This window comes from Pelecanus crispus, chromosome 3 (genome assembly GCF_030463565.1).
Source record: "Pelecanus crispus isolate bPelCri1 chromosome 3, bPelCri1.pri, whole genome shotgun sequence".
In the NCBI taxonomy this organism is placed as follows: Eukaryota; Metazoa; Chordata; class Aves; order Pelecaniformes; family Pelecanidae; genus Pelecanus; species Pelecanus crispus.
Genome location: NC_134645.1, coordinates 108,340,934 through 108,485,112, shown reverse-complemented (window position 1 = coordinate 108,485,112; position 144,179 = coordinate 108,340,934).

Genomic DNA, 144,179 nt, shown 5'->3' with positions numbered 1-144,179 from the left:
TCTGATCTAAAGCAATAGCAATAGCAATTCCTGTGCTTTGAGGTTTATTTGATCATCAGTGGTTTAACTTTTGGATTGTACATCAGTGTTAATTAGCATCAGTGGAGAGTTGGTATTTTCAGTGTTTCTACAAACTGGCTCTTGACTGAACAAGAAAAATTCAAATAATATACAATTGACTTTATGTAACTTGCATGCACACAGACACACACGTGTATCAATCAGTACTTTCAGATATGTTCCTGTACTCTGTATCTTAGTTCAGTCATAGGAAAACTTGGAATAATATATGCCTCACAAAAATACCTTGATGTTTGTAAAGTGAGTTAAAACTCTGATGGAAATTCATAGAAAATTGAAAGGTATAAATATGTATCTAGAGAGAGTTGTTAAGGATTAACTCATAAAGTAGTGTATTATGAAGTTAATGCATATTAAGGCTAATTCAAATTTTTTTCCCCCCATAAACTGTTGTAAAGACATTTCCTGTAGACCATACAGGAGAGATTTTACTCAGTTACAATAACTATAATTGTGCATGTCTATACTAGAATAAATGCCCTGAAAGTATCTTAATTATGTACCCGTGTCAGAATTTTCCTATCTAACCTCAGACAAAAATCTCTTGATTACCAGTTTTTCAGAGAAGGTTAGAATTCCGGCATGATCTTACAAAATTCTTTAAACTTCATGACATCCTTTTTGTTATTTGCAAAAGCTACTGATATACCTGGAATATGTTCATGTGCTGCAACAATCAAAAGAGTCAGTCACCTTGTAACAGGGTATTGAGTCTCCTGCTCATGTTGCCTGTTCTCACTGCTTCTATGTGAAATGTTTTCCTTTTGTTACTTTTTTGATGTTTAGTTTCAACATTTCAAGCATGCCATGCAATAATAATAGTCATTGGATAAGACCACAGAACTGGAACAGTTTAACATCAAATTCTCAGTGTTTCTCTAATGGCTAACAGATGACCTTGTGGTCTGTTCATGTGTAAGTTAATGTAACTTAATCAAGCCCCAAAACATAGCTCTTAGTAATCTCAAGGTATTGACTAAGTGAACTAACTGTTGTACCCACTCACTTCCCCCATGTCTTGATGAGAGGTGTTAGGTGACCGTCCTTTGGAACTCACTGCAATTTTCTTCTTGGATAGAAGGACGAATCCTGTCATGAATTTTCTCACAGTCCTTTCCAGACAGAAGGGTCAGCTTAACTTTTCTGGGAAGAGACAGCCTTTTTGTGAAATGTCAGAAATACTCATTTACTTCATGAAAATCCTCATTACTTAATATATCACTTTAAGAAAACTGATGAGCTTTGTGTACCAATAAGCCTATTTTTATCAGTATTTTCTTTAATATTGGCAAAAACTTGATTTCTTTTCTATATTGATACTGCCCTGCAATTCTATGTCTATCATCCCAAATCCATATTTGAAAGACTGGTAAAAATACTTGATATATACTTATACTACAGGGAAAACTCAGAGCCACCACAACCATCAAAATAACACAACCTTGTTTTTCAGCAACTTTCAGAAATCTGCTTTTAATTTCCTAAGTGATATATCAACCTTCACTCAGCTGCCTGAATAACAACATATCAATAGTATGTCAGCTCAGAAAATCCAAAATGTTATCTCTTTTAATCTGAGAAGCATCTGTGTTTAAATAAAGAATCAGCCTAACTAGCATACATTTTCAAACTGATCCATGTTTGTCTACTGTAATAAAGTATTATGTTTTCTAATATGCATTACTGAATACATTACTGCATGATCTTGTCAAAATGATTGAGAATCAACTTCTCATTCAGCTAAAGAATACCATAAAAGGAATTATAATTAAAAAAAAATAAATAAATTGTGAGATAATTTACAAGAATGTAACCCACTCTAACAAGATTGTAAATACATCATTGTGGAATTTGAGCAAACCATTTCTGTTTTCTTTTATTTGAATACAAAATAATATGAAATCCTTGCAATAGATGTAAAATGTCAGGATTAGAGTCTCATCTTTTTGGTTGTCACCATTCCTCTAGTGACCCAGATATGTCATGTTCTGAGCATCTAAACACAGGGCTGAGCTGTGGACCTTCCAAGAAACAATTTTCTTCAAAGCTTCAGAATGAAAATGGTGGTAAGCAGTTTTTAGAACTGTCTATCATGACAAAACTAGATACACAGGAAAGAATATATTTAAAAAGTGGAAATTGAAGAAATAAAATCTATAAGAAAGAAAACCTTGAAATAACTTTTCTTTTACTGAAGGAAAGCTGCCATTTTGTACCAAAACAAAAAATGAGTAAAAAGAACTTAAAAGAAAAAAAAATTGTAAGGTATTTTTTTATTTAAAAAACCCTGACTCAAATGCTTAATGAACAAAATTCTGTGTTTTCTGTATCTTGTCTCATGATTGTGGTATGTCATCTCAAGAAAGGTCTGTGTCATGTATGTTTCTCTTCCACCTCTGTGTAGATATGGTCACACAATAATGTAGAATCAATTTTCAGTCTGACACTATTGACTGCAAACTGATTAAGGATATGCTTCATCAATGTGGTAAGACCAACAGCTATAACTTTCTAGAAAAAATCAGCTAAAGGTGCATGTATTTTCTATAGTGATGTTATAAGGCACTGTTTAAATTATTGACAAGAGACTTTAAATAATGTTCATGAAATTGTTCCCTCCAGATATGACTAGAATTTCAGATTATCCCAAATCATGATTATTTTGGCCAGTCTCAGTCTACAGGCTTTCACCAAGGCAGTTGCAATGGTTTTTAAAACTTACACAGATTTTCTTATCTGATGGAAAATGCTCTCAACACAATCTTAGGTACTGCAAATTTCAGCACAACACAGCATAATCAAAATGCTTTCTCTTCATAACTGTATTGTTCAACACTACATTCTCATTCTCATTGCATTTCAATGCAGCTTGCACTGAAAATAACTAGTTACCCAGAGGTCAACACGTCTTTCATACTAAATTATAATAAAGTTTTATGAAATATTAATACCCAAAGCCAAGTGAGAAAAAAACATTTAGAGTCCTTTCAGCACTTTCAAAAAATTAATAGTTTCTATAAAACTCTGTATCACTCAACAGTTCACTTTGATTTCCAGGTAACAAGACCAGCAAAAAAGAGTTGAAGACTTAGCTAACAGATTAATTTTAAACACACACACAGCTGTTTATACTTAGAAAGAGGGGGGAAAAAAAAGAAAAGCAAAACCCCCAAAACTTTCATTCACTTTAAAGATAAATCTCAAGCTCTACTATGTTTCAGCTGGCATCCTTATCTTTAACATGTTTTTACTAGTACAAGATGAAAGTCAGCACAAGTTTTGAAACTACAGAATCAAACATCTCAAATGCTGTTTGCAAAAGCAGAAATCAGTAGAAAAGTGAATTCTAAGCATCAGTAAACTACATGTAATCAATATATAAAAAATAATTAAACTGTTTGCAGAACTGTCCCTAGCTAAAACTCTCTTTATTCTTCTCTATATACTATGCATATTTTAGTTTCCTTTATTGTAGGGGGGTAAAAAAACCAAAACTACCAAAACTAGATGAATAAAATTAATATTTTACTGGGATTTCAGTATTGCAAGTCTTAAAATTTTTTCTTTATTTTTCCTAGACTCTTCTTTTGTATGATTTCTTTTTGCTTTTTGTTTTTTTTTGGTTTTTTTTTTTTTTGTAATCTTGGGCAAATCACTTTAACATATTCCTTGAGCTTCCCTGTAAAAACCATGAGAATTGTGTTAAAAGTTGCAACCTAATAAAAGCTGTTATGAAAGTTACTTAACACCTGAATTTCTTCGGAACACAAAAAAAAAAAAAAAAAAAAAAAAAGAAGTAAAATAAAATTATCTTGCTCATACAATTATTTCCAAGATAGTTTCATCCAACTTTAACTCAGGTGTCTCTGCATAGTACTCTGATGTACCTTGTTGCTAAGAACTGGGGCCTTCTGTCTCAGGGTAACAGGACCTTGCTCAAGGCTGGGGATCTGGACTCTTATTCCAGTCTTCTCACCACTGATCTTTTAACAAGCCCTCTAAAGGCTGACATTCAGTGAAATGTTTCTCTTTCGCAAATCACATTTGCAGACAATGTTTATGTCAATCAATGTTTATGAAAGTTTGTCAATATGGAAGAAGTCAAGCTTGCACTCTCATTAGCGTTGGCAATGCTACCTTCCAGTGTAAGTATATTAGTATGTTCACCACTGTTACCAAATCAGGCCAAAAGACCAACCTCACTATATTTACATGACTACATTCAGTCTCTATGTACAACCCACAAAGTCCAGCAGGGGAAGGAGGGGATAAAACAGAGAAGAAATCAAATCATACTTAGTTTTAATAAAATATTTCAGATTAAGTTAAATTCTCTGCCATAACAATGAAGATAATGACTAATGGTTACACTGCCTCAGGGTATTTCCTCTCATGTTTCATGCTGTTTGTTTTAAGGATTGGAATTAGATTTAGAATTCAATAAATCCATTTATCATATTACTTCAACTCAGATTTTTCCATGACACCATAGCAATTGACCATATCTATATTTATCAATTTTCATTCTCTTTTAGGTTCTGAAAAAAATTGGAACAGATACCAGAAGCAGCACTGAAAAAAATTTGTCCCCATAAATTGCCTTCGTTATGAAGCTGAAATAATTCAATATGGTGCTGAAGTTAATACAAGAAGTCATGGAGCATCTCAGTAAAGTTGGACTTCAGTCCTTTTTTTTTTTCTTTGCTAAGTATGTATGTATTTCCCTCTAGTGGGTCTTTTTCCATGAGATGCTACAGCTGCATCATGTCTAACTAGAAATAATTACTGAAACAAGAAGATTGCACTGGAAAACTAGGTCAGAAATGAAATGACTGCAAATATGGTCACACTTGGATTTCTACATATTGGTTATATAACTGAAATGTTTTTGGGAAGATTTGCAGAGAAACTAGAAGAAATTACTTCAAGCAGCAGCTGAAAACCCAGGTGCGAGAAAGATGAAAATGCCCAATATCTGCAATTTAATCTTGTCTCTACCTACCAGAAACTTAACCTGGTGTTAGTGAGGGATATATCAAACACCAAAAATTTGGGATTAATAAATGATGCATTCAAATATCCTTCTAAGCACATGCATGTGCATACACTCACAGAGCCATGCAGAGAAGATTTTCTGGGAAAGGGAGGTCTGGATCACTTACAAGAGTGTGGAAAGGAAAATAGCTGGGATTATTCTCACAGGCAGGGAAGAACTGGAAATTTTTCCAGAGCGTAAGGGAAGAAGGGCAAAATTCTGCATCTCCTGAAGACTTAACCCCTCATTTTCTTTATATAAGAACACATATACTGTTTGAACTCTGAAACAGGTGCTCAACTGCAGGACTAATAGGCTTCTACAACAGGATTGTAGAAGATGGAACAAGGGCAATATTTAATGCCTTCAGGAATTACTTGCTGAACTCATTTGCAATATAAATTATTTCCTGTGATGCTGGTCTTTTGATCTTTCCCTATCCACTACAAACTAAGGCTCAATAAATTTCAGTTCTTAGGAATATGGCTACCCTCTGCCATTCGCCCTGTTTTTCCTCCACTTCCATTCATAAGGAAAAAGTAAAATGTCTATCCAGAGACACTCATTCCCCAGGTGAGTTTTCAGCCAACGCCTCTTACACCAAAAACAGTATACAAATTTGCTTGGGCACACAGACATACAGATGAAGACATATATAAAATAAACCAGTTAGCACAGTTACCTAATGTTAGTTAGAAAGCTTCTCAGCTTAAGTTAGCAGAATTTTATACTGTATTGTGCATTGTGAAACATTTATTATTTCACAATCAAAAGACACAAAACCCCAACTTTTTGTAAATTTTAAACAGATTCCATAAAGTACATACTAAGAATGTGTTTTACACACTATTGGATAATGAAGAGAATCTGGCTATTAGTACATAACAGCTTCATAATACGGATGAAAGTATATCAGTGTTTCATGAGAAATTGCTGTCATAACCTGTGTTTTTACTGATGCTCCTCACAGTTAAACAACAGGGCATCAAGTAGACTGTTAAGTGATGTGTGAAGGGCCACAGCCTGATTGCATTGGCATCAGTTAAAGACTGGGTAATCAATTTCAAATCCCAATGGTTCATGCAGACATCACAAGTCAGGAATTGCTGTGCTCCAGTATTATACTACTACCTTAAAGGATAAAATCAAATGTAGGTTTGAAAAGAGATCATAAATGTTTTGCAATATAAATAAAATAACATACTTCTGATTTGATAGAAAAGCAAATTTTAACTAAATGCAGACAATTGGACACATAGCGTACAGGTTTACCTTAGCATTTTTCCTTTGGATGGTAAATAATTTAATGGTAACAAAACCTTAGAATTTTAGAGCTGCCAAAAATTAGAAAACTATTTGGGCTCAGTTTTGCAATAAGACAAAGTTTTGTGCAGAATTTTCTTAGGACTTTTTTTAAAATATAAATTTAGAATCACAGAAAATTAAACAATGCAGGTCCATCTTTGCTCAGCTTTTGACATCACATTTATTGACTACCTGATGCCTGGTAAACACATTTTAGTCTCAGTTGATTTAGGCATATGCCAGTGAATTTTATATCATAATGCATTAATTAATTGTTTAATTAAATTAAGAGACCTGCAGCTGTAAAGGATTTAGTAATTCATGTATAAGTACTTTCATGATGTAAGGTTTTGGTAAAAGCAGAAGAGAAAGGGAAAACTAATATAGTATATATTTTGGATTAGAAGTAGCAGTTATAACTTACAGGAGCCGTAAAAATCTCTTGCTCTATACTTCATGCTCTAGGAATTGTGTGAGTTATTTTCAATTGCTGTATCAATATAAGCAGCAGAACACCTTGGAAATGGGTTAACATCTGTCACTCACCCTTGTTTTATTTAGAGGCTGGTCTTAAGCCAGTCCTAAAAATTTATGTCTTTCATAAGATCCATCAGTTTTAACTACATCTTGCAGTGATTCATGAAATACTTGCTTTCTGCTATTCTTTTAAAGAATAAAATGATTTTGACTTACTGCTTGTTTACTCTGTGTCTTTCTTCAACGTAATTCCTATATGAATTACAAATAGGTAAAGCCAGGAAAATGCAGTGCTGTATTTAGTCCACTCTATGGAGTAAATGGACACATTACATTTAAGAAAGCAGAATAGTTCTGATGTAAATTTCTAGACTTGGCACCAGGAATAAGACTATACAGGCAAGAAGAGAATCACGTATTCATCTTTCTCACTGAACAGCAGGAAGGAAGTATGTCACAGGAATAATACCGGCAGCTGCTTGAGACTTTTAAATTACATGTGGAAAAATAAAAACATGGAGAATGCTAATAGCTTCAAACATCTTGTTTAAAACAGTAAGAATATTGACTTTTTCAATCTAACCACTCCAGCTGAGCTACAGTTGTTCCTAATAGGTCAGTTGTGAAAGTTTTAGGAACAAAATTTATAGCAGAAAACAAAAAAGGGAGGTTATAATCAAATATAATGAGTCTATTTGAAGACATATTTTAATGTTTTAATGCATCTTACATTAAGATTTACAGTGCAATGACACTTAAAAAAATCCAAAATGAATTGTTGCTGCCTGAGCCCCCCTTACCCCATGATTCAATGTAGCTTGATCTTGGATAAGTTTTGTAACATTCAGGAGATGCTGCATCAAATTCAGTTGAGACAAAAGACTAATTCAGTAAGCTATGTCTGGTTTTTTCATATTTGAAGTTGGACTTGAGTTTTGAGAAAAGACAATAGTTTGTTCTTATTTTTCAGATCTGCATGTAGTGTTATACCATAAGGAAAACTTAAAGAAGCTATATCTACATAAGTAGTGTAATTAAATATCCTCTGATAAGTATTTATGAAATGACATCTTTGGAATTATAAAGCTACTCAATGTAAAAGTTTACTTTAGAGCAATTTTGTTAACACACTGAATCCTATATTTACCTAATCTTCTATTTACACTTTGTGGAAATCACTAGAACCTAATACTTAATTATCATTGTGCTGTTCTCCACATTAGTTGTCCTACTTTTAAGATTTAGTATTTTATTACAAAAATGAAGTTGACCCTTTTTAATAAGCGTCTTTTCAAAGATCAAATATATCTGTAATATTTTCTCAATTTCTCTGATTCTGCTACCTGTGCTTAAAAGTATGTATGAATACCAAATTCTGTTTATTTAATTTAAATTTACTTTGACACTGAAAGAGCCCCAACTTTATCTTAAAATGTTTAGAAAATTTTGATTATTTATATTTCTCCCAATATCTACAGCCTTATTATTTCAATAGTACAATATTTTCAGGTTGATCGTGACATTTAGTTTAGATGTTCCATCTAATACGTAAATCCTTCTCTTCAGTTTACTTCGTGGCAGAGAAAAAACAACAAAACTATGGTCCTTTATCAGTTTCCTTTTAACTCTGATGGCACCGAAAAGTAGCTATAATCTACTAGTTTACTCTCATTTTACATAGAGGTCATCAACTCCCATTATCCACACTTAATATACTTTCATTCATTCCAAGCTCTCTTTTGTAATACTAAATAATTCCTTTGAAAAAGAAAGTGAGGCGTGGAATAGTGGAGAGCGTACATAATAGTGCCACTGTCCCATCACACAATATCAACTTCATTTGCAACCTCCCCATCTTGTGGATCCTTTGCGGATGCTTCCGAGACAGCTTTCTAGGATCCAGGCTTTACCAGGGGTGGTGGCAGCACCATGAGGCCAACAGAATCCTGGGGAAAGCAAAGCAGACGTTGAAGAGCTATGCCGTATGTGCCTCTTTTCTGGCATTTGCTGAGGTGTGGATGAGGCTGATGAGCCAGGGTGTTTATAAAGAGCTGAAGTGCAAAGCATTCTGGGATAGCCTTCATGCTGTGATGTACTCCTGCTGATATGCAGGATGGATATGACTCATTTGCCCCAACAGACTCAAAGCTTTCCCAGAACAGATTGACCTATCTGGTCCCAGAAATGCAGAGTACTTTCAGGTCACCTTCTGAAAGATACAGAAATGTAGCCTTAAGGAACAGACAAGCAAAACATCCCAAATCTTGCCGATTTCCCCCACCCCTTCCCAAGGACAGATTTTTAACCTGCTTGGCATATAAAGCTATGTACGGCAGTTGTGGTAGAGATTTTGAATGCCAGCTAGGAAATTTATTTCACAAAGCTTATTGATTTCTACAGACAAATCTCTTGAAATATCTTAGTCTCTACAAATCATACTGGCTCTGGGACTTTCTGTCTTTAGGTTATACTCCCATGCAATCTAGAAATCCCAGTCCTATGTAGGGGAGGTTCTGCAGCAAAACACATTCATTCAATTTGGAGATAAAAAAGGTAATTTTAAATCCCTCAACTGAGGTGAAACCATTCCTGATTTATACCAGTACAAATGAAATAAGAATCAAACTTTAAATAATGGATTTACAGGAGAGTATTATCCAGCAGAGAAGTAATGAAGATATTAAAAAAAGTCCAGCCATATGAACTACATGGCAACTGTGTGGAAAAATAAGCTGCCACTGACTCTACATGCTGTAGGTGGAAAGACAAGCTTTCATGTGTGCTTGGAAAGAGCATATTCTGTCCTTTCAGTCTTGCTCTGATCTATCAATTTCAGAAGCTTTACATCCTCACTTGTTCTGAAGGTATTATACACTATATATATGTCCACAAAAATCCAAATGATTATAAAGAGATAGTTGTTAAAAAAATCCATCACTGTTTAGCTCTTAGTCACAGGTTATCCACTTTCATGCTTTGTTATCCAATTCTACATTGAATGAAATTAATTAATGGAGGTAAAGTGAAAAATTATATAGTAATAATAATGGTAATAGAGGGTCCTGACCTATAAGAAGGACTCTCTTAAAAGAGGGTAAAGACCTTTCTTTGTTGTACATATGACATAACTGTGGACTTCAACTTCTGTGTCTAAATCCATCTGAATGGAACATGAGGGTGTACAGCACCAAATATACCAGACATATGGATTTTCTGCAGTTTCCCATTACTCACTGACAAGGTTTGACTGAGGGTAAAACTGACACATGGCAGGGGACAAGTGAAGATCTCTTTGTGAAATGGATAGAATTGGAAAAAGTGGGAATATTTATTTCCTTTTGCCATTTTATTCATAAAACAATGTTTTAATTTCATCAGAACATTTGTGAATTAAGGATATACTGTTACAAGAGAAGCCAGATGAGTTCCCCAAATACTGAATAAAATTATGTGTCTCTTAGTGAAATATTCCTCACTGGGTATAAGTACTTCAAACTCATCTTTGATCCACTAGCATAGTACTTTTAAAGCTTTATATTGACTTGCAGAAGCACCGGAAACAGATTTATTTAAATACACATCATATAAAGAGGGTTTCAAACTAAATATTATGGTATACAAAAATGCCTTGCAAAGAAAGATCTTTTCTGTTGATCAGTAGATGGCAAGCTTGCTACACCCAACTTTCAGAAAGTGTTCTGTTAACATTTACAATACAAGTCTTGTGTTGTATTATTATTTCTGATATCTGTAAATTCATAATATTTAATTTCATGAATAAATGATATAAAAATAGTCTAAATAAATAAATTATAATTAATATAATATGTGCTTACTTTCCTTAGCTAGTTTTTATCTTAAATGACCACATACTTTAAAGGTCTTTCAGGTTTTTATTTTCATTTGCAAAAATACCTACTTTATTAATGGTAGAGTTTTCCTTAGTGTTTGTATAGTTTCTGGGTTTTAGCATTTGTCTTTCTATCAGAAGCTTTGCCTACAGCTTTTTATAGGGATTGCAACACACAGCTAATAATCAGGATTATGTTTAATACTTATGACTAAAACACAAAATAGGAATAGGAATATGTTTGTTTTTCTATATATCTGAAATTATTCCTTGATGTTCTCTGTATCTGTCTCATCTAATAACATACTAATCATATCTTTGTAGTCAGGGATTGTTAAGTAGAAGTAATGTGGCTAAAGGGAGAAAAGTAAGTAAGTAAAGTAGAGAATATGAATATGAGAGTGCAAAGAGAATTAAATTCTTAAAGAAATGAATAAACAGTATTAAGGGAGATGATAGGCAGACTGAGAAATTATAATTTTTAATTGTCTGGGGCCAAATTGCACATTGAGTTAGTTCTTCCCATGCTCTTCAGTAGTTAGTCTTGTTTGCTGTCTTGAATATTCCAGATTAAGTGTGAGGAATCTGTATTGACTGTAATTAATGGAAATTGTTCTCTAATATTAGCAGGGGGTTGTTGCAAGATTGGCACTGAAGTTTGTTTACACAGCTTTAGGAACAGAGCCACATGTTGCTACTACCTGACCTTGGGACTTCATGTAGTTAAGTCTCTCCTCTGCAGGAGGAAATTAAATTGTTTTTTTTGGATTTGGGTTTTTTTTGGTTTGTTGGTTCATGTGTGTGTGTGTGTTTGTGTGTGTTTGGTTGCATTTGTTTTGTTTGTTTTTTTAAAGGAGAAATTTCAGTAAATATTAACATTAAAAATTAAACACAACTGCTTTAAGGTAATAAGAAAATACAACAAAAAAGTTACTTGCAATAATAGTGTAATCTAAGTCACAAAGGCTTCTTTCAGGTATGTTTTTATGTACAGGGGTGGAGAAAGGAAAGAAGTATTGAAGTCAAGGGCTAAATGTCTCTGGTCATGGAAGGGAAAGTGGTGTTTCTGCTGGTTTTCTTACTAAGTCCAAACCAACAGAAGTCCTCCTTGTGTATTTAGTACTAGGGATAACTGAAATTAAAGGGGAGACCAAATCATTCTGGCTAACAAGCTTATTTACAAGCAACAGACCTGGTTCACAAAAGTTTTTTAAAACCAAGACAGACACTTGTTTGCATTGAAAATATGAGATGAATTTTAATATATTATGTTGATTCTTTGGATGAAATAATCTGAAGCTGTTAACTATATTGTTGCAAAACTGATTACATTCTCACTCTTCCACTACAAGGTGCTTCTGCTAACCCATCTTTTATGTTTAATATAATCTGAGACCATGGAATCTCCATTTTTTTTACAGGTTCCTCACCAAAGAGATGGGCATCAACCACACATCTAATCTATGTGCCCAATAAGTGGGCAAACATAGAATAATAATTTCATTAAAACCATGAAATACTGTTACTATAGTATAAAAAAGTCAATGAGCTGGAGAATAGTAAAGTACAAGGAAAACCAAAAAATATACACACATGCAAACAAGTTTGAAATTCCATAAGGTTTGAACATAAAAGACAGTTCATAATAAAAAGCTCCAAGTTATAGCTTGTTAATATGCCTTCAAGAAGACCACAGTAGGTCTGAAAGGGGTTTTTTGGGTTTTTTTTTGTTTGTTTTTGTTTTTTTTTTCTTTCTTTCAAGTGTGCTCTTTTCCAGTGCAGCATAAAATAAACTTCCATGGTATTGCAGAGGTACTATAGCAGTAATCAGTATATCAGAGAGAAATTGTCACTTCTACTGCAGAGATGGAAACAGAATAATAGCCTCAGTGACCTTTTGTGGGTCTGTCTTGTTACTTTCTAGTTACTCTTCTCCACCATAATAGGATTATCTATTCTGGCTTTATTTTACATAAAAAATGCAAACAGTAGATTAGAGACTTTCGTTTTCTATCAATATATACTCCATAGTATGCAATGTGCAAAAATAATGTTAAACAATAATGTATTTTATATCCTTTTTTCCTTAGGAAATGCAAACACTTGAAAGTGAAATTCCATACCTGATATATAAAAAAATTGCAAAACCCACAAATGTTTTCTGTCAAAGCCTTCTGCTAAACATAAACATTTCATATAAAGGTCATAATCATCATGATACAGTTTTGAAAAATTTAAAAAAAAAAAAAAACAACAAACAACTGATCCTTTCTTAGAAGAGGATTATGTAAAATAAACAAATTCATTCACATACACACATAAACACATACACCTTCTAAGATGAAAATTTTAGATGTTTAATTCTATGTATTTTTTTCCATGCCCTTGTATATGTAAGGTCCACTGGGGACAAATTGCTGGTTAGTTTATATTTGTTTACCTCCAGTCATTTCTGTGTAGTTTCAGAGTTCTTCTGACCCATGCTAATAAATGAAAGCTATATCATATAGCACAATTAAGCAAGACTAGGAATTTTTTCATAGGCTAAATTTAGAAAAAATAGTAATTTTCAGATATACTTTTGAATTTTAGTTGCTATAGTAACAACACATTTCTTCTTTGCTGTACATTTCTTTACTGTATACTCAGAGCTCTACGTGACAAAACAACAATTTTACAGTCTACAATTTAGTCTCAAGAAAAAGATTTCTCCCCTCTGGGAGAACATGATTAGACTGGAGCTTACAGAGCTTCTAAAAGTTTGGGGTCTGTCAGCATTTCTGACTTAATTTCAGGGGTTTATGACCTACTTATAAAACTTCTTTATGGAAGGAAGCTTAGCACAGTTGTCTCCTCTTGGAAACATTCTTTAGTGTTTTTAATCAAAATTTTTAAAATCCATTTCACAGCTTAATTTATAGGCAAATTAAAAAACAGTAGACTAGTGACTTTGATATCAGTTGTGCTAGCTCATAACTTCATTTTTCTGTGTGTGAGTGAGATAAAAAGTTGATGGAGTGAACAAGAAGCATAGCATCAATAAAATGAAGGAATTGATGTAACTGAGCTGATAAAAACTAAATAACTTCCTCTGAGCCCAACAGATCTTTTCAAATCTTCGTGTACATATTATAGCACACCTGCCTATTCAGGTAAGAATGTCAACAGTACATAAAAATATATATAATAGGTATTATGCTAAATTGTAGGAGTTTAAGATTTGTTTTCAAAAGCAAATCATACATTTAATTATTTCACAAGTAATTAGGCTCTTGATTCTCATTCAAATTATTAAGGGTTAAATGCTAAAATATATATGAAGATTTGGGCTGAAGTTACATATAAATGCTTAACAATACACACAAAGGTTCAGAATTTCCACTGACATCTATGACAACTGGTGATCTCATCTGGTTTGCTGCTTCTGAAAGTTTGACCAGATGTCTATTTGCATCATTAAGGGTATGGATCTTTTCTGAATCCATTCTAGCAGGTCAACCAATAGTACACAATTTGATGTCTGAAAGTTTTTAGCAGGAATAAATTGTTTAAATACAGCGAAACAAGCTAAATCAACCATGCTCTGGGAGCTTTCCAAGCTAACATGACATTTCCACGTTTGAAGCACAAGCATGGGTGCTCCTGCATGATCAGCTGTACTCCTTTGGGAGCAGGCCAACATTTTGGGCAGACATGAGCAACAGCCTGCTACAAGCAGTGGGTTTCCAAAAGTAGTAAAGGTTATCTAACTACAATGTGAGCATATCTTATGTTCTTAAATCACTTCTAAGCCCTGGAAAATATACTTTTCATTCTCAACTCTTATTTTCTTTGTAAAGTGAAAGGATATGCTTACATAAACAGACTTACTCTGGTGGTTAATTTTTCAATTTAACAATTATCTCATTAAGAGTTTAAGTGTTTTTGAAGAAAACCTAAGGGCCTACAGACAGCTCATATAACATAGATTTCTTGCTACAGACTCTTCTTTACCAACAGTGAGAATTCAAAAGGGAGAAAGACTTCTTTTTCTGCAGCCTGTTTTGCATAATATATGGGTATTAGGGAAAATTATACACAGCTAAATCTAAAGCAATTTATGGCTCACAAAACTTTACACAAACTAAATATGTTACCTTACTTCTATAAGATGAAGGTAGAATATGATCTCCACCTCAAAAATCTGGGCTAAAGAGCGCCTTGAGTCCTGTGTTTTTACCAGAAAACAAAAGCAGGAGTCTGAATAATACAGCATCTCAAGTGATTACCACTTTTGAGTGGATATTTAATCACACCTATTGAGGATTCATACCCCTCAAGAATGGCAAAGTCTGATAGAAAAAAAGTCATGACATTAGTTAGAGATGGCAGCACAAGATCAATCAGGAGCATATATGTTCACAGCTGCACATTACATAACTTGGTGAGTCCTTTACCTGGATCATGGCTCCTAGGCACAATAATAGCACAAAGAGTAATTTGTGCTCAGATGTGTTAAGCATATGCATACTAAAAAAACCATTAAAAGGCAGCAAATTGAGAACTTTGTAGCAGGAATTATTGTGTGTGACATTCCTGCTATTTCTCTCATCGAAATGTCCTGTTTTCAATGAGGTTTTAGAATACACACTTAAATGAAGTGAAAGGGACGTAGGAGATATGAGTTTCCTGCTTTGCTACTGTTGTTTGAATAGGAGGCTATTCATTAGTGCTTTACTAATGGTTGTGATGGCTATGTCTTTGCAGTGGAAAAGGTCATCCTATTATAAAAACAGCAGGCACAGCATTTTCTGAACAGAGTTGCACGCAGCCAAATCCACCATCAGAGGACTCACCACTTTTTTCCACCTGCTGTTTTCTTCCCTCTTTATGAAGCCCTGACTTTTTTTCATTATTGTGTTAGAAGTTTCAACCAGACATTTACAAACTCTACAACCTTGTTCCTGTTGAGACCCCCTGATCAGATCAGTTGAGGGAACATGCAGGAATTTCACAATAATAAACCTTTGATCTGAGTGCTGATGGACATTATCAGCTGCTTATGATGATTTTTAATGGATGCAAGTGCTGCTTGGTTAGCACAGTTTCAAGCATCCTTGTGCTGCTTTGATATGCCGGGGAAGAGATGGGGTCAAGTCACAGTAATTTGCCTCTAGCTTGATTAAAGGACCACATAGACATAACTTCATCTGATACAACTCAGGAACCCCGTGAGACCCAAATACTCTCACAGGAGGAAGGAGGGCACCAAACTACTTCCTCCCCATCTTCATGAATAATACTGGTTGCATTCTTCCTAACCCTATTCCTGCATGAAGGCCATCACAAGCTAGTTCTTTGAAAGCACCATGGATATATAGAATGTCAGCAATTAAATGTCATTTAAGTTATGTGGCAACCTTGATTCAATGTTTCTTTTTAGTCCTTTCTTACAGCTTTTTCTTTTTTTCTAGTTTGATTAAGAAATGGAACTTAGAATAGGAAGAGAACTGTAGAAAAGAAACACTAGGCTAGTCGCAGAAAATCAAAGCTAGAAAGGAAAATACTTTTCCTCATTCCCATAAGACAGCATGGTTATTGACTGTTCCCTTAAGACAGTGTCGTGGTCTGGAATGTGACTGTACAACCAACATCTTGGGGTTCTCTGTCAGTGACTTCAGTCTTTCAAATCACATTTGCTCAGCTTTCCTTTTTCTTTTCATTTTTTTTTTTTTTTTCACTGTGAGTGCCAGTTTCAAGAACTAAATTGTCCTTACGCTTCTAGAGACAATTCAAGGTTTTACCTGGTCACAGATTAACACCAGTAATGGAAATTTTGCAGTCCAAAGGGTAGCCTTGATTACAGTAAGGCAGTCTCACTGGAGTCTGATATCAATATCTAGGCTGCATAAATGCACATGAGGTCACCATTTAGCCTGGAGGATCTCAAAACCTAGTGTAACACTCCAATAGCATAAATCAAAAATCGTCAAATAATACTGCACTATTAGAAAGCTTCAGTAAGCAGAGATTCTGGTCTTATCTGCCTGACAGGTGGTATGAGAAGAAAAGAACCTGACCCCAGGCTGTTTGCTGAAATGACAGTTAGGAAAAAAAGAAGCCTACTTTGGGCAGCAGGGGAGGGGATCATAATAAATTGTAAATCCAACCAATGTCACCTAGCATGTTTTTTGAGTAAAACGTTTGTGTTTGAACTACAGGACTGCCAGCTTGACCTCAATGCCAGGAAAGATTATGGAGTGCTTCATATTGAGTGAGCTCAACAGACATGTGTAGGCCAACCAGGGGATCGGGCCCAGTCAGCATGGGCTCATGAAAGGCAGGTCCTGCTTGACCAACCTGATCTCCTATGACCTGATGACCCACCTGGTGGATGAAGAAAGGCTGTGGATGTCATCTACCTGGACTTCGGCAGAGCCTTTGACACAGTCTCCCACCGCATTCTCCTAAGGAAGCTGTAGTGAGGTGGGTGCTGGTCTCTTTTCCCAAGTAGTTAGCGATAGGACGAGAGGAAATGGGCTCAAGCTGCACCAGGGGAGATTTGGATTGGATATTAGGAAAAATTTCTTCATGGAAAGGGTAGTCAAGCATTGGAAGAGGCTGCCCAGAGAGGTGGTGGAGTCACCATCCCTGGAATTGTTCAAAAAACTGGTAGATGTGGCACTTCGGGATAAGGTTTAGTCTAGTCTACCCTTGATTGGTTTAGGTGGGCTTGGTAGTGTAGGTTAATGGTTGGACTGGATGATCTTAAAGGTCTTTTCCAACCTAAACGATTCTATGATTCTATGATCATCTGATAGGTGAATCTGGACCACGTGCAAACTGTGACAGACTCCAGAAATCACTATGATGACCCAAACAGCTGCAGAAAATGATTCTCTGTCACTGTGGAGGAAGAAATTATGCAGAAATATTTTTTTGTCAGTAGCAAGACTTTTATATATACAGGAGTCACTCTGAAGATATAACTGTACCCCACATGTTTTATCTTTCACCATTATTCTGTCTTCCTCCTAAGCAATTTGACTTCCTGCAGTACTTCATTGATCTGTTTAAATAAACTTTATAGTCTCTACAAGAGCTGGAAAAAAGTTTGCTTTCCTCCAATAGAAATAGACCTTTTGTGGTAGAAAACAAACCTAGTTTATTTCTTAGAAAGGCTAGAGAACTCGAGTTTAAAAATCCCATTGGCCTCATGCTCCCACTTCTGTGAAGGTCAGACTTCATCTCTTATGTTGGTTTGTATTTGCTTTCCCCACATTGGCAGTGCCACAAAATAGTTTATTTCAGAGTTCTTGCCTAGGGAGTCAGAGATTTGATCTAGGTCTTCCTATCTCCCAGTACTGCCCTATGTTTTGTTCAGTACTTCTTAAGTGGGCACCATATAGGCAGTCCTTTGAATACAGGACTTCTCTTACCACTGGCTAGCAAAATGAGATATCTTTTATTTCTTCTTTTGTTGTATGATAAGTTTTCATTCTTGCCTATACTGCAGCCCCTCTAAAACAAAAGAGTGTAAAGCAGCCATGTACCTTAAGCTTTTTTTAGTCTTAAGAGTAGAGAACTCTTGCAAATTAGGAGCAGAAGTTATATAGCACCTCACACTAACCTGGTCATATAATTCAATGTTCTGTTTTTAAAGCATTTACCAAATAACTGTCTGCTATTCTAAAGCTCAGTTCCAACTTAGAATCATAGAATGCTTTGGGTTGGAAGGGACCTTCAGAGGTCATCTACACCAACCCCCCTGCAGTGAGCAGGGACAGCTTTAACCAGATCAGGTTGCTCAGAGCCCCAGCCAACCTGACCTTGAATGTTGCCAGGGATGGGGCCTCCACTACCTCTCTGGGCAACCTGTTCCAGTGCTTCACCACCCTCATGGTAAAAAATTTCTTCCTTATACCCTGTCTAAATCTATTCTTTAGTTTAAATCCATTATTCCTTGTCCTGTCACAACAGGCCTTGCTAAAAAGATTGTCACCATCTTTTCTGTAGGCCCCCTTTAAGTACTGGAAGGTCGCAATAAGGTCTCCTCGCAGCCTTCTCTTCTCTAGGCTGAACAACCCCAACTCCCTCAGCCTGGCCTCATAGGAGAGGTGCTCCAGCCCTCGGATCATTTTCCCAAGTAGCAGTTTCATTAATTAATTTTTTTTATTCTTAATGAAAGGAAACATGACCATGATGCTTTTACTGAATATATTCTGTTTGAGACTGTACATACTTATTGGACCAGGTTCCCCACAGAGCTTATACAGAAGCCGGGTTACTGTCTTCCAATTTTGAACCATCATAGAGCACTGGTACAATCTAGATATCTAGCTAATTGGACCACCCTGCATTTAAGGTTCCTCATAACTATCATTTACATTGCAGGGAATCTAAGTATCAAATGATTTTTGGTCTTGCTGTTTTGATGTCTCAAACGTAGAACATCTCTTCTCCTTGACTACATGAACAGCTATATGTTTCCTTCCAGCTAAATCTAAACTGATATAGAACCTAGGCAATCCATCTTATTTGACTCATTTAAAATGTTATGCTCATTTAAAAGGTAGGCATAGAGTAATGGTTTGAATTAGCAAACTCCTGAAGGCTAAATTCCACACTCTACCACTATGTAATGCATAACTATAATAATCTATATTATTCTTTAATGAAATTTGTGTACCTGAAGAAAAATCCATTGAAGACACTGATTTTAATCCTACTAGAATGAGTCTAACGTTAAGTATACAACTTTTGAAGATTGTTGAAAGAATACAACTTAAATAGTGACATTTCTAAATATGTAAACAAGCAGATGTCTAACCCCAAAATTTTTGTTTCTTTACAAATAGAGGAAGGCTGTAGGAAATGAGAAAAAGCATCAAAGAAAATATGCATAAAAATCAGGGGAAAGCAATACCTCATTCTGTATAACAGTGATTTCTTATTCTTTCTGAAGAGATTATCTATAGCAACAGGATACTTGTTTTAGTAGAGCTTACTACTATTTAGCAAAGAATGGCTCTTAATAAAATGAAAATAATCTATAAAATATGAGAGTAATTTTCAGTTATTTTGGGGTTTTTGATCATGGGTTGATCTACATGACACCAGGCCTGCTGGTGACAGGTGGGGTACATCTGTCTCAAAGCAGGAGAAGGATCTTTGCACAGGAGTTGGCAGGGCTCATTGAAAGAACTTTAAACTAGATTTGAAGGGGGAAAAGGATAAAACCAGGCTCACTAGAGATAAGCCTGGGGGTGGCATGCCAAAGTTTGAGGGACCATGTGCTAGCGAGATCTTTCAGTGGAGGTAGGGGATGGACGTCCATGCGGCAGCAAAGACTCAAGGGTTACTGATGTGATCGAAACCACAGAAGTGCCTGAGTATGGTCACATAAGACTTAGGGTTTCTCTGCAAAAAAAGGTGGCGGGATCAATAGCCCAACTGAAGTGCATCTACACCAATGCACACATCATGGGCAACAAATAGGAGGAGCTGGAAGTCATTGTGCAGCAGGAAAACTATGATACAGTTGCCACCATGGAAACATGTTGGGATGACTTGCACAACTGCAGTGTTGCAATGGATGGCTATAAGCTCTTCAGAAGGGGTAGGCAAGGAAGGAGAGGCAGTGGGGTAGTCCTGTATGTTAGGGAGTGTTTTGATTGCCTAAGGCTTAACAATGGTGACAATAGGGTTGAGTGTTTATGGGTAAGAATCAGGGGAAAGGCCAACAAGGCAGATATCATGGTGGGATTCTGTTATAGACCACCCAACCAGAATGAAGAGGCAGATGAAATATTCTATAAGCAGCTGGGAGAAGTCTCACAATCACTAGCTCTTTTTCTTGTGTCGGACTTCAACTTACCAGACATCTGCTGGAAATACAATCCAGCAGAGGGGAAACAGTCTAGGATGTTCTTGGAGTGTATGGAAGATAATTTCCTGACACAGCTGGTGAGTGAGCTAACTCGAGAAGGTGCCCTTGCTGGACCTCTTGCTTGCGAATAGAGAAGGAGTTGTGGGTAATGTAATGGAGGTCGTATTGGGCATAGTGATCACGAAATGATAAAGTTTTTGATTCTTGGAGAAGTAATGAAGATGGTCAGCAGAACTGCCTCCTCAGGCTTCTGGAGGGCAGACTTCATCCTGTTTAGTGACAGAGTCCCTTGGGAGGCAGTCCTGAAGGGCAAAAGAGTCCAGGAAGACTGGACATTCTTCAAGAAGGAAATCTTAAAGGTGCAGGAGCAGGCTGTCCCCGTGTGCCAAAAGAGAACCCAGCAGGGAAGAAGACTGGCCTGGCTGAACACAGAGCTTTGGCTGGAAGTCAGGAAATAAAGGAGAGTTTATGACCTTTGGAAGAAGGGACAGGCAACTCAGGAGGTTGTGAGGTTATGCAGGGAGAAAATTAGAAGAGCCAAAGCCCAACTAGAACTTAATCTGGCTACTGCTGTAAAAGATAATAAAAAATGTTCTATAAATTCATTAGCAACAAAAGGAGGACTAAGGAGAATCTCCATCTTTTATGGGATGCAGCGGGAAACATAGTGACAAAGGAAAGGAAAAGGCTGAGGTACTTAATGCCTTCTTTGTCTCAGTCTTTAATAGTCAGACCATTTGTTCTCTGGGTACCCAGTCCCCTGAGCTGGAAGACAGGGATGGGGAGCAGAATGAAGCCCCCATAACCCAAGTAGAAATGGTTAGTTAGGTTACACCTGTTACACCACTTAGAAAGACACAAGCCTATGGGGCCAGATGGGATCCACCCAAGGCTACTGAGGGAACCAGCAGAAGTGCTCACGAAGCCACTTTCAATCTTTTATCAGCAGTCCTGGCTAACCGGGAAGTCCCAGTTGACTGGAGGCTAGAAAATGTGACGCTGACCTACAAGAAGGGCCAGAAGGAGGACCCAGGGAGCTACAGGCGTGTCAGTCTGACCTCAGTGCCAGGGAAGGTTATGGAGCAGATCATCTTGAGTGCCATCACACAGCATGTACAGGACAACCAGGTGATCAGGCCCAGTCAGCACGGGTTTATGAAAGGCAGGTCCTGCTTGACTAACGTGATCTCCTTCTATGACAAGGCGACCGCCTTAGTGGATGAGGGAGAAGCTGTGGATGTTATTTAACTAGACTTTAGTAAAGCTTTTGACACAGTCTCCCACAGCATTCTCCTGGAGAAACTGACTGCTCGTGGCTTGGATGGGTGCAATCTTCATTGGGTAAAAAAAATGTCTGGATAGCCAAGCCCAGAGAGTTGAGGTGAATGGAGTTACATCCGATTGGCAGCTGGTCACAAGTGGTGTTCCCCAGGGCTCTGTTTTGGGGCCAGTTCTGTTTAATATCTTTATCAATGATCTGGATGAGGGGATTGAGTGCACCCTCAGTAAGTTTGCAGGTGACACCAAACTGGGTGGGAGTGTCGATCTGCTGGAGGGTAGGATGGCCCTGCAGAGGGACCTGGACAGGCTGGACCGATGGGCTGAGGCCAACTGTATGAGGTTTAACAAGGCCAAGTGCCGGGTCCTGCACTTGGGTCACAACAACCCCATGCAACGCTACAGGCTTGGGGAAGAGTGGCTGGAAAGCTGCCCAGCAGAAAAGCAGCTGGGGGTGTTGTTTGACAGCCAACTGAACATGAGCCAGCGGTGTGCCCAGGTGGCCAAGAAGGCCAACAGCATCCTGGCTTGTGTCAGGAATAGTGTGGCCAGCAGGAGCAGGGAGGTGATTGTCCCGCTGTACTCGGCGCTGGTGAGGCCACACTTGGAATACTGTGTCCAGTTTTGGGCCCCTCAATACAAGAAAGACATTGAGGTGCTGGAGCATGTTCAGAGAAGGGCAACGAAGCTGGTGAAGGGTCTGGAGCACAGGCCTTATGAGGAGCGGCTGAGGGAACCGGGGTTGTTTAGTCTGGAGAAGAGGAGGCTGAGGGGTGACCTTAAGGCTCTCTACAACTACCTGAAAGGAGGTTGTAGTGAGGTGGGTGTTGGTCTCTTTTCCCAGGTAACAAGTGATAGGATGAGAGGAAATGGGCTCAAGTTGCACCAGGGGAGGTTTAAGTTGGATATTAGGAAATGTTTCTTCACCAAAAGAGTTATCAAACATTGGGACAGGCTGCCTAGAGAAGTAGTTGAGTCCCCATCCCTGTGTTTAAAAGAATGTGTAGATGTGGTGCTTAGGGCCATGGTTTAGTGGTGGACTTGTCAGTGTTAGGTTAATGGTTGGACCTGATGATCTTAAAGGTCTTTTCCAACCTAAATGATTCTTTTCTTTTTTCTTTTCTTTTCTTTCTTTCCTTTCCTTTCCTTTCCTTTTCTTTTCTTTCCTTTTCTTTTCTTTTCTTTTCTTTTCTTTTCTTTTCTTTTCTTTTCTTTTCTTTTCTTTTCTTTTCTTTTCTTTTCTTTTCTTTTCTTTTCTTTTCTTTTCTTTTCTTTTCTTTTTCTTTTCTTTTCTTTTCTTTTCTTTTCTTTTCTTTTCTTTTCTTGTCTTGTCTTGTCTTGTCTTGTCTTGTCTTGTCTTGTCTTGTCTTGTCTTGTCTTGTCTTGTCTTGTCTTGTCTTGTCTTGTCTTGTCTTGTCTTGTCTTGTCTTGTCTTGTCTTGTCTTGTCTTTCCTTTCCTTTCCTTTCCTTTCCTTTCCTTTCCTTTCCTTTCCTTTCCTTTCCTTTCCTTTCCTTTCCTTTCCTTTCCTTTCCTTTCCTTTCCTTTCCTTTCCTTCTCTTCTCTTCTCTTCTCTTCTCTTCTCTTCTCTTCTCTTCTCTTCTCTTCTCTTCTCTTCTCTTCTCTTCTCTTCTCTTCTCTTCTCTTCTCTTCTCTTTTCTTTTCTTTTCTTTTCTTTTCTTTTCTTTTCTTTTCTTTTCTTCTCCTTTCTTCTCCTTTCTTCTCCTTTCTCTTCTTCTCCTTTCTTTTCTTCTCTTTTCTCTTCTCTTTTTTTTTTTTCTCTTTTCTCTTCTCTTTTTTTTTTTCTTTCTTTCTTTGGGGGAGGGAAAAGAGAGTAATGTGATGGTATCATAAAACCGTGTTTCACTGTGCAGTTCAAACAGTTTATTATTAAGAAAAAGGTTGTTTATCACAAAACAGGCATTCACCTGACTACTGCATACATTGAAGAGCTGGTACGTCAAAACGTATGGAACTAGCCACTCAGCTAAAACCATGACATTTAATAGGGTGTCAGAAGCTTAGGCTCACATCTTTAGGGAAAAGTTCTCTGTTCCTCTCTATAAATATGGCTTGGTGTCCTATTTTTGCTGCTGTTGCCTCATAGGACTTTATCTTAATCCACATTAACCCAACATATCTGTGATGTGAGAGTAATGTAGCTGTATTGTAATTAACTATAGTAATTAAAATTCATCATTTCGCAGAAATGGTTGACCGTCTTTTGCATACTGTATATTTTATTCTCTCCTTGTTATTTCAGCCAGCTATTTGACACACACTAAATTTCCCTGCAAAAGCATTTTCTCTTTGCAGATTGAAAGATAGAAGGTTTTATAAAAGGCTGTCAATGTTGAAAGCTCAGTAGATGTACGGAACTGCTAATTGCATAATATGGTGCTGGATGGCTAGTTAATTTTCTTAATGAATGCCATAAAATAGTTTTCAAAAAGGGATCAAAACAGGAAATCATGCTGAGTGACCCTTATTTGGAAAACACTTCTGAGGCAAACAGGAAATATAGGTAGAAACCTGATATCTGATTCTTCAAATGCTGACGTACACCGCCAGCTTTCTGCAAGTCAGAATTTCCACTGGGAGAGAAAGAAAAGTTCCACTGATGGGAGAAGTTATGGTTGGGCTACCCCGTGTGATATGTGGTTACAGCAGAGTGGTGCACCCTCCCCACGGTAGTCTTGAGGCACCTGTGGAAGGATGAATATTTGCACCCCAATAATGCCATTACTTACAGCCCTGGGGGGCTGAAATGGGATCCTGGGCTGTGGGTGGGTCAGGGGAGACCACAAAGGGGCTGGTCAGAGACAGTCATGTCCATTACTGTCCTCAGGAACATGACAGCATACAGCCTGAGCCCTCCACCTCTTTCATTATCTCTCTTCAAAGAAAAGATTAAGTATGTCATTTTCACCAGAATGATAATTTACAAAACAAATAGCAAGAGGGAGTTTCAGATGCTGAGTTCCTTTATAACACAATTAAGTGCCTATGTTCCCTCGTTCAATGCATGATGAGCTTGACTACCTAACTGTATATAACCCCTGGAGCCAGAGAGGAAAATTTAAGACATTTGCAATTCAAATGTAACAATGTCGCTTTTGGATCTGGTCATTTAGGCAAAAGAACATAAACTGTTTAATTATTATAGAAATGCTTCTGCAGTCTATATACTTAATTACTTACCTTGGGATCCAATATACAGACATATATATATTTTTGGGTAAGAAAGTAGTTATTAGAAATCTAATCTAATACAAAGGAACCATTTATTCAAAGGCATATCTAAATATGTTACTTTTATTCTCAGGGGAATAATTTTTTATTTAGTTGTACCATACATGTACCCTTCCACAACAGTTATTGACATTATATGTTCATGAAGTAAAAGATATCCCTATTGTATTTGTATTGAAAATCATCTACAAGTAAACTGACACGGTGTTGAAAATACTCTGAGTATTATTACGTGTATTATTTCAAAATACTGGGATTTGCTTTTTAAGTTAAAAATTAAGCTATAAATTAGTGCAACAAATAAAGTAGAGCAAAACTATAAGTTCAAAGTAAAATGCTTTTGATTGCCTTCTGATTACCCCCACATGTGCCTTTTTCCCATCAGCATAATTAATGTGTAGGCTTTTACTCCACTTCTCTGTCTTGCTCTTGGGCTAACCTCATTGGATTCTGAAATTCATCAGGACAGTGACTAGAAGCAGAAGGAAGCTGGTGGCTACCATCGAAGTTCAACAGTGAGTCACACAGCTTCACTGAGCTGTTAATATGCATGCAAAGGTAAATGAAGTTGCATATCAAATAAGAACTTTGCCTTTTTTGTGTCTTCAAATAATGGAAGAAAAATATCATCACCCAAATTATAGGATTTACCTTTTGAGGCAACTCAAATGTAATTACTCATCTAGAAAAAAAAAATGCTGCACAAATTATATTTTGAGGGTAAATCTTTGAAATCACTGAACATAAGAATTTGGTTTTTTTCTTATGAAAATAATTGTTAGTACTAAAAGCAAAAGGATAACTAATTTGTATGGATTATGTATAACTCTAGGAAAATCACACCCACAAAGTAAGCACTCCTGAGTCCTTTTGCACTTGGTAGCCTCATATGTTTTATTTTATAACCTAACAGTAGCCTAACACACTGACAGTAACCTTCTAAGAAGGTTTAGAGGTTAGCTTAAGGATTATTCAACATACTTGTTCCAACATGCTAGAATTACACAAATATTTTAGCCTATTAACAGTTTAGTGTCATTGTAAAATCTATGTTTTATGATAACACACATTTCACATTCCCTTTCTGTGGTGAAAAATTGAATGAATATGATTCTTTAGTGGTCAGCAGATTTGCTGAAAACCCATTTAGAAAAAGAAATTTAAGTGATCTCACTAAATTTACTAGGTTTTTTTCATTAAATACTAGCTAATTACTCAAGTATTTTATTTTCTTTGAATATAGGCTATTTCATTTTTCTTATATTTATATATACTTATATATATATACTTATATATACTTATATTCTATAATTAAAGATCATTCAGAATGTAGTAAAGGATAGGGCAATTTTGTGAGGTAAAATAAAATCTTGTGAAACTCAACTGTATTAAAGATTTATGTCAGGCATCAATTTGGATTAATAGATTGAGTGGGTAAAACAACTGAAGCAAAGGTTCTCCAGAAACATAAATATTCCATAGCGAAGAGGAGATAGATACTGATTCTGCTCTTGAAACCCAGGTACTCCACAGTAAGAGACAAGGAAACGTTGCAGCAGAGATAAGGGATCTTCTTCCCCATTAACTTTTCTCCCACTCTACCTCATTGATAAGAGGTCTCTACATTTATTTTACATCACAAAACATAAAATTTAATATCTCTTTTAGATGGTTATTAGTAGTGACTGTAATCCCTAAAAATAACCACCCTTCTTAGATTCTTACTATGTTTAAATTCAGTGGATTTTAAGTGCCAACATAGCCTCTGCCAATAATGATCTTTGATCTGCTGTTGTATTACACAATTCTTTTTTCTTTTTAAGGGTGTGACCCTTGGAGAGGTCAGCGCAATACAGCTCATACTAGTTGAATCCTTGTCTTCATAAAGACAAATGCATCATGTTCCCCAAACTGTTCTTTAGTATCCTATATACAATCCTTCCATGCATACAACTTTTCTTCCCTCTTGGTCACTGCCATTTTCAAATAAAAATCATTGGCAGTAAGCTCTCTACTTCCTTCAGACACAGCTTTTTCAGGACTTTTTTCACTACTGACCTCACCATTTTCTCATACCGTTATGGCATTAGAATTGTGATACATGAATGTTTCATATTCTTTTCATTACCACTGCAGTTGCTCTTTTTCATATTCTTCATCACTTAATTATAGCAACCTGAGTTATTCCTTAAGTTTTTGGAACTCTCATTTATGAGTGCTAGCTGTTAGCATAAATCATAAACATTTGAAATTATTTAAACGACACTATTATGTGAGGGCATGGAATACTCCAGGTAATGGATCATGTGGAAATTACAAAGCCATGTGTGCTGGAATGGGTAGCACTGTTTGGTTTGGGTTTTTTTTTTCCAAATGGGTGGCCTGCAGCAGCTGAAGTATTAGGAGAATGGGAGAAAAGTAATATAATGAATGAAGTTTCAATTGACTATACCTCAAGGAGTTTACAACTAAATGCCACAAAAGCTACAGAAGTCAGCTGTGGGGAATTTAATGAAGTTATATTAGACTTCAAGTGGGTTCTGAAGATGCTTTTTCATTTGCCTTTCACATTTTTTGCATTTTGCTTGAATATTTGTGTATGTGATCTGGTACAGAAAAAAAAGGAGCTGAAAATCAAACTGCACTATGTAAAGCTCTCTCAGTTGTGTAAGCATTCTTGAGAGATCATAAAAGTTGCCATCCCCAGAAGAACTTATTCTACAGTAAGGTTTCACAAGTTCAGTCATGAAACTAATGTCTGAACAAAATATTTTTAAAAATACCATCTACAGAGAGCAAAACTTTTCCTCTGAGATTTGATTAAATGTCCCAAAACTCAGCTGTTTTCAGACACAAAACTACTATAGTCTCATATAAGTTCTGATTTTGATCTCACAAACCTTTAAAAGTAAGTCATTCTTATCTAAGTAAGAGTTCTACAGGTGGGAACCAAAATATATGTTTTTGGTTTCTCAGAAACGATGTTTAACAGACACTGGTGGGAGGGGAGTGCTCGGGGGCAGAGAAGAGATTAGCAAGGCAAAAATAGAATCATTGAATTCTCTCTTATACTTTTCCCATTCTATATAAAACTTATACCAGTTAGGTTAGGTCCTTGTTTGCAAATGTCTTGATTCAAGCATGTCTCACCTCTAGTTGAAAACATCATTATAGATTCTTAAAAATAACTTTTGTAAAAGAAATCAGTTGTTTAATCATAGTGCTTGTATCTTAAATTATTGCTTTATGTCCAGATTGCCTCATTTGCCTGACAAGTTTTACTCTGCCTTCCTAATCCTTATTGCATCTAATGTATTTTGGCACTGGGAATACTTTGTAGATAGCCTGCTGAAACGACATTTCCTCCTGTTACCCAGATGGGTTATTCAGTAAGTATAGCACAAGTGACATTCTCACTCCCATATTTTCAAAAGCTCTTTTCCTCTGAGCACTAATCAAAAGACTCTATTCTTCCAAATATAATAAAGATATCTTTATCTTAGATTCTGAGCACAACTTAGACAATAATAAGAGAACTGTATTTTGATTATTTATTCCAGAATCCAATTTCAGAATTCAAACCAGTGCCTATCTAAGACCAATAAGTTTCAGTGAAGTGCTGCAGAGGGAATTAGATTTAACAATATTTCAGCACAAGCACTTCCGTCTAGTGGTGACAGATGATTATGTCTCTTAAATTCTCTTAAAAGAAATAAAGAAAAAAACCCTAAATTTGTGGTGAAGTTTGAACAAGTTTTATCCTAGGCAAAATAGAAAATTTTAAACTGGTAGATTATGTACTTCAAAGTAAACACAAGAGAGCTATTAAGCAAAGCAAATACTCTGTCTAAGGGAATTTAAATATCTGTACCATATGTATATATTATTATGGCTATATTTTATTTTTATTAGACTAGAATTCAAAGGAAGCTTAAGTGTGAAAATGTCATGGTACTAGGTGCTTGAAAAACATATAGTACAAGATGACCCCCAAATTTTGCTTCTTTTCTTCTTGTAATATGGATAAGATCCTTTCAGTGGTTTTGTTTGAAAAACTTAGATGGGCTCCTCCAAAGAATGTAGTAATCTGACTAAATGTACACAATCTATACCTGAGCAATCTGTATAGTCTCCTTTTACACTCTACAGAGAAAAGATGTTTTCTGCTATGCAATTCATCTCAGTCTACAGTTAACACCTAAAATATGTCCCTTCAAATCTGCCCTGAATATGTCTGTTTCTCTCCACTGACTACAAAATGAACCCAGGCTGAGTAATTCAACAGCATATGCATATCTCCTGGGCAATTAAGTGAAATGAATCCCATACCTTGAATCAGGCAGATGATGTCTCTGGTGGATCAGTTGTGCTTGATCTTGCTGCGGTAATCTAAAATGTTGCCCCGCCCCCCGTCTGCTTCAGAATTTTGCCTTTACAATGTAATCTGCAGAAGGGAAGGTTTCCTCACCCCCCAGCCTCTCTGTCAATGGTGCAGGAATAGTTTCCCTTTTGCTGATTCCACAGTTCCAAACCACCCCAGCCCCTTGACTTGCAACTGTGCAAATAAAGGATACCTTGTCTGCTGAAGATTAATAATTAAGAGGTGTTCTTTATTGTTTTTAAGACTGGAAATCAGCAGTCTCTGTGTGATCTGGCAGATTTTACTCTTGTTACCACTGATATGAGATTGCATTTTAAATTTCTAAAACTAAAAGACTACAAGGAGATATTTATAAATAAGCACATAATGGTACTGCAGCTCAGGCCTCCCTTTGTTTCCTGTTCAGTAATATTTTACTATGATGTGTGACTTTTTTGCCAGAATAATTTCTGAAGAACTAAGAGCTGAGAGAAATTTAGTGATATGTTTCCAACATTTACATTAATATTTTAATGATGCATTATATTTTATGGTCTGGAGTACTTTAGGTTTAAAACCAATGGAACTGCACTGATAAGGTAGATGTGATGTCACTGCAAAGGCAGGCCATGTTCATTGGTACTTGCTAAAGCAATTACACTGCCTGATAAACAAATATGTGTCTAATGAATGAGGGTGATGTTATTCACTTTGTTTATGTTAAGGGATATTTTTAAGTACATCTGATTAGAAATTGAACAGGGTCCCTAATAAATGAAATATTGTCAGAGTTTCAATAGCTCTTGTTGGACTGCTTGGAGTTGTATAAATTATTTGCCATTTACTTTCTTAAAACTATCTTTTCCCTTTTTCAGTACCTCTTAAATTTTCAGACACGGCCTGTAAGGATGCATCTTACTAAGCTTAAGTATAAATTGTTTCATTATGTTCTCTGAACAGTTTTGCTGCTTATTTTATGAAAGTCTTTCATCCCTTCTTCCCTTGTATATTGCTTGTAGTTCATTTTCATTACAAGACTGGCAGTAAATTGTACCTTTCAGGTCTGGCATTCTTTTTTAGGACTCCCTGAAATAGCCATTTCCTGGGTTTTTTATATTGCTTATTAGCATTAATTCACTATTGACTAGTTGGGCCCCTCCAGAAGCACTTGGCTGTCACTGTACTAGAAAGAGGTTATTAAGTCAAGAGTCTACATGTCTCAATCTTGTCTGTGAATTTATTTCTACATAAGTAGGTAAACATGCACTCATTTAGATATGCATTTTCTATTTCAATGAGCTCTCTCCAGACAAGGACTGGTGAGGTTCAGGAGGATGATACAGATCACAGCCTGCTTCCAGCCAGCAAAATGGACAAAATCCTTCTTCTCTGGGAGTGATCACTCATTGGTGGAGTTCACATTCCTGAGGGACATGGGAAAAACAAGGAGTATAGTCAGGACCCTAAATTTTAGGAAAGAAAAATTCCAGCTCTTCAAGGAGTTAGTCAGAAGAACTCCCTGGGAAACGGTCCTCAGGGACAGGGGAACAGAACAGAGTTTGGCAGATCTTTAAGGACACCTTCCATAGAGCGCAAGAGCTCTCAGACCTCAGGTGTGAGAAATCAGGCAAGGTAGGGAAGAGACCAGCATGGCTGAGTAGAGACATGCTGGTCCAACTAAAGAGTAAGAGGGAACTGCATGGCAGAGGAATCAGGGACAGTTGTCCTGGGAAGAGTACAGAGAAGCTGCCTGGTTGTGTAGGGAGGGGGTCAGGAAGGCCAAGGCACGACCGGAGCTGAATTTGGCAAGGGATGTAAAGAATAACAAGAAGGGCTTCTACAAGGATGTCAACCAGAGTAGGAAGGTTAAAGAAAGCGTACCCCCCCAATGAACAAGAATGGTGACCTAGTATTAACAGACGAGGAGAAGGCTGAGGTACTCAACAACTTCTTTGCCTCAGTCTTCACTGGCAACCTCCTTCCTCACCCCTCCCGAGGTGATGGACCAAAAGAAGGGGAGCAGGGGGGTAAAGCCCCTCCCACTTTAAGGGAAGATCAGGTTTGAGACCACCTGAGGAACCTCAACGTACACAAGTCTATGGGACCTGATGAGATGCACCCCAGAGTCCTGAGGGAATTGGCTGATGTAGTTAGCAAGCCACTCTCCATGATATTTGAAAAGTCATGGCAGTCAGGTGAAGTCCCTGCTGACTGGAAAAAGGGGAATGTTGTGCCCATTTTTAAAAAGGGAAGAAAGGAGGACGCTGGGAACTACCGACCTGTCAGCCTCACCTCTGTGCCTGGGAAGATCATGGAACAGATCCACCTAGAAGCTATGCTCAAGCACATGGAGGACAGGGAGGTGATTCAAGACAGCCAGCATGGCTTCACCAAGGCCAAGTCCTGCCTGACCAACCTAGTGGCTTTCTATGAAGGAGTGACTGCATCAGTGGACAAGGGAAAACCAATGGATGTCATCTACTTGGATTTCTGTAAAGCCTTCGACACAGTCCTCCACAACATCCTTCTCTGTAAATTGGAGAGATATGGATTTGATGGGTGGACTGTTTGGTGGATAAGGAATTGGTTGGATGGTCGCATCCAGAGGGTCATGGTCAAAGGCTCGATGTCCACATGGAGACCAGTGACAAGTGGAGTCCCTCAGGGGTCCGTACTGGGACCTGTGCTGTTTAACATCTTCATCAATGACATAGACAGTGGGATCGAGTGCACGCTCAGCAAGATTGCAGACGACACCAAGCTGAGTGGTACAGCTGACACGCCAGGAAGACAAGATGTTATCCAAAGGGACCTGGACAAGCTGGAGAGGTGGGCCTGTGTGAACCTCATGAGGTTCAACAAGGCCAAGTGCAAGGTCCTGCACCTGGGTTGGGGCAACCCCCGATATCAATCCAGGCTGGAGGATGAAGGGATTGAGAGCAGCCCTATGGAGAAGGACTTGAGGGTACTGGTAGATGAAAAGTTGGACATGAGCCAGCAATGTGTGCTTGCAGCCCAGAAGGCCAACCAAATCCTGGGCTGCATGACAAGAGGCGTGGCCAGCAGGTCGAGGGAGGTGATTCTGCCTCTCTACTCCGCTCTGGTGAGATGTCACCTGGAGTACTGCGTCCAGCTCTGGAGTCCTCAGCACAGGAAAGACATGGACCTGCTGGAGCAGGTCCAGAGGAGGGCCACCAAAATGATCCGAGGGCTGGAGCACCTCTCCTATGAGGACAGGCTGAGAGAGCTGGGGTTGTTCAGCCTGGAGAAGAGAAGGCATCAGGGAGACCTTACTGTGGCCTTTCAGCACTTAAGGGGGCCTATAGGAAAGATGGGGACAATCTGTTGTTTCAAGGCCTATTGTGACAGGATGAGGGGTAATGGTTTTAAACTAAAGGAGGGCAGATTTAGACTGGATATAAGGATGAAATTTTTTACAATGAGGGTGGTGAAGCACTGGAAGATGTTGCCCAGAGAGGTAGTGGAGGCCCCATCCCTGGCAACATTCAAGGTCAGGATGGCTGGGGCTCTGAGCAACCTGATCTAGTTAAAGGTGTCCCTGCTCACTGCAGGGGGGTTGGTGTAGATGACCTCTGAAGGTCCCTTCCAACCCAAAGCATTCTATGATTCTATGGTTCTAAGAAAGTTTTTAACAGCATGGTTAAGAGCTTAAGTTTTAATGGCATTGATAAATTAACCTGATATCTGTTATGGTCACTGAGACAGTGATTTCCATGTGATGATGCCATGGGATTCCTGGATGTGAACTGAATGGCTGGGGAACCTGCAGAACTGTTCTGTGAATACATTATGCAGATGAAGAGATGAGTTTGTGTGAAGACAAACAAGACCCGATAAAGATTATCTTTCTGGGACTACCTTAAAGCATCATTCAAAGTTATGTTCTGCTAGCTGGTTTGTGTTGACTCATTCTTCAGGTTAGGCCCAAGCTGTCTGTCCTTTCTGGCTTAGCTAACTTGTTCAAAGATACTTTGTAGTTGACTATACTTTGTAGTAATATATCTGGTTTTAATATTTGGAAAAAAACTCTTTCTTTTCCATCTAGCACTAGAAGACCAGGGTGTTTAATGACAAACCAGTGCACATGTGAGTTTGTGTGATTCACCAGACACACATTTATAACATCCCTACTAATAATCTGTTATATTCTCACCTATTCACAATATATTGACATGTTGTAAAGCAGAGGATGATAACTAACCAACTGCTTGTTCTATCCAACAGCCCTGTCACAAACAGATACATTAAAAAAAAAAACCCCAAAACAAAACAACAAATCCCCCCTAGAAGGGCATATTTTTCCTGCTGCATTTTGTGTTACACTGTAATATCAGGAAGGTATATTTCAGTTTACAGTGTTATACACTGACTACTTTTAATACTGTGTGTATTTACAGTGTTATAAATAGAGTGAAGTACTATGGAAAACACATTCAACCTTCAAAGCATATATTCTATATACCTCTGAGTCAGCTATGGTAATATACGATTCATAGGAGAGGATTCATTTGACCAAATGTGCATATATGTTATCCAGAGAAGTACTCTATGTAAATTGCACTAAGCCCTCTGTGTAGTCAGTGGAGAAAGCTAGGCATTTCTAGTGGGTGATTTATCTGACCTACACAAGAAGTGTCCTTTAAAGTGTGATGAATCTTACAGAAGTGCTTTGTTCTAGCTACAGAGTGCAGAAGCAGTTTAGATAACCACCTCAAATATAAACAATCAGATTAGACACCTTTACATTTCATCATACGAGACCTGCACATTATTTTGTATTCAGTTCTGTGCCTTTACCTCCATTTAACTGTCCACAAAACTTTAAAATCTTTAAGATACTTAAATTCTGCTCAAAACAATTAGTACACTAATTTTAAAACATGAATGTAAAGTAAAGAATGTCATGTAATAAAAGTAAATATAATAAAATGTAATAAATGTATAAATGTAATAAAAGTAAATGATTCTATGATTCTATGATACATGGGGTGGTTACACAAGGCAGAAGAATAGTGTCTAGACTGGTAATAGATGGGGAGGGAAAAGGAAGCATGAAAGAATGTGGTATTTAAGAATTAGCTGCTCTACACTGTGTTCCATCAAATATGTTTATACCTGACAGGAAAAGCATTGCATCACAGCTGTAATTTTTAATGCATGTTCATATGTGATGCTATACAGTGTTGAAAACATTTCATTATGAAAACATGGACAACCACTGCAGTTTGAAGATCATTTTGTTGATATGCAAATCATTTTAGTAGTCTAAGCTTTTCTTTAGGAATTACAAAAGCATAATCAGAGCTGCTAAACACATTACAAATGAGGCAATTTGCCTGCAAAAAGACTTGCAATGATCATTTATTTGACAGAGAGGTGTTGGAAACAAGAAAGGCCAAAAGACACTTGGGTGATAATTTAGCTGTGGAGGCAGAGTGCAAAACCAGATAATCTTTAATTCATCTGTGATGATTCTCAACAGTGTGCTTAACTGAACTCCTATTTGGTATTGATTTTAAGACACACATGATTTCTCTAAGGAGAAAAAACCTTTGTAACGTGATCTAAAGTTTGCAGAGGAAAAGTCAAACTTCTAATTCCTTGTGCTGTGTATCTAAATGAGGCATCATATTCATATTCCAGAAACTTTCTTTGGCATGTTTATTGCACATATCACTAATTGATCCAAGGATCCTTGCAACTCTAAAAGATGCACAGACCATAGGATAGATCCAGTACATAGTTTAAGCAACATAGTGTTAATTGTCTAATGACTGTGATTTGAGCATCTGGCTTGGTGCATTAGGTGCTCACTCTCCAAGCACCATGTATGGAGACTTACATTCTTCAGAATGAGAACCACAATAAACAGTAATTGACAACTGTAGAGGTAACTAGGCTTTATAAAGAGATGCAGAGTACAAAGATCTTGATTCCCATCCTTTAACCAGTTCTTGCATATCTAGCTAAGTGCCAGGAGGAGCCACTTCCTTCTATTGATGTAGGTAGAAGCTGAGAGTGGTGGTTAAATTATTTCCTTAAAATGAAAACATAAAGGGCAATCCTTGTATTTTTAAATTTATCTTTTGCAAGCTGCTGTTTCTTACATCCCACCTTCTCAATCCTTATCTCACCACAAGGACTTTGTTTTGCACTGAAGTTCACAATTCTCAGAAGACTGCCCAAACCACAAATCTGTAGACTTTGATGGTAAAAGCTGACTGAGACAGTAGAATAAAAGGAGATGAGGATTTGTAGTTTTCTCCTTTTTATGCAATTCCATACTGGATAAAATGATTAATAACCCACTGGGCCAAAGACAAAGAAAAGAAATCTTTAACATTGTGATTAGGAACTAATATGGGATTCCAGACTTAATTTTTTCTTCAATCATTTTTCACACATTTTGCATCTAACAGCTGCTGCATCAAGTGCTCCCATTGACCTCCAAAGTAAACATTCAAATCAAAAAGCCTAGTGTAACTTGAATTTCCTTATGCAAAATAGAACACTTTTCACAGGAGAGTAGAACAAACCAATAACAAATGAATCACATTTTCTTTTATGACAGATTATCTGTTCCTGTAAATGTGGGAGAAGCAGCAGATATCATACATCTTAACTTCCATAAGACTTTGACAATTCAGTTTTTGTAAGTGAGATAGAAAAACATTATCTGGATGAAAAAACCATATATTGGGTGCAAAATGCGTAAGTATGGAGTGAAGGAACGAGTTAAGAAGAACCTGGATTTGCCTTCTGCCACCTAAAAGAATCCTTATTAGAACTATGCCTTTATTATGGCTCTGTCTGTTGCATATTTCTCTTAGCGTACTCTACAAATTCTTCAGGAACTCTGACAGTAGTGTTGCAGGAACAGGTGAGAACAGCCTGATACATGTAAGGTTCATGAAAAACAGGACTTTTTCCAGTGTAGCACCTGGGAACAATATAGCAGTTAAATAAATTTTATAAATGTAAAGTAAAATTTCAATGTTAGCACTATGAGCTTAGCAATGTAAACTTTGTACAAGGTGCAGTTTTAATTTGTTGGAATAAGTCTAAATAGTATATACATTAGTTACAGTGTGCTATAAACTCCAAGAATAATCTGCTCTCTCATAACTACCAAAGACATTTGTATAACTGAATAAGAATGTAACTTTTTTCCTAACTTTATTATAGATTACACTCAATGCTATAGGACTTAAGGCTTTCTGGTCTTGCAGTAGGCAACGTCTGTGTTGTGTTTAGCCTGTCAGTCTCACATGCCATAGGTCTTTTGTTTACGATGGATTTTGTTATTGATGGTTCTTTTTATATAACTTCCTATGTATTTAATTTAGACAAAATTGACGAAATATGTCTTTACTTGGAGAAGCAAAGAAGTACCTTGAAGAAATGCAGTTTTTAATTGTGGACAAATCTTGCAAATAGTCTGTCTTCTAGGGTTTTACTGTTTCATTTGAAAGCTTCTATTATGCCAGAGGATGACAATATCAGCCCCAGTCTTTACTTCAAAACCATAGAAAGTCTTTGATTGGGTTGATCACCAAACACAGAACTTAGTGCTGAAATAGAGATGAAGAATTTGACTAACAATTCTGGTCCATAAAGTGATCTGATAGAAGATGTTGTCTCCCATATTGTTGCAGAAATGCTCTGCTGCATTCCAACCCAGCTAGAGTTTTTCAAAACATTGTGCATGGTAAACAACATTAAATAAAACTGAGACATTGCTATATAAGAACTATTCTGCGTAACGTTAATGGGACAAAAACAACCATAAGTGCTACTGAGTTGGTTTTAATGTTTTGTCCTAGTGCATATCTAGGTTACATTGTGGCTGGAATATTAGCTAGTTATATAGATACGTAATGTTAAATCTAGCTTAATACTTCATATGCTTTTAAGAAACTAAAAGCTTGCTTCTGGTCAATAGTTGCCTACAGACAAAATATCCAAGGCAGGTGTCTTCCATTTCATCTGGACTGCTGAGTACTTAAAAGAAAATTGTATCCTGTTCTGGGCAGGAGTGATCCCAGTTATTCATGACTTCTAATAACCAGATCTTTCAGTCAGACTTGCATCCTTTAGGCTGTGAATCTTGCAAGTGTTCAATATATCTTGATTAATGAATGTTCTGAGTTCTGGAAATGCAGGTGAGTTGTTGCTTACTGGATATAAATAGAATGGATCCATGATATTTGAGAAGATAATAATTCCCATCGCATTCTGCCCTCAGTTCTGTTGAAGACTGTAGGCAGTCAGGATTGATGAAGCAATATACACATCTCCGTAGCTCTCTGGGGTTGGATTTGGCTACTCTAATGGAAGGGATGAGAAAAGTTCTCTTAGCCTGCTGAACAGTTCCAGTATGAACTTTGAGGAATTAATTATAATTCATATTTTTCTTATTAGCTTTCACTTTTTTTCTAGCAGTACTTGAGCTTTTACCTCTCCCTCTTTATCCTGCCTACGGTGTCATAGTGCATGGTACTGTGTATGCTATCAACAAAATGGGGTCTATGGAGGCAAAATATGTAAATGGAGGAGGATAGTGCACAATTATAATGATTGATTGGATTGTCAGATCTTCATCCAGTGGGTGAAATGTCTGAATCTGAGACCAAATTTTGATGGGACTGGACTATTAGCTTGTTGAGTCCTTCAGATGTCATTTGACAAAACTAATAGAAAGTGAAGGAGCCATGACTTTGGAGTTGACTCAGATTTATTGTTCTTTCTTGAGAGCTCAGGGTTCTGTTGTTGGCTCAACAATAGACCATCCAAGAAAGTCCATGGCTTTAATGTGCTTGATTTTGAGGTCTGGGATGAGGCTCAGCCCACTGGCTTAAATGTAAATGATGTCTAGAAATCCTAATGAGGTAAAGGAAGAGAAGGCTTTGGTGTTTTTTCTTTTCATGTCCTTGCAACTTTTAGATTCTCTTTAGAAAAAAAAGGAAAAAGTCTGTAATATTTCCACACAAGTTTACGCCCATCGAGCTGTATGTGTGGTTATACTGAATGCAGAAAAATGAAAGATACACAATTTAAATTTAGATAACTTTTGTGTTCATTACCACACTGCCACAGATAAAATGTCAGCAACATTAACAAACAAACAAAAAAAGATAAAATGGCTATCACAAAGATTTTGGCCAATACTTATTGAAAAGCCATTCAGACATGCTAACTGTAAACCATTGTATGTTTAGTTCCTTTTTTTCTTTTAAAGAGACAATGTTGCCAATCCCATTTTGCACTGGTACATATATCCTAGTTATTAAAAAAGAATATACATAAGCAAACTATAATCTTCCCAGCTGGCAGAATAGAATGGATAATGCATTATCAGCTTAACATTCAGTTAATACCATCATTTACAACCCATTGGAAATAGACGATGCTAACCAGTTGTTATATGTACAATAAACTGCCTAAGGTGTAACTGAAAATGAAACAAAGTGTTAAAAAATACTAACTAGTATTCTGTAAATAAGCATTGTACAGAAAACAATTGCTTTTAAATGGAAAGTAGTCAGCTAGTACAAACATTACAGGATTTGGTGAACACTACTGTTCCAGAATGTACTGCAAGTTGGTGTCCAAGACCAGATCCTTCTTCCAGTACAGTGTTATGCCATCTTTACTGAAGACATTGCTAAAGCAGGGTCAATCTCTAACTGGAAGAATCTTGTTATGGGCTCAATGATAGACCATGCAAGAAAGTCTATGGCTTAAATGTCCTTGATTTTTGAAGTCTGGAATCAGGCTCTGCCTACTGGCTTAACCATAAATGATGTCTAGAAATACTAATGAGGCAAATGAAGAGATGGCCTTGGTGTTTTTATTCTCATGTCCTTGCCACTAGTAGTGTTTTTTTACAAGTTATTAGAATGTCATCAGAATTAGCCAGTATTATAAATCAAAACCTCAAATAATCTTACTAATTTTGTAGTGACATTACAGACTGGGATGTGTTTAGAGGTTTGTAAAGAGATACTGGAAATTTCTTGATCAGCTTGCTTTTTCAATGAACATGATTACATCATTTTGTTTATAATTTACATACCTTTTCAAAAGTTGCACTTTCAAACAACTTGTATGTTGATAGTACAGAAGACTCCAGGCAACTCTAATCCATGAATTAATATGCTTGAAAGAAAGAGGAAAGGAGTGGATCAGCAGCCAAGAAAGTACAAGTAATTGTTCAAAAGAACAAACAAACTTAAGGTGGTGGCTCAGCTTCAATCTTGATTGCACAAGATAGAACATATTGAGCAGGCTCCAGCCTTGGTTTGGCTATGTAACTATATAAGAGCTGAGCTATGTAACTATTTAAGTCAAGTCAGGAACATAGTTGTAATTAAAGCTCCTATAAATCATTACAAAGAAGGATAAAGAGAAAACATAGATCCATTGCTTAATGAGGAAGGTGAACTAACGATTGATGATACAAGGAAGACTGAAGCAATTGTGACTATTAGCGAACATGGTTGGGCATAAAAGAACAACAAAGTAATAGAAACTCAGGTCTAAATATGAAACTAATAAATTAAAGAATGCTTACTTAATCTAAACATTCTAAGTCAGTATGACTAGTTTAAATTCACCTTAAAGATCTGAAAGAATTACCTGAAATAATTTGATCTATTAATGATTTACAAAAATGCAGGAAGGATGTACAAAGTCACACAGTGTAGAACAATTTTAAGGAAAAAAAGGTGTACCAAGAAAGCATGACTTAGTAGTTATTTTCAGTATGAGGAAAGATGCTGGAACACATTCTTAAATAATGAATTTATAAGAAATACATAAGAAAAGTCCAAAATTGATATGTAGAGAATAAATTCTATCATACCAATCTAATTTCTATAGTTGACAGAGTTGCTAGCCTTGTGAAGAAGGAAACATTAGATGTGATATATCTTGACACAGCTTTTGAGACAAACTCTTGTCTTATTCTTAAGACAAAACTAAGTCATGGTCCAGATAGAATTAGAAATAAATGTAAAACTTTACTAAAGACTACTTACCAATAACTCAATGTCAAACTAGGAGGGTATTTTAAAAAAGGTCCCACTGGGACTTTTTCTGAGTACTGTTCAATAATTTCATTAATGACTTGGATGATGGAATACACAGTGCACTTCTATAGTCTTGGTACAACATCTCCTTGTGAAGGAAAACAGCATGAGAATTCAGAATGACTTTGGGAAAGTGTCTGATATCAATACAAATAAATTCTGTAAGGGCAAGTTTATATTCTACACTTAGAGAAGAAAGGATCCAAAGTATAAATGCAAAATGGTGCTTAAGTGGCTAAGCAGTAGCACTATGGTAAAAAATGTTCTGAAGTTATAGTGGGCCACAAATTGAAGAGGTATCAGCAATGTGGTGCTAGTAAAAAAAAGCAGTTAAAATTCTGAAATGCATTAGCAAGAATGTCATAAATAAGGCATGAGATAATTATTCTACTCCTTTTGATACTGAAAAAGCCTTAAGGAGAGTCTGATAAACACTCTGGGGCAAAATACTTTAAGAAAGATGTAAAACAAATTGAAAGGCCCAGGGAGAGTGACAAAAATGCTTTGTCATTTTAATTTTCAGCAACAGTGATTTAGGTGTCATGCAAATGTTTTAATTCCAAAGACAGTAATGCACTGGAGTATTTTACTTACATAGAAGTTGTAAAATACCTTTCACTGAAGATTTTCAGAGACATATCTGTGAAAGGAGTCAGGGGTCTATTGAACATAGTTTGCAAAGATGAGGATGAACAAGAAAACCTCTTGAGGGATCTGTATTTGCACAATTCTACAATATTTTTACTTACTGTCATCTTCCCCATACTTCTGAAATGTCCATGCTTCAGTGATGTTCTCTAGTGTTTAAAAGCTTTATAAAGTTTTTTGATTACATCTACTTTAGGTTATCATCAACTATATGACCTTCTGTATAACATAGGACATAAAGCTGCACCAATGTTTCCTATACAATACGTACTTTGTTACTGAAAATTATTTGAACTAAATAATTTAATTCCTCAGATATAGTAAAGTAATCAGCAGGTTGATTTCATGTATTTAACCAATACTTTACACTGCTTTTATTCTGTACACTAATGCACCTCCATAAAGTCTACCTCCATCTTATACAGCCCTCTGAGCAACTTCAAGTGTATCCCATTTATCTAATGAAGAAGTACAAGATAATGCTATATCGTAGATTGGTCTAAAGCTCAGAACAGAGAACAAGTAGTCTCAAACTAGTGATAGGTTCAAAATACCATCCCGACCAGTTCTTCTGAAAGAAGAGCATTACCCTTAAAAGTGTTTTTCAGTTTTCTAGTATGAAATGGACTGGAAGTTTGTTCTGTTTACTCTCCATCTCTGTTCTGTTCCTTAAGTAGCCTGGGCCAGGAGGACCTCCCTGTAGGAGGAGAAGCAGTCTAATAGACTGACTGAGGAAAAATTTGAGATACTGCAGGATGAGGCAGAAAAATCTACAGCCATGTGGCAAAGAGGCTTTAGTTTAAGTTTGAGAGTCTGGTAAGAACTGGGCAGAGTTCACTGAAAATCAAAAATTTGCCAACTTGACTGAAACAAATGTTGAATGCCAGAACTCATCAGAAAGAGAAAAGGGAAAAAAAAAAAAAAAAAAAAAAAAAAAAAAAAGAGGACAATTGTTTATGATTTTTTTGGACTGATCCTTGTTTAGTCATTTTGCATTTTCAGTCAAGAAATAGCTAGATAGGGAATACATGACACTTTTCATCCACTGACACCCTATGTTGTCCCAACTGTTTTTAGGTCAGGCAGTTTCTTGACCTGTTATCATTTCTGTATTTAGTATCCACCATTGGATCTCTCTTCCATGTTCTTATCAAGTCACTCTCTGAATCCTTATTTTAAAATACTGATTAAAAACCCTATTTTAAATTGCTCTATATTCTAATAAAGTCTAGTTTTTATAAGCACAATGGTCTTTTAGTTTTATTTTTGGTTGCATAAAATTCACCATCACAAATTATCCTGATATTTTCAGTGTCCTGTGCACTAAGCAAAAGAAATATGGGCAGAGATGGTTAAATATCAAGTAAGAAAAGTAGACACTTATAATGGTGACAACTGGAAATTCATAGCTGTTACAGATGAAGATGGGGGTCATCTAAACTATCTAAACTATCTTTTCACTAGTGAAAGATTGTTCCTGATATTATATTTCCTATTACTATGTGTGGATTTATTCTAGAGAATATAATATTTCATTTTTCAGCAACGTCCTCTGACTTTTTCTTATTCTAATGGACTTCCTAAAAGGTTGTTGATTCCTGGTCCAAAGGTGTATAATTTTAATCATTGCTATATTCCTTACTTACTTCTCTTAATCTCTAAGAACCCTAAATCTATGCAAAAAAAAAAAAAAAATCTGGTGTACAGCAGAGATAGCACCACCCAGCCACTTTTTTACCCAGCAAAGAGTACGCCCATCCAAGCCATTAGCTGCCAGCTTCCCAAGGAGAATGCTGTGGGAGACAGTGTCAAAGGCTTTGCTAAAGTCCATGTAGATGACATCCACAGCCTTTCCATCATCCACCAGGCGGGTCACCAGGTCATAAAAAGAGATCAGGTTGGTCAAGCAGGACCTGCCTTTCATGAACCCATGCTGGCTGGGCCTGATCACCTGGTTGATCTGCACTTGCCTGTTGAGTTCACTCAATATGAACCTCTCCATAATCTTTCCTGGCACTGAGGTCAGGCTGGCAGGCCTGTAGTTCCCCGCGTCCTCCTTCCGGCCCTTCTTGTAGATGGGCGTCACATTGGCAAGCCTCCAGTCATCAGGGACCTCCCCTGTTAACCAGGACTGCTGATAGATGGTGGAAAGTGGCTTCTCAAGCTCCTGTGCCAGCTCCCTCAGTACTCTTGGGTGGATCCCATCCAGCCCTATAGACTTGTGAGTGTCCAGGTGGCATAGCAGGTCATTAACTGCTTCCTCCTGGATTATGAGGGCTCCATTCTGGTCCCCATCCCTGTCTTCCAGCTCAGGGGCCTGAGTACCCTGGGGATGACTGGTCTGGCTGTTAAACACAGAGGCAAAGAAGGCATTAAGTACCTCAGCCTTTTCCTTGTCCTCAGTGACAATGTTCCCCCCCACATCTAGCAAAGGATGGAGATCTTCCTTGGCTCTCCTTTTATTGCTGATGTACTTATAAAAACATTTTTTATTGTCTTTTACAACATTGGCCAGATTGAGTTCTTGCTGGGCTTTTGCTTTTATAATTTCCTCACTGCATGACCTAACAAGATCCCTGTACTCCTCCTGAATTGCCCACCCCTTCTTCCAAAGGCGGTAGATTCTCCTTTTTTCCCTGAGTCCCCGCAAAAGCTCCCTATTCAGCCTGGCCGGTTGTCTTCCCCACGGGTTGGTCTTACAGCACCCGGGGACAGCCCGCTCCTGCGCCCTTAAGACTTCCTTCTTGAAGAAGGCCCAGCCTTGCTGGACCCCTTTGCCCTTCAGGACTGCCTCCCAAGGGACTTTCCCAACCAGCATCCTGAAGAGGCCAAAGTCTGCCCTCCAGAAGTCCATGGTAACAATTTTGCTGCCCCTCCTCTTTGCATCACCCAGAATTGAGAACTATATCATATCATGGTTGCTAAGCCCAAGACGGCCTCCAACCACGACATCTCCCACAAGCCCTTCTCTGTTAGTAAACAGTAGGTCAAGCGAGGCACCTCCCCTGGTAGGCTCACTTACCAGCTGTGTCAGAAAGTTATCCTCCACACACTCTAGGAACTTCCGAGACTGTTGCCTCTCTGCTGTATTGTATTTCCAGCAGATGTCCGGCAAGTTGAAGTCCCCCACGAGAACAAGGGCTAGCGATTGTGAGACTTCTGCCAGCCGCTTGTAGAATGCTTCATCTATCTCTACATCTTGGTTGGGTGGTCTATAGCAGACTCCCAACAGGACATCCGCCTTTCCGGCCTTTCCCCTCATCCTTACCCATAAGTACTCAACATTGCCATCACCCCTGTCAAGCTCTATACAGTCAAAACACTCCCTAACATACAGAGCCACCCCACCGCCTCTCCTTCCCTGCCTATCCCTTCTGAAGAGATTATAGCCATCCAGTGCAGCACTCCAGTCATGAGAGTCGTCCCACCACATTTCTGTGATGGTGACTGTGTCATAGCCATCCTGCTGCACAAGGGCTTCCAGCTTCTCCTGTTTGTTGCCCGTAGGTGCATTGGTGTAGATGCACTTGAGCCGGGCTATTGATTTCACCCCCAATGTTGCCATGCTGCCCCTGGGCTCCTCACTAGCGGGCCCATTTATATCCCCTTCCCCCTTCAAACCTAGTTTAAAGCCCTCTCAATGAGTTCCACCAACTCATGAGCGAGGATCCTTTTCCCCTTTGGAGACAGCTGATCTCCATCAGCCGCCATCAGGCCCGGTGCCATGTAAACCTCCCCATGACTGAAAAACCCAAAATTCCAGCGATGGCACCAGCCTCTGAGCTTTTGGTTTCTTTGAAACCTTTGGTTTCTGCATAAAAGGAAGTAAAAGATACATGAAACAGGATGGTTAAGAGAATATGGTTATGTGGTGGGAAACTGAACACAATCTTTTGAATTTGCTTTATTTTTGTGACAAATTATTACTGAACAGTAACATCTGTTCCATAGGTGTAAATACAATAAAGGTAATATTGCTCAATACTGGTAAAAAGAAATTTGCATCAAGAAGAATTAAAATCAGGCACATACTTATTGAAGGTCATTTTGAAAGTTGACTCTTTTGTTGAACTTTTCTCTTTTTTTTGTTTTCTCCTTGAGTGAGCTCAGAGAGTAATAGTAACTGTATCTTAGACAGAATGACATGCAGTTCAGCCCTGTCATCCGCTACTGTGAACATAACACTGCTGGAGGAGGAAACTTCTTATTCAGATCATCTTATGCTGACCTATAGTGAGTAGATAATGGTCTTTCCCCTGCCTGATGGAATTTGGGATTAAGACAACTAGGTTATGGAAGCTCAGTCATAATGAAACAGGTGTGATTCTAGCAGGCTTGAGGAAGCCATTCAAAATAAACTGAAATCAGTAGCAATATTTTTCTGTTAAAAAAGGTGGGGCCATAGGGGGGCTCTGGGACCATTAGCTGGATGACAGTTAATAATATGCTGCTGCAATGGTAGCATAGGATATGCAATAGAATGCATATATAAGTAAGCCATTTTCACAACATAGAAATAAATAATACTGATTGAATTAGTATCTTAAGGCCTCTTATTTTAGCACTAGGATAGAGTCCAGGAAAAGCAGTGAGAATGACAGACTTTTTGAAAACATGGCTTACAGGGAAAGAGTGAAGCATTGTTTATTCTGCTGAAAGAAAGTCTGGCTGGGGCACAGTCAGAAAAAGTAGTTACAAAGAGGAACGAAGTAACTTGTTTTCATGTCCACTGCTAACAGAAGGAAAAGGAAGAAGATGAATTAACTTCTTACTAATAGGGGCAATAAAACTGGTAGTTGCCATTATGTGAGGCTTTTAAGAACAGGTTAGACAAGTATCTGTCAAGAATCATGTAAGCATGGTCAATCTTACTGGAAAGGTAAAGGGTGGGCTAGCTGACCTTTTGAAGTATTCTGTTTCTTCCAGACATATTTGTCCATGATTTCTAAGGCTATAGCTGTCTCTTAAATCACAACATTTATCTGCTTTTGGTTCCAACATTGGTTATCTAGGCCTCCTGTTGTACACCTGCCAGAAGAAGAGATATTTTCATCTGCTGTAGTACTCGAGTGGACAAAAACAAAATTATGTTTCTGAAAACCAAATAAAGGAATGACAATGTATTTGTACATGCACTGTACTCTAAAATCTTAATGAAATCTCATGGGTCTATGGATTAAACTGTGTCTAAGACAGAAGTGAAAGAATGGATCTGGCAAAAATTACCATTCCCTGGTGATCTGGCAAATTTCCTGGATGCAGACACACTGGAGGTGAAGACAGCTCAGAAACTGAGAAGGAGAAACTGCAAGACTCACCTCTGTTGCAAATTCTCAGCATAAAATGAGAACCCACCTTTACTGTTTCATAAAGGATTCATCCAGCTAGAACAGGATTGAAGCCACATGCCGGACTGTCCTGTACACCAATGAGAGAGCATGTGCTGCAGGCAGCGTGAGAAGCTGGCAACTACACTGTTTAAAGGAGCAACCATGTCTTCTTTACACTCATCTTAGCCTTTCTCTGTCATTTTAAGTTCTTCAAGCTCACATGGGCTACAGTTTATCCCTTTGTACTATACATAAAAAACTAGGTTTATATACAGACTCAAGTTGAATCTAACTGAATATACTTTCTCATTGATTAAAAACTATTGGTTGTCCAAGATAGGATGCAAAGTTTGTTGTTTATTTAAACCAAATACATTTTAACATGTTTTTCCAATGTCCTTTGCAACACATTCCTCTGTGTAGCATATTTTTAGTCCAGTGTCACATTTCTCCCTAGATATTTTTTAAAAAACACAATTCCTCTCTTCAAAAGACTTTAGTTTGCTATGTAGTAAAACATAAGTGATTGGCAGAGTAATGACGGTATAATCCTATCGTCATTTACAAAGTAACTGTGCTTGCTAGTCCATTGTATAGCTTTGCTACTCTTGTACATTTTTTAAAGTGTCTGTGAGAATAATTGGTAGGCAGAATCTTATAGAATGATAACCTCTACATATACTTGAAAATCCTATTAGAACCAATATGATAGATGAGAGAGTCCTTGAATTCTGTGTCTGCCTATTAGTCTATACTATTGACCCTTCCCTAGTTAGTTCTTTTCATACTTCAGGGAGAAAATAAATATTTATCATGTTCTACATGAAATCTAATGTAAACTAGACCTCGGAAACGATAGCTTTTTGTGTCTTATATATTTCTTAACATGTGAAAACTGCAGCTAGAAAAAAATTGTCTCCAGAGATTTAAACTTACTTGAATAAGTAACTTCAAGATAGCATGCTCTAGCCTGTGAGTTTATTACCATTAAAGCTATGTGAAGCTTAGTTAGTTATCTTTGCAGATGCTCACACAGATGTTTTCTTTGATTTCGAGTTAAGCTGATTCATACACATCAAATTCCAGTTGAGATTAGAGGCTGTTTGAAACCCAGTTCTTGAAGGGCTAATGAGAACAAGTTGTTATTTTCAGATTTAGTTTCATGATTTTCTGGAAAGGACTATGTGGTAGAATAATCCAGTTTTTCAGGATAGAACTACTGCAGTATATGTCACCTTGGTTTCTCTAAACAATTTGATTTTGTATTTTATTTGTGTGTGTTTAAAATTTATTCCATTCTCAGTGCTTCCATTAGCCATCAAGCGGCTAGGGAAGAAGAAAAATCTGTCTTGATCAATTACTTGTTCCATTTTTTTTTTCTTGTTTGTTTATTTTTCAGTCTTTCTCTGACAGAATGGAAATTAACACCTAGAGTAAGTTATGAAGTTGGAGAACAATGCTCTCTTCTCTACTGATTTGTCTTGCTTTTGGTTAAGCTGATCACCAACATATCTATGGTTAGCAAGGATTTCTTTCCTAGGTCAAAATGACAGTTGTTTTGCTTTTGGCTTATTTAATGGTCTTTTCCCTATAGCCTAGGAACTAATTTGCTTCTGTTTCCTATTTGGAAACGTCACATCACTGAATCTCTTTTATTATAGGGACCTTGTAAGATAGTTGTAACTTTGATGGTTTTGATCCCTTCTGTTTAGAAATCTGGTACTGGCACTGCACACCAAAGTCTATAATTGAATCCTACCTCAGGTGTTTCTTAATAAAAGTCAATAGAATTTAGTTTTCTGCATTTTTTAAAAAATAGGAATTACATTTTTTAAGCTTCCAAATGCTATTTAATTTTTTACCTATAATATATTGCCTACCTTGTATTGTATTTTGTAATCCTATCTTCTTATTCGAAGCTGTACCTTCTTTCATTGTGCATGAAGTGAAATGATTCCCCTTTATTTTGGCATTTAAAAGATAATATTGTACATAATTTTATGAATTTATTAATTTATCTGGGTTAAAAAAAAAATAAGGTAGTTAAAAAAATGAGACTGGAGAAGAGTTGTGGGATTACACTAGATAGTATACCTATTCTGAAATATGATACCCACAAATGCCCCAGAGACAGAGGCAGGTAGCTCAGGAGGACCACAAAATGAGATGGGAAATAGTAATGGTTTGAGAATATCAGTTGCCATGAATTTGAAAATTCCCAGTTCCACAAAGACTATAGAAGACATCAGTCATTGCTAAGCGATAGACAGAAAAGTTCTTTTTTAAAAGCTCAAATCATACTCTGCAGAAGCAAAGACTCAGAAACAAAATCAATTCCAGATAAAGGCAGAAAGTCCTCAAAACTACATTTAAGAAAAGGATTTGAGGCGTGTCTTTGGAAGATCTGCTAAAGAGATTCTAATACATTCTGGACAGTGTATTTTATACCTTGTTTTATACCTTGTTCTTCAATTCCAAAGGTTTTGGTTGATAGTATCTGTATCCACACTTCTGACAATGTTAAGAGCATGTACAAAATAATTAGATTGTGGTCTTTTACCACAATCAATCAGTTGTGGTAATCATTTTGTCAAGGACAATACTTTTTAACAGCTACTGCTCAGCATTACATAACCATCCATCTACATAGCTCGTCAGCTGAGTTTCCATTATTTACAACAGTTCAACAATCAAGTCAATTAATTGTTTGTTCTATTTAGTGCTTTGCTTTATAAAATAAGCAAATATTGTGAATTAGGAAACTTTTGAGGCTTTTAAAATTATAATTATTTTCTGGTTTAACAAAACTAAATAGTCATAATGCAGGGTTTGAATGACAGTTATGAAATATTTTATGCAAGGAATTCTTGGGATCCATCACAGTCATCTTCACCATTCTGGAGTGTTAAAAAAAATCATAATCTTTTTCTTTTTCCAAGGTAATGCATCATTTACAGCAATTTCTGGTTTGCTGCAAAACACACTGGATTTGTGTGTGTGACAGGCCGAAATGGATACCATCAATTTTCTGATATGACAAATAAATCCTCTTGATGCTTCTCTATATTTTGTTTTGTAATTTCCAACACAAGGAACCTGGCCTTTATTTATTTGTTTTTAACTTATTTTACTGTCACAGTTCTAGTGCCCTGAACTGACTTACAATGTAAACAATGGCATGCAATTTTTATATGTTCATAAATTAAGATAAAAATTGCCAATATGGTTCTTTACTTCCTTAAAAGAACCTTTATTAAATAAAATCTGCTATCAGAGTAGTTACTTCTGTTGGCTCTAAATATGTATTATTTATTGATATTTGAACTTAGACTGTTTAAGTTGAAAGGGTATTGTCCTTATGGCCTTATTTCGAGGTTAAATGGAATAAGATATTTGACTTTTGCATCAAATTTTGCTATGAATGTTCTCTATCCTTCTGTCATGGTTTAACCCCAGCCGGCAGCTAAGCACCACACAGCTGCTCACTCATTCCCCCCTGGTGGGATGGTGTCACGAATGCAGGTTTGTGAATCCTGCTGGTTATGTCGATTCACTATGAATGAGTGACTTTACACAGGTTGATTTAGTAAAAATTAGAATTTACTTGTAGCGAGTTGCAGAATTTGATTACAGTATTTTTAATAGCACTCAATCATCAATGATTAATAAAGTGATTAGACAAAATTGATCAAACAGTGACAGTTACAGATTCGAAGACGGCAAGGTTCACTCTATTACTACACAGAAGCACATAAAAGAGAATTAAATCACAGCAAGTTAAGATGATTCATAAAAGCATTGTGTATATATGGAATAAAGGTAAAAGGAGGCGGGGGGGGGGGCAAAAAGGGACCCTCCTGTTGAGTCGCAAGGTTCAGACTAGACCCCCTTGCTTTCTAAACTCCTTCTCAGAGAGGAGCCTAGGTGCGGCTAGGTCTAGTCCTAGTCTCAGACTTGGTCAATGGTTTATATGGATAAGAGTAATGTATGTATATGCATATATGTATATGTAGTACATAGGAAAAGTATATAAAGGAAATTTGGATTATATGAGAGAGAAAGAGAAATTGTATGTAGGGGATACAGAAGCCCTCCCATTGAGTCACGAGGTTCGGAATGGACCCCCTTGCTTTCTAAACTCCTTCTCAGAGAGGAGCCGAGGTGCGGCTGGGCCCACTCTTAGTCTCAGACTTGGTCAACGGTTTAGGAGAGTAATGCTGTAAGAATAATACAGCAATATAAAACTCCTTTTAAAATTAAATCATACATCTTCAAACTACTTAAATTGATTCATGCATGCACACTTACAACTATAAACGCATATATGAAAATAGTATACCTGTTAAAAATTCCCCTCGGGTTTAGTGAAATATTCACGTCTAATGCCTTGGCATTTCTCAACGGGCGAGAGCAGAGTCTCGAGGAGTGAAGAATATCAGCAGACCAGGCTCCGTTGTCGATCTCCGGCAATGGAGTTCTGGTGGCAGCAGACTTTCGGAGTCTGCTAGTTTTCGCTGACTCTGAGAGACATTTCGATCAGAGGGAGATGCTGGTGCGGCCCGTGGCAGTCCAGAAGAGCTCAAAGGGCCTCACCTGGGACTGCCGTTTATAGGATTGTGAGATGATTGACTTTAATCACCAGTAAATTTCCATCCGAGCCACAATTCGGGTCGGCTTGTTGTTAGAATTCCAGCAGTGATGATACCACCCTGTTTCAAGGCTTTCAGGGGTAGCTGTTTGTTCTCGTTCCCCTCATTAGCCATAATATGAATCTTGATAAGAACAGAGCTGCTCTCTGCTCCAGCCATGTAGGAGTTTCTGGTACAATTAAGGAGCGCTTAACTGACCAACTCTCTACGCAAAAGCTGCTGCCTGTGAATTCCTGAGATTGTAAAGCAGACGAAGTAAAGGGGAAAAACAGGACAGAAAAAAAAAACAGGGGAAGGGGGAAGATGTACCACCACAGATGGGGGAGAGAATTGGAAGGGTAAAACTGAGAAAACTCGTGGGTTGAAATAAAGACAGTTTAATAGGTAAAGCAAAAGCCACACACACAAGCAAAGCAAAACGAGAAATTAATTCCCTGCTTCCCATCAGCAAGCAGGTGTTCAGCCGTCTCCAGGAAAGCCATCTCCATCACACGTAACAGTTACTTGGGAAGACAAACACTGTAACTCTGAATGTTCCCCGCTTCCTTCTTCTTCCCCCAGCTTTATATGCTGAGCATGACATCACATGGTGTGGAATATCCCTGTGGTCAGTTGGGGTCAGCTGTCCCAGCTGTGTCCCCTCCCAACTCCTTGTGCACCCCCAGCCTACTCGCTGGTGGGGTGGGGTGAGAAGCAGAAAAGACGTTGACTCTGTGCAAGCACTGCTCAGCAGTAATGGAAACATCCCTGTGTTATCAACACAGTTTTCAGCACAAATCCAAACATAGCCCCATGGTAGCTACTGTGAAGAAAATTTACTCTATCCCAGCCAAAACCAGCACGCCTTCAACTAATTCCATTTCTTTGCACAATGTATTTTACTTCTTTTTGCATCAGCATTGAAGAAACTTTACAGTTATGTTCTCACAGCCACAGATTCTGTCAGGATGATATCACATATTATTAGAGGTGTCAAATTAAATGCAAAAAAAATCTTCACATCTCTAAATTTGTTGTCATAAATACATAACCTAATTTTCATCTAATGTGCCACAAAAAAGATTGCAAGGACTTTCTGGCAGTATCTTATTTCTTTTTTTTTTTATAATAACAAGTTTTTAAAGTTAGTTTATTATTTCATTCTCTCAATGAGCTATTAAATCATTATGTTAAGCAATTCATTTAATCAGTCCCTAGCTGTTCAATATTAATTGTGCAAATCTATTGTCAAAGTCTTCCTGTAGCTTTTTACTGCATTTGACCGATAATATTTATGTGTGTTCTAAGTCTGCATGTACAAGCAAAGCCAAAGGGCAAGCTGGACCCCTCTGGAAGCAGGGACGAGAATGCACCCTCTCTCAGGCAGCTATTTGGCCACTTATGGAGGATACCATGCGAGAGGTTGCAGAGGAGCAGAGAGTAGGCAACCACAGCACAGATGTGCTAGCAATATACACATCCTAACTTCTATAAGAGACTATGCAAAGTTCATCACAGCTCAGAAGGTCATTGAATTGAATGGAAGCATTGAGTCACCAAGAAGAATGCAGCAGGCAGGAAAACATTTGTTTATAAATAATATTTATTTCCAGCCACGACCCTTTGAATTTTGTCTGTTTTTAAATTTAACATTTCTAATTCATAATCTAAAAAATCTTACTTTTGGTTTGGGTTTGGGGTTTGTTTTTTTTTTTTGAGTTTGTTATGAAGGCCAAGGCAGATCCATCACAGATATTTCATTGACCAAGATCCTGTCACACAGCTGGTTTACTCTTTTTGATTCAAGACACTATAACCTAAAGATCTATTTTTAATTGCATTATAATTTTTATTTTCTTCTAAGATGATTTCTTTAAAGGAAATTAAATTTGGTTGAGACAGCAGTAGAGTTTTCAGATCTGACATATGTGACCACTGAGAAAATAAGCATAATGGTAGCTGAAGATTAACCTCCTATGGCTCAAGACTGATTGTACTGTTCATAGTAAATGAAGCTTCATCTTTTTGATTCATATCTGTCACAGATTTCAACTGTTGATTCAGATATCATATCGTATATCTGTGATAGATATGAACAATAGTGTTGCCATCATCAGAGCATCTTGGCAACACATCATTCTGAAAAACAAGAAAAGGAAACAAATCTTTGCTTTTCAGGATTAAAAGCCATGGAGGTTAATTTTCCCTGAAAAGAATGAAGTTTCAGGAAGCATCAAGTAATATGCTTCATTCCTATTGTTTTTTCTTATTTAGTAGATTGCAATTGTTGTGAGGAATTAAAAAACTTCAATAGTTCTAATATTGTTGATACAGACTGTTTCTTCAAATTTTTTTCTGCATGACATTTAGATGGTAGTTCTATCCTTTCCTAGATAACTGTGGAACCAATTCAATTAACACAGATTTCTAAACTATTTATGTTTAAAGAAAGAATGCTTTCACAAGATCAATGAGAGCTGCAGCTTCTTATTTTTTATTATGTCTACTGCACCATCTTGATATTTTTCTTGAATTCCTAAGCAATTTTTAGATTTCAACTTTATTTGATACATTGTATCCATTGACTGTAGGTATTAAAATTCTCCATTCAAACTAAAAATTAATACACAGACTTGCTACCTAAAGTAGAGGAATTTCTGTTCTGTCTCTGTGCCCAGTTTGCTTTGTAATCAATGTACAATGAGGGGATCTGCATTACTGGAGTCTCTCATGGACTCTTAGTCTGGCATACATGAACAGTTTCACTTACGAATCAAATACGATATCTCTCCTGTGGTCCTTCTGAGGCCTTAGGATTTGTTTCAAGCTCTTCTGGTCCCACAGATTTTGTTTAACAATATTGACTGCCAAAGTCAGTGATCTGTAAAGGTTTTGAAGTAAGTATTGTCTGTTGAATTGTTGTTTTCTATATTTTCACTTTGTAGGAGTAGAAGGAAATATTATGCTTTTCACCATAAAAAGAGAAAGACTGGCCATAGTATCCTGATAATCTGTGGCTTTCTTGAGTCTGAAAATTTGAAACTCCTAGTTCCTTAGGGTTTTACAGATAAAATGACATTTACATTAACTACATAAATTGCCAAATTGGCCAGAATGTCTGTAATTTTTTCAGGGAGCAATTGGCTATCTTCACCTCTATTTAGCTACCCAGTAACAAATTTCACTGTTAAAATGTGCCCCAGTGTAATCTACTACTTCTTTCCTACAGTTTCCTTCATTTTCTGAATGTATATTCAACTCAGTATAAATTGTTATTTTCCGGTCCTGACTTTTGTCTTTTCCTTAGAAGATGGTTTCATCCATTTCCTTATCTCTTGGAACTGTAGCTGCAACTAGTTATCTTCTTCTGTGCTCTCTTCCAATTCTAGATGCCTTCAGAGGGTTACAATAGAAACAATAGAAACAATAGAAACAATAGAATATTTCAGTTGGAAGGGATCTACAACTATCATCTAGTCCAACTGCCTGACCACCTCAGGGCTGACCAGAAGGTAAAGCATGTTATTAAGGGCACTGTCCAAATGCCTCTTAAACACTGGCAGGTTTGAGACATTGACCAACTCTCTAGGAAGCCTGTTCCAGCTTTTGACCGCCCACTTGTTAAAGAAATGCCTCTTAATGTCAAGTCTAAACCTCACCTAATGCACCTTTGAACCATTCCCATGTGTCAGCTAGCAACTTGAAAATTCAATCTCTAGTATTAGCATTAACTGCTGCTAATGGCCTTTTTAACAAATCTGTATGACAATTTAATTAATAGCACTATAAAAACCCAAGATCATCATATAGTAGTTGCACTGAAAAATAGTTCCTAATATCTCCACAGCCACTTCTCATAAGTATGAAGGCTCTCATTCTATTTTTGTTTCAACATATTGGAATGTTTTCTCCTTCAGTGATGCAGTCAAATTTGTTATGGTATTGTACAGGAAATATTAATTGTCCTTCACCATCCTAATTTTTGCCCTTGCTGTTATTGGAAGAACAAAAGGGGAAAAAAATCAACTTTGGGATCACCCTTAGGGAAGCTAACCTACCATTCCTCTTACAGAATGAGGAGTTTCTTTCTTCAGCATTCGTAGGAGATACCACCCTTTTTTAACTGATTAGTTAAATCTGTTTGTTTAATTTACATCATTGTCTGTGCAGCTGTTTATATATCCTCTGATTTTTTCTATATCTACTAGGTTCCTGTTGAAGTTGTTCAGATTTCTTTTATTACTTGTTTTGCTTATAGCTGTAAATGAAGAGAGAATAAGAAGAGCTTGCAGCACAATGAAGTTATTTTCATCTAAGATTGTCTGCAATACTCCAGTGATGGTACAGGTCTGCCTCAGTCTAGCTGGGATTATGGAACTAGGCTTTTAAAAGAGTTGGACTGTTGACTGTTTGCTGCTGGACTGATTTAGAAGTGTCACCTACAAGTTTTCTTTCATGTTTTCTGGACTATTTCCCATGAATGCTCTCCAAAGCGTCTTTGGCTGAGTTCCTCTGCAGAAGAATATATACATATGTATCTCCTGGAGGTGTCTTCCAACTTCCTGTAATACAATGTGACACTTTCTATATTTAAAGTTATATTGTATCTCACAGTCCTCAACTCAGATGTGCATTTTGAAAAATAAACCTCACTAAGTCCTCACAAAAACCAGGACTCAGGCTACTGGGTGAAGTTTAGACTTGTATTTCACAGATGAGACAGATACACAAGTTTATAGAAAGCACATTCAGGTCAGTGATTATAAAATACCCCCCAAAATTTGGGTCATTTATAATTCATCACAATGATGTAAATCAGCACAACGATTCATATGCATATTTCCCAGGTTATCAACATTTGTTGCTTAATATTTCATGATCATTAGTCAGCATGGCTCATCAGCTGGGTTTCCAGCATTTACAGTGCCTGACTGATCAAACCAATGACTTATTTTACTCCATTGAATTTGGCACATTGCTTTGATCACTATGAAAAAACAAGTGTATGCTTTGTTTTAGTATTCAGTTTAGCATAATGGAATAATTTTTGGTTTGGACAAGATATTTACCAAGATAACTAGATTCTTTTAAATGGCCTTGAATTCACTTACAATTGTTTTACCTAGAATGTCATGGCCTAAAATGGGCATCTGCTGACTCTCTGTGGAAGTTCCCTCTCAAAATCTAATTTAATTAGAGATGGCTTTCCAGCTGGATAAAGTATGTTGCTTTTTGCCTTTATAGCAGGCATTTGGAAAGCCTGAAAGCTTTTGCCTATGTATTTTTTAGGACTTTTAAGTTTTCCTCTTGGATGACATTTGTATCAACTTCAACAGAAGCTGGTGTGCAGATGTCTCCAAGGTTTCTTCTATGACAGTAACAAATGGGACAGGTTTGAACTGTATGAAACAACCACTATAAGGCAGGGAAAATGATGAGCTTAACACAATATTTCAGCTCTTGATGCTTCTGTGTAGGTGCATTGAGACAGACAAATAATCTGAAATGAAAATTAAATCATATGTCATTCCAGATTGAAACTTTCTGTGATATTTAAATTCTGATTCTTTAATATAGAATCATAGAATCATTTAAGTTGGAAAAGAGCGTTAAAATCATCGAGTCCAACCACAAACCTAACACTGTCAAGTCCACCAAATCTTTAATGATACTTTCTGCATAATATAGATCAGAGTGAAAAGCAAACATCACATTAACAGGCTTTTGAGGTTTACAACCACTTTTCAGCCCTCAAAGCCTTTACTGAATTTAGCTAACTTCTCTCTAGTCTCAGGTATTGTTTATCTTTATTTGTTCCATAGTATGAATGTTCTGATTTTTTTCCATAACAGTCATCATAAGAGCTACTATTTTCTTCAAAGGGATATGTATACATTAGATTTCTCTAAAGATCAGTTTTAGGTTGGTTCTGTCTTTTGCACTGCACAACTTACTGAGTTTCTAATATAAGTGGCTATATTCTTTAAATTTAGCAAAGCTAACAAAATATACCTAAGGTTGCATTTATTCCCACTCAAATTTATTCCTTTATAAAATATAAATGTTCTTTGAAAATAATGAGGATGGCTAAAAAATGTCATCCTTAAGCCTAAATATGAAAAGAGCACTGATTTGTAAAGGTTATGAGCTGGTTCTATTAGGGAGCATATAGAGTTATTTACTGCTTATTCAAAGGCTGAGCTCATATTTATGACATGTAAAAGCAAAATAAAATAAAATAAAAATATAAATAAAGCAGCACCTACTTCATATCTGAAAATTTCAGTAGTGAATTTTAAAGCTTTTATTATTTTCATTGTACAGCACAGTAAGACTTGTTTTTGGGTTTGCTTTTTTTTTTTTCCACCCCCTCATTTGTGACTCCGCATTTCTCAGTAAATGAACAGATACACACTATTGTTCTTTGTATTATTGGGACCCTAAAATGAATTACTTTCATCTCTAAAAAGAAGTAATAAAGTAGTGTTATTACCTGATATTTAAAAAGAGCCAGAATCTGCTTTGTATTTTATAGAGCTAAATTCCTCTTGACAATGTGAGTTCAATCAATCAGTCACAGAAATTAAGCACTTGGATCATTGTCATGGAGTGATTTTTAATGGATTTACTAGGAAACTAGTTATTTTTTAGTAGAAAATGAAAAATAATGTATAGCTATTTTAATCTTGTAATCATATTTTAGTTTTGCCTTTTAAAAGAAAAGAAGAAAATTATTTTAAATAATTTATTCTTTAAAATGACTCAAAATAAACACCGATTCTGTAAAAATACTGACTTGTAATAACGATCTGCTTTTATCCAAAAACCAGACAACTAAAATATAGTATTGTAATATCATACAACTAAGGGCTTTTAATTGAAAAATGGAAAAAGAAAAAGTTTTAATAAAATTTAAAAGAGGAAGTATTTGTTTTGGTTGAAAAATGTATTTTGTGAGAAAATGTTCAAAAATATTTAATCTACTTCTAGCAATTTCGTTGGTATATGCACTAGCATAAACTGCACATATTCATAGTTTGGGAAGCATACTATAGAAATGTCTTGGCTCACTTATCCCCTTTTACTATGATACTTAACATTTTTTTAGCAGCTTTTATTTCCAAGATGCTCTACATCTAATAAATCCAGGGTTGTACTGACCTGCTTTTTGTCATCTCTGTGGTCCTGTGTGCAGTTATATTGGTTTAACTGAACTTGTGACATAAGGATCCACTTATGCTAGTATTAAATTTTGGGGACTGGTTCACTAATATCTGTGAAGAAATTTGAAAGCAAAATATGGTTTAATTACCCAAAGACCCTCTGTTCAGTTTATCTCGCAATAGCAAGGAATAGTACAGCCACTTCATCCCCCTCATCAAAGTCCATATGCAAGTCAATAAAATCAAGATTATTTAGCAAAATGTAATCCACTTTGCAGTAACACTTCATTTTCTTACATCTTCCAACCAATTTTAAGACATGTTCACATGTGTTGTTTTAGCTGCTACAATAAGAGCCTGAAGACTATCACCATCTCATCTATCTACTTCCTGCTTGAACTTTCCCCCAAATTAATATTGTACCAAACTGGCAAAAATTTATTATCTCATTGCTCTGAAACTGTTGATGTCAGAATGAACATAATAGGTTAGCTATAATGTTATTTCTTCACTGACACATTATTACTGAAATGTTTGAGAGGCCTCAGAATCGCAATAGAGATGTAGTGTTAAAAGAGCAGTTGCAACAAGCAGGAAGGGAGAGAAAAAGGCAGAAGTGTAGCCAATTGAAAAACAAGGCCAACTAGAATAGTTGTTGAAATTGTAAATGTCAGTCCCAGATGTAGCATGAACTGATGCACCAAAAAGGATAAATTATATGCTCACCTTGGAGTCATGTTTAGAAAAAAAATGGTTTTTTTTTCTCATTCTGGCATTTTTAATTCTTGACTTGGACCTCTGAGCTAGTTATTGGCTTCCAGAGCTGAGAGCAAATAAAAATGGACATGTACTCAGTAGGCTGTAATATATGACTATGGAGAAAATGTTTCTGTGAGTAATGAATTCCCTCTTCTCCAAGTCTGACAGGAAAATCTGCTCTATAAACCTTTGTTCCTCAGCCTGCCACTAGCTGAGACAGTACATATCTGTCAAAGACAAAGTATCTGAAAATAATTGCTCATAACTCTAAATCTTTGTTTTCTCCACAGCACATTTAAATTTGTACTTTAAAAAAAAAAAACCAAACCTTTAACTTTTTCTCCAACCTGTATGCTTTACTGTAAACCAGAAAGGACATCAGTTCTACCTCTGTAAAATATGTACAAATATACTACCTGATAATATACAACATTAGAAATAAACACCACTCTTCTTCTAGAAGATATTTCGCTAGGGAAAATACACAGCTGGTGTGAACACAACAATATAACAGATCTTACTGGAAGTTTCATTTTTCTGGTTAAGAAATGAATTTGTTTGGTAAGGAGAGAGCTACAGATGTTAATGGATGTTTTCATCATCCCACAATTTTTTTTTTTTTTTTTCCTGAATCATAGTCATAGTAACAGGCAATGGTTAACACTGTTCAAATATGAGAGTGTAGTCACACCTGCAAGGCAAAAACCTCGTTTGGGATATTATAAGTCCTGTGTTGGACGCAAAGGTATTCCATTCCGATCTGCAACAGTAGATAATGGAAAAAAGGGAGCTCTTGGTCTACATAAAACAAGAATTGCCAAATAGAAAAAGAAGTCATTCTCCTTCAGAAGCTGGAAGCTCATGGCTTGGACAGGCGTACTCTTTGCTGCGTAAAAAAACTTGGCTGGGTGGTCAAGCCCAGAGAGTTGTAGTGAATGGAGTTAAGTCCAGTTGGCAGCCGGTCACGAGCAGTGTTCCCCAGGGCTCTGTTTTGGGGCCAGTCTTGTTTAATAACTTTATCAATGATCTAGATGAGGGGATTGAGTGCACCCTCAGTAAGCTTGCAGATGACACCAAACTGGGTGGGAGTGTCGATCTGCTCGAGGGTAGGATGGCCCTGCAGAGGGAACTGGAAAGGCTGGATCGATGGGCCGTGGCCAACTGTATGAGGTTCAACAAGGCCAAGTGCCGGGTCCTGCACTTCGGGCACAACAACACCATGCAACACTACAGGCTTGGGGAAAAGTGGCTGGAAAGCTGCCTGGCTGAAAAGGACCTGGGGGTGTTGTTTGACAGCTGGCTGAACATGAGCCAGCAGTGTGCCCAGGTGGCCAAGAAGGCCAACAGCATCCTGGCTTGTGTCAGGAATAGTGTGGCCAGCAGGAACAGGGAGGTGATTGTCCCGCTGTACTCGGCACTGGTGAGGCCACACCTGGAATACTGTGTCCAGTTTTGGGCCCCTCACTACAAGAAAGACATTGAGGTGCTGGAGCGTGTTCAGAGAAGGGCAACGAAGCTGGTGAAGGGTCTGGAGCACAGGCCTTATGAGGAGCGGCCGAGGGAACCGGGGTTGTTTAGTCTGGAGAAGAGGAGGCTGAGGGGTGACCTTATGGCTCTCTACAACTACCTGAAAGGAGGTTGTAGTGAGGTGGGTGTTGGTCTCCTCTCCCATGTAGTTAGCGATAGGACAAGAGGAAATGGGCTCAAGCTGCACCAGGGGATGCTTAGATTGGATATTAGGAAAAAATTCTTCACGGAAAGGGTAGTTAAGCATTGGAAGAGAGAGGTGGTGGAGTCACCATCATAGAATCATAGAATCATAGAATGCTTTGGGTTGGAAGGGACCTTTAGAGATAATTTACACCAACCCTGCTGCAGTGAGCAGGGTCAGCTTTAACTACATCAGGTTGCTCAGAGCCCCAGCCAACCTGACCTTGAATGTTGCCAGGGATGGGGCCTCCACTACCTCTCTGGGCAACCTGTTCCAGTGCTTCACCACCCTCATTGTAAAAAATTTCTTCCTTATATCCAGTCTAAATCTGCCCTCTTTTAGTTTAAAACCATTACCCCTCATCCTGTCACAATAGGCCTTGAAACAACAGATTGTCCCCATCCTTCCTATAGGCCCCCTTTAAGTACTGGAAGGTCGCAATAAGGTCTCCTTGCAACCTTTTCTTCTCCAGGCTAAACAACCCCAACTCTCTCAGCCTGGCCTTATAGGAGAGGTGCTCCAGCCCTCGGATCATTTTGGTGGCCCTCCTCTGGACCTGCTCCAGCAGGTCCATGTCTTTCCTGTGCTGAGGACTCCAGAGCTGGACGCAGTACTCCAGGTGACATCTCACCAGAGCAGAGTAGAGAGGCAGAATCACCTCCCTCGACCTGCTGGCCACGCCTCTTGTCATGCAGTCCATGATACGGTTGGCCTTCTGGGCTGCAAGCACACATTGCCGGCTCATGTCCAACTTTTCATCTACCAGTACCTTCAAAGCCTTCTCCACAGGGCTGCTCTCAATCCCTTCATCCCCCAGCCTGGATTGATATCGGGGGTTGCCCCAACCCAGGTGCAGGACCTTGCACTTGGCCTTGTTGAACCTCATGAGGTTCACACAGGCCCACCTCTCCAGCTTGTCCAGGTCCCTTTGGATAACATCTTGTCTTCCTGGCGTGTCAGCTGTACCACTCAGCTTGGTGTCGTCTGCAATCTTGCTGAGCGTGCACTCGATCCCTCTGTCTATGTCATTGATGAAGATGTTAAACAGCACAGGTCCCAGTACGGACCCCTGAGGGACTCCACTTGTCACTGGTCTCCATGTGGACATCGAGCCATTGACCATGACCCTCTGGATGTGACCATCCAACCAATTCCTTATCCACCAAACAGTCCACCCATCAAACCCATATCTCTCCAATTTAGAGAGAAGGATGTTGTGGGGGACTGTGTCGACGGCTTCACAGAAATCCAAGTAGATGACATCCATTGGTTTTCCCTTGTCCACTGATGCAGTCACTCCTTCATAGAAAGCCACTAGGTTGGTCAGGCAGGACTTGCCTTTGGTGAAGCCATGCTGGCTGTCTCGAATCACCTCCCTGTCTTCCATGTGCTTGAGCATAGCTTCTAGGAGGATGTGCTCCATGATCTTCCCAGGCACAGAGGTGAGGCTGACAGGTCGGTAGTTCCCAGGGTCCTCCTTTCTTCCCTTTTTAAAAATGGGCACCACGTTCCCCTTTTTCCAGTCAGCAGGGACTTCACCTGACTGCCGTGACTTTTCAAATATCATGGAGAGTGGCTTGGCAACTACATCAGCCAATTCCCTCAGGACTCTGGGGTGCATCTCATCAGGTCCCATAGACTTGTGTACGTTGAGGTTCCTCAGGTGGTCTTGAACCTGATCTTCCCTTAAAGTGGGAGGGGTTTTACCCCCCTGCTCCCCTTCTTTTGGTCCATCAAATGGGGAAGGGTGAGGGGAGAGGTTGCCAGTGAAGACTGAGGCAAAGAAGTTGTCGAGTACCTCAGCCTTCTCCTCGTCTGTTAATACTAGGTCACCATTCTTGTTCATTGGGGGGTGTACGCTTTCTTTAACCTTCCTACTCTGGTTGACATCCTTGTAGAAGCCCTTCTTGTTATTCTTTACATCCCTTGCCAAATTCAGCTCCAGCCGTGCCTTGGCCTTCCTGACCCCCATCCAGGAAGCATTAAAAAAAACTGGTAGATGTGGCACTTTGGGACATGGTTTAGTCTACTCTACCCTTAATTGGTTTAGTGTGGACTTGGTAATGTTAGGTTAATGGTTGGACTGGATGATCTTAAAGGTCTCTGCCAACCTAAACAATTCTATGAGTCTATGATTACCTCCAGATGTATTTTGTGAGATCCTTACTCAAAATCTGAAATCCAGTTTGTGGTGTCTATGCTTTAGAAAAACTGTTTGCAAATTGGAAATGGTTCACAAAAGATGTGCAAGAATTATTTGAAGTCTAGAAAATCTACTTACAGGAAAGGCTTAAAGGAGTCCAAACAACTCAGCTTAAATAGATATTATTAATTGGTAATTTGATCACAATCTGCAATTACCTGCTTAGGGAGACAGAACTTTAACCTATCACACAAAAGAATAGGAATATAAATGGGATGGGAGATGGTTAAAAACCCCACCTCAGTTTAAAAATAAAGTGTGTATTTTAAATCATGAAGATATTTAACCATTTGCTAGTAATAGAATACATTCTTCATGACACAAAGTCTTTATATTTAAACACCCATCATCCTGGTAAAAGTTGGGCTCAAGAAGAAGTTATGGATGCAGGAATTGTTGCTCAGAAGCTTTTGCCTGTGTTGTGCAGAGAGTCAGCCTCAATGATCGTGTGCTGTTTTAGGCTTCAAACATTTCAAGGTTCTAATGGAAAAGGAAGTAAAGTGACATTTCTTTCTTTTCACTTTTAAATTATTTCTAAAGGACGGTCTTCTAGCACACTACTTTACCTTCTTTTCCTCCTGTATTTTTTCCTTCTACCTCAGCCATAAAACTTACTTTATTTTGACAAATAACTGGTAATGAGGATCTGGTGAGGAAATTAGAAAAATCACAAATTACTTCAGTAAATGTGAGTGATTAATTCAATGGAAAGCACATAAAGAAGCTGGAGTGAGACTGGTTTAGTTGTTTCTTAATCAAAACATTCCACTTTCCAAACCATATCAAATTACCACTATGGCATCATAACAGCAAACTCCAGATGGCTTATAATAACTTTAGCAGTCGTATGGTTGCTATCTCCCATACCACTAGCTACTCAAAGAAGCTGAAGTTTTATATTTATTAGTAATTTTTTTCATGAGTAATACAGATGTTATAAAACCCTTCTTCCGCATCTTTGTCTATTAAATTTTGGTAAAAGACTGACTATTCTAGCTTTTTCCATAATGCAAATACCATGTAACTGCCATTTCTATGGCATTTAGGATATATTTGTGCTATCACAGAAATATCAAGTTGACCTTTCCATATGGTATTTCAAGTATGTCTCAGATTTCTCTTACACAGTTTCAGACTGCATTAGGCACAAGGGCTATACTTATGATTAACCTCATATTATTTAATTGTGTTGGTATATATTGCTCACAGATTCAGCTCGTATTTTTATTGCTTAGTAGAAGTCCTTATGCAAGAATGTATCTTTAAATATGGGCAGGGTTGGTGGACATGATAACTCTTTTGCTTAAGAGTAGGCATTAAAAGAATAACTATCCTTCGAGATGAGGCTGAAGTAAGACTTCAGATAAGCAGTGTGATTGTTTTTATGTGTATGCAGTCACTGAAGAATTGGATTATTTTTTAATTAAGCTGTACATCTGTAGTAAATAAAATAGGGTTGGTGTAGGCATTCAAGCACTGGGCCGCTAGTATCCATGCTGTTTAACATCTAAAAAATTAACAAGATATAAAACCAAACCAGATAAACTATTTGTGCAGAATCCTGGCATTAAAAAAAAAAAAAAAAAAAAATTGTGTTTTTTAACAAAAATATCTCTCTCTTTTCTTTGATTCCTGTAGCATTTGGGAAATATGTATTTTTGGAATATTAATACACATATGTGCATAAATATGGATTGCATATCTAATTCTTGTCACTATTTTTTCCTTTTAATATAAGCAATGTCAATCTGCAATGGAAGCAAGTTAGTTATTTGGGATATTATAGGACTTTGGAAGACCAGACTGTTCTAAAATTAATCTATATCAATAATAAATAATAAAGCCAAATTTGACTGAGTAGAACACAGCTTCCATCTCTTTTGAAAGGTAAGATAAACAGTGGTAAAGCCACAGAACAACATTACATAAAAAGCCTGTGAGCATAGGAAAGATAAGTGTGTTCATTTTCCTCCAGAAAATGACTTTGAAATAATATTTTAAAGATGCAAATGAAATCACATTTTTGCCTCAGTCAATGGAATGCATTTTAGTGCAAAAGCATCTTAAATATTTAGATATTAAACCAGATAGGTCTGACTGATTTTCTGATACTTTCACTCCTGTGTGAAAACAAGCAGGATCAAGTTCAAAGCAGGTAACTGTAGTACAACCCCAGATGGATATTAGTTTGGCAAATACTTGCAATTACTGATCAGTAGTTCTTCTTTTCTAATGTAACATAAAAATTTCCCTACAACTCATAATGGTAATAACATAGATTTGCCACTTGTGTGCTCTATCTACTATATATTTGTATTAGTAGTTTATATAAAATACTTGCTTTTTTCCTGTCCATCAGGCTGTTGATTTCTGTCTACTATTAATACCTCTAGGGATCCTTTTTACTCTTTCTGTCTTCTTTTGGAAGTTTTAGTAAATGGGCTTTTCACTGAATCTCAAAATTCTTTAAATGGATTCCTACTACAAAATAGAAATTGCATCTATAAATAATGGAAGGAGGTAGACCATTGATTTACAACAAAACAAATGACAGTACTAGATGTATATTGACTCCTAGATTTGTAATTGGGTCTATTAATAATAGATGTTAATATTAAAGATGGGTTACATAAATAATGCAAATGTGTATTAGAAGGAAGTGTAATAAAACTTAGAACTGGGATTTCCACATATGTAGAAGTCATGAATCTCCAGACTGGGTTCCTTTCATTAATTTAAACTCAGCAGCTGTGTTTCCCTACCCTATGATTTCCAGTACACTTATTTTGGACAACTACCTCATCATTCCCTGTTGTCCTTACCCTTTCCTAAGGTTTTTCCCCACTATTTTTTTTTCTTTTCTTCATCACTTCCTTTTTTTCCCCTGTCTTTTCTCTTGCCTTGTATGTTTCCTCTTCAAGAAGGTGTGCAAAAGACATTTACTGACTGATACTGGTGCCTTTGTTTCTGACTTTATAAGAAAAAAGAACAAGGAGGTAATTGAACAAAAAAGAGTTGTTCAAGTGACAGATACTAAAGGCAGAGGCTGTAAGGAACAAAACAATAGAAAACAATCATATATAATTGGGGTGGGATCTTTGTTGTTTCCCCACCTTTTATTCTACAAATCCACATCTAGGAACAAAGTCTGCCCTTGCCAATTTAATCTGCCTGCAATGAGTTAGATTTCCTTGGCAGACACTAAAGTGAGATGAGAATCAGAAGTTGAGCATTTAAAAAGTCATTAAAGAACATCAATTGTCAACTTTTTAAAAACAGTGAGACTTGACAAAGCAACCCTCTGGAAGCTATAAGCAGTGGAAAGGGGAGATACTAGTTGCTAAGAAAATAAACCTGCAGGAATACAGAACGCTTAGCAAAAAAGTGTGAAATATCTGAACCAGTAAAATCAAGTAATTACATTTAACAGCTAGTCATCCCCTGAAGGCCAGCATGTAGCCTGAACGTACATGCAGAGCAGGTGGCAGAGAAGAGAATGTAGCCCATGTCATAACTTAAGGGACAAACGTAAAGGAGAGGTCTCCTGCAGGTTGTGCCTACAAGATACATACCATTCATTCATGCAGAGACACCTGAACTAACTTTGAATGGTTTGGCTGAGCTACCAGGAACAGCATTAACTTTCTGTTCAGAATAGTTAGCACTGATGGAAAAGAAGGTACATTCACCTGCACAGAATAGTAGATAGTGGAATAGTCTCATATAGCAGCTTTAAATACAGATTTTTTTTCTTTTCCTATAAAATAAATGTCCATTTATTTTTATTTCCTTGGCGTATGAGCGTGCTGTTCTTTTACTCACTCCCTAGCATATTCTGATGAAGAACACAATATAAGACTCTATCTGTACAGCAGGAAAGAAAATCAGTCCAGGTCATTTAGTTATGAGAAACCTGCATCCAAAACTTTATTTCAGAAACTGGCTATATTTTGTGAGAGGATGAGGAAAATCGGTCTACTTTCCCTATTTTTTTATATTTCCATATATTAAATCAGGGCTGTTCAAAATACAGAAAAAAATTATATCAATATGTATTATAAATAACTAAATTTAGGAGAATATTCAAGTAATAATATTGCCATAGAGATTTGTGCAAGGAAACCCAGAAACTATATCACTCAGCAAAAGACATTCGCCAATCATTAATAGCATATGGTTCTACTCTGGCATGAATCAGAAGTAGCGTACATGTACCTGTGACTTTAGCTGCATCATGTTCCCAAAACGTAGACTCCATTAGAGGTGCATTGTTTGTCATTTCAGAAGTTCATGTTAGAGCTGTTTAAAACTGTGTGTTAGTTCTTAAAAATAATACTGAAAGATTAAATACACTGAATGATTAGATTAAATAAAGCTGGAGATACCCGTAAACATCATTCCCTAATTCAACAGCAATGCAAATAGGAAAGTAAGATTTTTATCACATTTGTTTAGTTTATGTTAAGAGTTATATTAAGAGTTTTGAATGGCTAGGTCCTCCAGGTGTGAATGATATTCAGCTTTATGTGCTCACACTTATTAAAATATGTCACCCAGTGTCTCAGTGATGTCTGCCAACCTGAAGCAGAGTATAATGAGAAGGATGTGTAATGAATACTGATGATAATAAACTGTATATAAATAGTTTACTAGGTTAATTAACTAAATTAACATATATTTTGTGACACTCCTTTGTTTGTCCAAGTATTGTAAGTAAAATTTATACTTTTACCAAGGACGTGCTTGGTAGTAAAACTGTCCTCTCTAGATTATGAAGTAATTCAGTTCAATATGAGTAACTCAGCTTTTGTAGTTAGTATAAAACTGGTATCTGTCTATGCTGTGGCATAGATGTTTCTTTCTGAGACAGGACAGGAATGATCATGAAGGCTGATGATAAGCTTCAAAACAGTTCTCAAGGAACCTCTAGGAATAAGGCTACCAACTGTGGTGTTGTGGCTACTACTGTTACAGCTGGGTTCAATCTGTTCCCTAGATGATACATACAGGCACTAACTGGCTGATGTGTGAAGTTCAAGCCTTAACTGATGTCACACTTTGACCTCTACGTTTTATGCTTTTCTTTTCAATTTTTGTACTAACTTGGCAAAAAAAAACAAACCAGGAATCTGGCCATCCAGTCCAGGATTTCCAGATGGCTAGTGGTCCAGTTAGGGTAGAAACTGTCAGTCTTTCAGACCACACTACTGGTTGTCCATAAATCCAAGATGAGTGGTCACAATCTAAACCAACAATAATCTATTTGTGGAGAGTAAAATGCATCCAGAACATACTGACCACCTATGTGCTTCATCTGCTCACTTGCAGCAAATCAGGCATCCAGACATCTGAGGTTCTACCTGGGTTCAGATCCACCAAGCAGCACACACAGGAGAAGTCTTATATGCCCAGACATGACAGACTTGAAGTATGGAGTTGCAATCAGCCTGATGTGGCCAGAACCATTATGACAGTGTGCTTTACACAGATCAGTCGTTTGGTAAACCCTGCAAAAGCAGCCTTATGTTCCCAGATCATAATATGGGGGGATCCTGCTCCTTAAGAACAGACCAGCCAGTCACATGTCCAAAAATCTGGCCTGCTTTTTGAATTTCAAAATATTTGACAGGTCTGGGATTACACCTAGTAGGGCCCTGCAAAAGTCTATCCAGGACTGCTATAATGGACCAGGAGTGATACTAGCCATTTCTTCATTTGCATATCCCTCTGATCATCTCCAAAGCAGCTAACATTTCTTAGGGTTATATTTTTATGCAAATAACAGTTTAGCATTAGCAAAGTGTAGAGCCTAAGTTATGTAAATAGTGTCAAATTTAAGTACCATAGCATACTCAAGTTTTCCCGTGCACTGTATTTCTTCCATTCCAATTCAGTAGCAGGTTGCTATTTACTGTGAAACTAATTCCATCTCTTTTAGTTCTTACCATTGTTTTTCACACTGTATTTTCTATTGAGGATTCAGTATTTCATGTATGTTCAGATATTCTCCAGATATTGTGTGTATTTCACTCTGTCTCTTTCTTCCACTCTTTATTTTTTCTGAGTACTCACTATTCCTTTTTGGCTATGCTTTTTCTGTTTTGTGGATCATGAGCCTAAATGCAGATTAAGCTAATGTGTAAGGCAAATCACACCTGACTAATCTGGTGGCCTTTTACAATGGAGTGGCTGCACTTGTAAATAAGGGAAGAACAACTGTTGTCATCTACCTGGACTCCAGCAAGGCTTTGATATGGTACCCCACAACATTCTTGCTGCTAAATTGGAGACATATGGGTTTGGAAGGTGAACTGTTAGGTGGATAAGGAACTGGCTGGATGGCGGCACCCAAAGAGTTACAGTCAACGACTCAATGTCCAAGTGGAAACCAGTAAAGAGTGGTGTTCTTCAAAGGTCTATACTGGGACAAATACTATTTAATATCTTCATTAATGACATATGTATAGTGGGATTGAGTGCATCCTCAGCAAGTTTGCAAGTGACACCAAGTTGAGTGGTGAGGTTGATATGTTTGAGGGAAGGGATGCCATCCAGAGGAACCTTGACAGGCTTGAGGAGCAGGCCCATGCAAAACTCATGAAGTTCAACAAGGCCAAGTGCAATATCCTACACCTGCACGGGGGAAATCCCCAATATCAGTACAGACTGGGTGATGAATTTTTTGTGAATAGCCCTGTGAAGAAGGACTTGGGGATACTGGTGAAGTAAAAACTCAATATGAGCCAGCAATGTGCACTTGCAGCCCATGAAAGTCAGTTGTATCCCAGGCTGCATAAAAAGAAGTGTTGACAGCAAGTCAAGGAAGATGATTCTGCCCCTCTACACCATGCTGGTGAGACCCCACTTGGAGTACTACATCCAGCTCTGAGGTCCCCAGCACCAGAAAGACATGGAGCTACTAGGACAGGTCCAGAGGAGGACCGTGAAAAGATCAGAGGTCTCGAACACCTCTCCTCTGAAGAAAGGCTAAGAGAATTGGGATTGTTCAGCCTGCAGAAGAAAAGGCTTCAGGGAAATTTTATTGTGGCCTTTCAATATAAAAAAGGGGCTTATAAGAAAGACAGATGTGATGAATTTGACCTTGGCTGGGTGCCAAGTGCCACCAAGCCACTCTATCACTCCCCTCCTCAGCAGGACAAGTGGGGAGAATATGAGATGGAAAAAAAAACCAAAACAAAACAAACCCTCGTGGGTAAAGATAAAGGCAGTTTAATTAAAAAAAAAAAGCAAAAGCAAAGGCCACGTGCGGAAGCAAAAAAAAGGAAACAAAGATTTTATTCTCTACGTCCCATCAGCAGGCAATGTCCAGACACTTCCTGGGAACCAGGGCTTCAGTATGCATAGTAGTTGCTCCAGAAGACAAATGTAAATAACAAAGGTCCCCCTTCCTCCTCCTTTCTCTTAGCTTTTATTGCTGAGCCAGCGTCATATGGTATGGAATATCCCTTTGGTCACTCTGGGTCAGCTGTCCCCTCCCAAGATCTTGCCCACCCCCAGCCTACAGCCCTGATGCTGTGTGAGCACCACTCAGCTGTAGCCAAAACACTGGTGTGTTATCAACACCTTTCTAGCTACCAATACAAAGCACAGCACTGTGAGGGCTGCTATGGGAAAGATTAACTCCATCTCAGCCAGACCTAATACAACAGAGAAAGACTTTTTACTAAGGACTGTAGTGACAGGACAAGGGATAATGGTTTTAAGCTAAAAGAGGGTAAATTTAGATTGGACATAAGGAACAAATTTTTTATGATGAGGGCAATGAGACACCGGAGCAGGTTGCCCAGTGAAGTTGTGGATGACCCATCACTGGCAGTCTTCAAGGTCAGGCTAGATGGGGCTCTGAGCAACCTGATCTAGTGAAAGATGTCCCTGTCCAGGGCAGAGGGGTTGGACTAGATGATTTTTTAAGGTCCCTTCTAAACCAAACTGTTCTACGATTCTTTGATTCTATGAAATTGTTATATACTCTTTTTCTTTTATTTACAGTAATATAAAATCAATCTTCATGTGCTATAGTAATTTATTAAAAGGATCTCCATCCTCACAGCTATTTTCTTATAACCACAGCAATGCAATCGATCTAAATTCACCAATAAATAATTCTTGAAGTTTCAGGGTAGCCCAAAGGCATTAGAAACCTAAATCCTATTCAATTTAATGAGATACATGTGCCTAAAATCTTCAAGGTTTTTGAAAATCCCTGACTGAGAAAACATTTGGGGTTTTTAAAAACCCTCTATCTTAAAACCACAGCTTACCAGATTCGGTCCTTGACAATATCTCAGAGAACTAGATGCTGAGCAGATTTTATCTCTGTGAAGAATTTCTGTGTCCTGAGCCCCTTATATAATTAGATCACATATACAAGTCACTTTCTTATGGCTAATGAGTTTCTGGTAATAAAACTGGGGAAAAAAGGTACAAGGCGACTAAAACTAAAGCCTAAATTATAGCTGCCTAAAGTCATAGAGAAACAGAACCAGAACTCATGAGTTTCACTCCAGTCTTATTAATGGCAGGACTACCAAATATGCACTCAAGGTTTTTCTGTAAGACACATAGAAAACACGTAGCTACAAGACATAGTTAAATTATTCATGTGAAATAGTAATGCTTTTCTTATTGAATTAAATTGCAGTTGCACCTTTGACTAGAATAAGGAAGTATTGCTACTTCTGCATGATACACCTTGAATGTGTACACATTATACATATAAAGTGTAAGCATTAGTATGAAAGGAGCTGAATAAAATGAATGTAATGGCTCAAGTAATCAAAAAAAAAGTGAAAGAATTGTAAAGTAAAAGTTCAGAGAATGTTTACCATCTTCTGCCCATAGTTGAGATTGCCAAGTTTTGACGCAGATTTTCAGCTTTAACAAATGAAAGATTGATAGTGTGAAGCTGATTGTTATTCCAGTCACCATTGTCCTTGTTGATTTTAGCTAGAACTCTCTTCTGCTGTCAAGATCAGTTTATATTCAAGTGTGTCATAGTATCTAGTGACAAATGGAGACAGCATTGAGATATGGTCAGTATAATTTGCAAGCAGTGACCTTGATTAAAGATTTGTCAGACTGTCCACTTATTAATTTCCTTCTCTAGCACCATTTCAAGTAAAAATAATATCCGGAATGGTTAATCCAAGCAGTAACATTTTTATGGGTAAATATATGCCCTTAGAATAGATTGATTTTAGTTTACACACTACTGTGAATTTCTCTGCCTGGATCAGTAGCAAAATAGCCTAGAGTGAATTGTTCTAGGTCTTCCTTACAGCCTTCTTTTTCAAGTACCCTGTATGCTTATGAAAGATGCAGGATTGACACAACTGTGAAATTAAATCTGCCATTTATTTTCTGGACATAGAAAATACAAGTTGGGCAGTGACAGTCAAAGTCTCTGCACACAAGCCAGGCACTGTCTTAACTTTCTCTCCAAGGGGCCAGTTGTGCATCTACAAGTGTGTTTGTCCTCCAGCGCATTTAATCTTTAGTTTTTTTTGTGGAAACTGCCAACTATGTTGTCAGTTCTGTTGGCTCTCTCTGTAATGTTGACACCTCTCCATCAAACAAGGCAAGACTGATTCATTTAGCATGTTAATGTTTAAGTATAGTTTGTCTGATTTGCAACGCTTCTATTCCAAGCTATACTTCATATGTCTATAATGAAAGTTATAATACCTTTATTAAACTTTGCATTGTATTTTGTATATAAACACATGTGCATAATTACATACATAAATAATGCATATACACACACATATGAACATATATGCATAATATATATGTATGTGTGTATGTATACATGTATCTAAAATACACAGCCAAGTAGTGTTAACAAAAATAAATGCTTGTATAGAAAATTCCTGTTTGTATAGAATATTCCTTGTGCAAAACTGAGCATAAACAGTATAATACACACAACAGTCCTGGATATGTATCATGTTACATTTGAACTGCAAAGTAGCACTGCTCTACATATCATATTTTAGAAAATAAATTTGCCACACAAAGAAATGTTATTCAACATTTGCAAATACTAGGCCAGGTCCTGAGATGTATAAATCAGTGAAGAGATGATGAAACTCCAATGACTTTTGCCAACCATTACTTATACCAGTTTACTTACTTACACCCATAAGTCTATAACTGACTAAATCTAAAAACTGGAATGATTATGCTATATACATCCATTTAAATATATATGGTTCAGCTAACATAATAATATATTTTCTTGTTACTGTTTCATTTTATACCACTTAGCTGGCAATAATAGATTAAAGGATAATCATAGAGAAAGTCACTAGACCAAATGACTCTCAAATGTTATGAGTAGTGATAAAATGTTTAATTTAAAAGTTAGAGTCCTTTTACAAATAAGGATGGGGGAAAGAAGTGTTCTCACGGAATGTTTGACTGGTGAAATACAGTATTTTTTATAATATCTTTAGTAAAGTCTACATTCTAAACAAGGAGCCAAAATCACTTCAGACAGGCATTACATTAAGAATGTGAGAGGAAGGGAGAAATTAAGATGCAGATGCAAAGGAGAAAATAGTTTTACTGTGGCTTTTCAACAAAGGTGAGCTGTTGGTAGGCTTGATAGTTAAAGACAGGCTCATAAAAGCAAGAAACTATTTTACATAACTGAAAAGGAGAAAAGGTCTAATATATCATGCAACAAATTAGCATCATCACAACAGAAACACATATCCAATTTGTTTTATAATTTATAGCCCTTGTCTTAAGTAAGATGGAATTTGTTCCTCACTTCCTTACATATGCTAAAGCAGTTAACACTGGAGATACCTATGAGTTACTTAGGTAACTCGTGTCATCAAAGAGATCTGTTCAACCAGTTTTGTAGAGTTCTTCATAGCATATTTTGAAGGAGAGGGGTTCAAGACAACAAAAATGCTATTGGAGTAGATCTGCCAAAGCCTATGGAAACAGTAAATGTGGACTCCATTTTCTTCAGGATCACTATGCCAGGTTCTCTTTCATCTAAATGTTAAATGATGACTTCAGCACTTCCATAGTGCCTGTTATCTCCTCTTCACTTAACTCCGCACGACGTAGGACCCACACAGAAGACTGGCTGCAATCTGAAGAAGACAGGGAACATAACCATCCTCATCCTTACTCTAGTCTTACAGAGCTTTCTCAGTCACAGTCATGCAGTCTGTACTCACAGTTGTTTTTCTGATTTTTCTTTTTTCCCCCTCTCTCTTAGAAGACCTACATAATAGCAGCCAGTGTAACTCTTTAGACATAGCATCTTTCAATCAGTCCTGGCTTCTCCTGGACACTTCGTGAATAAAGAAGCTGGTGGCTGATAAATTCAAACACTAATAAGCAGACCTAGAGAGCACTCACCGAAACTTTGCCTGAGAACTGCTTCCTTCACTAATGCGATAGAGACTCTCTGTTCAGATAGTTCCAGTAATACTACTTTGGCAATCTACAATTATTACAGATTCCCTTAAGGGTGAAATTGCGTCTTTCAGACTTCCAATTTGATATGTCTAATTTTTCTACAGCTTAAACACCCTGTGAGTATAATGAAGTACATAAACAAAAATTCAATGAATATTACTCTATAAAGGTGCCCAAGCTAAAATATTGCCCTTCACTTTTGTCCTGGTTTCAGCTGGGCTAGGGTTAATTTTCTTTCCAGTAGCTGGCATAACGCTGTGGTTTGGATTTAGTATGAGAATAATGTCAATAACACACTGAGGTTTTACTTGTTGCTAAGTAGTGTTTATACTAGTCAAGGACTTTTCAGCTTCCCATGCTCTGCCAGGTACACAAGAGGCTGGGAGGGAGCACAGCCAGGACAGCTGACCCAAACTGACCAAAGAGACATTCCATACCATATGACATCATGCTCCTTATATAAACTGGGGGATGGTTGGCTGGCGGGGGGCAATGATCACTGCTTGGGGATTGGCTGGGCATCAGCCAGCGGATGGTGAGCAATTGTGTTGTACATTGCTTGTTTTTATATATTCTTTTATCATAATTGTTGTCGTTCTTGTTGTTGTTATTATTATCATTATTATTTTCCCTTGTTTCGCTGTCCTATTAAACTGTCTTCATCCCAACCCTCAGGTTTTACTTTTTTTTTTCCTGATTCTGTCCCCTATCCCACCAGGGGCAGGGGGAGGGTGAGCAAGTGGCTGTACGGTACTTAGTTCCTGACTGGGGTTAAACCACAACACTTCGTAAAAGCATTAGATGTACATAACCTGGTGTCTTTTTCCAGAATTTGTATTTCACTGTATTTCTGCTCATTACTTTAGATATTATGTGCACAGAGGGACATTTTCTTTTCAGGGGAAGACGGAATGAATCCTGCATGAAGTATGAATGCATTACTTTCATTTTAGTTTGATAGAATCTATGGAGATTCAGGATATTGTCTATAATGGATACATAAAAGGAAATAATTTGCAGTTGTGGTAGTGCATGAGAGGTCATGATTCAGGACAAAAACTACAAACAAAATTCCACACTAGCTTGAATGAAGTCTAGTAAAAAGAAATAAAGAAAGAATTTCCAGGCCTGAATAATGACAAATGTTATTACTTCTTGAGACAACGTGATGGCAGAATGTGATATTCATTGGCATTACCTTCTTTAAAGTTTTAATACTTCTGACTGCTGTTGTGTCATATGGAGCTACACATTAAGTTGTCCATGGAAAACTGAAAATATGTATAGTTTTGTTTCTTTTCTTCATCTAATTAATAAATACAGCTTTATATAGGTATTGTTGCATACATGAAATTATTTTAAAATAATGTAGCTAATGGTTTATATTTTTTCTCATGTATTGGTACTAATCAAAATGAAGAAAAGAGTGGCTATCACCCTTCCTGGCATTTTAGAGTTTTCAAGCCCAAAGCTGCCTTTCCAGTTGTAGACCCTTTATTTTGCCTAATTCTTATTATGTAAGCAAAGTGCAATGAATATACATTGGTTTTTTAGTGAGCGTTATAGCAGTCCCATAAATATTGATTTCTGAGCCATTCAAGTTATGCTTAGGAGAATGAAACCATACAGCATTTCCAAACAAAATGGGATGAAAAGGATTAAAATTAAGATTATGGAGTCTGGTTCTAAAACATGTTAAATCAGGTAAAGACCTGAGAGACCTTACACAAACCTACCTGCTACTGCAAGAAGAACTCACACTTTATAATCCCATGGAACTCTTAGACTAACACCTTTTGCACTGCTGTGGGAGTCCAGGCTTTCAAAACCCTCCAAGGGGCTGGGCTGCCTGCGCTCAAGGCCAGCTCTGATGTGGTGCAGCTATGCAATGTGTAATCAGGCTGCTGTGAACAGGGCTGTGAGAAGCCTTGTCAGCCCCTTCTTCACCCAAGAGCTTTGCTTAAGCTCAGGCCCTCACCCTTGGCCCCTGCCTGTGCTATGTTGGAGTCATGCCTGTGCTTGGCCATTGTGGTGGTGCAGCCCCCAGGGACACTCTGAGATCCCAGGATAAGCCCTATTGTGCTGTTATCTTGGTCACAAATACAGTGACTTAGATGTCAAGCACTCCCTATCCACATCTGGGCCATCTGCTGCCTGAATTGTATACCAGAATGACTCAACACCAATTGTGGCCAGAATGTAAAATACTGACCAAAGCCAATCATCTTGGGATCCTATAAATAGCGATCCAAGAGGGAGAACTTTTTGAGCTCTTCAGGACCACAGCGGGCTGTGTGACCCAGTATCTTCCCCTGAGCTGGGGCACCTCTCAGGGTAGATTTCACGAGGGTTGAAGGATTGTCCATTGACAATTTCATGAAGTCTCAAAGGCCTGATTTTGTGAGGTTCACCAACCATGCATTGATGCATGCCAACACATAAAAGCGAGTAATTCATGAAACTCACAAAAAGGGAAATTTTAATCACAGGTTAATCTCGGGGGGTGTGTGTATGCAATTTGACTATATATACCTATATATTATCCTTATTCACATAAACAGTTGACCAAGTCTAAGACTAAGATTGGACCTAGGTGCACCTAGACTCCTCTCTCAAAGGAGCTTAGAAAGCAAGGGGGTCTATTCTGAACGTCATGACTCAACAGGAGGGTCCTCCTTATCCCCTGCGTCCACGATCCCTCTGTGAATCGTTCTAATTTGAGTGTAACTGAATTTTCCTTTGTGCACTTCTTCCATGGAAGTAATAGAGTGAACCTTGCCATTCTCGAATCTTTAACTAAGTCGCTATCTTGCTTGTAACAAATTCCATCAAATTGCTGTTTTAAACTGGCTGATGCTTAAGTGCTGTTAAGAATTATACAACCTAATACTGTGATCTATCTCAAAAATATTAATAAAACTTAAATTTCTGCTAAATCAAAGCCATGTAAAAAAATCATATTTGCAACAGCCGTATACCTCACTGGTCCTCATCCTGACCCATTGACTTGACTTCCTGGCTCGATCTTGTACCTGTCTCACCTCTGTGGACTTCCCTGGTAATCACTGGACTATGGCTGACCGATGATACCTTCGCTGGTCTGTTCTCCTTGCTCCAGAGCCAGGGGTCTGGCTGAATCAGCAAGGTCACGGGCCCTACCAGCCTTGCTGCCGCTCTCTCCTCTCTGCTTACCTTCCCTTGAGTATCAGTCCAGTCTTGCTGCTGTGGGACACTCAGTGCCTGACAGCACGAGCTACCACCGAATTAACATTTCATTGCTCATTATTATTGGCATCTGTCATTTACAAGTATATGTACCAACTCAGCTCTATTTGTCAGAAAAGAGACATATGGGTAATATCTTGACAATACAGGTTTTCAGATGTCTTTCCATGAATGAGACTGCTAGGAATACATAAGGAAAACCTGCTCTCTCTGCCACAGTGTACATATTTAGCTCTGTATGGCAGTAATCATGTGAAGATGGGCTATATATTGTTTTATTTTGCTTTTTTTCACCATCAGAGGAAATAAACTTTATTTCCACACCATGAAATTGCCCTGGTGATATACGTGTCACACTTCATTGCTGGAATCTCAACTACCAGGCTAGTTTCAGCTGGTACATTGCATTGGCCTCACATTCCTCGGACTGCATTTTTGGTAGTTATAAGCAGAAATCATATTTCGATACAAGAAGGTGAGTAGCATGTCTAATTGTATGTGTGTGAAGATATGACTGCATTCTGGACTTCTTAATGAAAAATATTCAAGAGGCTTTCATTTGGACTTTGGACCATGTATGTATCAACAGTGACCAGGAGAACCTGCATGCTTTGGGTTCTGTTTGTTAGTGACCCTTCTTCGTGCCCTGTATTAGTATAATTCATGACATTTGAGTAGATGGAGACTGAACTGTATGCTTAGGTGGTTAAAAAGTGTTGTGCCTGCCTCTTGATATGTTAGATCATGTATCCTATGAAACATTATGGATTATAAATATTTTTTAAGATGTCAGAGGTCTGGACAGTTTAGGTAAGCTAAGAATGCTTATACATTTATCAATATCACATTGACCCAGGCTCTAAGCTTGTCCATCATATACTACTAAGGGTTTTTTCATTATTTATTTTTCTTCTGGTATATTTATTTTTTACTACTAATCAACTATATATTTAGTGTACCCACCATGTTCATTAGTCATGTAACATAATGAGAAAGTTGTGTTCAGGATAAATTTCCTTTCAAAAATTGAAATTGAAAGTTGAATCTTTTAAAATTATTCTCCTTGTACTGACTTTACTGTTATGACAGTCAGTAACAGGCAAATAGCCACATTTCCATAGGGTATTACTCTTTTGAAAGTAGCTATCATCTCCCTCTATGCTTTATTCTGTAGACTAACATCTGCTTAGCTCCATGAACATGTCACTATTGTAACAAAACCCAGCTGTTATGTATCTCTCCTTACAGTGGATTTTAGATTTTTTTAAATTTTATTTTCCTTAGAAAGATTTAGGGATGAAAAGATATCTGGCCAAATTATAATCATTATGTAATTTTCTCTCTCTTACACATCTCAGATCTTCATTGGACAGCTGCCCAGATGCAAACAAGCAAACAAACAAACAAACACAAAAATTCATTATATTAGCAATAAACATCTTGTAATTTGAATAATAATTTGAAAGGGCAGAACTGGTATGAATAGATAGAGTGCATTATTTACTTACTATAATACCTTATTTCTAGTGATTTTGCAAAGACTTTAATAGAGCAGCATGAGCAGGTGGTATTAAATATTAACCTTGACAAACATTGTCTGCAGCCAGAAACCAACAACAGCTTTTACTCTGAACTTGTTTTCTCAGAAGTGATATCTGAAGTTATATTGCAGAAACAGCATATGCCATATCTTGTCATGTGTGATTAGACTGTCAGATAAAAGTCAAAGTGGAAAGAGTCATTGCATGTACACTTTTTTGTGTTACAAAAAATAATGAAAAAGCAACAGATTAGATAGATGCTCTTTAGAGTCATGTGTTCATGCTAAGTTTTTACATTTTATTTTTTGAAATATAACATCAGCAGAACCATTAACATAACAAGCAAGAGTTATTATGCCTTTCCCTCACTAAGTTACAAGCAGCCTTTCTCAGTCAGAGCTGGTGGTATTTAAAAAAAAAAAAAAAAAAAAGCTGAATCCATCAAACCAAGGAGCAAGTAGTCTTTTAGTGCCAATCAACTACTGGCCTTGAAGTCCCAGTTTTTCAGAAGATAAACAGTACTGGCAAATTAGCCCAGATGCATTGATTGGAAGTGGTTCAATGTCTTCTCATCAAAGTCTACTAAAGAATGAAAATAGCCTCCTCTATAAGGGAGACAGTCTGCACAATGTTTTAAATATAACCCAATGTTAAACTACTGTTGTATTCTTTAGCTAGCACTGCAAATGAGGCTGAAAAAAATTTCCCTTTTAATGCTGAAATCTAGGTTTCTCAAGTTAGACCTTTTAAATTTATTGGAGATTCAAAACCTCCTGTATTTCATTTTAGCCTGAATAGGAAATTAAATGGAGAGTTGGAGCAAAGTCTTTACAGTTACACTTGAGGAATCAGGCATCAGGCAACCAGGCCAAAATACGAATAAGTTACTGATGAATGATTTCTATAGGGCAGGAACAAGGGTCAGATGTCCTTATTCATAAAGCTGAATCTTCTTGCAGCATCTAATGTAAATGACTGTACAATCCTCCCATCTTACTTTATGGATATGGGAGTAATTATTCATATTTTGTCTGTATAATATTGCAATCCATGTGTAGACCAAATATACAATACTTACAGCTTGACAGCTTTTGGATGCTGCTGTCTAATGCATTATCTTCTATTCTGCTCTGCCTCCCAGAAAAGATACTGTTTTCAACACAGAAACTTCTTATCCTATGCCTTTCATTATGCCATGGTTTAACCCCAGTCAGCAACTAAGCACCATGCAGCCGCTCGCTCACTCCCCCTGCCCCGATGGGATGGGGGTGACAATTGGAAGAGTAAGAGTGAGAAACACTCCTGGGTTGAGATAAGAACAGTTTAATAATTGAAATAAAGTAAAATAGTAATGATATTAATAACAATACAATAATGATAATAATCATAATATACAAAGCAAGTGATGCACAATGCAATTGCTCACCACCCACTGACCGACACCCAGACAGCTCCTGGGCAGCAATTGCTGCCCCTGGCCAACTCCCTGCAGCTTATATACTGAGCATGACGTCATATGGTATGGAATAGCCCTTTGGTCAGTTTGGATCAACTCTTCTGGCTGTGCCCCCTTCCAGCTTCTTGTGCACCTGGCAGAGCATGGGAAGCTGAAAAGTCCTTGACTAGCACAAGCAGTACTTAGCAACAACTAAAACATCAGTGTGTTATCAGCATTCTTCTCCTACTAAATCCAAACCACAGCACTATGCCTGCTGCTAGGAAGAAAATTAACTCTATCCCAGCCAAAACCAGGACACATTATAAATTGAAAAACTCTTCTTCAGGCTGAATTGATTCTTTGTGCTACAGTACCCAGTTACATGTAGGTCTCTGTCCCTGCAGTGACTCAGGAGTTTCTCAAAGACAACTCTCCCACCTGTTCAGATCACTGAAATTCAGCTCCACAAAAAAAAAAAAAAAAACCCAAACAAACAAAAAAACAAACCCAAACTAAAACCACACAACCAGAAAACCTTCTTAAAATACCTTTTTTTTTTTGAATATAGAATTTGAAATGCTGAGTTAAAGACTAAGTATAATACACAGAGAATGAGGAACTCTGGTGCCTCAGAAGAGGATCCATAAAGAGTCTTTGGTTCTGGTCTCTACTTCATGGATTTCTTATACATTTTGCATTAAAGTGGGGACTGGATAAAATGCACAGATAAAGTTGGGGATGGAGAGGACCTAGAAAGCAGATTGTCTAGTCCCTGTGCTGTGTTGTAACCACTGGGTTACTAGATCAAAGGTAGGTATGATTGGGCTGGATGATCTTCAGTGATAAATGTGATTGTTCTGCTTTCTGCTCAGAACAGTGCATCTAGGCTGGCTTGCAAGCATTACAGCTGCATCATACTCCAGGAGGTGGAGGTGAGGGAGAGGGAACAACATTAAATTGTCCTAGACATCACTTAAACTCACAGCTATTCTGGCTATCCATGATTGAACAAACTTAGGTGCCAAGACAACTTTATAGGCAGTATTTTACGTATCTGATAAGCAGACAAGTGAAAGGGAAGAAGGAGAAAGTGTGTCTGTGTAAAAACCTAAACCTATATAATCTAATAATTATTGCAAACTATTGCAAACTATTGCATATTGTAAATATTTTTCTTATTCTGGAGTTCAGACACAATTCCATAAGATGAAACTGAGTACATCAAAATGGAATACATTATCAATAGCAAAAGGATTGTTCAATACCATCAGTATTTTGGCACGAAACTTTGGGGCAGTGCATTTGGAATTCAATCCCATAGTCTTTCTCTCTGCAAAACATGCATTAACTTCAAAAGTGGTTTTGCTTGAGTAAGGACTACTAAAAATCAAGCCCTTGAAAAGGAAATATAAATGGCATATAATTCAAGGTAAAATGAAGGTTTTTTTCTTTTTAAGATTCAGAAAACAGAAATGGTAGTGGTGCTACCAACACTGTAGGCTAGGTCCCATTTCTGTTCACTATAGGCAATATGGGAGGGCAGAGGAAATAGTGTTTATACTAAGATTCTGGTATAGTATCTGCAATAATATTCTGTAATAAAAAAATAATTCCCATCCTACTAAGATTTATGCATACATTTAAGGGGGCATCAAATGAAGTAAGTATATACTTGTAGTTTAACAGATTGAAGTCTTACACTTTGTTCATAACACATTATTTCTGCAGAGAACTGCATGTGCAAATGTCTTAGGTATGTTTCAACCAGTAGGAAGAAAGATATACAAGCTATACAGTGAATAAGTATTAGTGGTAAAAAAAAAACAACTAAAATATTCTTCAATTAACTGGTCTTCTACAGAATCAGTTAAGTTATGTTTTTCCCCACAGTGATGATGGAAAACACAGGTAAAAACCCAAATATTATTTGTAAATACAGTAAGATCAGGTCTCCAAAACACTTCATTAAAGCTACATGAAGCTTATTATAAATGCAGTTGTTGAAGAGGCAGCTCATACTTAATGAAAGAAGTTTAAATACAGATATTGGCAGATAGTCAGTTATTGTTTGGCTGCTTGTATGAGAACAGCTCTTGAAGGATCTCCTTAAATTCTGATGGCTTCTGACTACACTTATAAGATGCACTCATGCTTGCAGATATTCAGTGCTCTAAGTGGAACAGTGGGAGACAAGCCTGAATCTTATTCCTTATTTAATTTGAAGCAGGAGTTGACAGTAACCTTTTACATATATCCTTGTGAGAAGCAAGCACTGAAGCCTAAAGTTCTTTTAGCTTCTAGTGACAGCTTTTTGGTACGTCTTCACAATACCCCTCATGCTATGCTAACGCACAGCTTGACAAAGGGTCTACAGCTTAAATGTGATGTTTTTAGTCTTGTTGCTACAGTTTTCTATTTGTCAACTGAATAGTGGAATATTTGCTAAAATTTATTCTCCTGTTGTCTGGAACTGCTACAGACTAGTTCAGATGCCGGCATTTTCAAGATGGTAGCAGATTGGTGGCCAAAGGTAAACACAACTGTTACAGACATGTAAAGTCATTAAGATTTTCCTTTTGATTACTTGAAATTATAAGATGCAAACTTTGCTGTGCTGCTACAAAATAGGAATTCTAAAAGTTCTTAAAGGGACGTGAAAGGAACTGGAAACACAGCCAAAACGAAATTGCACTATTATACAAAAAATAATATTTTCTGACATTAGGTAACCATGAAAAAAAAAAAAATTCTTATGTTCATTCCCTGTATTTCTCTTTGTATGTGAGATTAACCACCACCATTAGACAAAACATAGGTCTCTTCAAATTAAAGATGTAGTATTGTTCAACCAAAAACATTATAAACAAAGTATTTAAATATTTAGAAATAATCCAGATATTAACCTTTCATATTCTATCAAATTCTTCTACATTCCTCATAGTTTTGGTAATTTTTCTCACCATTTCTCTTAAAGAATAAATTTGAACCCAAAATTTTTGATACTATTTTATTGATCTGGGTTTTTCATTGCCTAATCTTATAACAATAGGCAATGAACAGATACTCAAAACTTGGCTAGGCATGTCGCTGAGCAACCTGTTTCAACTTTGAAGGTAATCCTGCTTTGAGTAAGGAGTTGGACCAGATGGCCTCCAGAGCTTCCTTCCAAAATGAACTATTCTATGATTCTGTTATTTAGAAAACAAAGAACAAAGTGGGAAAAGTTCATAGATTTATTAAGACTGGAAGAGTGATTCAGTCAGCTTGTCTGACTGCTTGTCTGACTATATATCACAGTGAAATATATTTCACTCAGTTACAGTTGTAGTACCAAAAACTTGTCTTTAACTAAAGCATATTTTGTACTTGGCAGTAGCATAGCTTTTGTGGTAAATATAATAGACATATTTTGGGGAAAAGGACTGGTAAGTGAAAGCACTAGAATCATTTGGCAATTCTGCAGCATTGCAAAACAAAAAAACTGGAGGGAATATTTAACCCCTTTTTTTTCCTTCCGATTTGACCTTTTCTTTTCAAAGAATATTTCCATTTCACCTTTTACTTTTGATTGAAAAAAAGAATGTGTTTCAGGTGTATTGCAGGTAATCAAAAAGAGCAAAACATTGGAAATAGGGATAATTTAGACATCTAGACTACAGTGTAGTATCTGTGTTCTGTAATTCATTATATCTGCTATAATAATTCTATTTTCTCAAGTATTTTGCAATGATCACAGTTCTGTAAGACAGCATGTGTCTGTTACCTCCATAATATCTTCATAATTACTGCACAGTTTTCTTCACATTTTATGTCAAGGTGAAGGAGGTGTGTTACATCAAATTGCACATTAAATTTTTAAGGAAAATATTGCTTTCCAACCTCTTTCTTACTTTCTTACTAATGCTTTTAAAACATACAGTAAATGTATGTTGATTTTGCACATGTTTTGTTGAACAGTACATCATCTTTTACTGTCTTTTAAAACATTTTACGTATAATATTATTTGCATAAATCGGTACTAATAATACCAATAAAGATGATTGTTTCAATGTTTTCTGGATAAGAATCTAAGGGGTAAACAGTACTGACATCACGGCCTTATTAAAAAGTTTCAGAAACATATGATAAGTGAGTTGTAACAAGTAAGCAAGATTAAATCAATTCTGTTATGATATCATTAAATGTACTAAGGGGCAAAATTGTATTTGGAAGGGAAAGATGAAGGAAAAGGCAGAAAATGAAGCAGATCAGAAAAGAAAATTAATTTCAGAGTTTCCTGACTCTAGTCAGTTTATATGTAAAAATCTATGTTCCATTAACAATCTTTTGCACTGTAATGTCTTATGCTGTTTTATGGTTATGAAAGAGAGAAGAGAATGACAGAATGAGCACAGCCAAGTTTGGCCTATATGACAGTATTTCTTCTTTGACAGTATTACTTTTCTCCATTAATTCTAGCAGCTTAAACTGTGTTTGAACTCTTGAGGGTGGACAAGTAAGGGAATGGGTTGTTAAATTTAGGATTTACATCATAAGCTACAAAATATATACATTTTAAATTAACTAATGATGTAAGTACAATTAATCAAATGAAATCCCCTGAGCTAGTTTGTGAAGTCTAAATCAAAGGGAGTGTTTGAACTGAATAATTTATACTGGAGGTATGATTGTCCTTGTTTGACTTATTGTTGGTGATTAGTGAGAGGAAGTCATTAAAGACTGGAAAAGGCAAAGAGTTTTTATGGTATGTGGTAGGAATATTTCCTGCCTATTCTCTCCACCTTGAATTATTGTTTTATGGTCATGGTCTATTTTTAACTATAAAATCATTCTAAATTTCTAGAAATTGCTGCACAACAAGTGGAAGGGAGACTCTCACTCTACTGCTGTGGAGGCATATGATGTCTTTATTCACATCAAGTTTAGGTCCTACTTTGATGAATTTCCGCTGCATTAAAGCATCCATTAAAATATTAATTAAATGCACAGTGGGAAGTCTTGGTTTGACTTTAGGCATGAGCAAGCATTATTCCTTATGGCTAACTCCCAGTCTTTATCAGTTATGATAAATTAAACCCACAGTAATAGGTCAGCAAAGGGCTGTCCAGTGCGTAAGCTACAGGACAAATTTGCGTTCATCTTTTTCTACAGCTCAGGAGAGATGCAGGTTGCTAAGAGGAGGAGGTTATTGGCAATTATCAGAGTTGTTAAAGAACAGGTTACAGAGGCAAAGTATCTGTAATCCAGGCTTAAATTTCTAGGGTGTAAGTATCAAGAAAATTCTACACTGTCATTTTTCAATATAACATTTACATATAATGTACATGAGACACTTGTGGCACAATATTCTGTTCATAGTTGATTGGATCCAGGTTTGTGTGTTTATCAACAAAATAATTAGTTACATAATTTATTTCGATTATTCATGATGTATCTCTCTTATTAAGTTTTAACTGTATTTTTGACCAGTGTTAATGAGAAAGAGACAGAGGAGGCTGAAAGCTTTCCTGCTGTTATCATCAGCTGGCAGCTATCTAACAGAAATACTCATTTCACAGGGGGCTGATTTAAAATAAATTAGCATTGGAAGATCTTCCTGACACAAAATTGAGGGGAATATCCTGAAACTCTAATACAGGGAACAGGATACCCTCTTTTGCTCCCTCCTTCATGTATGGTTAGACAACTGTGACTTCCCAGTAGAGGCTGGGACCAGCTGTGGCAAGACAAAGGACTGGCAGAAGCCATTGTGGGGCAAAAATGAATAGCTGATTTGACAGAAAAATCAGATTTCTCATAAAAATTTACATGACAGGTGTTCAGAAGCTATCAAGGAATCTTACACCCCAAGGAAGACATAATTTTTGAAGAAGAAATATGACAATTAGATGAAATGTAGACATGTTACATGGAGGTTTCAGATAAGTATGTACCCATACAGATGATGTTACGATGGACATAGTCCTTTACCAATGTAATTGGGAGCTGCTGTCAGGGAACATTCACTGAGTTAATAAAGCTGTTAATAAAACCTAATTAAACTAGTTTCCTGTATCTTGTCTCTCTTCAGACATATCCAGAAAGTTGCATACTATAGAGTGAGGTTATATTTATATAATGCCATTATATTTTTACAGTCTGATTATATTTACCAGAACAATACCCAGATTTTTTTCAGTGAAAATATATGCATACACATATGCACTTAAATATATATATGCATATTTACCTGTCTATAAGAGTTTAGGTATGACTGTTTTCTGTTCTGATCACGTTGCACAAAAGTATTCTTATAAGCTGTCCACAGTGTTTACAGCTTGGGGATTAAAGAGTAACAACTATTTCATGTATATCTTTGACGTTTTCTTATTCCTAATAAAAATGCATACATGTAGGTCATGACTTTGTGGAGGAAAGCCACACAGATCTACTAACTCCCTCTTAAGTATTGTGCTTCTGCTCTTTATTTTGATTGCTTCTGACATACAACTTTAATAAATTGTTTCTCAACAAAGAGGATAAAAAATATCTTTCTCAAAGCTTGTGTTAGTATGTTTTTCTCTATGAATAACAACCTACAGTGTACAGGAGGTTAAATCAGATTAATTTTTAGTCATCTTCCTAGGCCCTCTCATCACTTTAGCTTCCAAGAATTTTACTTGCTTAGCGTGTTCAGGTATTCAGTTAAACCTTGCCTGTGAAGACTTCATTTCTTCTTCCAGGAAAGACTGAGATTTTAGTCATACTCTGGATTTCCCCTTTCAGGCACTTGTTAATTTGATTATTGGGTGACTATTGCCCTAAGCTCTTTCAAGTCTGCCACCTCGCTGATACTGATTTGCTCTTGTCTACTGTTCCTGCCTGTGACTGGTACTCTGTTATAGCTAACATCTTGACTTGGTACATAACAGCAACTTCTCTTTTATGCACTCCTATTTCTTCTCTTGATTTATTTTTATTATTCTTATTCCTCTGAACATACATTTAACCTTCAAAAGTTTCTGCTCATCTGTTAAGCAGAATCCCACTGCTTACTGCTGAATTTTTCTTTAGCTATATATATTTACAGCCACAGCATGGTTTGTTCTTTCATTACCTAATTTAATTCTGCCTTGTGATTTGACATGTTCTGCCATTAATATAAGCCCAGGTCTGAGTCTCAATTGCTCATCACTGACAATGGGTACCAGTAGACCAGCTGGGTGGATGACTTTGTTGATTCTACATAGCTAAGAGTATGAGATATTTCATATATTGCTCCCACTAGGTGGGAATCAACAGTTGATTTGACAGCTGAAGGAGATAACTAGTAATAAAATTTTACTTGACAGCTGTTCAGAAGCTATCAAGGAATCTTATGCTGCAGGATGAAGAAATATTTTTTGAAGCAGAAACATGACAACTAGATGAAATGCAGCTATGCTACTTGGAGTTTTCAGATGAGTTTGTCTTCACTGCCAACAAGAATTTACTTACAGAATGCCATCAGTGGCCCAAACAGCCCCTGTTTACAAAGGGAGACTGTCTGGCTGTGTGAATGCATTATTGATGCAGTATTGAATCCAAGCCACTTAAAATAGGAAGTGTTACTACCCCCATAGTCCTTCAATAAATTGCAGACATGTTTAAAATAGAAGCTAAACATCCTATCTTTTCATATGTAAATCTACATATGTAGTGTGCCACAGCATCAACAGGATATCATCTCAACAACAAACCTAACCCAGACTTTATCCTATAGATTAGCACAAACTAAGCTTTAAGACCATATGCAGATACTAGTTTAAAGCATGACATGTACATATGCTTGTACAATCCATTACTTCCTTTTCTTCCTCTCTTCCTTCCTCTCATCCTTCCTTCCTACCTGAAAGCCATTGCTGACTGAAGTATTTATACACAGTCTCCGACCCTACAAAACCTGTACAGATGCTAACCTTCCTTGCTGGACAGCAATTCCTGTGACCACTATGGTTGATTTTAGCCAACAATGGTAGCCTCTTCTCCTTTGTCATGAAGAGTGTGATAGTGCCCAAGCATGGGGAAATGAATGTCTGCTAACTCTCTTTGCCTAATACTTTGCAAAACTTCAAAACTTTTTTCAGCTCTAGGGGCATGATCCAGAGTTCAGTAAAAACAGTCCTAGATGGGATTGAAATTCTAGTTATTCTGGTGTCCGTAGGATTGACAAGCTTCAAGGCCTTTGTCTGCTAATGGGAAGGAAAGAAATCTTATATCGGGTGTGGTTCTGGTGAATTGATTTGCACTCTCAGATAAAAAATGCGCTGTTGTTCTCCAATGAAATAATGAAAATTGTATTAGACATAATACATTAAACAAAGTACCCCCACATACCTCAAAATCTTCCATTTATTTTTTGTGCTTTGACTCATGAAGTTTCCAGCCACGTATTTCTAAGCCAAAAGCTGTAGCAATATCTTTAAGATAAGCTGTACTACACTGCACACAGTTCATATGTAACATATAGTATGCATGTTCCTACACAGAAATGATGAAAATAATGCTTTGCTAAAATAAGATACATTAGACATAAGATCCAATTTTTTACCTCTTGCACATTAGTGTAAATTCCAAATATTTTCATTAATTTGTATAGATATAAATCCACAGAGAGGAACACTAAAATCTGTTGCTTAATCCATGTACTGAAACTGTGTGTATCTGTGATTTCTGTTTATGCCTACACATCTAAAACATATGGAGTAATCCTACAGCCTCTGCAGCCTTCGTTTGTTGAAGGAGTCTGAAGTTTTCCGTAAGGAAGTTTAGTGATATATTTCAAAATTGCAGATGATTTATGACTTAAATACATGAGCATTCTCAGTTCAGAATCAGTTTCTTTCTGTAGGATTCCTGACTTTTACAGCTCCAGAAAAGTGCATGGCCTGTGTAACATCTGCCAGACCACGTGTATGGTGTTTGGCTACCACAAAGCATTCAAATGGCATTAGCTGTCAAGGCATGGGCAACTGAACTGGACTGGTTACATAGCCTAGTAATCTGCATTTCCTTGAATTTGACTTTTTTATTAACAAAACTAATGAAACACTTGTGCCTTCACCTCACAATGATTGTATGCTGTAGGACATTGAATTGCTGTAAGAGAACAGTCTAGCTCATTTTATTTGCCAGATGGAGCGGACGCTCCTGCCGGGGCACCCTTGCTAAGGCGGAAAAAGCACTGGGAGAGAGTGGGCACCCCAGCCCCCCACCTAGAGTGGGAAAGAGCGGGAAAGGGTGAGCTGCTGACATGCAGCAGCTCTGACGCAGCGTGGTCGGGTACAGGAGTGATGACGGCCAAACCCCCTCACTTATAGAAGCAGACCCCAGGGAGCGTGAGCGACCAGGAGTGCGGTTAACAGGACGGGCAACAGGGAGTGGCATGTCAGGAGGGCGTGGCACATCAGTTTGCATGGCAGTTCGTGCGGTCAGGACATGCAGGGAAGGCCAAGTCCCCCTCCTAGCTCAAGAGGTAGGTTCAGTAAGTTCAGCTGGTGAGAGGGAGGCTAGGCATGGCCGTGGTATCCACCCAGCGGAAGGCTGTATCCTCTGCACTAGCCAGAAAGGATGTATCTACCCAGACTGAGCTCCCAAGGAAACACACAGCCATCTAGCTCTCTGGCTGCAGGGAGTGCCACCAGCTTGCACTGGGAAGAGATGGCAGTGGAGGGAACAGCTGTGTGCGCTGTGACCAAGTGGACTATCTACTCGGCCTGGTGGCAGAGCTAAGGGAGGAAGCAGACAGGCTATGGAGCATCAGGGAGCCTGAGCAAGAGAGAGGCTGGTGGAACCATGCTCTGAGCTCCCAGACACCTGACCAGGGACAGCCTCCAGAGAAAGCCTGTGATGAAAGGGAGTCAGTATCTTCTCCCCATCAGGAAGTAGGCAGGGTCTTACAGGGAAATAGTGAGTAGAAACAAGCCCACAATCGGGGTGGCAAGCAAACCCTTTCCTTGCCCACCATGACTCCCCAGGTGCCTCTGCACAATAGGTGTGAGGCTCTAGAGGTGGAGGTCCATCCAGTGGACGATGTGGGTGTCAATCCATCTACATCAGAGGAATCACCAAGACCACAAAGACCTACCCCCCATATTACTACCACCTCCACAAGGAAGAAAAGAAGGGTCATAGTAGGAGACTCCCTTCTGAGGGGAACGGAGGGTCCAATATGCTGGGTGGACCCTCCTCATAGGGAAGTCTGCTCCCTGCCAGGAGCCCGGGTCAGAGATATCGCCAGGAGACTTCCCAGACTGGTACGGCCCTCAGACTTACCTGTTACTGCTCTTCCGTGTAGGTGGCGATGAAGTTGCAGTGCATAGCCCCAGGGTGATTAAAATAGGGGCCTTGGGATGGTTAGTGAGGGAATCTGGGGCACAGGTTACCTTTTCCTCCCTTCTTCCAGTTGTAGGAGGTGACTTTGGTAGGAACAGGTGGATCCAATCTCTTAATACATGGCTCTGTGGCTGGTGCCACCATTACAACTTTGTTTTTTTTTGACAATGGGATGGCCTACATGGCACCAGGCTTGCTGGCATCAAATGGGAGCCACCTTTCTCAAAGGGGAAAGAGGGTCTTTGCTCAGGAGCTTACGGGACTCATTGACAGGGTTTTAAACTAGGTGTGAAGGGAGAGGAGGAACATATCAGGCTTGCCTATGACAAGCTGTGCGATGGTTCACAATGTTTAGAGGGATGGGGTGCTACTATGAGCCCTCAACCTGTTGCCCAGGTGCATGATGCCCATCTGGATGAGGGGATCGAGTGCACCCTCAGTAAGTTTGCAGACGACACCAAATTGGGTGGGAGTGTCGATCTGCTGGAGGGTAGGATGGCCCTGCAGAGGGACCTGGACAGACTGGATCGATGGGCCATGGCCAACTGTATGAGGTTCAACAAGGCCAAGTGCCGGGTCCTGCACTTCGGTCACAACAACCCCATGCAGCGCTACAGGCTTGGGGAGGAGTGGCTGGAAAGCTGCCTGGCCGAAAAGGACCTGGGGGTGTTAGTAGATAGCCGGCTGAATATGAGCCAGCAGTGTGCCCAGGTGGCCAAGAAGGCCAACAGCATCCTGGCTTGTATCAGGAATGCTGTGGCCAGCAGGAGCAGGGAGGTGATTGTCCCCCTGTACTCGGCGCTGGTGAGGCCGCACCTGGAATAGTGTGTCCAGTTTTGGGCCCCTCAATACAAGAAGGACATTGAGGTGCTGGAGCGTGTTCAGAGGCGGGCAACGAAGCTGGTGAAGGGTCTGGAGAACAAGTCTTATGAGGAGCGGCTGAGGGAACTGGGGTTGTTTAGCCTGGAAAAGAGGAGGCTGAGGGGAGACCTTATCGCTCTCTACAACTACCTGAAAGGAGGTTGTAGTGAGGTGGGTGTTGGTCTCTTCTCCCAAGTAGCTAGTGATAAGACAAGAGGAAATGGGCTTAAGCTGCGCCAGGGGAGGTTTAGACTGGAAATTAGGAAAAATTTCTTTACGGAAAGGGTGGTCAGGCATTGGAACAGGCTGCCCAGAGAGGTGGTGGAGTCCCCATCCCTGGAGGCGTTTAAAAAACGGGTAGATGTGGCACTTCGGGATATGGTTTAGTCTGGTCTACCCTTGATTAGTCTAGAGTGGGCTTGGTAGTGTAGGTTAATGGTTGGACTGGATGATCTTAAAGGTCTTTTCCAACCTAGATGATTCTATGATTCTATGATTCTATGATGGGGACACTGCAGCACAGTTGAAGTCTTGCAGAGATGAGCTGGGGGCTCCTGAGATAATAGGAGCCAACAAAGAAACCTCCATGAAACACCCCAAGGTAAACAAGCGATGTTCCAATAAGAAGGTGACATGGCCAACAGCCCAGACGAAATGCCTCTACATGAACGCAAGCAGCATGGGGAACAAACAGGGGGAGTTGGAAGCTGCTGTGCTACTAGAAAGCTACGACCTGATTGCCATAACCGAAACTTGGTGGGATGAATCCCATGACTGGAATGTGGCTATCGATGGCTACAGGCTGTTCAGAAGGGACAGGCGAGGAAGGAGGGGTGGAGGCGTTGCCCTCTACGTAAAGAAATTGATACAGTGTGAAGAGCTGTCCCTGAAGAATAGCCATGAGTAGGTCAAAAGCTTATGGGTAAGAATCAGAGACAGAGGCAACAAAGGGAACCTTGTGTTTGGTGTCTACTACAGGCTGCTTGATCAAGGGGAGCCTACTGACGAAGCCTTCTTCCTCCAGCTCCAGGAGGCTTCGTGCTTGCAGACTCTTGTCCTGCTGGGGAAATTCAACCACCCTGACATTTCCTGGAAAAGCAACACGGTGAGCTGTAGGCAATCCAGGAGATTCCTGGAATGCATAGAGGATAACTTCCTAAGCCAGGTAATAGACACCCCTACCTGAGGGGATGCAATACTGGACCTGATGGTCACCAATGCAAGTGAGCTCATTGGTGATGTCAAGACTGGAGGCAGCCTGGGCTGCAGTGATCATGCATTGATGGAGTTCACATTCCTGAGGGACATGGGAAAAGCGAGGAGTACAGTCAGGACACTAAATTTTAGAAAAGCAAACTTCCAGCTCTTCAAGGAGTTAGTCAGAAGGACCCCCTGGGAAACGGTCCTCAGGGACAGGGGAACGGAACAGAGCTGGCAGATCTTAAAGGACACCTTCCATAGAGCACAAGAGCTCTCATTACCCAAATGTAAGAAATCAGGCAAGGAAGGGAAGAGACCAGCATGACTTAGTCAAGACATGCTGGTCCAACTAAAGAGTAAGAGGGAACTGCATGGCAGTGGAATCAGGGACAGTTGTCCTGGGAAGAGTACAGAGAAGCTGCCTGGTTGTGTAGGGAGGGGGTCAGGAAAGCCAAGGCACATCTGGAACTGAATTTGGCAAGGGATGTAAAGAATAACAAGAAGGGCTTCTACAAGGATGTCAACCAGAGTAGGAAGGTTAAAGAAAGTGTACCCCCCCCAATGAACAAGAATGGTGACCTAGTATTAACAGACGAGGAGAAGGCTGAGGTACTCAACAACTTCTTTGCCTCAGTCTTCACTGGCAACCTCCTTCCTCACCCCTCCCCATTCGATGGACCAAAAGAAGGGGAGCAGGGGGGTAAAGCCCCTCCCACTTTAAGGGAAGATCAGGTTCAAGACCACCTGAGGAACCTCAACGTACACAAGTCTATGGGACCTGATGAGATGCACCCCAGAGTCCTGAGGGAATTGGCTGATGTAGTTGCCAAGCCACTCTCCATGATATTTGAAAAGTCATGGCAGTCAGGTGAAGTCCCTGCTGACTTGAAAAAGGAGAATGTGGTGTCCATTTTTAAAAAGGGAAGAAAGGAGGACCCTGGGAACTACTGACCTGTCAGCCTCACCTCTGTGCCTGGGAAGATCATGGAGCACATCCTCCTAGAAGCTATGCTCAAGCACATGGAGGACAGGGAGGTGATTTGAGACAGCCAGCATGGCTTCACCAAGGGCAAGTCCTGCCTGACCAACCTAGTGGCTTTCTATGAAGGAGTGACTGCATCAGTGGACAAGGGAAAACCAATGGATGTCATCTACTTGGATTTCTGTAAAGCCGTCGACACAGTCCCCCACAACATCCTTCTCTGTAAATTGGGGAGATACGGATTTGATGGGTGGACTGTTTGGTGGAAAAGGAATTGGCTGGATGGTCGCATCCAGAGGGTCGTGGTCAATGGCTCGATGTCCACATGGAGACCAGTGACAAGTGGAGTCCCTCAGGGGTCCATACTAGGACCTGTGCTATTTAACATCTTCATCAATGACATAGATAGTGTGATCGAGTGCACCCTCAGCAAGTATGCAGATCACACCAAGCTGAGTGGTGCGGTTGACATGCCAGGAGGACGAGATGTCATCCAGAGGGACCTGGACAAGCTGGAGAGGTGGGCCTGTGTGAACCTCATGAGGTTCAACAAGGCCAAGTGCAAGGTCCTGCACCTGGGATGGGGCAACCCCCAATATCAATCCAGGCTGGGGGATGAAGAGATTGAGAGTAGCCCTGTGGAGAAGGACTTGAGGGTACTGGTAGATGAAAAGCTGGACATGAGCCAACAATGTGTACTTGCAGCCCAGAAAGCCAACCGTATCCTGGACTGCATGAAAAGAGGTGTGGCCAGCAGGTCGAGGGAGGTGATGCTGCCTCTCTACTCTGCTCTAGTGAGATGTCACCTGGAGTACTGCGTCCAGCTCTGGAGCCCTCAGCACAAGAAGGTTTTAAACTAAAGGAGGGCAGATTTATACTGGATATAAGGAAGAAATTTTTTACAATGAGGGTGGTGAAGCACTGGAACAGGTTGCCCAGAGAGGTAGTGGAGGCCCCATCCCTGGAAACATTCAAGGTCAGGTTGGACGGGGCTCTGAGCAACCTGATCCAGTTAACGCTGTCCCTGCTCACTGCAGGGTGTTTGGTGTAGATGACTTCTAAAGGTCCCTTCCAACCCAAAGCATTCTATGATTCTATGGGTTTGAGATACTTTTTCATCAATAAGAACACTGCATCTTCTATAGATTCCAGCACCAGGCAACAACATAACCTGAAGGAATCCTGTTTCCTTGTGTGATACCTGCTTACATTAAACAAACTTTTCTAGAAGACTGAAAAGGACAAGTTTGATTTAAGTTAGGCTAGAAGAGATGGAGAAGGGAAGAGGGTCTGAGTTAGTTGTAATTTCTGTGTTCAGTTGTAATAATCAGGATTTTTGCCCTGTCACTCTTTCAGAAATTACTTCACACATACAAATACATAATGTCATACCTGTTCCTTTGTCACAAACAGTAAATAATGTTGTGAATTTCCAGTGTGAGCATTTCTTTAAAGTGAGAAAAGATCAGAATGCTAATAAAGCTGACACTTTCACAGATGGTTTTTAGATCACGTCATTTTAATTCAGGATGTAGTATCTGATTCACTAGTAAACAGAGAAAAGATTAAAAGCAATTTTAAAGGCATGATAAAGCTCTGAAAAAAATATTCTTTTTCTAATCTTAAATTCAAGTTATTATTGGAATTAAATTATTTTCCCTCAAATATACAGAAGTAATCTACATTTATTCCTTTTCTTGAAAGCATTTATTAAAATTCTTATTAATGCTTCTTTAGCTCTATAGTATTAAAGAAATTATAGAGGATTTTCTTTGTTTTTAAGCTGAAAAGAAAAGATCTAATGAAAAGGAAGCTGCAGAACATGGCCAAATAACAAACGTCTTTAGTTCAAAGGAATATACATACATATGCACACATATATATTTAGCTTTATCTTAATAAAGTTCATTTGTGTTTCTATATCATATTAACTACCAGGCAGTTTTTGATCATTTATGACTGCTGAGGTTAATGCATTTAGTTAAAGCTAAGAACTCATTTTCATATCAGAATGTAACTATTCAGTCACATCTTTTGTTCATTTTACATTTATTTTAGTGTATCTGAAGTTTTTAGTGTAGCTTCTGAAAGTTAATATGTCTGCTCTCCAATACAGAATGGAGAGTGATTGATTATTAAAAGGCAAGGAAAAAAAAAGTAATTCTTTTAATCACTATCTGAATTTTGTTAAACTCTATTCCACCACTCTGGTGGAATAGCATAAACTGGATCTTAATGGCCGAGGTTGGGTGTGAAATGGATTTCATACACTGCGTGAAAAGCTACGGAGGGTTTTTTTCCCCAAAACCTTAGTAGCTCAAATTTTGTTTTGGAAGGGGTAACGCGGAGGCTGAGAGCACATGTTTCTGAAACCATAGTAAAGTTTCTGCCCTGAAATAAGCTGAAAGGAATGGTTGGAAATATTTGTTTTTCCGCTAATGGTCTGTCATAATTAATGTTTGCACCATGTTTTGAAGAAGAAAAACACAACACAAGGTATTAAGACTGCCTTTGCCAAAAATTTTCTTTGGTGAAATTTGTGTTATACTACCTTTCTTTATTACTGAGATCATAAGTCAGCTGACTAGAATTTTGGCCAGACCACTGGATTCTGATCTCAGCTAGACCTGAGATGTAGGCACCCTCTTAAAAGTAATGAATGTGAGACTTCCCCATAGCATAAGAAGCAACCCACATCCCTGTCTATCTTACAATGACCTAAAGGCTTCTATTGTTATGCAGGTGCTACATGCACAACTTTAAAGGTAGCATTAGTGGGATGAATTAGTTTCACTGGCTAGTCAATAATAATGCAAAATGAACAGTAAATAAGCACATTCTAATCTCATTTGATAACTCCTGCTAGTTTTCTCTCTAAGAACTAGGGGTTTTGTTAACAAAATAAAATGAGAAAGTCGCACATGGATAATTTTTGATCGAGAAATTGAAGAGAAACTTCTAATCCTTTAGGTTCTGTTTCTAACACACTTATTCATGTTGAATAGTTCCTTAAACTGTAAATAACCTCAGTAGGATAGTTAGGCCCCCATTTAATTTTAAAATCAATACCTATGTACATTTCAAGAGCAACTAGTGAGCAAGAGTTTGTGATTGATTATTAAAAGGTAAGGGAAAATAAAGTAGAAAATAATTCTTGAAATTACTATCTGAATTTTTTTAAACTCCAATCTTCACTCATCATAAGACTTTCTTCGTGTTGCAAAGGGAAGAAAACCATTAAAGCGCTGCTCCTTTGCTGTCTTAGAGAATTAGAAAACTAGAGAAACAGGGAAATGATGATAAACATAAGAAAAAAGAAAGACGATAGGAAGGAAAGAGAAAGGAAGATTTAAATAATGTTGTTAGTTCATTACCTGTACAAATAAAGGAAGAATTACTAATGTATATTTATAACGTGAGCTAGGGATTTGAGCACAGGATCAAGACTAACAAGTCATGAGTTTCTGAGCTATAACACCATTTACAGACCTGATTTACATCTTCAGATTAAGCAGACCTCTTTGGGGAAATTTATTCTCTTTGCAGTGTCGTGGTTTAGCCCCAGCCAGCAACTAAGCACCACGCAGCCGCTCGCTCACTCCCCCTACCCCGATGGGATGGGGGAGAGAATCGGAGGAGTAAGAGTGAGAAACACTCCTGGGCTGAGATAAGAACAGTTTAATAATTGAAATAAAGTAAAATAGTAATGCTAATAGTAACAGTATAATAATGATAATAATAATAATGATACACGAAGCAAGTGATGCACAATGCAATTGCTCACCACCCACCGACCGATACCCAGACAGTTCCCGAGCAGCGATCGCTGCTCCCCGGCCACCCCCCCCAGTTTATATACTGAGCATGACGTCATATGGTATGGAATAGCCCTTTGGTCAGTTTGGATCAACTATTCTGGCTGTGCCCCCTCCCAGTTTCTTGTGCGCCTGGCAGAGCATGGGAAGCTGAAAAAGTCCTTGACTAGCATAAGCAGTACTCAGCAACAACTAAAAACATCAGCATGTTATCAACATTCTTCTCCTACTAAATCCAAAACACAGCACTATGCCTGCTGCTAGGAAGAAAATTAACTCTATCCCAGCCGAAACCAGGACAGCAGAAAGCCTGAAAATCTCTATGTAAAGATTTAGGTATATAAACTTCTCTAAATCTCTACTTGATTTCAACTTCAGTTTATAACTGAAACAGTGGTGTCGGATACAGCTACTGTGCTCCTGAACTCCTTTCATATTACTCTTTCCTTCAAATCTATGTAAGCCTTTGACACCGTCTCCCATAATATTCTCCTTAGGAAGCTGGCAGCTCATGGCTTGGATGGGTGTAGTCTCTGCTGGGTAAAAAACTGGCTGGGTGGCCAAGCCCAGAGAGTTGTGGTGAATGGAGTTAAGTCCAGTTGGCGACCGGTCACGAGCAGTGTTCCCCAGGGCTCTGTTTTGGGGCCAGCCTTGTTTAATATCTTTATCGATGATCTGGATGAGGGGATTGAGTGCACCCTCAGTAAGTTTGCAGGTGACACCAAGATGGGTGGGAGTGTCGATCTGCTGGAGGGTAGGATGGCCCTGCAGAGGGATCTGGACAGGCTGGATTGATGGGCCGAAGCCAACTGTATGAGGTTTAACAAGGCCAAGTGCCGGGTCCTGCACTTGGGTCACAACCCCCTGCAACGCTACAGGCTTGGGGAAGAGTGGCTGGAAAGCTGCCTGGCCAAAAAGGACCTGGGGGTGTTGTTTGACAGCCGGCTGAACATGAGCCAGCGGTGTGCCCAGGTGGCCAAGAAGGCCAACAGCATCCTGGCTTGTATCAGGAATAGTGTGGCCAGCAGAAGCAGGGAGGAGATTGTGCCCCTGTACTCGGCGCTGGTGAGGCCACACCTGGAATACTGTGTCCAGTTTTGGGCCCCTCACTACAAGAAAGACATTGAGGTGCTGGATTGTGTCCAAAGAAGGGCAACGAAGCTGGTGAAGGGTCTGGAGCACAGGCCTTATGAGGAGCGGCTGAGGGAACTGGGGTTGTTTAGTCTGGAGAAGAGGAGGCTGAGGGGTGACCTTATGGCTCTCTGCAACTACCTGAAAGGAGGTTGTAGTGAGGTGGGTGTTGGTCTCTTCTCCCACGTAGTTAGCGATAGGACAAGAGGAAATGGGCTCAAGCTGCGCCAGGGGATGCTTAGATTGGATATTAGGAAGAATTTCTTCACAGAAAGGGTGGTCAAGCATTGGAAGAGGCTGCCCAGAGAGGTGGTGGAGTCACCATCCGTGGAAGTGTTCACAAAACATGTAGATGTGGCACTTTGGGACATGGCTTAGTGGGCATGCTGGTGTTTGGTTGATAGTTGGACTGATGATCTTAGAGGCCCTTTCCATTCTTAGTGATTTCTAGTTTTTATTTTCATTAAAAAATAATCCAGCCACCGATCCAGTAAACACGACGTTGCTACTCTCCCCTTAATTGGTTTAGTGGTGGACTTGGTAATGTTAGGTTAATGATTAGACTGGATGATCTTAAAGGTCTTTTCCAACCTAAATGATTCTATGATTCTATGATTCTAAGATAATCAGTTTTATCTTTGATGTGCTTAACTGGAGTATTTACACAACACTGCACAACTACCGCACCACTTTTCTCACTTAGCATATAGGTAAATCCCAACTCATATTGGAACCTGCTTTTCTTAACTTTTTCTCAACTTGTAAAACAGGACTGGCAGCTGTCTAAAATTCATCTCACGTCAGTTATGTAAGCAGACCAGACAGGATCTGAAGGATTGAAAAATAAAATAAATTAGCTTGCTTTTTTTCATGCCTTTACAGTTTAAGGAGTTCAGCTTTTACTACTACTTTATCAGTTCAACTCCTCCACTTTTGAAATAACACTAACCCTAAAATTTCCTTTCTATGCTTTGACTCCTTGTCACACAGTATCCTCCTCTCGTCTTCCATTATTTTTCTTCAAAACCATGAAACTTTCACTGCCAAGGCTCTAAATGCAGCAACAGTCTTTACCACCTCTTTCCTCCCTTCCCAGGAGTTTGTTCTGTGCTCAAGGTCAGCTTGATATGACACAGCTTTGTAACCTGGGATCAGACTGTGGTGGAGACAGCTGTGTGAAAGAGCTGTGATAAGCCTTGTCTAGGGCTCCTTACCTCCCTTGGGAGGTGCAGTTAAGCTCAGACTGTCACTCGTTCTCTGAGCTATGGTCCATGTGTTTCTATGCCTGGCCATGTACCTTGCTGATTTTGTAATTCTGACTGGCTGATTTGACTTCCCAGCTTGATCTCAGGCCTACCTTACCACTATGGACTTGCCTGGTTATTGTTGGTCTGTGTCTGATTCAGATTACTTTCTTTAGACATGCTATCTTTGCTCAGGGAACTGCATCCTTCAGTGGCGCGGACACTGCTCCTACCTGTCTCGTTGTGACCCTTTGCTCCCAGTTGTCCTTCCTTTGAGGAGCAGTCGGTCCTGCTGCTCCCTGACACTACCATGCCTACATTTCTGCAGTGTGATGCCTTAATAATCCACTCTGCTATTGTAAATTCCAACAGCACCTTGCTCCTTCATTTCTGCTATCATTTTGTCATTGTTGTCATCTTCTTCTCTTTATCTTGCACTTTCTTCCCATGCTAATGCTGCCCTGTATTTCATTGTCCAGTTTGAGATTTACCTGTTACAAGTATGACATAGATATGTTTCACTTCTTACAGCTGTAGAGCAGGATTCACAAATCTGATTCCAAATCTGAGGATATGTTTAAAGACAGAAAAGTTGTGTTGAGGCACAATTTTAGTCATTCGTAACTTCTTAATGTGAAGTTTTTGTAATCTACATGAATCCGAGTGTGATGAGATTCTTGATGATATTAACAGATTAATACTATGATACCTTCTAATAGGCAAGCTATAGTAATCAGGATTTACATACACTACAGGGAATAACTCTGCAAAATATTAACTAGCAGAAAATATGTACAGAAAGCTTAGGTTCATAGCTTTGTGAAAGATTACTTTGCAATGTATTTGACTTGCAAAAATGTTTCTAGTGTGAAGAAGAAGTAGAAAAGTAGAAATCAGCTGCAATGGATACTTGCAAGTGTGTTTTTCTCTTTCTTTCTTTTTAAGGTTATTTGTTCCAAAATTGTGAAGATTCAAGTATTTTTACAGGAAATAGGAGAATGGAAGAGAAAACCCAAACTTGTAAAAGAGCGCACAGCTTTTTCTATAACTAGTAAGAATTCTGAGTTAGTGCATACCTAGATACTGCTAAGTATCCTAGGCAGATACTTAGCCACATATTTGCTCAAATCCTTAGTGTTTTCTGCATGCATCCAAAAATCAAATGTTGCATTGATGAATGCCGCAAAGACTCATTTTTAAGTAGCAGACCCCCCGTAGTGGAAATCAAGACCTTAATTAAATGTCTAAACTGCATGGGAGAAATTGGCTGTCTCAGAACTCTGTTTACAGTGCTAGGAGCCTGCACAGGCAAAGATGTATATCTTGCACCTTGAATATTGATTTAATGTAATATGATTTCAGGAGACACTGAGATTCAAACTGAAGAAAACTCTTTAAGTGGGCACTAAAGGTCTGTTTTGTATAACTAGTATGCTAAGTTATCTTCAAACTTTTATTTTTTTAATGGAGATAGTGTTAAAGTTTTAAACAATGAATTAGTAAATAGAACAGTTATCTGTGATGTAGATCCACTGATAATTCTGCCTCCTGGTGGGATTGAAAAACCACATTCTAATTTTCTTGAAAGTTTTTTCATATTTAGGTTACATATTATAGAAAAGATGTAGATTTTGACTGAATTTGTACTACTTCATATAAAAGAATTGAAAAATAATTTGGCCAGAGAAGGACAACAAGGCTGAATATCACAGTGTCTAGTAGCTACAGTAATCCTCTGAAAGATGGGGACAAGATGGTCCAATTTTTGTTCCACAGCCTGATTACAAATTTTGTGTGAATAGATCTTTGTGCAAAATACAGGTCCAGTTTTTGGCATAGGGGTCAGAATCCATTATGCAGTACAGCCCCCCCTCTGGCCACTAGGATGGGGAATGATGGAGTCAATCCATCCAGCTTTAGTCATGAACTCCTGTAGAGGTGTTCAGCCTATAAAATCTGTGGATGCACCTTGATGTGGCAAAACTGCCTGATCATTGGCAGGCATTCACACCTACAATGCAACATATCATTTTCCCAGTTGTGTCAACATGATACTGAAGACACACTGGAAATCACCTCAAGGAACTGGTCTTACTTTCATACATAAAGGGGCAATAGGCTGTGCAGAAACAAGTGACTAGTCTTTGTAGGAGGCAGGTGAATGGGACTTTGAAAACTGTTTCGCTGCTGAAGTTCCATGTATCATTATATCTTGGCTTGACATACTTCACGTACAAACACAATTAAAGCTTCAGGTTCCTGGGGAAACTTAATGATGAAAAGTAAGATGACTACAGAATTTGAGTCCTTTCAGGTTGCAAAAAGAGGGATTTTGAAGACCTGAGTCTTGGTTTTAGGATCCATGTTTTAATTTAGTTCACCAGAAATTCAATTTAACTCAAAAAGTAGAACTTCTCAGAAGCTTGATATACCAAGCCAAGCTTGATTCAGGGTTTCTGTTAGTGTGAAGTACTTATTGTAAAGCTAGAGAACTGGCAAGATTTTGCTAAGGATTTTATTCAGAATCTTTTCTTAGTTGCAGTAACTCTAAATCTCATTAACAGATCATGGAATTTGGTATTCCTAGAGGTTTCAAAAACAGAAAATTAATTTTCTTTTTTCTAAACCCCTGTCCTGGCTTCAGCTGGGATAGAGTTAATTTTCTTCCTAGCAGCAGGCATAGTGCTGTGTTTTGGATTTAGTATAAGAAGAATGTTGATAACACACTGATGTTTTTAGTTGTTGCTAAGTACTGCTTATGTTACTCAAGGACTATTCAGCTTCCCATGCTCTGCCAGATACACAAGACACTGGGAGGGGGCACAGACAGAATAGTTGATTCAAACTGACCAAAGGGCTATTCCATACCATATGATGTCATGCTCAGTCTATAAACTGGTGGGGGGTGGCCAGGGAGGAGCGATCGTTGCTCGGGAACTGTCTGGGTATCGGTCGGTGGGTGGTGAGCAATTGCATTGTGCATCACTTGCTTTGTATATTGTTATTATTATTATCGTTATTATATTGTTATTATTATCATTACTATTTTACTTTATTTCAATAATTAAACTGTTCTTATTTCAACCCAGGAGTGTTTCTCACTCTTATTCCTCTGATTCTCTCCCTCATCCCATCGGTTACAAATACAAGATTGACCCCCTGGGACAGGGGAACAGAACAGAGCTGGCAGATCTTTAAGGACACCTTCCATAGAGCACAAGAGCTCTCATTACCCAAGTGTAAGAAATCAGGCAAGGAAGGGAAGAGACCAGCATGACTTAGTCGAGACATGCTGGTCCAACTAAAGAGTAAGAGGGAATTGCATGGCAGTGGAATCAGGGACAGTTGTCCTGGGAAGAGTACAGAGAAGCTGCCTGGTTGTGTAGGGAGGGGGTCAGGAAAGCCAAGGCACATCTGGAACTGAATTTGGCAAGGGATGTAAAGAATAACAAGAAGGGCTTCTACAAGGATGTCAACCAGAGTAGGAAGGTTAAAGAAAGTGTACCCCCCCCAATGAACAAGAATGGTGACCTAGTATTAACAGACGAGGAGAAGGCTGAGGTACTCAACAACTTCTTTGCCTCAGTCTTCACTGGCAACCTCTCCCCTCACCCTTCCCCATTCGATGGACCAAAAGAAGGGGAGCAGGGGGGTAAAGCCCCTCCCACTTTAAGGGAAGATCAGGTTCAAGACCACCTGAGGAACCTCAACGTACACAAGTCTATGGGACCTGATGAGATGCACCCCAGAGTCCTGAGGGAATTGGCTGATGTAGTTGCCAAGCCACTCTCCATGATATTTGAAAAGTCACGGCAGTCAGGTGAAGTCCCTGCTGACTGGAAAAAGGGGAACGTGGTGTCCATTTTTAAAAAGGGAAGAAAGGAGGACCCTGGGAACTACTGACCTGTCAGCCTCACCTCTGTGCCTGGGAAGATCATGGAGCACATCCTCCTAGAAGCTATGCTCAAGCACATGGAGGACAGGGAGGTGATTTGAGACAGCCAGCATGGCTTCACCAAGGGCAAGTCCTGCCTGACCAACCTAGTGGCTTTCTATGAAGGAGTGACTGCATCAGTGGACAAGGGAAAACCAATGGATGTCATCTACTTGGATTTCTGTAAAGCCGTCGACACAGTCCCCCACAACATCCTTCTCTGTAAATTGGGGAGATATGGATTTGATGGGTGGACTGTTTGGTGGATAAGGAATTGGTTGGATAGTCGCATCCAGAGGGTCATGGTCAATGGCTCGATGTCCACATGGAGACCAGTGACAAGTGGAGTCCCTCAGGGGTCCATACTAGGACCTGTGCTATTTAACATCTTCATCAATGACATAGATAGTGTGATCGAGTGCACCCTCAGCAAGTATGCAGATCACACCAAGCTGAGTGGTGCGGTTGACATGCCAGGAGGACGAGATGTCATCCAGAGGGACCTGGACAAGCTGGAGAGGTGGGCCTGTGTGAACCTCATGAGGTTCAACAAGGCCAAGTGCAAGGTCCTGCACCTGGGTTGGGGCAACCCCCGGTATCAATCCAGGCTGGGGGATGAAGAGATTGAGAGTAGCCCTGTGGAGAAGGACTTGGGGGTACTGGTAGATGAAAAGTTGGACATGAGCCAGCAATGTGTGCTTGCAGCCCAGAAAGCCAACCGTATCCTGGGCTGCATCAAAAGAAGCATGGCCAGCAGGTCAAGGGAGGTGATTCTGCCCCTCAACTCTGCTCTGGTGAGACCCCACCTGGAGTACTGCGTCCAGCTCTGGGGCCCTCAGCACAAGAAGGGCATGGACCTGCTGGAGCAGGTCCAGAAGAGGGCCACCAAAATGATCCGAGGGCTGGAGCACCTCTCCTATGAGGCCAGGCTGAGAGAGTTGGGGTTGTTCAGCCTGGAGAAGAGAAGGCTGCGAGGAGACCTTCTGGTACTTAAAGGGCCCTACAGGAAAGATGGGGAGAATCTTTTTAACAAGGCCTGTTGTGACAGGACAAGGAATAATGGATTTAAATTAAAGAAGAATAGATTTAGACTAGACATAATTATGAATTTTTTTACAATGAGGGTGGTGAAGCACTGGAACAGGTTGCCCAGAGAGGTGGTAGAGGCCCCATCCCTGGCAACATTCAAGGTCAGGTTGGCTGGGGCTCTGAGCAACCTGATCTGGTTAAAGCTGTCCCTGCTCACTGCAGGGGGGTTGGGCTAGATGACCTCTAAAGGTCCCTTTTTCGTGTTACATAACGCGAGTCTGAGAACAAATGCAAAAACTCTGGGAGAAAGTAAATCAACACTATGACCAGTGATTACCAAACTAATATAACAAATGCTTATAACAAATTTGTTTTAACATGGTCTGGTCAGATCCGTCTTTATGTCAACCCTTTGAGCCCAACATCATGGTTTAACCCCAGTCAGCAAATAAGCACCACACAGCTGCTCACTCACCCTTCCCCCACACCCCTCGGTGGGATGGGGGAGAGAATCAGAAAAACAAATTAAAACCCAGGGGTTGAGATAAAGACAGTTTAATAGGACAGCAGCAGAAGAGAAAACAATAATAATAATAATGCTAGAAGAATAGGCAAAACAAGTGATGCACAATGCAATTGCTCACTACCCGCTGACCGATGCTGTATTGGGTTTGTGTGGCAAGGTTTTGGTACTGGGCAGGCTACAGGGGTAGCTTCTGTGAGAAGCTACTAGAAACTTCCCTTATGTCCAATAGAGCCAATGCCAGCTGGCTCCAAGACCGACCTGCAGCTGGCCAAGGCTGAGCCACTCAGCAATGGTAGCAGAGCCTCTGTGAAAACATATTTAAGAAGGGGAAAAACTGCTGCACAACAGCAACAGAATTCAGAAGAGAGGAGTGAGAATATGTGAGGGGAACAACTCTGCAGACACCAAGGTCAGTGAAGAAGGAAGGGGAGGAGGTACTCCAGGTGCTGGAGCAGAGATTCCCCTGCAACCCATGGTGAAGACCATGGTGAGGCAGCTGTCCCCCTGCAGCCCATGGAGGTCCATGGTGGAGCAGATATCCACCTGCAGCCCATGGAGGACCCCACGCCAGAGCGGGTGGATGACCGAAGGAGGCTGTGACTCCATGGGAAGCCCACACTGGAACAGGCTCCTGGCAGGACCTGTGGACCTGTGGAGAGAGAGGAGCCCACGCTGGAGCAGTTTTGGTGGCAGGACTTGTGACCCTGTGGGGAACCCATGCTGGAGCAATCTGTTCCTGAAGGACTGCAGCCTGTGGAAGGTACCCACACTGGAACAGTTCATGAAGAACTGCAGTCTGTGGGAAGGACCGATGTTGAAGAAGTTCATGGAGGACTGTCTTCCATGGGTGGGATGCCACATTGGGGCAGGGGGAAAGTGTGAGTCCTCCCCTCAGGAGGAAGGAGCAGCAGAGATAATGTGTGAACTGACTACAACCCCCATTCCCTGTCCCCTTGCACCGCTCAGGTGGAAAGGAGATAGAGAAAATGGGGAGTGAAGTTGAGCCTGGGAAGAAGGAGGGGTAGAGAGAAGGTGTTTTAACATTTAGTATTTATTTCTCATTATCCTACTCTGATTTGACTGGTAATAAATTAAACTGATTTTCTCCAAGTCGAGTTTGTTTTGCCTGTGATGGTAATTGGTGAGTGATCTCTCCCTGTCCTTATCTTCACCCATGAGCTTCTTGTTATATTTTCTCTCCCCTGTAGAATTGAGAAGGGGAGTGATAGAGTGGCTTTGGTGGACACTTGGCATCCAGCTAGGGTCAGCCCACCACAGATGCCTAGCTAGTCCCGAGCAGCAATCGCTGCCCCTTGGCCAACTCCCCCCCAGTTTATATACAGAGCACGATGTCATATGGTATGGAATGCCCCTTTGGTCAGTTTGGATCAGCTGTCCTGGCTATGCTCCCTCCCAGCTTCTCGTGCACCTGGCAGAGTACAGGAAGCCAAAAGGTCCTTGACTAGTATAAACAGTACTTAGCAACAACTAAAACATCAGTGTGGTATTGACATTCTCATACTAAATCCAAACCACAGCACTATGCCAGCTACTAGGAAGAAAATTAACTCTATCCCAGCTGAAACCAGGACACTTGGCCTCCTGACGTTACAATTATAAATTGAATGAAATGGTTATGATTAATTGTTACTGGTCATAGTTTTTGAAATATAGATAACTGTCTAACAAATGAACGATGCAGGCAACATGTTGCTGTTCATTCTAAATGGAAGAAAAGTTATGCAGAGATTAATGCTTAAGCAAGCTCAGTACATTAGTGATCTGATTATACTGCTTGTAGTATGAACTGATAGGTTCTGATTATATTATGATCCTCTTCTAAATGATGTATCTATTACTTCACTCACTTTACTGTTGTAAATAAAAACATTTTCTTTCAGAAGTGAAATGACTTGAATTCTGATTCAATGATTCCCCATAGAAGATAAAAATGGGAAATGTGATCTGTTAAGCCATTTATGACATTACATGTTCACTGTCAGCTTTTTTGTCCAGCTCAAGGAATCCCAGTTCACTTGCATGTATCATACCAATGCAAAATATCAATGTGACTGACAGAAGTGTGATTTCTGTTTCATAACTTGCTGATATTAGCAAATGCGAAAAATGTGAAAATATGTTAGGGCAACTTCCATTACTAAAACATTTAATAGTGTTGCAACATGCTTCAAAACATCTGATTTCTGTTCACTTAGCTGATGGTTAATATGTTGACACACATTACTTTTGATGCTTTTCATATTTGACTTTTGTTGAAATTGCTCAAAGGAAAAAAATACTAAATAGAAGACAGACAATTAAATATATAGAATATAGGTGATACTTCTTATGTATTTGTCTATGTCCTTTTAATATGATTATTATTTTTAAATTATCATTTGTACTCTCCTTATTTGATCATTTTGAAGTCCAGTTGGTCTAACTGAAGTATGAATTTGTTTCTCTGCAACTTCTTTATAGAATTACAGGAAATAACCCATACAAGTCATTTGTGTTCCACAGATGAAGGTCAAGAAATGTAGCAGAATAAGTGTTAAATTTACATTGTTACCTAGAAGATGTATCATTTTATGACCACATAGAGAAATTTTGGATTCTAGATGTGGTTTTATTTGGTTTTTAATGATCTTAATGAAGAAAAGAGAACATTCTTTGGTCTTTATATTTTTTGCCTTTTTTCCTAATTTGGCATTCATTTAGAATACTCTCCAAAAAGCTTAGAGGATGCCTTCAATGAAAAAAGGGACAAATGAAAGTTTTTAGATGATTAGGACTTCAATATAACTTTGTCTCGTAGAACAAAGAATGCTCTTGAAATTTGAATTAGCCTTTTTCATTAGTTCTACTAATAATGTGTACACAAGAAAGAAAAAAAAGGTGGAAAGTTTTTCTTCTTCATTTGCTTCATGCTGGTTGCAGGAATGATGTGGAATTGTGTTTATCTCACTTATGTTCAGGGACATTGTTACTGTTTTTTCTACCTAAAATGTCTGCTTTTTAGGCTTGTGCGAAGAAGTGTCTATGGCCTGAGGTCCCACTCCAAATGCTGGCAATTAGACCCCCATACACACACGTGCTCACAGAATAGGGAGTCCCTTACCCAGGAAAAGAGTTAAAAAGGTGTTTAATCAGGAGACAAGCCAGACTGTACTGATCTGATATACTGATCATCAGCTGGCTTTTTTCATCCTTTTATGTCTCTGTTTTCCCATGCTTGTTCCTGCCCAAAACTCCTTAATCCTTTCCATTTCCCAATTTTCATTCCTCTCCTGAACACCCAATAATCAGTCTTACACAGTCCCCAAATGCTCTTCCTCTGAACCTGTCCTGGTTTCAGCTGGGATAGAGTTAATTTTCTTCCAAGCAGCAGGCATAGTGCTGTGTTTGGGATTTAGTAGGAGAAGAATGCTGATAACACACTGATGTTTTTAGTTGTTGCTGAGTACTGCTTATGCTAGTCAAGGACTTTTTCAGCTTCCCATGCCCTGCCAGGTACACTAGAAACTGGGAGGGGGCACAGCCAGAATAGTTGATCCAAACTGACCAAAGGGCTATTCCATACCATATGACGTCATGCTCAGTCTATAAACTGTGGGGGGTTGGCCGGGGAGCAGCGATCGCTGCTCGGGAACTGTCTGGGTATCGGTTGTCAGGTGGTGAGCAATTGCATTGTGCATCACTTGCTTTGTATATTATTATTACTGTTATTATTATTATATTGTTGTTATTATTATTTTACTTTATTTTATTTTAATTATTAAACTATTCTTATCTCAACCCAGGAGTGTTTCTCACTCTTACTCCTCCGATTCTCTCCCCCATCCCATCAGGGTAGGGGGAGTGAGCGAGAGGCTGCATGGTGCTTAGTTGCTGGCTGGGGCTAAACCACGACAGAACCCCATGATAAACCCCATACTCTTGGGTAGGGACCCCCTTCAGTCTGTAAGGTGCACTGGAGAGCTGCCAAAGCTGACTCCTGGTGTGGGGTGCTCCGTGGCCCCTGGGGATGAGGATCACCTGGAACAACCCTGGAGGGACCTGGGGTGGGAGTTACATCACATCTCTGAGTGGGGTATCCAGGCACCCCTGCCTGGCCTAGGGCCGCTGGGCTCCTTTCTGTTCATGGAAATGAGTCTTTGATCACTTAACCTTTCACTGTGTACCTGTCAATAACAAACATAGTCATCACAGGAAAAAACTGATGACCTGATGAAATTAATGATCAAAGTTGGGGTTACAGGAAAACCTATTTAGCATAAGCTTAGTTACACAAAAACACAAAAAAAGGCCTTACTGGTTCAAACTAAAGGTCCATTCAGCTTAATAACTCTAGTATCATCAGCTCGAGTAAAGAGTAAAAATGTAAGAAAGAATATAAAACTAGAGTATAAGCAGACTGTATCTCTTCCTCAGATGTTTTGGGAGAACCAGAGGTTCCACCTGGACCATGATATCAATGGATGTTGTTTACCTGCACTTTAGTAAAGCCTTTGACACGATTCCCCACAGCATTCTCTTGGAGAAACTGACTGCTCATGACTTGGATGGGTGCAATCTTCACTGGGTAAAAAATTGGCTGGGTGGCCAGGCCCAAAGAGTTGAGGTGAATGGAGTTATATCCAGTTGGCAGCTGGTCACAAGTGGTGTTCCCAGGGCTCAGTGCTGGGGCCAGTTTAATACCTTTATCAATGATCTGGACAATGGGATTGAGTGCACCCTCAGTAAGTTTGCAGACAACACCAAGCTGGGTGGGAGTTTTGATCTGTTTGAGGGTAGGATGGCCCTGCAGAGGGACCTGGACAGGCTGGATCGATGGGCCGAAGCCAACTGCATGAGGTCCAACAAGGCTAAGAGCTGGGTCCTGCACTTGAGTCACAACAACCCCATGCAATGCTACAGGCTTGGGGAAAGCTGCCCGGCAGAAAAGGACCTGGGGGTGTTGTTTGACAGCTGGCTGAACATGAGCCAGCAGTGTGCCCAGGTGGCCAAGAAGGCCAACAGCATCCTGGCTTGTATCAGAAATAGCGTGGCCAGCAGGACTAGGGAAGTGATTGTCCTCCTGTACTTGGCACTGGTGAGGCCGCACCTGGAATACTGTGTCCAGTTTTGGGCCCCTCAATACAAGAAAGACATTGAGGTGCTGGAGCATGTCTAAAGAAGCTGGTGAAGGGTCTAGAGGAGAAGCCATGTGAGGAGCGGCTGAAGGAACTGGGATTGCTTAACCTAGAGAAGAGGAGGCTGAGGGGAGACCTTAAGGTTCTCTACAACTACCTGAAAGGAAGTTGCACTGAGGTGTGTGTTAGTCTCTTTTCCCAGGTAACAAGTAATAGGATGAGAGGAAATGGCCCCAAGTTGTGTCAGGGGAGGTTTAGATTGGCTATTAGGAAAAACTTCTTCACTGAAAGGGTTGTCAAGCATTGGAACAGGCTGCCGAAGGAAGTGGTTGCATCACCATCCCTGGAGGTATTTAAAAGAATGTGTAGATGTGGTGCTTAGGACCACGGTTTAGTGGTGGACTTGGCAGTGTTAGATTAATGGTTGAATTCAATAACTTAAGGGCCTTTTCCAACCTAAATGATTCTATGATCAAATAGTGACAGATGGAGCTGTGCTCCATGAATTTATTTAATCCCCCTTGAATCTGTATATAGTATTAATTTCCTTTGGTTCCTGAGACAGTGAGTTTCATAAGTTAATTGGGGAAGATGGGGAGAACTTACTACTTGGTTTTAAACTTGCTACCCGCTCATTTCACAGGATGCCCCATAGCTTTATAGACATCTGTCATATTTTGTCTTGCTTATATCTGTGCCAAGCTAGGCTGAGTAACTCTAGTTCTGCACCATCTTTCTTGACATTTCTGACCATTCTTAGTACCCATATTTAATTTCTTTCCATTTTGCAGAGCGAGAACTGAACTACACAAAATGTTGCATGAGTGAGTGCATTAAGGGTTGATGCACTGTTTTAATGATGTTTCTCTTTTATGTCTCACCTTTGACCAGGTCAAGAGAGTAACTTGGTCTCTGTGCCAGTTTTACAACAGTTACGTTTTAAGGCAGTCACCAGGGGAATCCGATACAACATGTTTCCTGGTGGTAGCACAAATAATTGAACTGACATTCAGCAATTTATTTCATATACATCATAAATCAGTTGGATAAAGTTCATAGTTGCCTTCTAACAGTTATGTGTGGGTATATTAGATAGCTGGAACTCTTTTGTCTATAAGTATGAATAGCAGCAGACTCAATGACAACTGACAGCACTACCTTTGAATCCCTAAATTTCTAGGAGAAAATGATTCAACTTCTCTTGAACTTGTGTCTCCATTGGTGTAGTGGACAGGTCTTCATAATGAATATTTTTGTATAATTTGTGCTTTTATTCTTTATTCTTATTTCTAATATATAGCATATATATCACACACAATATTCTACATATAGTTAATATTTTTAAATATAAATGTATTATATTAACATACAACTATATGTATTAATGCATATACAAGTATACATTTTTTAACATTTTAGAGCTGACATGTCTGGCCATAACATACATTATAAAAAGATACTTTTTTAATAATAAAACAAAATCCAGATGTGTTGGTTTTCAGAGCTACATTGGCTTTGTTTAATCAGTTTACAAGGGTCTGTACTAAGCAGCAGTTACTATGGAAACCTGAAAAGATTGGAACTCAAATGTGTTGCTTAATAGTATGATGCTGAAGACTGGTATTCAAAGTGACAAACCTGACGTCTAGTGATCAAGAGAACCATCTAAATTAAAGAAAAAGCAATCAGAAAAAAGATAATCTTCTCTTTCCCCTCTCTCCCTCCCCCCAAAAAAGCAGAAGGACTAAAAGAATCAATGAAAAGCAAAATCTTATAAGGAGGAATAATATTGTGCTCTCAGTAAAGAAAAGCAAATTGCTAACAATATCCCATAGGGTATTTGGACATTAAGTAGCTCTCAGAAAGGAAATGTTCAGTGTGCAGAATGCGGACAGAGCTCTTGGAGAAGAGTTGCAATGACAGTATGGTATGATGGGAGAAAGACTTTAATGTGTCTATATGTTCACTAACAGAGATACTAAAATAGCTTGTCTTTCAGTGCCAGGTGTTCACTAATGGCACTTGACTCCATGGCTCTATTTCAGTTGACATTGAATATGCAGCTGCTTGATTTCTTGCATGATTAGCTGAGGCTGAGGTTTAAAGGGGGTATCTGTCTGAAACACCATCCAGATAGAAAGAAAGAGTGATGGCAGGTTGCAGTGAAGGCTCAAGGCAATTTGAAGAAGTGACACAGGCTCACTTGACTGAAGGAGCAGAATGATATTACTGCCTGCATGTGTCATCTAGGACTCTTTTATGCCTTTCATTACTTTGTGTGCCTGAACAGCTCTGCTGCAATACGTAAAAAGGTGTACTTTTAAAATAAAACCAAACAAAACTTAGGCGGCCTGTTATTTTATTCCTTTATCTAGTAAGATTCTGGAGTTTTGAGCTTCCTAAATATTTTCATTTTCTGTTGTTCTTGCCTCTTTAGAGATAACTAAACAATATTACCCACTTTCTTCTATGTAGGACAAACTCTTGTTGAACATAAAAAAAACCTGAAGCGACTTTAATTCTTCTACCTCTAAAGGAAAATGTTGGGGATTCTGCTTTCCTAAGCCAGAAATGCCAGATATCCCCTAGGAAAATTTGAGAGGATTATCTAGGATGTATAAAAAGTTTCCAAAGCTACATGAGTTTGATAATCATTTCATAAAGAGGAGATTTAACCCTTAGGATCCCAGGTACAATGTGTTATTTCATAATTGTTCAATTTATAACTCAGTTGATGAAGATCTTCAGTATCCTTTTGGCACTTGAATTCTTTTTTGGGTTGATACTCTTGCAGCTATACAATGAGATATCCTTTTTGTCTTGGACTAATGGATTGCTGCCTGCGGCATTGTTTTAATTATTTAGGGTCTAAACATTAAGATGTAATTGCTTTATTCTGATTCCTCACCAGCAATGGTCTCTCTCTCTTTTTCTTCTCTGTTTTGTTATGGTATTCCAGTAGGGAATACAAATGGTTTTCCAAAGTAAAAATGAAAACACATTCAGATAAGCAAACAGGAAAAAAAAATGTTTATAGCTTATGATTTTTATTTTAGCTCATCATTTTGTTGCAAGTAACCCTGAAAAGGCACATTTGTTTTTGTGGAAAATAGAGTGAGGAACGTTAGAAAGAGGAATCCTACCCACTGAACTTAATATGGCATTTCAAATCTATAAAGGTGACTCCTGAGAGACTGTCTTGTTTGACAGATGAGAGATATAGTTTAGGAAAATTTCACCTCTCAATTGTGTATGAAATTAAATTTACATTCAAATTAATCTGCACAGGTACTGTATCCATTATCTGCTGTCATTATCCATTTAGCCTTCTTGTAGCTTTGACATGAGAAATAATCCTACCTCGTAATTCATCATTGTTGGGACAAAATCTGCAGCTTTGTTCTCCATCTGTATTGGAGTTAAAAGCTGAAGTTCTAATTCTTTGAGGTTCCATTTTATACTATTTGGTGCTTTCTTTATCTTTTAAATGTCCATTTCCATATCATTTTACCTAAACAAGCCAGGATTTAAGGTGGTAATCTGCCAAAAAGTGACAGAGGAACTGATTTATACACACTATAAACCTCATCTAGTATATTTAACGTGTTTATTATTCTGTCCTATTGTGACAAAAAAATAACATATGCTTTATTGTGTCTTGTAATCCACCTTCAATGGCTCATCATCCATGCACTATTAAAATTTCATGTCTTGTCTATTATAAGCAGCAAATAGGAGGGAAAATACACAAATGTGAAAAGAGAAAAAGGGCAGTCCATATAAAACTGATCCCTTGTCACCTCACAGGAAATTCTCACTTATATGCCTTGTTTGTGACAACATAAGTCAAATCATTGCAAAAATAACAGTAAGATAATTCCTAATGCTTGCAATTTACTACTTCAGCTAAACATGGTGACTTCTTTGCTTTTACATATCTTAATCTGACCCACTGGCTCTTATCCTTGGTTATACATTGTTCTGACCATTGTATCAAGCTGTCCATCAACACTGGTAAAATACTTTCAGTAATAAATATAAGCTGAGGGAAGGATTCTTTTTTTCTCCTGTTGCAAATATTCCTTTCTAAAACATGTGAACTGAAGACTTTGCATATGTTGCTGAAATGAGAAAAACATGTCATGTTATTAGACTGTTAATGTGCTAATATTTCTTATTAGAGTGAGATAGTATTTTGTTGTGGTTTAGCCCCAGCCAGCAACTAAGCACCACGCAGCCACTCACTCACTCCCCCTACCCTGATGGGATGGGGGAGAGAATTGGAGGAGTAAGAGTGAGAAACACTCCTGGGTTGAGATAAGAACAGTTGAATAATTGAAATAAAGTAAAATAGTAATGATATTAATAACAATATAATAATGATAATAGTAATAATATGCAAAGCAAGTGATGCACAATGCAATTGCTCACCACCCGCCGACCAATACCCCACACAGTTCCTGAGCAGCGATCGCTGCTCCCCAGCCAATCCCCCCAGTTTATTTACTAAGCGTGACGTCATATGGTATGGAATAGCCCTTTGGTCAGTTTGGATCAACTATTCTGGCTGTGCCCCCTCCCAGTTTCTTGTGCGCCTGGCAGAGCATGGGAAGCTGAAAAGTCCTTGACTAGCATAAGCAGTACTTAGCAACAACTAAAAACATTGGAGTGTTATCAACATTCTTCTCCTACTAAATCCAAAACACAGCACTGCCTGCTACTAGGAAGAAAATTAACTCTATCCCAGTTGAAACCAGGACATATTTCTTAAATAATATTTTTGTCATTAACTTTATTTTTGAATGACTATGATAGGATTTTTCACATTTTCTTATGCAGAAACAATACTGACTTTTGCCAAACTTCTGGCATATGTGTCATCAAAGTAATATTCTTAGGCATTAACTAATGCAGAAATTAAAACTTTTATTTCTTAAGATGATAAGCTAAAGAATGATGCTGTCAATACTTCCAGCCTATTACTTTGAATAAACTCATAAAATCCTTTAGATAAAAGGATTCAGATGGAATCAGTAGAAACAATGTAAAACTGCATGAATTCATAAGAAATGAAAATTGTTCTTTAAAAAAAAAAGAAAAAATATCTTTTAATTAAAATTTAAAAGGTGAAATAAGAGAACTATGAGGGCATTCTAACCACATCTAACCACAGACTATGGTCATTGTAAATGTTTTACATAAAATAACAATGTGATCCAACAAAATGGTTAATATGATTATAGAAATAAAAAAAAATTAGGATGGACTACAATAAGTAGGAGAAAATAAAACAAAAATCAAAAGTATGAAGAAATAAAACAGTATTCACATTTCATATATTTTGAAACCACAAAAAAAACTAAGTGAAATGAGGGGGAGGAAGAGTGGCCTCCATTTTAGGAATAAAAATGAGTGAAAATTTAAAATCATGACACAAACCTGCCATGAGTCTCCTTATATCAAATTTAACAAAAAATATAATTTTAAAATCAAAACAAAAATGTATTTACAGATACTTTTTCAAAAGTACTGAAAAAAGGCAAGCATATTTACAAGTAACTTCTGCAGAATACAGGTTAATTTTCAAATAACCAGCATGAAGGACAGCTGATTAAAAAAAAAAAAAAAACAACCGAAAAAAAGAAAAAAAAGATTTACTAACCCAAGAGCCTGAACCTACTAATTAAACTAAAATAACTTTTCAAAACAAAAGGAAAAAAAGTCTTGAGAAGAAAATAAATATATGTGTGTAGCATAGCAAGAAAAAACACTGCACCAACCCACACAATATCAATAAAGTTGGGAAATAAATACACCAAATTTTTAAGGAAGAAAACACAGTAGAAATGCTGGAGTTTAAATGAGAATCATTCCCCTGTGATAGTTTTACTTTTTCATACTTTTAAAATGATCATTTGATATCATAAACTTTCATGAGTATCCATTCATATAGAAATTTTCTAGCCATGTTACTGTGAAGGCAGAATGTGAAATATTTTTCTGGAAAATATCACAAATTCCATTCCAAGACCATAGGGGTTGTACAAAAAGCCAAGGATCTCTTGGAAAAAGTCTGTTTCTGTGGTATAGGTTCACAGATGAAATAATACAACTGCAGGTCTCAGGGGTAATCTTTTATTGGGTGCTTTGATCTTGTCATGTCATTATAGATAAGAAAACATTTCTTACAAAAAAGGGGTTATGCTGTTCATTGTGTGAATGAGCAAAACAGGATTGAAGTCCACTCATCTGTATAATGAAAAAATTAGAAAATAAATATTAGAACTTTTGTTATACCAAACAAATTATCTAACATTGCACTGTACATGCATCATTCAAAATTGTGCCACTTACGGTCGCCTGTACTTAGTGAGATACCAAAATCAATTTTAAGTTATAGTTGTGCATTTTCAAATTTCCATGTTCATGCATTTGACAAGAATTAAAAGATTCTACATCTTGTAAAACAGATATGACAGAAAATTTGTAGTTTTACATAATATTTTACATAGTATTTTACATAAAATTTTACATAATTTTATATACTACATACTTTATAAAACATAATATCAAACCATCTTTTTGAGAATGAATAACAGGAGCATTTTGGTACTGAGAATTTGTAATCCTGTTCATGCTGTCACCAGTTTCAGCAGGGCTTACCTAGAGCTGATTTTAACATTTCATTTTCATTGAAAATTAGATATTTTTATACTTGCCAATTAAGCTTTTAAAATAATAAATAAAATGTAAATATGCCACAGATAAGCCACATTTGAGCATTCTGCCTGTATGCAGATTCTTCAATACAATTATGTTTAATTACAACTTTTCTGTTTTTTTTTTTTCTTTTTAAAAGATCATGGTAGCTATTTTGCAGATCAACCAGGGAATCAGGCCCAGCCAGCATGCGTTCATGAAAGGCAGGTCCTGCTTGACCAACCTGATCTCATTCTATGACCTGGTGACCAGCCTGGTGGATGATGGAAAGGCTGTAGATGTCATTTACCTGACTTTAGCAAAGCCTTTGACACCGTCTCCCATAATATTCTCCTTAGGAAGCTGGCAGCTCATGGCTTGGATGGGTGTAGTCTTCACTGGGTAAAAAACTGGTTGGGTGGCCAAGCCCAGAGAGTTGTGGTGAATGGAGTTAAGTCCAGTTGGCGACCGGTCACGAGCAGTGTTCCCCAGGGCTCTGTTTTGGGGGCCAGCCTTGTTTAATATCTTTATCGATGATCTGGATGAGGGGATTGAGTGCACCCTCAGTAAGTTTGCAGATGACACCAAACTGGGTGGGAGTGTCGATCTGCTGGAGGGTAGGATGGCCCTGCAGAGGGACCTGGACAGGCTGGATTGATGGGCCGAGGCCAACTGTATGAGGTTTAACAAGGCCAAGTGCCAGGTCCTGCACTTGGGTCACAACCCCCTGCAACGCTACAGGCTTGGGGAAGAGTGGCTGGAAAGCTGCCTGGCCAAAAAGGACCTGGGGGTGTTGTTTGACAGCCGGCTGAACATGAGCCAGCAGTGTGCCCAGGTGGCCAAGAAGGCCAACAGCATCCTGGCTTGTATCAGGAATAGTGTGGCCAGCAGGAGCAGGGAAGTGATTGTTCCCCTGTACTTGACGCTGGTGAGGCCGCACCTGGAATACTGTGTCCAGTTTTGGGCCCCTCACTACAAGAAAGACATTGAGTTGCTGGAGCGTGCTCAGAGAAGGGCAACAAAGCTGGTGAAGGGTCTGGAGCACAGGCCTTAGGAGGGGTGGCTGAGGGAACTGGGGTTGTTTAGTCTGGAGAAGAGGAGGCTGAGGGGAGACCTTATTGCTCTCTACAACTACCTGAAAGGAAGTTGTAGTGAGGTGGGTGTTGGTCTCTTCTCCCATGTAGTTAGTGATAGGACGAGAGGAAATGGGCTCAAGCTGTGCCAGGGGAGGTTTAGGTTGACAATTAGGAAGAATTTCTTCACGGAAAGGGTGGTCAAGCATTGGAAGAGGCTGCCCAGAGAGGTGGTGGAGTCACCATCCCTGGAAGCATTCTAAAAACATGTAGATGTGGCACTCTGGGACATGGTTTAGCTAGTCTACTTTTGATTGGTTAGTGTGGACTTGGTAGTGTAGGTTAATAGTTGGACTGGATGATCTTAAAGGTCTTTTCCAACCTAAACAATTCTATGATTCTCTGATTCTATGCACCTCTTAGGTGCATTTAGAGATGTATCTTGCAGATTTGCAATGAGGACCTTAAAATACAGTTACAGGCAACCTATAAAAAGTAAAATTTTGTTCCTACATGGAATGCAAGTGAATATGGCTGAGTCCACACTGAAACTCATTCATATACATCCAGTTGCAGTGGTATGGCCCAAATATTTCCTCCCCAGCACACTTCTCTTGCATGTTTTCTCCTTAAATACTCAGCAGGGACTCCCTATGCCAAGGACATTTGCACAGAAATTTCAACCCAGCAATGACCTAATGAGTCTCTGTATTGCACAGGTAAGAAATATGAAAGTACTACGTCCAGTGTCATTTGAGACATTTTAATAATTAGATTTATTCACACATATATTTTCTAGGGTAATTTGTTGTTGTAGGTTTTGATACCACAGGGGTAAGCAACTATCTTTATTCTATTAGCTGTTTATCCTTCCTTACAACAGTTCTTTCTGTTCTCTCACATTTATTTTAATGCTCAATTAATGCTTAAGTATTACTAAGTCATTGCTGAAGTCAATGACTATCTGACATGCTTGTAGCATAAGTAAGCATGGGATTTCTGTTCCTCCCATTGCCTCTTCTCACTGAAGCTAGATTTTCTCAGAAATGACCAAATGGATTACATTATCTGAAGAAGTATTTGGTTCAGAAAAAAGATAATCAAAATATCAATCATAAAATCATGGAATCCAATTGTCAAGAAAGTAAAAATGTCACTGTAAAAAATACAAGTATGTGCAAACACATCTAGTCCTATTCTCAAAATAAACTGAAAATCTTTGTGTAAGTTATCAAATTCTGAAAATGGTGTTTCTTATTCTAGCTTTTTAATATCTTCAGCAGACGTTGATGAAGTTCAGATACATTTTCTATTTAAATACGGAAAAATCAGTAACATCCCCTTGAAAACAATTTAGAAATTTCATGAAGAGCAAGAGCAGGGCTGCTTCCACAGGGAAAATGAGACAGAATTGAGAATAGCCACAGCACGGACAGGGCAGTGACTGCCCAAAGGACCTGAACAGGGCTTTGTTGGTGACAGTAGCAGGCTCCACTGACAGCCCCGTGGCCATCAGACCAGACAAGGCAATGAATCAGATCTGGTTCTCTGCAGCAAGTCCAGCCAGGAACATCAGGAGATGGGATGACCCTCCCCACCACACACACTCCCTCCCTACAACATAGCCCGGGCAAGGGCTCCAAGGGCCCCAGGGCTGAGCTGAAATGAGACTCCAGAGTCCATGAGCAAGGGGTAGGGGGAGGTCCCGGGGGAGGTCCCAGGGGAGGTTGGTAAGGGACATCAGAGTTTATTAGTGCCCTCAACAGGCACTAGTTGAGGTCCTCTGCGTACATGGGCACAGATAGAGACTCTCCGCTATCCTTGCTGTAGTCATGTCTGTGTACACAAAGAAATGAGGTTTGGCTAGACTACCAATGGAAGCATGGCTCTGGAGTTTTAAAACATTCAGTGGAAGAATCATAGAATCATAGAATCATAGAATGCTTGGGGTTGGAAGGGACCTTTAGAGATCATCTAGCCCAACCCCCCTGCAGTGATCAGGGACAGCTTTAACTGGATCAGGTTGCTCAGAGCCCCAGCCAACCTGACCTTGAATGTTGCTAGGGATGGGGCCTCCACTACCTCTCTGGACAACCTCTTCCAGTGCTTGACCACCCTCATTGTTAAAAAATTTCTTCCTTATATCCAGTCTAAATCTATTCTTCTTCAGTTTAAATCCATTATTCCTTGTCCTGTCACAACAGACCTTGCTAAAAGAAAGAAGACAGAGTTAAATTCTACTTCTAGAACAGTTCAGGAAGAAAAAAAAAATCATGTAAAGATGAGATTAGTTGTTTTAGAATGGGCAGAAACTTCTCCAAGCCAGGCAATTCTTTCACTGCAAGTTGATGGATCTGGTTCTTATGCACCCAAGCTGAAAAGGGCATTTCACTTTTCACATAGCTAAGGAGAATGACAAAGGAGCAGCAACTAACTATGAAGAGATTCATATGTTAACATGTGAATAACAAGGTATTTTCAATATTATTTTTTAAAGTATCATTATTTTTATTGTGAAGATTGGGATACAGCAGTGCATCAAGGTTAAGGCCAACTTTTCAAACTTAGCAGATTTCTGTCTGCTTGGGCCATTGAAGGTCACATGATGAATCTCTGACAGGAACTTGGAGCAGTGCCTGAATTTCCTAAATTCCAATTTAGTCCTCCAGCCACTAGGTCACATTCCATTTTTTGTAGTATTTAAATGATCATATAAGCTGTAGTTTGCCACTTATGCTCATTCTCTTTCCTTTTTTTTCCTCTCTCACAGACACACAAACTTTAAAAAGCACACAGTATTTATACATTTATATATACATATGAATATATACATTTACAGTAGTTCTTATATTATCAGAAAAGCAAGCTGAAATAAGGTTTTACTGCAAGCAATATTTAAGTATTATAGAGATGGATCTTAGACAAATTTCCTGAACTTAAGGAATCTCACTAGTAGGCTGATCATTGATCACAAAACATACAGCCTTTTAGGTATAGATATTGTCATAGTCACTATGAAAACTAGTCATTCAGGTAGAACTGCAAAAACAGTAGTGGTGACAAGCTAATTTAAAAATTTTTAAAATCTAACAATTAACACAATTGTGGTGTTGAAAGTTATGTGTCAAGTGAGTATAGAATTAGCCAGCACCACCACTTCTGTGTTTGCTAAAATATTTTGGATGAGAGCAAGTTCAAATAGCAAGGAAAGAACATAGTAAGATTGAATATAGTTCTTTTTTTTTTCCTCTCTCTCTCAAGAACGTAAAAGGATAGAGAAGAAAAAATGGGTTCAAAAATAGCTCAAAAGAAATATGGCATGAATATTTTCTTACTGAATGAAGCATGACAAGATAATGGAGCTAGAATACCATCAAGCCCAGGATTCACTGTCAAGTAGAACTCATTGTAACTTACAAAATTTCACTTTGCTGTGACTATAGGGAATAAGTTCTTCTGATCTTATGAGAACACAGAGAACTTTGGAGACAGCACAGTAAAAAAAACCCTACTTTGTTACTGTCAATTTATGAAAATATAGATGGGGACTAAATAAACTGAATTTTGGGCTTTTCTCTTATTCGCAGGGGGATAGCTTTCCAAAGGATGATAGTATTTACTGGGATTTTTTGTTGATTTCCACAACAGCTGGATATATTAATGTTAAACTGTCTTTAACTTTCTAAGGTAATTGCAAGTTTCTGTTTTGACCATTTAGTGCTGGGTTTGCACATTTCTGGATTGCTTGTTAATACCACTGTGAACCAGTTCACACATTTGAAAAACGCACCAGCAAATTAAGGAGAGCCCAGTAGAACTCACTTTCTGATGGCGGAACCATAAACACATCGTCTTGTATCCCAGATTACATGACTCTCAGGCCATTGCTTGCTAAGACTCAGTACTGAGGAATGACAGGCTTATAAATTTACTGTTATATTTTTCATAGATCTGTTGGGGAAGACCATCTTCTGTACTTGAATTAGCCACTGCCCCAGGGAACAGCCTTATAAGGACTGCTATGGGACACCATGGTTTATGCCATCATTTATAACTGAAAACTGTAAGAACAATTTATTATTTTCATTTTCCTTCTTTATATCATCAGTGACAGTGCTATCAAGTAGCCAATGACACAGGTATACCAAGGCTATATTTGGCAGAAGAAAACATTTTTGTTCACTATGGACCATAGTGGCAAGCACACACAGATATGGAGTCAAAAAAGGCTTAGCTGTTGTGTTACGAATTCTCTTGATGATTATAGTGAATAGCCAGCTATGATATGCAGCAGTAGGTTCCTGAAAAGTCTGATGACTTGTTGGAGATCTTAATCTTCCAACAGTCTGTAGAGAAAGGAATAGAGGATTGTGTAGGTAACACTGATGGAGACACTATAGGAGAAACGTTGAAGTGAAAACCGAGAGTCCCAAGTAACACTGAGATGCAGGTACATGGAAGAGCAAATACTTTTACTTCTACTACAGACATGCCAGTTCAGGACTGAAAAGATCAAAATTATCTTGCAAATTATAGTCAACATTAACAAGCTACCCAGCCTGCGTTTTATTCCTGATGGTGGAAATTTATGCTTTTGGGCTTTGTTCATGTAGACTATGTCTACATTAATAAAAGAAAACGTTCAAGGACCATTCTCTTGCCTTGAGACCAAGCGGCGTGGCGTGGCATGGCTTGTGTGCACACAGCTGAACACTCTCACTGTGCAGAACAGGGAGTCTGCATGCACACAGACAATTGGAGGCAGTCCCTGGCACATGCTTCCTCCTGAGCCATGCCTGGGTAATGCCCAGAAAAGTCAGCTGGCTCAATCCAAAAGAGAGCAGGAAAAGTGCTAACAATTTTACCATATAAATGTAAGCAGTGTTCAGATGCATGCCCTGATCTGTTTCATTAAGTAGTAAAGGCATAGGAATGAAAACAAAATGTACTTTAAGATTAGCTTTCAATGGAGATTTGATCTGATAGAATCAAACACATTTGGAGAGTATAGTCCATTTAAAATGGATGGAAGCTCCAAACCTGGCTCACTGAAACTGGTGAGCCAATTTCTTTAAGAGGAATGCTGTAATACTTTCTGGTAGTTATCAAAGGCAATGCAGTTTTCAGTTCTCTCCAATATCTGCTAGCAAATATAGTATTAATTTATAGTGATATGCAGCTCTCTGTTTTGTGAATATAATGTACAACTCTCACAACTCTCAGGCAAATTCAGATTTTTTCTCTCTGACCAGAGAGAACCATGGTTCACTCTGCAGTATTAAATGTGTTTCCAGTACAATATATGACACAGATTAATAAATCAGTATGCTAGGCATTACAAATGTCCCGCTCACAGGGCAAGATACCATTTGTTTATTTTCTCTTTCATACCCTTCATGTGACTGTTAATGCTCAGACAAATGGCTCATCAAGCAGCAGACATACTCCTGAATTAGAACCAGACAGAGTCCACAATCACTCAGTGCAGTGCAAAACCTCTGATTGTTTTGCTTCCTTTCTAAAAAGACCTCATCTGTAGCAAACCTGGTCAATTCCATGTATTCCCAGTGGGAGCAATTAAGACATTTCATCATCAGACTTCTTTGTAACTGGGTTTAGTGGGATGATACTAAGCTCCCAAATCTTCTTGAAAGAGTTTCATGGCATACGGGACATTAATTTGTTATATTTGGCTGTTTGCTACTCAGCAGCTGCAGCTGTTTGCTATGGTGTTCATTACTGTCAGTTCTGATTCCTCTTTTCATGTTCATCACATTGTCTGTGAATGTCTACCAAATTTGGTCTAGCAGAGTGCATATTAGTATTCTGGTGGTCTAAGCTATCCAGGTGATGAATAGTAAAATACTAATCCTGTAGATCTGACAAACCTTTTCCAATGTGACTCTCAGGATTACAAGACTGAAAGCATAGCATGATTTAGAACAGTAAACTCTTGTATACAAGTACTGTACAAATGATGAAAAGCATGGATTATGACCATGCCTTAGGTGATGCCGTATCTTCTTTCACATAGTTACTGATTGTTGTAAATATCAGGAATAGATTATTTGCTATTTCCATCTAAAATTACACTGCAACATTATTATAAATGAAGGAAAATCTAATAACTTCAGGTCACAAAATCTGCCTTGGATCTGAAACAATAAAGCAGCTTTAATAACCACGACATTATAATAATACACAAGCAGGATGTAGGCTTTTTATATGATAGTAGTGTGCTAAAAGAATAGCATTCACAATAGTCTGTCCCTGGAGAAGTCATTATCAGGTATCAAAAAAAAATCCAAACATAAGAGTGACAATTCCATAGCTACAGTTGCTGCTCTTTAAAACTTCTTGAAGAATGAAGTAAATGTTTAAAGTGAAAGATTCTGTCCAATTCCTTTGCAGGCATGAAATGTAGGAGCATCACTTGACAGGTAATCTTTCTCTAAAGGTTATGAAGACATAGCATGTTTGTCCATATCCAAGGAAAGTTAGTGAGATGACATGGGGTCAGGTGAGAGTCATGGTACAAGTTGACCAGAACATTCAAAAATTGTCCAAATGATTTATATTTTGCTGACAGTTGAGCTCTGGTATCCTCTCCAAACATCAAGAGGATGTAAAAAAAATGAGATTAAACCTCTTTAGTTTGTTGATCATGTTGAAAACAAGTAAGACCTGTGACAGTAGCTGTACACCTAGTATGGGAGGAGGAAGAATGGTTGCCAAGGGTAGATATGAGATGACAGGCCAGTATATAATGGCAGTGGTTTCAAAACTTAGCGTTTTATTGCAAATATGAGCAAAGATCTTTTAAAGAATAACCACAAATTACAGTTAAGGAGGACTTACTATGGTGCTTAGGAAAGAGAAATGCTATGTAACATGGTTTAAAGGAAACTGAATGTTAGGAGTTTGATTGTGCCTGCAGAACTTGTTGTAACAGAACTTCATACATTGGAAGTTATAAGAACATATCTATGACCAACATAAATCAGAACAAAAGTATATTGTGAAAGGATTTGCCACCAAAAGTGGCCAATAGCAGAAACCTGTTGATATTAAGTATTTAATGTAGTAGAAATATGCAGATTTCTCTTCTGTGAACTTATCCAGTTTCACTGTACCTCACATGAAATTTTACCATCCACTATACCTTCATTCAAGGAGCTTCATAGCTTCTTGATATAGTAGGGACCATTTCTCTTTGACTTTTTCAGCTCTTGATTCTTACTAACTGTCTGATACCTCCTAGGTCTCATATGAAGAGAGTGAGCTATCAAGCCTAAACCATCCTCTTGATGTCATTCATGTTTTTATAGACTTCTGTCATATTTTCACTAGCATATTATAAATATGTTTTCTATCACATCTCCACCTAAATTACCCCTTTTCCTGAGTTCCAAGAAGGAGCAATACTCTGCGTGGTCATACTCGTTGCAGGAGTAATTCCATGTCTTTAATCCTCTTCATTACCTGACCATGAACCTATTTTGGTTCTTTCCCCATTCAGCCATGTTTTACTATTCAGTAATAGGGTTGTTAGACTAGGCAGACCTTATGTCTAAAATCCTGGTCTCAGTGCAAGTGAAATTCTCAGTACAGTTCCCTTAATAAAGCTTTTGCCTGAATGAGCAGAGCAGAATTAGATTTTAAGGTGTTTGGAGAAAAAAATTCATTTCTATTTAATAAAGAAAAAATCATGGAAAATGGAACCATGATTTTTTTTCCTACACTAGTAACATCTGCTTGATTCTGTTGTACATATCATTAAGGCATAAAAAGACTAACAAAAAAATTACTTGGTCTTATCTAAACATAAAGGAAATGCATTTATTTCATTTATGCTTACTAGGGTAAAGATTAAAAATTAATAATCTTGCTTTCATAGTACTAATTTTGATTTAGTACTGTGGTGTGGTGACCTTGGCTGGATGCCAGGTTGCCACCAAGCCACTCTACTACTCCCTTCCTTAGCAGAACAGGTGGGGAGAAAATGAGATGGAAAAGATGGGTCAAGATAAAGGCAGTTTAATTAAAAAAAAAGCAAAAGCAAAGGCCGTGTGTGGAAGCAAAAAAAAGAAAACAAAGATTTTATTCTCTACGTCCCATCAGCAGGCAATGTCCAGACACTTCCTGGGAACCGGGGCTTTGGTACGCATAGCGGTTGCCCCAGAAGACAAATGTAAATAACGAGGGTTCCCCCTTCCTCCTTCTTTCTCTTAGCTTTTATTGCTGAGCCAGCGTCATATGGTATGGAATATCCCTTTGGTCACTTTGGGTCAGCTGTCCCCTCCCAAGATCTTGCCCACCCCCAGCCTACTCGTGAGGGGGGAAAAGTTGGCGAGACAGCCTTGATGCTGTGTGAGCACTGCTCAGCAGTAACCAAACACTGGTGTGTTATCAACACCTTTCCAGCTACCAATACAAAGCACAGCACTGTGAGGGCTGCTATGGGAAAGATGAACTTCATCTCAGCCATACTCAATACAAGTGCACACTATTTGAAGTTAAATACAAATTATATCTTTAATATGAAATTCATCATTTTCTATATAGAAATTAAAATAGTACAAGAGTTTATCTTGACGTGAATACTAGGGATACTTGCCTTTTAAGGATAACTATTTTCCTTCTCCCTCCTTCTGTTTTAAGGAACATCCCATATTTCATCTGTGTGTCACATGAGTTAAGGGAAAGGTTGAAACAGATAGCATACACACCAAGGGTTTTTTGGGGGGGGATGAAATCTTGCTGAAGAGACCAAACTTTTGGCTCTTCTGACAGGTTTCTCAGGAGCAAATTTCATAATTCCGCATTCTACACTAAAAAGAAGTGTTGTGGTCAACTCAAATCAGTTCATCACTCTGGTTCATTATGGGACAAATGATTTCACCAACAGGGAGAAGATGGTGTAGAGGTATGAATAGGCAGTCAGGGTTTCCAGAATGAAGGGAAAGAAAACCAATGTAAGCTAACTTCTTAGATGAGAAAAATATATGTGAAAACAGAGCCCTAGAAACTAACCACAAGGCTCAACAAAGAGCAAAATGTTTTCATTTCAGGTTGTCTTGAGACTGGAGTGAATTCCGCAGTTGAAATAAACATTTTTGAATGTTTGAGACTTTCCGTGTAAAACTGGGAAGCAAATCAAAGCTTCTGGTTTTTTGTATTTGAAAGCTGGGTAAGTGAGTGTTAAACACAGGAATAAACTAAACATACTTCAGAGGGTAAACAGAAAAAATGATTGCCATATATTGTCACTAATAAGTTTTATTTCAAAGGACTTCTGAGTACTATTTACAGGATAGAGTTTTGAAACAAGGTGGTCACCAGTGTCTTGAATTTCTCCCAGGAAGCCTAATTAAAGCTTTCTGAAAATTTTTAGTCAGGCTTAACACTCAACAAAGAGATGCCTCTGGTCCTTAGCAACTTTGCTGTGTTTTCTTTTTGTAGTGTTTCAAGAAGATTGCAGAAGGACTGCTGGCTGGTGGAAATGGGCCTTTAAAGTTTAGAGGACAACTAAGTGTGAGTTTCAGAGAAGAACTGAAGAGAGAATTGAGACTTTATAAAAAATTATCTTGGATCCTACAACGAGACTTCTGCTTGAATACTGAGAAATCTGGTCAGTGAGAAAAAAGTGTTGGAAATCAATAAAAGAAAATGTAAGGGCATTCATTCCTGAGGGGGACTTCTGAATGATCGACTCTCATCTGTCTTAGCTAAAGGCTGGTTTATTACTCCAGACTGACTTGTGTACCAGACCTGATGTCAGGCAACAATAATATATATAGCAGCTTTAAACCAAGTTTGTCGGTTTTTGTTTGTTGCGGTTTTTTTACAAACTTTGTACAGAAATAACTACAGCAACTCTGCAATGCCAAAAAGCAAGTCTGAAAAGTAGTTGGTGGTTAGTCTATCTGTAAAAGCTGCAGAATGTACTACTGCATATAGTCAACCTTGTTGCACCGAAAAGTTATTTTATCTTACAATATGGATACTTTGAGGCACAGACATCAACAGGTAAGTGTGCAGTACAAACACAGTGATAGCTATTTAATATTGAATTTAACAAATGCTTATGTTAATATCAGTGTATTATCATTTTGTTAATATGATTTTATTGGTTACATCTTTACTCTGAAAATGGCAGTGGCCATGAATATCGTGGAAACATTTCTGGCAAATCAATGGAGACCCAGTAAAGACTGAGCAGACACATGGTTTTATACGGATGAATAAAGATAGTAATGGCTATACAAACATGATGCAGTTTATGACAAAGAAGTTTCTCATTGCTCATGATAGACTGTTAGCTGTAAGAAAACACGTAACTAGGGCAAACCAAAATAAAAATTATTTTAACGTGGGGTCTAGGAATATGAGGCTTGAGAATATTTTGTAAATAAGAAATGTGGAAACAACAAAAAAGAAAAACCAGACTGCAGTGGAAGCAACAAATGAGTATCATCATATTACCCATAGTTATTCACACAGATCATTTGATTATAACAGCAAATTGAGTAATGTTGCTTTCCAGAATTCACTCTAAGGTGAAGTGAAACCTCCTGGTAACACTAAAGCTTCATGTGTCGCTAACAGTTTATTACATCTTCTTTCAACTGAAGAGACAATTAAGTCTCAGTTGAAAAGGGACATACTTTTCTCTATGGCACTAATACCTCAAAACACAGAAATTCCAAAATGTTTCAAAGAAGTCACTTGTTACTTATAGTCATAGGAGAGCAATCCATTGCCTGCCTGATTGCTTTCAAAATAGAAATGAAAATTGTTACAGAAGTACCTGGGAAAATAAAAAGATCCCAAAACCAAATGATATGAAATTTAGTGATATCACTTGCAAAAGATAATGCTGTACTTAGTAGTTTATGTAAAATTAGTGATTTTCTTATATGACTTTCCCAAATTTTAATAGACTGTATCATAGAGCAAAATACACTACGGATAATTCATCATCTTATCTTGAAGATTGTGTAAAAAATGTTATAAATCTCTGTCCTCATCTGCTAAAAGCATTTATAATTACTCATTATTTCATTTTCCCATCTTTCAACATAAAGGAGTGTTGAAGTATGTTCCTAAAAGATGAATGCCTGTGCCCTGTTAAAACATCTGAAAATGTTCAGCAGTTATGCAACAGAAGATTATTTCTGAATATTGGATGAGGAATATAATATATGATGGCAACAGCTTCAAAGACTGAATATTGTGACTATTTTTAATGTTTTGTTTGGTTTTCTTTATTTGTTTGATTTGATTTTGTGATACAGAATTAAAGTAAAATGAAGAAGAGTAGAAGACTTTTATATGCACTGGACTTTATAAAATAATTTCCCTGAAGAGTATATTGCAACAAAGAACTGTTGACCAAATTTTCTGATAATAAATGTACCTCTTCTCTTCCATATATCTTAGGAAAGCAGAAGAAATGAAAGGGAATTTAATTCAGTTTTATGCTTTATTTTTAAAAAAAATCTGATATCTCATTTTTATGTCAGGAAACAAAAATTACAATAATGTAATTCAGCCATTCTGGAAAAAAACACATTGATGTTTTAAAAACTCTAGCATTAAGAATTATAGAATAAATACTTAAGTATTAAGTGAAGTCTCGAAACTTGATAAAAAGATGGATAAGGATGTGTTTGTATAGGGAATGTTGTGAACTCGGAGATGTGTTCATGTTTCCACAGTCTTCTACAAGGAAAAGTTCTACCTTCAGAATCCAGTGCTTGGTAATACTGGCATTTATTAGCTCTGAGGTACTGGTAGAAAGAGTATTTTCTCTGTGAAAGATTAAAAAAATTTCTAACTATTGATTCTGTTAAGATCAAGTTTAAAATTAATCTAGAGTCACACAAACTGATTAAAAAATAGTTCTATTGAAATGCATTAAAACTCATAATAATACATACAGTTTAAAACAATCTATTCATGTATACAACTAAATATAAATTTAACAACAACAGAAATGCATAGAAGCAAAAATAGTACATGACACAAAAGGGAAAGGTGTCTTCTTAAAATGCACTTAAATTACAGTATTTTCCTTATTTTACCAGTTTTGTTTTAGGTAAGCTTGACCTTAGCTAAGGGAAGTCAAAGCAATGGATAAATATAATAAAATCTTGTAAAATAGGAAATAAAACCAGGACTCAAAGACTGACTGAAAACTGAACTAAGGTATGTCATCTATAAGGACTTCTCAATACCTGTGATTCTTGGGATAAAGAGGAGGGTGGTCGCTACGGGAGCTGTATATCAGTACAGTGCTTTTTCTAGTACAATGTGCTTGTGAAAGTCAGAGAACTGACAGAGAAGTGAGAATATGCAAACTTCTGAAAATGCTAAACATAAACAAGGTTTTGGGCAGGGGGGTGTCTTCAGTTTTTGAGAAAAGGGAGCAGGGACAAACTTGACCTTGATACTAGGAGCTACTTGACGTAAGTTAATGAACAGTGAGTGTTGTTGATACAAGAAAATTAGCATAATTCCCATAATATTACAATTTTTTTATGGTTTCTGTTGAAAATTTACTAAGGTGGAATTCCTCAGGCTATCTGCTAGGATTGTTTTGAGTGACTAACAAAGTGCAAAGTTAAACTGCAATAACAATAACCACAATAATAAGATCATAAGTAGTGATATAGAACTGATATAAATGTAAATGAGTATTTCAGATATTCTGTAAAAAAAGGTAGTGCTTAATTCATTAGCACTTCAGTCTTTGCTGGAGACCACTGCAGCACTGTTGTTAGCTTTTATCTCCATTTCTATTTAGTAGACCCGTGACTGTGTGGTAATAATTTCAGACTAACTAGTTAGAGATGAACCTACCAAAGTCACAAATGTTCAGTTAGGTCTCCTTCAGCCTACAGTCATCTAGTGAAATAATTCAGCATGCCAAGCAGCCTGAATTTAATAATGCTGTGCTACTGCTAAACTACTTCTGTTACTCATGCCAAAGAGATCAGAGGCACTCTATTAACCTGAAAGTAGAGGAGAGTTACTCAGTAAAATTTATAGTCTGTACCAGCAAGAAAACATTAAAAAAAAGGACTTTTTATAGAATCCCAGAATTGCTCAGGTTGGAAGGGACCTCTGGAGGTCATCTGGTCCAAGCCCCCTACTCAAGCAGGGTCACCTAGAGCCGGTTGCCCAGGACAGTGTCCAGTCAGGTTTTGAACCTCTCCAAAGATAGAGACTCAATAACCTCTCTGGGCAACCTGCTTCCAGTGTTTGACCATCCTCACAGTAAAAAAAAAAAAAAAAAAAAAAAAAAAAAAGTTTTTTTGTGTTCAGATGGAATTTCATGTGTTTTAATTTGTATCCATTTCCTCTTGTCCCTTTTGTGGGCACTACTGAGAAGAATCTGGCTCACTTTTCCTCATTCCATGCCACCAGGTATTTATACACATTGATAAGATCTCCCTTGAGCCTTCTTTTCTCCAGGCTAAACAGTCCCAACTCTCTCAGCCTCTCCTCATATGTCCAGTGCTCTAGTACCTTAGTCATTTTTGTGGTCCTTTGCTGGATTTGTTTCTGTATGTCCATATCTTTCTTACACTTTCTTTCCCCACTTATGTCTGTCTTTATTTCCTGTAGCAAAGCTTTGCTGCCTGGTTCTCCTGCAGAATCCTTCTAGGAAGGATTAATTTCTAATTCTAGGCAGCAGAAACACAGTGGAAAGTCAGGAAAATTGTCTGAATAGCCATGGCCAACTCTTTGCTTGAGGCCTGAAATCAGTAATTAAGTTTCCTGAACCCTACAGGGACACTCAGAGGGGACAAGGCCATTACAGAGAATGTAAATGAATTCTCCAAGTTGTTCACTGTAGAAGAAACTGTTGACGCTCTCAAGCATGATATTTTTGGGAGGTAGTGGGGAGGTTAGTGTGTGGCTTAGCAGAGGATCTGTCTGAAATCAAAGTTACTGTGGAAGTGTTGTGGTACGAAAGACTGAACAAACAGTAAGAATTCATTAGGACTGAAGATAGTTTTGAACCTCTCACTTAAAATTCCCTTTATGTCTGAAAACCGGAGGATGGCAAATGTGACAATAATCTGGAGAAAAGCCTGAGGTGTACAGCAAAGCAACTGGAGGCTTGTAAAGATTAGTGGATACCTGGATAAATTTGACTTATATTTGGGAAGAGCCAGCATGGCTTCTGTGAAGGGAAGTTCTGCTTTAGAAAATTCTTGAAGCTCTTTAAAGAGGTCAATAAACATGTGGATATGGATGATCTGGCTAACAATAATAGTCTCTCATCAAGTGCTTTAAGAAAATTAAACTTCCATAGGAAAGGACAAACTGGAAAGAAGGAATATCATAGTTGTGATAGCATTGCTTCTGCATTCACTGGCATGCTTATGACACCACTGCTTATCTTTCTACCTTCTTTAGATGGAACTGCTCTTTCATGTGTCTTTAATCCATGTTTCAGAGGTACTGAAGTTTTTATAATTTAAAAAGGACTTTCAAGAGACAGAAAAGATCCCTGCAGAAATCAGTGAAACCCAAAATATGAGATACTTATTCTGGGACATTATTTTTTATTTATAAGGAGTGAAAAATGTCAAGTGAGCGGGAAAAAATGCATAAAGCAGGAATCATATAAAAGGTTTTAGGTTTCTGATAATTTCCAACTGAAAAGTACTTTTTAATCTTCTCTTTCAGGTACATAGTGAGATATTTTTATTTCAGGCAAAGGGGTTCTAGCTGAATATAACTTCTTTGCTAGTGACAAATATTCTGGGCACATGGACTATTCAAAGCACAGAGGTTACATAAAGTGATCAAAATAGATAGAGGCTGCATAGCTTTTAAAAAGTAATTGTGTCATTACCATGCAAATCCTTGCAATTTTGTCACTTAGTTGAACCACTCAGCCAATTAGACTGGGAGGAAATATATCCATATTGAGAAATAGCTACACAGTGATTTTATAAAAAACAGTAATACAGCATAGAGGCTAAAATACTTGGGAAAGCCACTGATGTTAAGAATTTGCATCCAAAGAGTAACAAAGACTGATGCAGCTTATTTTCAGAACACTTAAAAATAATAATTAGTATGACGTCTGCATGGTTAATAATTAGGTAGTGCAATAAAGCCCCCTCTTTTCAACTGTTTTTTGTCTCTCTTTTTTTTTTTCATCAAAATGGAAAGATTGTCTGAATAGAGAATGGCAGTTGAAAGAATTATCCCTAACAGATAACTTAAATACTTGTGCATTCCTAAGTTGGCCTGGGAAAACTCTTTCACCAGCAGTGAATTATTTGAAGAAGTCTAGCTGAACAGGTATAATATTAAAAAAATTTCTACATTAAATTAATTTTTATATATATATCTCTCTATATATCTATCTCTCTCCAACAATTCTTAGCAGGGCTGAGCCTCTATGCTTTCTGCAGAAAAAGATGGGTAGCATTCTTGAAACTATTAAGTCATTTTACACAAGTTAAAGAAACAAAATTTAATAAAAGTAATTTCTAAAAAGTTCTTTCCAACCTCTTTGCTGCTTTTGGCAATCCAAAATTGAGATTCTCTGGTTTACATTGTTATAGTTACAAAATAGATATTACAGATATGTTACAGAATATATTTGATCATTCATATTTGTGAAATACCCTCTGTGTCTGATCCTACTGATGTGAATGATGCGAATTACATGAGTACAGACATCATGCAGCTGAGAATTTACAGAAATAGGTACATACAGTGCAGTATTAAAGTCCTCAACAAAGATAATTTAAGATGTGTTTAGACAAAATTAGTCTAAAAAAATTAAAAAACTTGATAGAAATATATATTTTGCATTAAATCTTCCCCATTTATCTTGTATTATATGAACTCTGTGAGAATGCATGTGACAGAAGAATTTGCTATATTTGTTTTCTTTAGGTTTTCAGGTTGTTTGTATCCTAGTAAGCATGTTACCATGTTACCTGTACAGTGCAAGATATTTGAAGTGGGTGTTTCAGTATGGTGTTTAAGCATCATGTACATGGAGCTAAATACTGCAAGGTATCTGTGATGAAATTAATCTCACTTGATTGTAGACATGTGCAGTGCAGACAGCTACACCTGAATTGTTTGGATTCTCCCTACAGTCAATAAAGAGAAGTAGGCCCTTTTAAGGTGCACTTTGAGCTAGTGAGATGAATTGACTTCCTAAGGTGGCTGTTTCATTTCACAGATTACAAAGAGTTTGCTGGTGAATACACCCCACACCCCCATGCACACCAAGTTTGGGGATGATACAGACGCTTGCCCCCCAAACAGCCAGCACCAGACACACAGGCTAGTTGACACAGCTAGCTGAGATAAAGATGGCTATATTGTAAAGATCTAAAGTGAGGTGGTTAATTAATCTCCTTATTTACTTTGTATCTGTTAAGGGATGTTAGGAGTGTAGCCACCACCTCCAGCAGACCTGACACAGGACTCATTCTTGCCTGGCCACTGGACTCCAGTTCTGGTGCCCTGAGGTCTCTGCCCAGGCTGAGGGACACGGCTGCCACATTCCCATTTGCAGGTTCATCCAGTAGGAAAACTGAGCACGTAACCCAGAGACACACACACAGAGAACAGTGGCATGGCCAGTCACACAGTTGGTCACAGAGAAGGCACTGCGTCAACAGCATCTACATATAGGACTCACACCAGACATAAGCACAGACAGCCAACTCCCTTCCTCCTCTTGGGCTGGCAGAGACTGAAGGTCAGTAGTGCAGGCACACATATGACACTCCCCAGGCTCACAAGCACCCACACAGTCATGGAAACCCCAAGTACTGGCACAGACCCTCTGTCTGCCAGGCACCATTGCCCAGACCTCAGACCCTCTTAACCACCCCACAGGTCCCCTACTTGCCATCTGGTCCAGCTCAGTTCTCACTGCAAACAGACACATGGACTCACACACTTGTCTGACGGGCACCTCACACCCAACAGGTCCCCCTGAATAACAGCACAGACCCTCTGCCCATCTGATACCCCTGCCCAGACCCAGTGCCCCCTACTTGCTGGTAAGTCCAGCTCAGATTTTGCTGGTGAATACATACTACACCCCCATGCACACCCATTTTGGGAGTGATACAGACACTCACTCCCTCCAGCAGCCAGCATCAGGCACATGGGCTGTGGCCCATGGTCCCACTCCACTGGTGCTGAGCCCCTCACTCACCTCATTCATGCTGCTCCCTCCCAGGAGCTAGTTTTTGGGGCACACACCATTCGCCCACAGTGGCTGAAGGTTAAAGACCCCCACCTACTCCAGTCACTGGCACTGGGACCCCACTTACTCCTGTAGCTGACACCACAGGCCAAGCGCACTTACACATTCAGTCTGACTCCAGTAGAGTAGCTGGCACCCAGTCCACAAATGCCAGCCCCCCAGGTAGCTGCCACTCAGTCCTTGCAACACTCGCACACACGGGATAAGGGGTGGGATTACACAGATAACTAAGGAAGAATTTAATAAGAAGACAGGACAGACTGCGGTGATCAACCACAGGGCTCAGTCAGACAAGATTACGGACCAGCTCCATTTTACACGCAACCAGTCCCTTATATACCCTATTCTAGTTCTCCTCTTTGTTCCTTCCCCTGCACCTTGGCTCTCCCTTGGCACAGAGCCACAGACCCCCTGTCCAACATCCTGCACCCTCAGGTTTGCATCCTTGTCAGTTGCAATGTCTGGGTTTGCCTGTAGTTTCTTGATTGACCATCAGTTAGTACGGCTGATCAGGTTTGTTTCTTGTCTTTGTTTCCACTATGTTTGTCTGTTAGGCTTGTGTCTCTATGCATATTTAGTTTATGGCTTCCACCTTTTCCTCAGTATCCCATTTGACAGGGTCCTTCATCAGAAAATCTTAATGAAATAAACATTCCCATATTCCATATAAGCTTATTGATTAGTGAGAGTGACCAGGTTTGGTTCTCATTACTGCCTCCCTTATTTGCCCATCAGGGTTTTGTTTCTATATGTTCTTGTTTATGGCTTTCCCCTTTTCTTATTATCCCCTTTTCCATTGAAAATCTCCTTGACCAGATACCCTTAAAGGAGCAGACACTCTGACCTTCCACATACACTTACAGTAACATTATGACTAGTTAAATGATTTGATTCCAACACACCTTGAATGATGTCATTCTATAAAACTGGGAAAAATCAAACACCCTAGTAGCATACTACTACACAATGATAGAATTTGAAAAACATTGTGTTTTACAAAATGCCCTTTTGTTGTGGTTTAACCCCAGGCAGCAACTAAGCACCACGCAGTTGCTCAGTCACTCCCCCTGCCCCGGTGGGATGGGAGAGAGTATCGGAGGAGTAAGAGTGAGAAAACTCCTGGGTTGAGATAAGAACAGTTTAATAATTGAAATAAAGTAAAATACTATTAATAATAATAACAATATAATAATAATAGTAATAATAATATTTAAAACAAGTGATGCACAATGCAATTGCTCACCACTTGCTAACCGACACCCAGCCAGTTCCCGAGCAGTGATCGCTGCTCCCCGGCCAACCCCCCACAGTTTATAGACTGAGCATGACGTCATATGGTATGGAATAGCCCTTTGGTCAGTTTGGATCAACTATTCTGGCTGTGCCCCCTCCCAGTTTCTTGTGTACCTGGCAGAGCATGGGAAGCTGAGAAGTCCTTGACTAGCATAAGCAGTACTTAACAACAACTAAAACATCAGTGTGTTACCAGCATTATTCCCATCCTAAATCCAAACCACAGCACCATGCCGAAACTAGGACACTATTGCTTCAAATCTGATATGGTTTCATATTTTTGTACTATTAGGCTGAAGTAGAGCCTGAAGTTTTGAGAGCCACTTAACACTTACTAAGGAAATCCGTTTGCAGTATCTGCTCCTCCATGGCAAGAAGGAATCAGAGATTTCAACATTTTAGGGTACGTAGTTTAGATAGAATTACGGTTTGCTTGGGATTACATATCATTCAGCAGTAGTCAAAAAGTTGACAGAAACAGTTAGAAATGTGTCCTGAAAAAATGTGACCTTATCCATTTGATGACCCATTGGAACTATGTTGTTATCAGGAACTGTGAACGATATGCACTCCCATATACACATTTTCCCTAGTGAGAAGGGGATCTCTGCAACAGCAATGCCTCTTATTTTACCACAGAGGGAATGGGTCAGTTCCTAAAATATATACAGTCAAGAAGAAAGTGGCATACAGGGAAATCTACAGCTGTAGACCATAGTAATGTACAGATTTTTATATCTGGAAAATTCAATGATGGAGATAAAAAATAATACTCTTACTTCTTATGGAAAGATGAGTATACAAAAGTTCATAGAGATTTGTGTAAGAATATTTTAAAGAAAATATCAAGTCCAGGAAACATTTTCTTCTCTTGTTAACATTGCTGTGCTTGTCTTTTTATGTTTAATCCTTTCTTTGTTTCAAAACAATACTTAATGGTTATTACATACTGAAGGCTGATTAAAGTTGTTCATGATAAACAACGGGCAGAGCCAATGACCTGTAATGCATTTCAATTCCCTCAGCTGTAATCCATCAGTTCCTATTAGCAGTATTTGGATATCTTCTGCATGAGTATGTGGATACATGTAATTACCAGTTTTGATAGTGAAGAAATATTTTCAAAGGCAATATATGAAATGCCAGCCAAAGACTTTAGAATGCTAACATAATGTTTCTTTATTTTCAGAAACTTTTGTGCTAGTTCGCATTGGGCTGGCAGATTTTTACTTCACAAAAATCTCCAGTGAATTCAGCCCTTAGAACTTCTTTTGAGATAGTTCACAGCTTGAGAATACTTTCTCAATACAGGAAAGTGTCTTAAAAGAAGAAAATAAAGTACAAACTTAGTGGTCCTTACATGTTTTGTAAGGGAAAAATGCTGCTGGAAAATCTAGTGTTAAAATGAGGAAAATAGCCATGTTAAAAAATATATTATTTTATCAAAAAGAAAAATCAAAGAAAACCAATAAAATATTGCATGGTTGAAGATATAAATATTAAAAATAAGTTTTTCAAGTTTGTTTTCAAAAAATATTTGTCCACCTGGGAAGTGAGTATCATGTAAATGGTAATCAGCACTGCTCAGCATTAAAGGTTATCTGAGAAGCAGTTAGCACTGTCTTCTGGGAAGAGAGATAATAACTATGGTGATGGGATGGGAGAGTAGTAAAAAATTCAGGCAAAAATTCCAACCAGTTCTGCTGTCTCTGTTTTCCCTCATAGCACTGATCATGCAATAATTTGAGGACTACCACTCCTTAATTCTCAGGTAAATTCCTCCTGATCCACTTCTAAGACCCATTTATCTGAACTGTGAGAAACAAAATATGTAGTCAGAGTACAAGAAACTATCTCAGTTTATAGTATTTGTTCTGATCTGATAGTTTAAATAAAAGCAGAGAATAAAAATAAACTATTTTCTCTCTGTGACTTTGTAATTTTTTCAGCTCTGTTGATTCTGCTGCTGCTAAGTGAAAGAAAACCCTGTAGGAGAAAAACAAAGCAAAGCAAACAAAACAAAACAAAAATAAATACAAGGATACCCACACATAATGTTTTATTGTCAAAACAGATATTTTGTTTAAAAGAAAACTAATTGTTTCTGTAAAGCCTGGATTTGAAAATCAGTAGGCAACTTACTTAGTATGAACCTGCTTAAAACTAGCAAAGATATGCAAAAGCATAAGAATTTCAGAAAAGCTTATCTAGTTTTTCATTCTCTTACTAATGCTGGAGCATGAGTCCAGAATACTGTGGTAGTGCAAAGGTCACTACTATATATGGAGTGAGCTTTCTGGAGAGCTGACTTTTTTTCACTTTAATGAGTCACATTCATCATTGTCTTATAGTTATCAGTTCTATGAAAATACATTATTTAAATCATGAAAACCTTGATCAGACTTTGAGCCCAATTAGCTTCTGAGAGACTTGTTACTTTGCTTCACTGAAACTGGTATAAGCAATATGAGAATCAGTGTCTTTGTCTCTAAAGGTACACTCACACTTTGTGTTATTCTTAGATTTGATCCTATTCTTTAAGTTTTCATCTGACATTTTGTGAAATTTTATATTTCCTAGTCTGGGCGCTCCAAAAACCCCAGCTCTCCTAGGATCAGCAGTATGATAGTAAAATGAAACAAGTTGTGTCATGTTTGTTAGATAGTTTCTAGTCTAAAGAAACTCAATTTTAAGTAGTTTACTTTCTGTGCAGTCACAGGTTTCTTCTGTGTTAATTTTCTTTCAGTTGGCTAAAAAACCTCCTAGCTTGCCTTCCCATTCTCTTTGTTCATGTCCTGGTTTCGGCTGGGATAGAGTTAATTTTCTTCCTAGTAGAAGGCATAGTGCTGTGTTTTGGATTTAGTAGGAGAAGAATGTTGATAACACACTGATGTTTTTAGTTGTTGCTGAGTACTGCTTATACTAGTCAAGGACTTTTCAGCTTCCCATGCTCTGCCAGGCGCACAAGAAGCTGGGAGGGGGCACAGCCAGAATAGTTGATCCAAACTGACCAAAGGGCTATTCCATACCATATGATGTCATGCTCAGTCTATAAACTGTGGGGGGATGGCCGGGGAGCAGCGATCGCTGCTCGGGAACTGTCTGGGTATTGGTCGGTGGGTGGTGAGCAATTGCATTGTACATCACTTGCTTTGTATATTATTATTATTATTATTATATTGTTACTATTATCATTACTATTTTACTTTATTTCAATTATTAAACTGTTCTTATCTCAACGCAGGAGTGGTTTTTTTCACTCTTACTCCTCTGATTCTCTCCCCCACCATCAGGGTAGGGGCAGTGAGCGAACGGCTGCGTGGTGCTGAGTTGCTGGCTGGGGCTAAACCACAACAGTTCAGTCTTTGTGGCCACCACTGTCTACATAACTGTCAGCCCTTTGAACTCAGTCTGTGAAGACAGCAACTAATTAAAGAAAAGGGAGCAAAGCTAGAATTACATAAATTGCATTTGTTAGATACCCATGGATTTTGCACATCACCAAAAATTACTTAGCCACATGTTTAGATTTCATTATTTTGTTCTCAAGAAAAGGAAACTACAAAAAAAGAAAAAAAAAAAAAAAACCAAAACAACTATATAGACATACGAGATTTATCTTGTCTAACTCAGGTGTCTGAAAGTATAAAGTCATAAGGAATCTAGGTTCTTTATAGAAGCAATGAATAAAATAAAAATCTCTAAAGGATGATTCAATTCATCCTAAAATGACATGTCTAAGGTAAGTAAACTGCGCCACCAAAAATGAGATGTCTGATATTAGCTGTGGGTTTCATGGGCAACATAAGTTGAAATACAACTATGTTGGCTCTGGGACCATTCTTCATCTGCCTCTGTCTATGTCTTCCCACTTTCTCCCCCGTAGTGGCACTAACAGTCCACTGTTAGTGGACTGACATGGTTTAGTCTAGTCTACCCTTAATTGGTTTAGTGTGGACTTGGTAATGTTAGGTTAATGGTTGGACTGGATGATCTTAAAGTTCTTTTCCCACCTAAACGATTCTATGATTCTATGATTCTATGACTCGATCGGATCAGTTTGTTAATCTTTTGAAAATGAAATCCACAGAATTGCTTGTTCTTCAGCTAAGTCAGTGGGCTAGTGCTATGCAGCTCTCCCCACTGAGCCTGAGGAGGGCAGGATCACTTCTTTCAACAAGCTGGTTGTACACTGTGGGCAGGGAGAAGTGGGACTTCTTTTTTCAGCAGCAGCAGCCAAAACCCAGTTTTGAAACTGATCCGTTTCACAGCACTCTTCATGCACTGTGGTGCTTGCAGAAATGATGGAGCTGTGGAGAGAGAAGCCAAAAACAGATGGAAATGAGATGCCAGTGCCTGGGAAGAGCTGGTGTCCAAGACCTGATACAGATCGTATAATTACAGTGTAGGTATATGTTGAGGCAACAAAATGAATTCTACCCTAAATGCCTTGCTTGCTCTCAATAATGTATAATAAGAAATAAGTGGTACTCCTGCTCATAATGAAATGTCAAGAACTGAACAGAATGCAAAAAGAGATGACAACTCATTGTTAGAAAATTACCCAGTTAATGCAATTAACCACTAGTATTGAATGTACGCGTTAGCACAGAGAAGTTTTCACTGCTTTTGCTTTAACAGGTGAGTTCTATGGATGATTCATTTGTCAGTCTTGTGCAGAAAACCATGCTTGCTACAAAAAAAGTATGTAAAATAATCAACATTGGATTTTATTTCATGTTGTAAAGTCAGAATAAGCTACAGAGCCAAAAAATGCATATTTTAATTTGTAATAGCCCACATTTTAAAAGCACTGATGTAAAAATTCCTATTAGTAGCTACTATTAATAATACATTCTTTGAAAACAAGCAAATGACTTGTTTATTTTTATACATCTGGGAAAATAAAATACTGAAAACTATTACAATCAAATAATTTCTTCAAATTTATTTTGTATGTATATTTAGAGGCAGCAGTAGTGTTGAGAGATTGACAACACAGTTCACCTGATACAGGGAGAGGTAATTATCCCTTGTCGATTAGACACTAAATCACTGAGCTACAAGCAGCTGGTGATGCATAACCATCATTATAATTTCAGACTGTTGTACCATTTCTCCTAGTTTTATTTAGCAGTTTTAAAGGCAGGATAAGATATTTTTATGGCATGAAATTTAGAGAACATGTGGAAATAAAAAAAAAAAGCAGAAGAAAGGGTACTATAATTTTAAACTGGGATAATGGTTATGCACCACCAGATGTTTATAGTTCAGTGATTGAGAATCTTATTGACAAGGAATAATTACTGCCTCTCTAAACAAGGTGAAGAGTGCTTTTGCTGTGATAATGTTGGAGAATGGCCATATGAGGAAGGACCCAAATGTTTGACAGAAATAATTTTGTCTTTTCCTTCTGTTTAATGGCTTTAACATTTGAGGCTAAATTCTGTTCTGGATTGTATCTGTATATCTCCACTGATGTCAGTGGGTTTGCCTTTGCATAATGGAATTTGGAAAGGCGAACTGAGTTTGCATGCATAATTGAAACAGAATACTATGTTTGTGATGTATTTGCATGGTGGTCTAGCATCCCAGTCAAATACAGACCTTATTCTGTAACTATGTTTAAACCAGAGAAATTCTGCATAAGTCAATACAAAGACAGAAGGATCTATGACATTATGTGACAAACTCTTTTCCCTTTCTCTAACTGAAGAAGAGTTTCTGGTTGATATTTGACAACAAATCTCTCAAGAAAGTCAGGCTGCTGTGGAAGGAAAATACCACTGAATCATCTGACAACACAGTTTGAATAGTCATTGAACTAAGGTCCTAGGAACATTTAAATATTTGGCTAGATATGTCATTTGGGAATGACATGAAAACCAAAATGAAAAAATTCCTGTGACAGTAAGGAAAAATAACTTTAAAGTAATTTGGGATACTTGTACAAAAATGGCATATTTCATAAAGGCCACTACCCAGTCCTGCAAAAGCTATGTAACAGTATTTCATACTGTCTTTGTGTCTATCTGCCTTCCCTTTGAAAAATTTTACAGTGGGAGAAAGGTATAAAAATATTAAATTCTTACAAGTTTCATAGAAGTATATGTCCAGAGGAGGAGAAAGACCTCTACAGTGAAGTTTTTATAGTTTGTCAGATATTTCACTTGAAAGGCATAACTGTATGTTAGAGGGCCTAATTTCAATTTGGCTTATTTTCAAATTATTATTTCCTTTATTTAATCCTATCACAGAGTAATAACGCCCCTGTGGCCTGGTATATACAGCAGTCAAATAAGTGGGCACATTATATATAATATACTACTGTTCTTTCATTGATAAGTTCATCAATGTTTGTCAGTCAGCCCTTAGTCCTTGTTTTGTAAACCTTTTCCTCCATAACTGAATCACTGAAGTCTCCCTTCTATAGACAAATATTCTTTGCCTGCAGGCTTTTTTTCCCATTTCTTCTTGCTGCATTCACAACTGTGTCATGTAAAGCAATATTCTTTGTCTTTAATATTCAGTGCATAGCCTCTTATTCTTACTGGAACCGTAGACCAATTTACCATCAGTCAACTAGGTATCTTTTTTGACATCACTGCATTCCAGTTATTTGCTTCCCATTGATTAAGTGCCCCATATTTTTTTCTCCCTCTTTGGTTTATTGCATTTCTCAAGCAACCAGATTTTTATCAAGTTCAAAACATGTTCTTACTTTCAAAACCAGAGTGCAGAATAGCTAAAAATGTCTGAAACTCTGAAAAACAGCTAGAATGAGCAACTCGCATAACAGGTTTTTCTGCAGTAAAGGTAAGGTATCTCTACCTTTGCAAAGAAAGGTGCTTTCTTGGAGATCAACAGAAATAAGAGAATTACTTTCTTCAGGAAGCCGCATGGTTTTCAGCTCTAA